General features: G+C 51.3%; 2 protein-coding genes across 3 annotated transcripts in view; one reads left to right on the forward strand and one right to left on the reverse strand.

Moving 5' to 3' along the window:
- The first annotated feature begins 485 nt into the window (after positions 1-485).
- Positions 486-101,887, forward strand: LOC137335797 (protein transport protein Sec24C-like). The gene is made up of 22 exons (XM_068001217.1): positions 486-623; positions 1,493-1,675; positions 3,694-4,017; positions 4,996-5,099; positions 6,962-7,027; positions 13,128-13,239; positions 14,488-14,615; positions 15,522-15,660; positions 16,313-16,428; positions 19,124-19,248; positions 20,728-20,919; positions 21,566-21,659; positions 23,115-23,231; positions 24,324-24,494; positions 27,083-27,179; positions 29,112-29,257; positions 30,424-30,562; positions 32,251-32,372; positions 33,650-33,829; positions 80,531-80,722; positions 81,527-81,616; positions 100,697-101,887. The coding sequence occupies exons 2-22, from the start codon at positions 1,567-1,569 to the stop codon at positions 100,835-100,837; spliced, it is 2,904 nt and encodes a 967-aa protein (XP_067857318.1). The 5' UTR covers positions 486-623; positions 1,493-1,566; the 3' UTR covers positions 100,838-101,887.
- Positions 101,888-105,928: 4,041 nt separating this feature from the next.
- LOC137335798 (G protein-coupled receptor kinase 5-like) overlaps positions 105,929-144,179 on the reverse strand; it is a 169,579-nt gene continuing 131,328 nt past the window's right edge. Inside the window, exons 9-17 of one of the 2 annotated variants that reach the window (XR_010966497.1) lie at positions 133,260-133,450; positions 130,400-130,437; positions 121,175-121,264; positions 120,028-120,236; positions 117,961-118,098; positions 115,978-116,115; positions 112,826-112,957; positions 108,444-110,729; positions 105,929-107,574 (exon numbers count right to left, since the gene is read on the reverse strand). Coding sequence is in view for 1 of the 2 variants with exons in the window: in XM_068001218.1 (XP_067857319.1) it covers positions 110,613-110,729; positions 112,826-112,957; positions 115,978-116,115; positions 117,961-118,098; positions 120,028-120,236; positions 121,175-121,264; positions 130,400-130,437; positions 133,260-133,450 (1,053 nt within the window). In the remaining variant the exon portion in view is untranslated. Of the gene's footprint in view, positions 110,730-112,825; positions 112,958-115,977; positions 116,116-117,960; positions 118,099-120,027; positions 120,237-121,174; positions 121,265-130,399; positions 130,438-133,259; positions 133,451-144,179 lie in introns of both variants that reach the window. The other variant, XM_068001218.1, reaches the window with a different exon arrangement.

The following is a 144,179-nucleotide window of genomic DNA, read 5'->3' on the forward strand; positions in this document are numbered from 1 at the left end:
AGTTAACGTTTCAGGTCGATGACCTTTCATCACAAATGCTTGCTCAGAATATACTGTCAGTTCTCTCCCTGGATCCTGCTGAGCGTTCACAGCATTTTCAGTTTTTTTGTTGCAGCTTTTCAAAATCTGCAGTATTTCGCTTTTTGTTCAGGGTTTCGATGAAGAGGCGTGGGCGGAGGCTTGTGTGGAGCATAAACACCGGCATCGACCAGTTGGGCCGAATGGCCTGTTTCTGCGCTGTGGACGCGATGGAACTGGATGCCATGTCTCAAATTACTCACACTATATCCCAAAATGTTATTTTCTGAAATAAATCTAATTTGCATTTGCACTTCAGGCAGTTTAACATGGTTAGCATATTACCTAAATTAATTCTATTCCCACTATTTCAACCAGTGGCTGTTAATTATTACAATCAGAATCTTCTCCAAATCCACTGCTTGAAAAGATATGTTCCCTCTTTAATGAGCCAACCCCTCTCTGTCTCTGACGCCATTGGTCATCGCTGTGCATTCACTGCTCCCAGTCAAGTGTTCACTTCCCCGGAACGATGACATTTGTGCATTAGTTATCGCAGCAGGATTTCAGCAAAACAAAACACACAAGAAACGGATGCTCCAAAGGTCAGTCATTTGCATTACCCTTGCTGAACCGATTCGCGGTTGAAATCCCAGCTTGAATGTTGGGGATGATTCTGATGGCCGCATCCCAACCCTTCTGCACAATACCGAGGGCATTGCTTCCTGTCGCTGCTGAATAACCGTGTTAAATATTGATTCCGTTCACTCGCCGCGGGCAGAGGCAGCAACATTCTCATTCAAGGACATGTCTCATTCAAGGACATGTCGTTCGTGTGGATGTGTGTGCAGACGCATCTTTCTCATTGTGTGCATGTAAAATTGTTCAAATAACATGTCCAATTTATCCGTGAAACAGCTTTCTATTTGCTAACACTGCAATCTTGTGGGCCCCACCAAATGAGATTAAAGCGACTGTGCACAGTATCAGGTTATGGCAGGTCCGTCATTGTGATCGCGATTGTGCCCAGGAAATGCAACACACCGAGCAAAACAAACACCCGGGGGTGACTGCAAACCTGCAGAACAACAGTGGGCGGGCGCACTGCAAAAGTAATTCATTCATTTGAGGCGTTTTGATGTGATTGGGCATTATAGACAAGATAGGTATTGTTTGCAATCAATGGTCCACCCCTTTTTTTTGCTGCTGCTCTGGGCATGATCACCGAATTCAGACTGGGAATACAACCTGGGAGCTTCCAGAGCTGGATGACTTTGTGACAAGGTCACATGCTGTCGGGTCTCATTGAGCCAGCAGGGGAGCTCACCATCATCGACTTTCAGACACAAGTCACAAACAGATGCTAAACTCCATGGTCTTGTGTGTATTTAATTGGTGCACTGCTGGTAGAATGTCAATGTTAATAGTTTGACTCCAGTCCCCAATTGAGGAATATGGCCTTTACCTTTTGCAGATCTTGAGAGTACGAGCCACAGGGGCCTCTGCCAGAAACCATGTTGGAGGCTGACAGATAAACTCCAACACTGAATGTACCAGGATATTAAAGACGGCACAAATCAACTAAAGCATCAAATGGACGGGTTACAAATCCATCCCAGGCAGCTATATTCATCAGTGCTGTACAGTCAACCATATGGTAGGAGAGCTACTTCCCTGGGCAATATTCACTCAATCCTTGTATTATTTTCAAAGGTGTTATTAACTGCTCACCGTATTAAACTAGCTCCTGTTGCACAAAACTCCTCAATCACAGGTGCTTTCCCCCTTCTGTTTCCCTAAGTGTAACACACCAGACAAGAATTACATTGTTGGGAGGAGATACTTGGTAAACAGTTAATAAATGCAGTGGGTTAACATGAGACCAAAGACGGTCAACACCTTCAGGAATGGACAGCAGAAAGGTTTGTGAAAAAAAAAGTCCATGATCTCTACCAAGTTCACAGCTCATGATTACAATTCTGAATGTGGAGATGCCGGTGATGGACTGAGGTGGACAAATGTAAGGAATCTTACAACACCGGGTTATAGTCCAACAGTTTTATTTGAAAATCACATGCTTTCGGAGCTTACCTCCTTCGTCAAGTGAGTGACCTGGAGGTAAGCTCCGAAAGCTTGTGATTTTCAAATAAAACTGTTGGACTCTAACCTGGTGTTGTAAGATTCCTTACATTTACAATTCTGAAGTGTGAGGCATTTTGGAATGAGACACAATACAGCAGGTTGATTTTCAATGTTCAATTCAGACAGTTTCTCCTGTGAAGTACTATGGAGCTCCTGGACAATTGGCAGCTCTGGGAACAGTGAGGCTCCCATGTTGCTGAAGGGAGGCACAAGCAGAGGGGGCACCAAACCAAAGAGTTAGTCACTCTTCCAGTGTCCTGGTCTCACAATCCTCATCGTCACTGGTTGCAGGATGATCAGAGGCCTGGGACCGAGCTCTCTGCCCTTTGGCTAATGGATGGTGTAAAACATGGCAAAATCTTTTTTGGAAAGGAATGACTAAATTCCTTCCCAGCAAAAACTGTATGGATGTAAAATGCTTCTCATCACTCCTCCAGTCCATTTTAAACCCTCCATGCTCCTCTGACTCTTTGAGATCTGGTTTTCACATTGCGATCAGACTGTGCCAGTACCAAGGTAACTGCTGCTTGCTCCCTGGCAACTCCCCTCCTTTGTTTCTTGCTTCCACTTTTCTTCCATTGTTTACATTTGGGGGTACAGCAAGTAGCTGCCAACTGAGGCCACGCCTTTGATTGCATAATTTGTTTCAAATATTGGATGTAAGATTTCAGTAGCATATTGTGCCAAACATTTAAATACAGTACACCCCCTCTCTTGACATCTGAAAAGACAGATAAATATCACTCAACGATGGAAGCAGCATTAGCTGATATGCAACTGTGAACTCCACACTGCTTAGCAATCTGCTGTCTGAACCACTCTGTTCCTGCATGATAACAGTGGTTTTCAGAAACTCAAGCCACAGGATCGTAGGACAAGCCTCCTCCTCGCCTCTTTGCCTTAGTTCTCAGTCAAGTCCTAAAGTGGTATAGCTACCATCTCCATCTTAAAGGGACAGGAAAGTCCACCCGTCGGTACACATCAGGCGAACCTGTTTTTTACACAGGTCACACGGGATCGCTGGAGCCAGTTCTAAAAAGTGATGGATTTAATCTGTTCAGTCTATATGGCAGAGTTGGGACCTTTCAACAATGAGGTAAGTATAGCAAACATGTCTGCAAGTAAAGGGTCACAAACTACATGATTTGCACATTTGAGACTCCAAAATAGTAACAGCCATGACGAAAATTAAGGAAGCTAACAAATCTGTAGCATCCACTGAATATGTGTGTGTTTGTTTGGAACATCCATCATCACTGGAAGGATGGTCAGATGTAACACTGGTCATCCGGACGAGGATGTACCTCACGATCATGGTGATTGAAAATCAAATTACTGCAGTGTTTGCTATCCTGGCACAACAGGAGATAACCCCATTAGCTCACTGGTGATAAGCAGACATGCTCTTTGATTTCAGAGGCCAGCACTCATGTAAACAGTGCCGTCGCCACCGATAAGGTTTTACTCGATTTGAACTTTACAGGGAACAACTTCACACAGTCTTTGAAATCATTGTTTGGTTTTATTTTACAGAAGCACAGCCTCCAGGTCTTCCAAACACAGCCAGCTGGTCAACCCACAGGCCCTCCAGCTTTGACGTCAGCCCTCCTTCCCTTGATCACGAATGGTCAACCCACAGGCCCTCCAGCTTTGACGTCAGCCCTCCTTCCCTTGATCACGAATGGTCAACCGGTATTTCTCCCCCGTACACTCCCAGTGCTCTTCCAAACCCTCTCCACCTACAGAACAGCACAGCCCCTACTTCCTACTCAAGACCACCGACAACCCATCACTACGCACAGCAACAGAATTCAAACTTTCAGCCCATCCCCCAGGGATACCTACCGCAACCAGACAGTGAGTGTTCGATCATCTTTAACAATGGCTGATGTTTATTAGTGCAATCAAAAGCTCAGTGACTGAGGAGTCAGCAGAATGAGGTCAAGGATTGGAGGGAACAGTATTTCATGTCAGGCCACCTGGGTGAATGTTCATGAAGACTTTTATTGACCTGACTTTGGCACCAGTGTCCCATTAGGAGTTATACAAGTCCAATATGCTTAATTGCAAAATAATATACTTCAATTTACTGAGATTAGATGAATATTAGTATTAACCCCTCCCGCCCCACCGTGTCACAACGCAGAGACCGACGCATTATTCCAGCGCAGCCATTTTACTTTCATTTTTAAGTAGACGCCCGGTCGTTCTTTCCCTGTGAAGTTTAAGCTTTTTAAACTTTTAAACTGCCTTCAATCCAGCTAACAACAACATCATGAACCTTCCGTCCTTTCTCTGGAACTTTTAAGGGTCCGAAGTGAATTGGGAGTTGGGAGTTCCTGCTTTATTCCTGCAGAGTGCAAACATGCAGCATAAGAATGCCAAACTCGAGCATTGACTTTGCAATTTGGCTCAGACAATCTAGAACGGTTGTTCAAACTGTTACAGTTCAGGGGAAGTTGAGGAGAAGCTGTGAGCTCATACACACAGGGCGAGGAGTGTTCTTCCATGTGCTGCATCAGATGGGCGCACAACAGCCAGTAACACAATGGAACAAATAAGGAGGTCAACCAACTCCCATTTCGGAATACACCTAAGTATATATACTTTGGGATTAGGTGTTTGAAAATAATGTTAACTGCTGACAGTCTCCAAGGGACAGAGCTGACACTTGGAGAATTAACATTTGCATTCTCAGGTACATCATTAAAACCACATACATGGTTGACTGACGGGATATTTTGAATCTAAAATGGAAGTTGTGTCAAGTAGATTGTAGGTTCAGTACATTTTATTGTCATCCCATTCTGTTTTTCAACTTCTTGTTTTCCTCAGGTTTTCAAAAACCAAGTCACAGACCAAACAAACTGTACTGTCCTTTATACCCTGGAGCAGTACAAGATACTAGTCACTCAGACCCTCCGGCCTCAGATGTACAAGTAAGTAAACCTACTGAGAACCAGCAAAGATGAGTTGTGACACCCTTCTATACAGCATTGACTTGCTACCTGAATTACTTTTATTTTAACAGTCACCACGGTAATAACTGCTAACATCAATTAGGGGTGGGGGAGAAACACGTAACAGGCAAGAATCAATCTCACAACAAAAGTGGGTAAATGGAGTTAAGATACAGAATAGCCATGATCTGATTGAATGGCAGAACAACCTCGAGGGGCTGAAAGGCCTACTCCTGTTGCTATGTTTCTATGTTCCTATAATCCAGTCACAACCCAAAACAGAACTGTTTGATGATAATACCTTGAACTAAATTGGAAAGATTCAATACCTCTCATCCACTGCAAGGAACATCTCAGGATGAGGTCCTACAATCGCTCTGGTCTTGAGTATTGCTCAAAATGTACACGGCCATTTTAAAACTAATCTGGAAATGGTTTTGCCCTCCTTTATTCAGCCCATAATACATCCCGACACTGGCCAAAATAATGGCAGGCAAGTGCCCTGATCCCAGGCCTCTGCTGCTACAGCTTGAGAGTTGCAACATGAAGCATGTGAGGGAGGCTCCAGGGATGTCCATTTTCCCGGGTTTCCCCAAGAAAGTCCCCTTCTCCAGTTCGCATCTTGCTAAAATTGGACAATCACTGGAAAGAAGCAGAAATGGCCATGTTAGTCAGCCTGCCTCTAATGATTGAAATTTTCCTGAAGATAATTTTCACCTATGTATATATTTTCTTGCACACAGACTAATGAAAAATACAAATATGGAAACAATTAAACAATGAATTGGACTAAATTGATAAAAGGAGCTCTAGAAACAAACTAGGGAGTGATGATTGACTCAGTATCTGGGGCAACATAGCAAAGCAATTAAAAAAAGCAAACAATGTTGGAATAAACAATGTTGGAACATGCACGATAAACGAAAAGAAAGAGCTTCTATTTATATCGCACTTTTCGTGATCTGAGCACATCCCGAAGCAGTTCACAGCTGATTCAGTGGTTTTGAAGTGTAGTCACTGCTGTAATGTTGGAAATGCAGCAGCCAATTTGCACACAGCAAAGTCCCACAAACACCAATGAGAAAATGACCAGATAATTTCATTTTAAAGTGATGCTCATTGAGAGGTAAATGTTGGGCAGGACACCAGAGAATTCCCCATCTCTTCTTTAAATAGTGTCATAGCATCTTTTATGTCCACCTGAGAGGGCAGACAGGGCCTCGGTTTCACGTCTCATCTGAAAGACGGCACTTCCCTCAGTCCTGCACTGGAGTGTCAGCCCCAGATTTTGTGCTCAAGTCTCTGGAGTGGAGTTTGAACCCACGACCTCATTCAGACGCAAACCGGAGTCAAGGCTGACAAGTCTCTCGAAGTCCTGCCAAAGTTTTACAATGCATTGGCCTGACCACACCTGAAATACTGTGTTCAATTCTGCAAAACATACCTACAACCTCTGAAGAGCGAGCAGAGAATAGCATCAATCCTCATCCCAAGGATAAAGGGAGTGAACAATGAGGAAAGATTAATTATTTGAAGAAGAGCAGCAGAGTTCTCCCCGGTGTCCTGGTCAATATTTACCCCTCAACCAACATCACTAAAAAACAGATGATCTGGTGATTATCACATTGCTGTTTGTGGGACCTTGCTGTGCGCAAATTGGCTGCTGCATTTCCTACATTACAACATTGACTACACTTCAAAAAGTACTTCATTGGCTGCAAACCGCTTTGGGATGTCCTGAGGTCATGAAAGGTGCTCTATAAATGCAAGATCTTTCTTCTTTCTTTCTTTGATGTATGCAGTCATTGGTACTGAACCTTCATGTGTGTTTGATTGCAAAGGGACATAAACCTAGATCTTTCGGGGACACAGAACATGGGATCAATCCGGACACAATTCCCAATCCGGTAAGTACTCCTTCATCACCTTACTGATCAGAAACATTGCTGCTGCTACGCTCAGACACATTTTAATCTCAAAAGCACCCGGGGCCATTAAATGACGTGACAGGAACAGGTAAACAGGCCTGGTCGGTGCAGAGATTCAGGGTTAAAATCCAAATTGAATCCGTGCTGGGGAACTGATTGTAACTTCTCCATTTCTACCACTCAGCAGCTCCCATATCACTGTATTTTAGGAGACAAAGTGTACACAGGCATTGGTACTGGGTGCATGGGAAATCACGTACTGCAGCCTCAGGTAATACTGGAGCACAGCATTTAGAAGTGTCCCACAGGAGCTTGACAATGGCTGAGTTGATAAGTTCACCAACGGTGACGATATTATGTCATACAAATCAGAAGGTACCAGAAAGAGGGGGGAAGAAAATCATCCTAGATTCCTGCTCCTTATCAGTATTCACGCACTCCTGCTAAAAAGTCCATGTCGGTACTTGGACCACTGCTTTTCTTGATATATATTCATGACTTGGACTTGGGTGTACAAGGCACAATTTCCAAATTTGCAGATGACATAAAACTTGGAAGTGCAGTGAACAGTGAGGAGGATAGTGATAGACTTCAGGAGGACATGGACAGGCTGGTGGAACGGGCGGACATGTGGCAGATGAAATTTAACGCAGAGAAGTGCGAAGTGATGCATTTCGTTAGGAAGAACGAGGAGAGGCAATATCAACTCAATGGTACAATTCTAAAGGGGGGTGCAGGAACAGAGACATCTGGGGGTATACGTGTACAGGTCATTGAAGGTGGCAGGGCAGGTTGAGAAAGTGGTTAAAAAAGCATACGGGATCCTGGACTTTATAAATAGATGTAAGGAATCTTACAACACCAGGTTATATTCCAAGGTTGGACTATAACCTGGTGTTGTAAAATTCCTTACATTTGTCCACCCCAGTCCATCACCGGCATCTTCACATTTATAAATAGAGGCATAGAGTACAAAAGCAAGAAGGTTATGATGAACTTTTATAAAACACTAGTTCGGCCACAAGTGGAATATTGTGTCCAATTCTGGGCACCTCACTTTACGAAAGATGTGAAGTCCTTAGAGAGGGTGCGGAAAAGATTTACTGGAATGGTTCCAGGGATGAGGGACTTCAGTTACGTGGATAGACTGGTGGAGCTGGGATTGTTCTCCCTAGAGCAGAGAAGGTTGAGAGGAGATTTGATCGAGGTATTCAAAATCATGAGGGGTCCAGACAGAGTAGATAGAGAGAAACTATTCCCATTGGCGGAAGGGTCAAGAACCAGAGGACATAGATTTAAGGTGATTGGTAAAAGAACCGAAGGCGAGATGAGGAAAAACTTTTTTATGCAGCGAGTGATTATGATCTGGAATGCACTGCCCGAGGGGGTGGTGGAGGCAGATTCAATCATGGCTTTCAAAAGGGAATTGGATAAATACTGAGAATCATAGAAAGATTACTGAACGGAAGGAGGCCATTCGACCCATCGAGTCCATGCCGGCTCTATGCAAGAGCAATCCAGCTAGTCCCACTCCCCCGGCCTAACCCCCTGGCCCTGCAAATTTTTTTCCTTTCAAGTACTTATCCAGTTCCCTTTTGAAAGTCACGACTGAATCTGCCTCCACCACCCACTCGGGCAGTGCATTTCAGATCCTAACCACTCGCTGTGTAAAAAAGTTTTCCTCATGTCACCTTTGGTTCTTTTGCCAATCACCTTAAACAGTTCCTTCTTATTTACTCTATCAAAACCGTTCATGATTTCGCAAATCTCCCCTTAATCTTCTCTGTTCTAAGGAGAACAACCCCAGCTTCTCCCGTCTCTCCACATAACTGAAGTCTAAAGGACAGCATATTTTATTCAAAATACAGTACTCCCACAATGACAATTGAAAAGAGGCAGGGTCATGCTTCCCTGATGTATGGATTAACTAGTACATTTGTAATAAGTCATTTAAAGGACAATCATTTTCATGGCTGTCAGTGCATGATGCTTAATACTCCAAGTACAATAGTAGCTGTGGGTGAAGCAAGCTAATTTTTAAAATGTTTCTTCCCTCATCTTCAGACATCATCCTGCATCCACAACTATCCTCAGATGCTGCGAGGCAATGAGCACAATGAGAGGAAGTCCAAAATTTGTGAAAATTTATCTATACGACAAAAAAAAATGTGGCCATCTGCATGAAGAAAATAATGCAACGTACTCCAGAAAATGTGTTAATTTTCTCACACAATACAATGAACTAGTCCTTATAAATAAAGGCAGAAGAAGTATAACCCCAGAAACTAAAATGATACAACATCAGGCACTCATATCAATGACAGTCCAGCTATATAGCATAAAGTACAGATAAAGTGAACTTTATTTTAAAATAAGAGTCTATTACTAAGCTCAATAATATCTATGCACATGTCCCTCACAGTGGGATTCTGCCGAAAGAAAACAGGGACTTGGAATCATAGAAAGGCTACAGTACGGATGGAGGCCATTCAGCCCATTGAGTCCACACCGGCTCTATGCAAGAGCAATCCAGCTAGTCCGACTCCCCCGCCTTATCCCCATAGCCCTGCAAATTTTTTCCTTTCAAGTACTTATCCAGTTCTCTTTTGAAGGTCATGATTGAATCTGCCTCAACCACCCCCTCAGGCAGTGCATTCCAGATCCTAACCAATCGCTGTGTAAAAAAGTTTTTCCTCATGTCACCTTTGGTTCTTTTGCCAATCACCTTAAATCTATGTCCTCTGGTTCGTGACTCTTCTGCCAATGGGAACAGTTTCTCTCTATCTATTCTGTCTGGACCTTTCATGATTTTAAATACCTCTTTCAAATCTCCTCTCAATCTCTGTTCCAAGGAGAACAACCCCAGCTTCTCCAGTCTATCCACTTAACTAAAGTCCCTCATCCCTAGAATCATTCGAGTAAATCTTTTCTGCACCCTCTCTAAGGTCTTCACATCTTTCCTAAAGTGCGGTGCCCAGAACTGGACACAATACTCCAGCTGTGGTCGAACAAGTGTTTCATAAAGGTTCACCATGACTTCCTTGCTTTTGTACTCTGTGCCTCTATTTATAAAGCCCAGGATTCCATATACTTTCTTAACTGCTTTCTCAACCTGCCCTGCCATCTTCAACGATTTGTGCACATATACCCCAGATCTCTCTGTTCCTGTACCCCTTTTAGAATTATGCCCTCGAGTTTATATTGCCTTTCCTCGTTCTTCCTGCCGAAATGTATCACCTCGCATTTTTCTGCATCAAATTTCATCTGCCATGTGTATGCTGATGACACCAGCCTGTCTAAATCCTCTTGAGATCTATCACTATCCTCCTCACTGTTCACTACACTTCCAAGTTTTGTGTCATTTGCAGATTTTGAAATTGTGCCCTGTACACCCAAGTCCAAGTCATTAATATATAACAAGAAAAGCAGGGTCCCAGTACCGACCCCTGGGGAACACCACTGTATATCTCTCTCCAGTCCGAAAAACAACCATTCACCACTACTCTTTGCTTCCTGTCCCTTAGCCAATTCTGTATCCATGCTGCTACTGCCCCCTTTATTCCATGGGCTTCAATCTTGATAACAAGTCCATTATGCGGCACTTTATCAAATGCCTTTTGAAAGTCCATATACACCACATCAACCGCATTGCCCTCATCGACCCTCTCTGTTACCTCATCAAAAAACTCTATCAAGTTAGTTAAACATGATTTGCCTTAACAAATCCATTCTGGCTTTCCCTAATCAATCCACACTCATCCAATTGACTGTTAATTCTGTCCTGGATTATTGTTTCTAAAATTTTCCCCACCACTGAGATTAAACTGACTAGCCGATAGTTGCTGGGTTTATCCATACACCGTTTTTTGAACAAGGGTGTAACATTTGCAATTCTCCAGTCCTCTGGCACCACCCCCGTATCTATGGATGTTTGGAAGATTATGGCCAGTACCTCCGCAATTTCCATCCTTACTTCTCTCAGCAACCCAGGATGCATCCCATCCAGACTGGGTGACTTATCTACTTTAAGTACAACTAGCCTTTCTAGTACCTCCTCTTCATCAATTTTTAGCCCATCCAGTATCTCAACTACATCTTCCTTTACTGAGACTCTGGCAGCATCTTCTTCCTTGATAAAGACAGATGCAAAATACTCATTTAGTACCTTGGCCATGCCCTCTGCCTCCATGAGTAGATCTCCTTTATGGACCCTGATCGGCCCCACCCCTCCTCTTATTACCCATTTACTGTTTACATGCCTTTGGAAGACTTTTGGATTCCCTTTTAAGTTTGCTGCCAATCTATTCTCATATTCTCTCTTTGCCCCTCTTATTTCCTTTTTTACTTCTCCTCTGAATTTTCTATATTCAGCCTGGTTCTCACTTGTGTTGTCAACCTGACATCTGTAATACATCACTTTTTTCTGCTTCATCTTACTCTCTATCTCTTTTGTCATCTCGGGAGCTCTGGCTTTAGTTGCCCTACCTCTATCCCTCGTGGGAATGTACCTAGACTGTACCCGAACCATCTCCCCTTTAAAGGCTGCCCATTGTTCAACCACAGTTCTGCCTGCCAATCATTGATTCCAGTTTACCTGGGCCAGATCTGTTCTTATCCCACTGAAATTGGCCCTTCTTCAATTGAGTCTTTTTACTTTGGAGTGGACCATGTCCTTTTCCATTGCTATTCTAAACCTTATGATACTATGATTACTGTTCCCTAAATGTTCCCCCCTGACACTTGTTCCAGTTGGCACATTTGCTCACAAAACATGCTGTGAATTGTGCTGTTCAAGTTTGGTCATAAAGTCTAACCTGGCTTCAAGCTACTTCTCTCGTGCTTTTCTCTTAGCCTTCTTGCCTTGAGTATTAGCCAAACAAGCTCTAGCCTCAGAGAGCATCTTAAACACATCTTCATCCGTATCAATTGAAGGGAAAAGGGTGAGGGAGTGGGAGAGAGCCGGCATAGGCTTGATGGGCCAAATGGCCTCCTTCTGTGCTGTAAGCATTCTATGTCGGTCTAAGTCAGGACCAGGCGTGACTATAGGGCCTGCAGAGCCAAAGAGCCTGCTGACCATTCACTGGATCCGAAAAGAATGAAAGACTTGCATTCACATAGCGCCTTTCATGACCTCAGGACATCCCAAAGCATTTTACAGCCAATTAGATATTTTTGAAGTGTTGAATTGTTGTAATGTAGGAAACGCAGCAGCCAACTTGTGCACAGCAATGTCCCACAAACAGCAATGTCATAATGACCAGATTATTTGTTTTAGTGACGTTGGTGAAGAGATAAATGTTGACCAGAACATCAGGAGAACTCCACTTCTCTTCTTCGAATCATGTCATGGGATCCACCTGAGAGGGCAGATGGGGCCTCGGAATAGGACTTTAGTCAGTTATAGGCACATTCGGGGCAATTCTAACCCTACCCACTGGGTATAAACTGGGCGGATGGGCAGTGAAAATTGCCCGAGTTACTTCCATGTCCTGAAACTGCCGGGCGCTGACAGGATTGTATTTTAACCTGCTCAACAGACAGGCGGGAAGGACACCGGGCCAAAGCCAGCGAGGTCCTTTTTAACACGTAAATGCCGGGTCTCACTGACGTCATTGGGACCTGACTGCAATTTTCATTCCGCCGCAGGCGGGCGGGAAATTTCCTCGCCGGCGCAGTCTCCCGCCGGAAACCCACTGGCAGTTAAAATCCAGGCCACCGAGTTAGGAATGGACGTGTATTAATGTCGATGTATCAAGCAGGGTTAATAGTTCTGTAACTTCAATGCTCCTTCTACTGAGAACGGGATTAAGGATTAAACATTTATTAATCGCACTCCTTGATTTATTTTTCCAGAAGAAGGAACTTAGCGTTCCTTAAAGTAAGGGATTAACTGATGATGAGAGGAAATTCCACCATTGAATAACCAAACATGAACTCTGGATGGAGTGGGCTTGATGGGCTGAATGGCCTTTTCCCACTCCTGATGTTCTGTTCTATATGTATGTGCATCATTTTTCCACACAGATGGGAAGCTCGAGTCTCATGCACAAGTACTGATTGTCATCTGTTGCTTTTTTAGGTTCAAGTGACAGAGAATGATAAAGTGTTATGGGAATCCCAGCTATTCTGCACTGATACGAGAGGGCAAGTACCTCCATTGACCACAACGCACTTCACAGTAGAAGATCGAGGTAAATAACACACTTAGATCACTCGACCCGCGCTGCAGTGTGTTCATTAAAGAGTAAGGGGTGGTGTAAATATCAAAGTTAACAGAAAGCAAGATGCAAACACAGTGCGAACGGTAAAGGAAAGGATGAAAGGAAGAACTTGCATTTATGCAGTGCCTTTCACATCCTCAGGACATCTCAAAGCGCTTTATAACCAATGAAGTAGTTTTGAAATGAAGTCACTATTTGGTGAGCTTGGTGGGTAAAGGTATCGCATGGTTTGGTACTGAGCCAAACAGACTGGGAAGATCTCAGATTACTGCCCTGGTCAGTGCGTTATTGGTAGCACTCTCACCTCTGAGTCTGAAGATTGTGGGTTCACGTCCCACTCCAGGGACTTGAGCACAAAATCTCGGCTGACACTCAACTGCAGTACTGAGGGAGTGCTGCACTGTCGGTGGTGCCGTCTTTCAGATGAGATGTTAAACCGAGGCCCCATCTGCCTTACTAGGTGCGTGTAAAAGATCCTGTGGCACTATTTGATGAAGAGTCGGGGAGTTCTCCCCAGTGTCTTGGCCAATATTTATCCCTCAACTAACACCACCAAGAACAGATTAACTACTTCTTCATCTCACTGCTGTTTGTGAAACCTCAGTATGTACAAATTGGCTGCTGTGTTTGCCGACAAAACAATACTTCAAAAGTACTTCATTGTTTGTAAAGCGCTTTGGGCTGTCCTGATGAGGTGAAAGGTGCTGTAGAAATAGAATTTTCTTTAGTCTATGCTGAGTTCATGGATTTCAACCAAGGTGGTGACAATGGCACCAATGGAAAGGGGAAGAGATAATCAACCAAGGTTTCTGCCCGTCATCACTACCCTCTGACCTATGTTTGAGGCAAGGATTGTCTTCTGTCCTACCCATGGTCAGACTCCCTGAAGACACTCATCATCTGGACTCACACACGTGAAGAGTGGCCACCTGACTGAGGTACTGGAGGGTTGCTGGCACACGTAGAACTCTCCACCAGCATGAGCCAGCGTCCGAAGAAGAGTACAGATGTGGGAGGCGGAATTCGGGAAAAGGCCACTGCAGAAGATCGAGGTGAACATCACATGAACAAACTCCACGAACAAGCTGGGTTTCACTGTGGCCTAGCGTGCTCGAGCCCTGCCACATTCCTTCGATAACTTCTCGACCTAAAGCCTGCTTGGTTCACAGGTTGAAATTTTGCTCTTCTAAACAGGGATTTTTTTCTCCTGCGTTCCAGGCATTGCAAGTCCCAGGTTCGTCCGATGCACAACCTACAGCTTTCCCTGCTCTCCAGAGATGGCCAAACTCTCCCATCTTCCCCTTGCTGCTGTTGTTAAACCACTCGCTACTCTACCAGAAGGAGAGGTGAGGACTCTGTACAGTTGCCTCCCATCACTCACCCCACCAGAACCTCCTCACACCTCTTGCTTCAATTTCGCTATTTATTTTGCATGGTATGTGCTTTAAAGAGTGGACAGGCCGTTCTGATGGGTCAAAGAGAGGTTTCTGAGCTGCACAGCACAAGAGGACCCTCTGGTTTGATCCTTGGCCCAGGCCGAGTGATGGACCTCAGTCGGGATTTTAAAGAATTAATTCTCAGGACGTCACCGGCAATACCGGCATTTATTGGCCATCCCTTGTGGCACGGAGGCAAGGCCACTTCAGAGGGCAGGTCAGAGAACCATATTGGTGTGGGACTGGAGTCACACGTAGGCCAGACCGGGTAAGGAACGCAGGTTTCCTTCTCTAGAGGATTAGTTGGGTTTTAACGACAATCCGACAGCTCCACAGTCACTTTCACTGATACCAGTTTTTAAATTTATTTCCAGATTTATTTGTTTTTTAAAAGCAGAATTCAAATTCTCAAACTGCCATGGTGGGGTCTGCACAGCTCTTCCTCTCAAGTTACAGTGGATGAGTGGAAGAACCTCCCGCAGAAATGCACCCTGACATTTTCAGTGTTAGGGTCAGTAAATCCACACAGCTGAGCCCTTGGGAAGAGCCCTTCAGTAGACCCAGGCAAGCCCCCTTTGATTTTGACTTGTCACCCTGCCTCCTTCCTCCTCCTCTGCTTTCCCATCTTTGTGTTGTAACTTCTGCCTGTGTGTTCCATCACCTTCTGACCTGCTTCTGGGTCTCCAGTCGCTCTCGTTCATCCTCCCTTCACTGTGGAGATGAGACATTCCACTTTGACTCGTTCTTGCGGTAATTCTGCAGTCACATTGTTGGAAGGGTTTCTCTTTCATGAACGCCGACTGTTTGTCCTCGTAGGCACCTGTGTGTTTGGTGGACCACGGAGAAGCTGGTCCGATTCGGTGTGAGAAGTGTGCTGCCTACATGTGCCCTTTGATGCAATTCCTGGACAACGGGCGAAGGTTCCAGTGCCCATTCTGTGACGCTGTCTCGCAGGGTAAGTGAGTTACTGGTGCCGTTCATCTTCATTAAAAAGAGACTGATAGAACTGAGGGGGAATGAACTGAAATCTAATACCTTTCACAGAATTGAGAATCAGTAACTGCACCTGTCAGGACATGACGGTTGAGATCACATCGCAAACAGTCCCACACACTTTCCCAGTTTTTTTAGCTCCACTCAGTGCCATCAATACCTTCCAAACTCATTTCACCTACAGCTGTTGAAAAGATTTGCCCATGCTATTTGGATTGGAGACAGGTGTCTGGAGGTGAGGCGTGTTTTGATGTGTCACCTACCAAACCATACGCCCTTAAAGTTCCAATAACCAGGAGCTTATCTCCACCCATCTGACTGTTGCACAAGTCCAGTCATCTCTCTTTCGCTCTGTATCCTCACCAATTTGGTGATCATTTGAAAACTACAAAGGCTTTTGCCCCATTTAAAACTGATGTGGATGGAGAATACTCTGCCTGTCCAGATCTCACCAGTTTTTAACCGAGGAATCGAGAGTGGGATATTTAAGAATATAAAGCTTGCAGTGTAATGCAAAAGTTTATTGTTCCACAGTCACATTGGGGTTTTTTTTTCTCTACAGCTCTGTGTTGACAACAGTTCTTTGTTTGTTGTTGTCTGTCTTTTTCCACCAGTACCTGACCATTATTTTCACCCCATTGACTACACTGGGAAGCGAGCAGATCGTCCCAACAGGCCAGAACTGTCTCGGGGGTCCTACGAGTTCCTGATGCCACAACAGCAACGCAAGGTAATCTGCGAGTGTGGGGACTGGAGGCATCAGGATCTCTTGTACTGCAGATTAGTTCATGGAGGCCACTGTGACAGTCAGGGTCAAAGCCACTGTCCCCTTTTATGGGTTTCTTTTACCCTTTATATTTTTGGCGACACTTGTCCTTGATTTAAGGTTTTACCCGCCAAACTCAATAAACAGTGATCGAAGAATGCGAGTGGTAGAAGTAATGTGTTTTTACAATAGTTAGGCTTTGCTAGCTCCCCATAGATAGTAATAAAGAACAAGTATGCAACTTGAGCTAAAATGCACTGAATTTCATACCTAGTTATTTTTCCCTTTCATAGGAACATAGGAACATAGGAACAGGAGTAGGCCATTCAGCCCCTCAAGCCTGTTCCGCCATTCAGTTAGATCGTGGCTGATCTGTATCTTAACTCCATCTACCCACCTTGGTTCCTTATCCCTTAATACCCTTGCCGAACAAAAATCTATCAATCTCAGTTTTAAAATTTTCAATTTTTAAAAAATTCATTCATGGGATGTGGGCGTCGCTGGCGAGGCCGGCGTTTATTGCCCATCTCTAATTGCCCATGAGAAGGTGGTGGTGAGCCGCCTTCTTGAACCGCTGCAGTCCGTGTGGTGAAGGTTCTCCCACAGTGCTGTGAGGAAGGGAGTTCCAGGATTTTGACCCAGCGACGATGAAGGAACGGCGATATATTTCCAAGTCGGGATGGTGTGTGACTTGGAGGGGAACGTGCAGGCGGTGTTGTTCCCATGTGCCTGCTGCTCTTGTCCTTCTAGGTGGTAGAGGTTGCGGGTTTGGGAGGTGCTGTCAAAGAAGCCTTGGCGAGTTGCTGCAGTGCATCTTGTGGATGGTACACACTGCAGCCACTGTGCGCCGGTGGTGAAGGGAGTGAATGTTTAGGGTGGTGGATGGGGTGCCAATCAAGCGGGCTGCTTTGTCCTGGATGGTATCGCGCTTCTTGAGTGTTGTTGGAGCTGCACTCATCCAGGCAAGTGGAGAGTATTCAATCACACTCCTGACTTGTGCCTTGGAGATGGTGGAAAGGCTTTGGGGAGTCAGGAGGTGAGTCACTCGCCACAGAATACCCAGCCTCTGACCTGCTCTTGTAGCCACAGTATTTATATGGCTGGTCCAGTTAAGTTTCTGGTCAATGGTGACCCTCAGGATGTTGACGGTGGGGGATTCGACCCCCAGCCTCAACAGCTTTTTGGGGGAAGAGTGTTCCAGATTTCCACTACCCTTTATGTGAAGAAATGCTTTCTGACATCGCCGCTAAATGGCCAAGCTCGAATGCTTTCTAAACCAAAAACTTATGTTAACTGCTTAATGGATCTTTTCAAAGTCTCCAAATGAACTCTCCAACTTGAAAAAGACTGGCTGAAAAATACATTGGAAATGGTGACCGGGGCCTTGTGAATTTAAATAACTATCTATTAAATTCTAACGAATCGTATGTTCAAACACATCACATTGAATGTTTGTTTTTGAACTTTAGTGTCTTTCTGACTCTCCCAGAACACATATTTTTCAGACAAACCGACAGATTATTATCACAAAATGAACTGGAATATTCTTCTGTAAGTGAAGCTCTTTTTAATCCCTTATGTACCATGACAATTAAAGAAGTCAATATCAAGCTAAATGTTAAGACAAAAATGCATTAGTTTTGTTCCAGTCCCTAAGACCAGATATCCAGTAGATGGCTTTGCTCACTATTGACAAATCCGGTGTTTAATTATTTCAGAAGCAGCTGCCAGTAATGTTTGTATTTGAATTGAATGGCTTGGCCACTCCAACAGGATAGTAAATATATGGTCACGCAATGGAGAGACCAGGAGAAGATGGAAAGATTCCTTAAGATAAAGCTCAGACAATGTTCTCCATTTAAAGATAATATCTATGTCAGGTCATGCCATGCTTTTCTGGGAAACACATTACCACAAGTATAGCACAGTTTCTTGACAAGAATTCACATCATCCCTAAATGAAGCTTTGGAATAAGAAAGATGGGAAATTTCTACCAAACGCATCTTGATTTAGTGAATAGCTCCTACAAGACCATCTCTGGGAGCCATTTTAGAGGTGCATTGCTCTGAGAGAGAGAGAGAGGCCATTTGGCAAGCTTTGGTTAGTGGGAAGGCTATAAACAGGACAGATTGTGTTGCTGGTATGTGACAGGATGTTACACAGAGAATACTGAGGCACAAAGTGCAGAATATGATGGCCCAGAGAGTGTCTTCCAATGCGAGCTGTGAGATAGATTTCGAAATAGTCACAGTAACCAAGCCATAAACATGGTTGATTCCATTGGACAGAGGTTCAGAGGTGATGTTATCGGTTGTTTTTACGTTGCAGTGTTGGTTTCATGTTCTTATTTCCATACCGTTCTCCATCCAGGCATAAGTAGAGCTGGTGGCAGCTCACAAGACCTTTGAAAAAAATCGCTCGCTCACTGCCACCCAAGCCACACAAGTCGGGCAGTTTGTATTTCTAACTGCAGCCGACTGCGTTTGCTGCCGACTCTGGTTTTAAAAGTGTCTGTAAGAGTGTCTGCGGAGAGAGAACATTTCCTGAATAGCTCCAGTCGGTATTCGGGCTTCTGACAGCGGTCAGGGTTTATGGCTGGGATTCGTTGTAAAAGTAATCGTGGCAATTTACCCCCTCTCTCATTCTTTCTCTGCCCAGAACGACGGAGCCCCGAGTTCAGTGGGATTTATTTTCATGATCGACGTCTCCTACAACGCAGTGAGGAATGGACTGCTCCGCCTGATCTGTGCTGAGTTGAAGAAGGTGGTGCAGTGTTTACCCAGGTAGGGGCCCACCAGAACTGAAGGTTGATCAATCTGCAGTGATTGAACACAACCCAAGGTACAGCCACCACTAGGGGTTTGCCAACCCTCCAGGATTGGCCTGGAGTCTCCAGGAATTGAAGATTAATCTCCAGGACACAAGCCGGGTGATAAAACATAGGGGCATTCAAAAAGAGTGGGTTTTTTTCATTTTCTTTGAACACTTTCGTTCATTAGTTCTAAAAAATATTGGAGATGGGGATAAAAGGCTATTTGAGTGACAGTCAAGAATCATCCAATTGGGTAATGAAGTCTTTTCGCTTTCCAATTGGCCGTGGGAAGGCGGGACGCCGTGAAGATGGACATGTTGGGCGACCAATGGTGGGAGTTTGGGGGCGGGGCAGTTGGAGGCAGGAGGTCATGTGACGAAACCTCCAGGAACACATTCAACCAGAGTTGGCAACCCACAGCCTCCACCCAGGCCTTCAAATGCGAACTGCTGTCACACAATGCTGACTGTACCCTCTTTGGACTGAACTAAACACGTGGAACGTTTAAAGAAATCTTGGCCACAGAAACATTTGGCAAATACTTTTTTTCCCATTTGTTCACAAGCACAAAATGTGACTGTATAAATGACGACAAAATGTATTGACACAAAAAGCAGCGTACGACACCTGTCCAAACTTCATCATCCGTGTATACAAATTATTACCCTAGAAATTCCAATTCCTGTTTTCCTCCAACAGGCTGCACCACCCCACAATAAATGTTTCCCGAACAAATACTGCACCAATGTACAGGACACCTGTAAGTTATTGAAACAGTCTGCACAGTCACAGCCAACAGAACAGAACCAATTTCTGTCCCCCTCTCCTCCCTCAATACTTTTCCAGATCACATCACCGTAACCTCTCACTTTAATCCGATTATCCACCCGCATGTAAGCTCTGACATTTATTTGAATTACACCCGTGTCGGCTGGTTTGTGTCCTTGATTTGCCACAGTGTGTTCCCTAACTCAGTTGAGCTGCCAGGAAGTGCTTCCCACTGGTGAGGAGGTAACAGAACTCGGGAGCAGTGTTGCCTTGGCCCGGCCCTCGTGCGCCTTCAACCCGAGAACATTCGCGGCAGAAGGTCCCTTGCCCATCTGGGGTAAAATATAGTCCGCACTGAAACATGGGGCAGGACAACTGGAGAATAGTAACTTTGTTCAGAAAGTAAACACCAAATTGAGGAGAAGATGATGGATTTAACATTCTCATTGCACAGGTATAATGATGCCAAATGGGACCAGATGCAGTGTTCCAGACCAGCTTTTGGGCATTTGATGTCAAAGCCTGCAGGTTCAGCACACTTCTCAGTCTTCCTGCAGTATCTTGTCCAGCATCCACAGCACGATGGGCTGTAGGTGCCCAGTGCAGTTCCACCTGCCGCTGCGTAAAGTGCTTAATGTTCGGATCTGGGATATAATCAGTTGCAAAGTTTTTTGCTTTGCAGGGAGCATGGGGCTGAGGAGTCAGTGGTTAGAGTGGGATTCGTGACATACGATAAGGTTCTACACTTCTACAACGTGAAGGGCACGCTGATTCAGCCGCAGATGGTGGTGATGACAGACGTCTCTGATGTGACCATGCCGTTGCCCGATGGGTTCCTGGTCAATGTGAAGGAATCAAAGGCCGTTATCGACAGGTGAGAACAAAGTAACGTGGAATCCATTCACTGTACAGACAACGTTGAGGTAAGCAGCTATTAGCCAAATAAACGGCTCAACGCTTGTGTTAAAATAGCACCCAGACAGAGCAATGTCACACAAATGCTTTAGGACTCCCTTGTGCTAATATCTTGGCAAAAGAACCCGAGGGGGAGATGAGGAGAATCTTGTTTTATGCAGCGAGTTGTTGCGATCTGGAATGCACTGCCTGAAAGGGCGGTGGAAGCAGATTCAATACTAACTTTCAAAAGGGAATTGGATAAATACTTGAAGGGGAAAAATTTGCAGAGCTGTGGGATAAGAGCAGGGGGAGTGGGACTAATTGGATAGCTCTTTCAAAGAGCCGGCATGGGCACGATGGGCCGAAGGGCCTCCTTCTGCGCTGTATCATTCTACGATCACAACCAGCAACTTCTCGGCTCAAAGCTTCCAAGTACGCCGCAACTGGATTTTCGACAGAACCTGCACTGAGGTCGTCCTTCACGGGAACTCTCCACCCACCGCGTGCAATTACACAGAAAAAAGACTCAGGCCTCCTTTGCAGTTATGTTGTGTGTATTGTGCTGAAGAGACTGACTTTGATCCGTGTTTAACAGATGCTTTCTCTGGTCCTTGTTTTTTCAGTTTGCTGGATAAGATCCCATTGCTGTTTGCTGACAGTCTTGAGGTGGATGTTCTGTTTGGCCCAGTTATCCAGGCTGGCCTGGAGGCCCTGAAGGTAACAAGGTGTCAAGTTTGCATTTTAAATTTGAACCTCCAGTAATGTCAGCGCAGCGATTAGTTTTCACCTATTTGCCCAGTACACTGCATCCAACAGTCCACATGGCCAACATCCAGCCAACGTACTACAGCTCACAACATAATTACCATTCCTCGTCATACGTTCCCACGAGTCCTGCACTGCTGATATTTATCCTGTAAGATCCCACGGCACCATTTGACAAGAGCAGGGAGTTCTCCCAATGTCCTGGCCAACACCGCCAGAAACATTTTAACTGGTCACTCGCCCATTCATTTGCTGTTTGTGGGATCTTACTGTGTGCCAATTGCCTGCAGCGTTTGCCTTCAAAAGAACAGCGACTCCACTTAGAAAGTAATTCGCTGGTTGTGAAGTGCTTTTGTACGACCTGACAACGTGAATGGCACTATCTGAATGCACGATCTCTCTCTCTTACATACAGTTGGGACCTGGTTAAATACTGCTCAAACTGTACCACCACACATTCACCGCAGCAGCCTGTCTTAGGTGCCAATTTCAAATTCATATTTGCACCTCTGGATCCTGGGTTTAAATCCAGCCAAGAATAATGAGACAACAGAATCTCTGCGAGGGTCTTAGCTGGGATGTGTCAGCTTGATCCCACCTCCTTGTGAATACAAATGAACAAGACAAAACTGCTCCCGATACAGCACTGAAATGGCAATCTCGCTCGGGGATTCCTTAGGTTTATCTGGTTGGGTGAAGCCAATCTCACGCTGCAGCAGGGCTGGAGAAATGCTGGAGTGATCCCAGGAAACCTTTGTGGTGTCTCCACGATGTATCATCGGGATCATTTTGGGTCCTCACCTGCTGCATGTCGGAGCCTATGAAAGCAGGGCAGTGTGAGCTGTCGAATCCTTCCCCAACCCAGGCCAAGGTCAGGTAAACATTCTGTCAACGGGCAACATGGCAGCAACAGCAAGGGTGGGCCACCCAGAGAATGGGATCCGTCCTCCTGCTTGGGGCCTGCTCCAGATCAGGATCCGGGGAGAGTTTGGGATTCTGAGCTGAAGCTGACCACTCGTACTCGAGTCCAAGGCGGTCCCATTGCAACGCACAGGATGCTTTGCCTGCAGTTGAGTCTATGCAGTTGAGTCAGCACAAATCCAGAGATATTTCTTCATCGAGAAGCCAAAGTGCAGGGACCGAACCGCAGAGTGGGGCACACCGAGGCTGAAAAGAGCAGGTGAGAAGGAAATCGGATCTCAAGTGAATCAGGAGGTTGATACCAAGGTTAGACTTTCAAGGCTTATAAGAGGAATGAAAAACTGAAGGAAGTAGGAAGTTTGTGGGAAGGAGTGAGTGAGAGGAGACGGTGCAGTGAGTCTCACCGCAGGGAGTCAGCACCAAACACCGGCTGTGTAAGGACACGCACTCTGAGCGTGCTCACTGTCTCTCCTTTCCCCCTGCCAGGCTGCTGAATGCTCGGGCAAACTCTTCGTATTCCACATGTCGCTGCCCACTGCAGACGCCCCAGGTCAACTGAGGGACCGCGATGACACCAGCTTGATCGACACGAAGAAGGAGAAGGTAATGTGGAGGGGCCAGGTTCACCTGATCCACATCGATGGCTCAAGGCTTTGACTGGCAGCTACTGCTGCACACTGAGATTACAGCTCAGGCTGGTCCCAGCTCCGCACTGGGTGGGCACTGGGATGGATCCCAGCTCTGCGGTGATAGGAGACGGGGGCGAGGGGATAGAAATTAATCCCAAACTGAATCCCATTAAATGTGTTGCCCCTTATCCAACACGGAGAACTGAAATTCTTATTAACCAGTGCTGAAAAAAATGAATGTGTTGGGCACTTAACTAGAGCCTCCCTGTGACCATTCTATACTCCACACTATTTATAATGTACACAGTACTACAAACACAGATAAACACTGTCTGATGTTCATGCTGATTTAGCTTTGATAATAGTTCATCGCTGCAGTGTGAGATAGATTTAAAAGGATTGAAATGTTCACAGAATCTTTGACCTGTTTAAAGAGTTACATTGTGGTTACTCCAGCACACACTTTATAACTTTATCAGAATGAGTTAACCAGTTGGTTAAAAGCCGTGCAGAGAGGAATTTCACCACTGTCGTGGGGTGAGAGCAGTGTAACCTGCCTCAACTTGTTTTTTGCACATTGGGATTTATTTTTTGTCTTCTGTCTGGAGAAGTAATTTGAGAAGGATTAACATCGAGTGCCTGGATCCTTGTATCAATGGGCTTGGGTGAGTCGCTGTCATTTAGGAGCCTTTCATTAACAGCTTCTAATCCAAGCAACAGATAGTGTACATCCAATGTATTGCTTTACAGTCATCCCAAACCCCCCCCCCTCCACTCCTCCATCCCCCTGGGACATGCTCTTATGTCATGGCAAGTGCCACTTTATATCTGGAGACCAGGACCTGTGCTAAATTCCCCCTGTGGTGAGGCAGGGCGGGGAGGAAAAGAGAGCTGAGATTCACTCAGCAATTTCCTGCTGCTGGCTGGGCCGAGATTGGGAACTCACCTTCTGGGGAAATCACCCCCACATCACGGCATTGTGCAACACAGGGTGATGGGAAGCTGTGAGCTTTTTGTGGTTTTGGTGCAACAGAGAGTTTAAAAGAGAACCTGCCTGTGGTGTTAGATTCTGTTCCAGCCCCAGAGCATCTACTACCAGAAGTTGGCCAAGCAGTGCGTGCAGCAAGGCTGCTGTGTGGACCTCTTCCTCTTTCCTGACCAGTATGTGGACGTGGCCTCACTGGGACTGCTGACCTTCAGGACTGGGGGAAACCTCTACAAATACAGCAACTTCAAGGTAACGTGGCTTCTTCTTAAATCAGTCTGCTTCAACAGTCCAGCCAGTGTCAGCCGTGGCTCAGTGGGCAGCATGCTCGCCTCTGAGTCAGAAGGTTGTCCCACTCCAGAGACTTGTGCTGTCAGAGGTGCCGTCTTTCAGATGAAATGTTAAACTGAGGCCCCTTCTGCCCTCTCAGGTGGATGTAAAAGATCCAATGGCACTATTTTGAAGAAGAGCAGGGGAGTTTTCCCCAGTGTTCTGGACAATATTTATCCCTCAACCAACATCACGAAAAAACAGATTATCTGGTCATTATCACGTTGCTGTTTGTGGGATCTTGCTGTGTGTAAATTGGTTGCTGCGTTTCCTACATTACAACAGTGAGTACACTTCAAAAGTACTTCATTGGCTGTAAAATGCTCTGGGATGTCCTGAGGCCATGAAAGGTGATTTATAAATACAAGCCTTTCTTTTCTCCAGTTTAAAGTAATAATAGTCTGGGGCAAACAAACCTGGGTCCTGGTCTCAATCTGGCAATTACTTTTGAAGCACACCTAATTTAAAAGGTGTTTAAAAGTGAGTTTGGCCGGTCCACCAGTGACTCAGAGTCGGTGCAAATACTCGGTACAAAACTGAGTTTCCAGCGCGGGCACAAGAAGCTTCGTAAGACTGGATTCGGGGCTGCTCTTTTGAGTCAGGTTTGCAGCTCTTTAAGGAGAAAGCCACAGAGCAGAGAAGCTTAACTCTGCATCTGACTCCTTACTGTACCTGATTTGGCAGTGCTTGACGCGAGACTGCATGCACCCAGGTGGAGAAATGTGCCAGGTCTCTGGAATGACATCCCGCATCTTGGTCGGATACAAAAATTCAGTCACTAATTTTTGCAAACTTGAAGTGAATTTCGTTTGAGCATCAACACCACTGCATCCTTTCTGTTTTGCCCTTTAAAATAGCTCACAAACAGATCTGATTTAATCTTAAAGTGATCACAGTCATTTTTACACGAGTGTAACGGCGAGGTCAACTATATTGAAATAGAAGCACGTTCATTTAAAGGTGCAGTTCCTGCAATCTGAGACCATGTTGCTCAGATTCGATGCAGGATCGAGGGGTTTGGCTCTTTGGGAACCATTCACACAGTTTGACGGTTTAAAGCCCAAGGAAGGTCATAGAATCATAGAAAATTTACAGCACAGAGGGAGGCCATTCAGCCCATCGTGTCCGTGCCGGCCGAAAATGAGTCACCCGGCCTAATCCCACTTTCCAGCACATGGTCTGTAGCCTTGTAAGTCGCGGCACTTCAGGTGCACATCCAAGTACTTTTTAAAATGAGTTGAGGGTTTCTGCCTCTACCACCCTTTCAGGCAGTGAGTTCCAGACCCCTACCACCCTCTGGGTGAAACATTTTTTCCTCAGCTCCCCTCTAATCCTTCTACCAGTCACTTTAAAGCTACGCCCCCTGGTTATTGACCTCTCTGCTAAGGGAAATAGGTCCTTCCTATCCACTCTATCTAGGGCCCCTCATCATTTTATACACCTCAATTAAATCTTCCCTCAACCTCCTCTGTTCCAAAGACAACAACCCCAGCCTATCCAATCTTTCCTCACAGCTAAAATTCTCCAGTCCTGGCAACATCCTCGTAAATCTCCTTTGTACCCTCTCTAGCGCAATTCCATCCTTCCTGTAATGTGGTGACCAGAACTGTACACAGTACTCAAGCTGTGGCCGAACCAGTGTTTTATACAGTTCCAGCATGACCTCCCTGCTCTTATATTCTGTGCCTCGGCTCATAAAGGAAAGTATTCCATATGCCTTCTTAACCACCTTATCCACCTTTGTTGTGTTACTCTGCTGCTTTCAAAGATAAGGAGACATTTAAATTTTTAAATATTATTAATTTTTACGATGTGGGCGTCACTGGCAAGGCTGGCATTTATTGCCCATCCCTAGTTGCCCAGATAAGGCGGTGATGGGCCTTTTGGAACCCCTGATAGCAGCTTGATACAACTGACTGGCTTGCTAGGCCATCTCAGAGGGCAGTTAAGAGTCAACCACGTGGGATTGGAGTCACATATAGGCCAGACTGGGTAAGGACGGCACATTAGTGAACCAGTTGGGTTTTTAGCTACATGATCACTTTGACAAATCTCCAGACCTTTATTTCCAGATTGCTTTAAAAACTGAATTCAAATTCTCAAACTGTCATGGTGGGATTTGAACTCACGTTCCCTGGATTACTAGTCTGGTAACGTAACCAGCACACTCCCGTACCCCATATATGGGATGGAACCAATAGTTGGAGGAATCTAAAGAAGGGTTCTCTGTTTGTTATCTTGGCCACACTGTGATATTTAATCTGGATCGTGAAAACCCTCTCAAGGACGCAGGGAAGTAAGGCTAACCCACTAGGGCAGTCTGAAGCATCAAAGCCAAAAGTCTCCACAGGAACAATGGCGGAAGAACCCAAATTGGTAACACAAAGAACAGAGGTACTGAATCGAAGGATAATAATTCCAGATTGAACAGCAGTAGCCTCACGGGGTATAATGCTCAGTGAGAGGATCTCCAATACCTCTATAACCCATCCGTCTGATCTGATCTGTAGGCTGATAGAGATGCAGAGCAGTTCCAGGATGACCTTTGGAGGGATGTGGAGAAAGTGGTGGGATACAACGCTGTGATGAAGGTTCATACAAGGAAAGGTATGCTTCCTGACCCTGTGAATTTGGTGATTTTTTTACTGAGTTAATCTGCTCTAGACTAACTTCCAGGTCATCGAACCCATTCCTTCCTTGGACCTCAAAACTCTGGAACCCCTTCTCTCCTTCACTTTTCCTTCCTCGACCATTTTTCAGGCACGACCTTACTGAGACGCTAATTCTTGACTTACCCCATACTTGCCAACGTTGGAAGTAGCTCCCTTTGCTCAGGCACCATCACTCTCCTTTTAAAAATTGCCCACTGCTCACTCAGAAAGCCTAACTTTGACACATCCATCCTCTCCAACTACTGCCCCGGGTCTAACCTCCCCTTCCTCTCTAAGATTCTTCAATGTGCTGTCACCTCCCAGCTCCGTGCCCAGCTCTGCCAAAAATCCTTGTTTGAATCCCACCAGTCTGGCCATCCCCCTGTCCCAGCAACACAATCATCCCAGCCAAAGGCATTAATGACATCCTGTGTCAGTACAGCCAAACCGCGTTACCCGTCTGTTCAGGGTCTTACCATCGATATTCCCTTGGAGACAGCGGTCTGAGCATTTTATATTTGGCCATGTGTTAACTATACAGGAGCGGAACCCAGGGTCGTAACAGTTGTATGTCCACGTGATCTGAAACAGATATTTGTGTCTTAATCCACGTCTGGTTCTTCAATCTCTCTGAAGGTGGCCAAGCAAACCCTTGGTAAGATAATCATTTAACTGCTTTACTTCACATCACGTGAACAGACAGAGTAACAGTTACACTGACTTCAATCAGCACAATTTGCCTTCATATAACAATACAAAACAATGAACACGCAATGCTTCCCTCCCAGGTCGCCTTGCTCAACTGAAACAGAATAATTCCTAATTGCTCTCTCCGACATTCTAACCTTCTTGCAGCCTTGTTTCAAAAACCTGACTGCTGACATGCAGACTTTTTTGTTCACCTCTTTCCTGTTCCCACAGGAGCTTGAGGCTTGGTCCCTCCTCCTCTCCAGGGTTGGCTGGAAGAGCTGCCAATCAGATTTGCTGCTGCACCCCCCTTCTCTTTGAAACTGGCTTCATGCAAAACAGGAAGGGATGTTCCAACTCAGCAGGGTGTGAATGTTTGCTGGGAGCCCCTGAGATGAGATAATGGCTCGCCAGTTGTTCCCAATTGACCTGGGTAACAGCATCGATGTCTGCCTTCAATACGCATTCTCCAAATGCCTGCTGCCAATGCCCTTGGTTTTTAAACCTCTGCAAAATTCATTTTGTTTCAGTATTTTGTTTTTTGCCCTCATGTTTGGCCATCCTGCAAATATTATTTTTACTTGTTAAATGTAGACTTTATGTGAAAAAAATCTTGGGCAAGGCAGACGCCATTCGGAAACTGCTTTGTGAGCAATTCTGATGGGAATTCCAATGTTAAAATCTCAATACTTAATTCCTTGCACTTAGTTGTAAGGTCACGAGTTGACACTCGAATGGGAATTCCAACACCAACATTTCCACTCACCTGTCATGGTTCCTTGTCACAGGAGCAGGTGGCCCTGCACAGTCACCCCCAGCCCTTTGCACAAATTCTTCTGTCGCTGTGAGTTCAAATTTCACAAGTTCATTTATTCATTTGCTTTTGCTTTTCCAGAAAGCTAAACACCACCCCTCCCCTCACCCCAGTCTGGCTTCCAGCTCCGCTATCAATGGGCCTCGGGCCTGCCGAAATATCCCGTCCCCCTATCTCCCTGGTTTCTCCCTCTCCACTCGCTGACTGCCCACTCCAGCCTGGAACCCCATTGGTTTGATCATAATAAAAGAGGTGATTGACCATAAGCCTGAGGTCCCGCTCCCAGCTCAACAAAAGATAGAGGCCAAGTCAGGGAATCCCATTTTTGATGTAAGAGTGGAACCAGAGGCAGAGCTGCTTTGAACCTTGTTTCGTTCTGGGCCCCAGGTATCAGAGCGACCGATTATTTTGGCTCCTTGCACATGAAGAACACGACAGAGGTGGAACTGTCTGCGATTGACAGCGAGAAAGCTCTCCTGGTGGAGTTCAAACACGATGGGAAACTGAGCGAGAAGGACGGTGTGCTCATTCAGGTAAGAAAATAATCCCCTCTTTACTCCTTTCAGACACACTTTGAACTTCCCTCTCTCCTTCAACACCATCCTATCTGCTCTTCCTTCTCCTGTGTCCGAATGTGTTAACCCAAGACTCCTGATGTGACCTTTCCTGGGACCTCAAAATTCATGTCGTTCCTCAGTCCTCTCTCCCTTCTATAACTTCAAACCCCAGACTTGGCATCGCCTTACCACTCATTCAGGGGTTCAGCTCCTCTTCCCTCTTGCACTTACCAACGATGGTGACTTTGACCTTTCACTTTGGTCCATCCATTTAAAACAGAAGTGCCTGTGAGTACCAGGATGTGGGCTCATGCCTCAAGTTCCTCACACAGCGAGGTTAAGCAGGGAGCAGAAACCAGGCCTTGGAGAGGGTGCAGAGGAGATTTACCAGAATTATATACAGACGAGGCATGGGCCTGATCAGGGCAAAGCAGGGATGGGATCATGGAGTGACTTCTGAGGTTCGCTTTGGTGCTGATTTCTGGAGTTGAATGTGTTACGAACTAATCTCTCTCCGTGTGACGAAAAGTAATGGGCTGGTGTTTTGGGACTGGAATCTTAGTGTCCAGTTTACCTTTTTTACAAAATTCTGGAAAGCCCCACTCAAAAACTGGACTTCCCAGCCCAAAGCGCGTTGGACGGCAGACCTCACCCAAAGCAGGGACGAGGAGGGATTTCAGAACACGAGAAGGGGATGAGGAGACCCACAAAAGGGTCAGAGGGCAAAACGAGAGGTTTAATCTTCAATCTCAGCAAACCTGGATCAAAGAAAGACGTTTCGTTACTCACTGCATGAAGTCCTTGCTTTGCATTGAGAAAAAGATGCCTTATTGTTGAATCCATCCTTTCTGTTTAATCCCTGAGGGATAGAAACCCGACAGTTCTGAACGTCTCTCCTCCTTTAAGACGATCCTTAAAACCTACCTCTTTGACCAAGCCTTTGGTCACCTATCCTAATATCTCCTTGTGTGGCTTGGTGTCAAATTTGGTTTGATAATCGCCGCCTTGGGACGTTTTACTATGTCAGAGGCGCGATGTAAATGTGAGGTGTAGTTGTTGTAGGGGTTGGGTTTGAAGCTGGTTCTCAGGCTCCTGTTCTTACTCCTCCCACTGACCTAACAGTCACTGTTCCTCTCCCCTAGTTCGTGCTCCTCTACAGCACGGTTAGTGGGCAACGAAGGCTCAGGATACACAACGTCGCCCTGAACTGCTCCACCCAGCTGATTGAGACCTTCAGGACATCTCAGGCCGAAACTCTGTTGAACTACTTTGCCAAGACTGGTGAGTAAAGCAGCGGACATGGGGATGGGGAAGGGGGCGGTAGAAAGTTGCCCGAGATTTACGGAGAGCAGACATGCTTTCAGGCACAGAGCTGGACTTTGAGTTAAAGTGCTCCATTGCTGAACATCTCGGCACAAGCCCGATGGGCCGAATGGCCTCCTTCTTTGCTGTATCATTCTACGATTCTATGATCTCGCACTGAAGCTCGATTGCTGGCTCAACAGTTAAATTCACGTCCTGGTGTTTAACTGGCCACCACACAGCAGGAGGGATCCTGGTCCCATTCTTCATCCTTCAACCCAGTGGAAGGGTTCAGAAAACCGGAGAGAGAGAGAGAGAGATAAACCAGGCAGGGCACCTGCTCCTGGTCATTGTCCAGTGACCCCTTCAGGAAAGGAAACGGGAATAGGGAATTGGATAAATACTTGGAGGGAAACAATTTGCAGGGCTAAGGGGAAAAAGCAGGGGGAGTGGGACTAATTGGATCGCTCTTTCAAAGAGCTGGCACAGGCACAATGGGCCGCTCGGCCTCCTTCTGTGCTGTAACATACTATGATACAATGTGTGGGATCAGTGGGTGATGGGAGGATGCGACTGTGACTGTGGTTAATTCATGAAGCGTGCTGAGGAGCCAATGGAGCTGTACCCCAACTCGTGTCAGCCCCTTAGGGAGGGGAGAGAGAGCAAAGCGAACAGAAACAATTGCAGATTAAGTATCAGGAGAAGAGTAGTGATAAATTCAAAGGGATTAAGTTCTGTGTCTTGTCACTCCACATTCATTTTTCTCTCCAATGCACCATGATTAAATTAAACCACCACCTTTGCCACAGCCTGTCTGGGACATTCTCGGAGTGAGTTCCCAGGCTGGCACGGGCGGAGGTCAGCCTCTGGAAGAGGTTATTCGGTCGGCCGATTGGTCCCCTTGTCGCTAGGAGCCGGGGTTACACGAGAGCACAGACACCTGCCCATCCTTTCCCATGTGCAGGAAGACAGTCAGGCAGAGAGCCGAGAACAGAGGCCGACAAGGAAAGGTAAAACACCAGGCCTCATTTACCATACACGGCAGGCACTTCAAGGGCACACTGGGCAGGCAAGTTGACACTGGTGGGATTTCCCCCAACCATTGCCCTGGGAATCCCCAGGCAGCATTGTGCACCGCTTCAATCTCTACGGGGATCACAGGCACAATCACGAGTCCGAACACACCTTTCCACTGGTCCCCGGGCCTGGCATTAGTGCCAGCTAATAATTGGAGATGAGGGTCTCCCCGGGAAGGGGGTGGGGGTTGGGTGTTGGAAAGGTCTGGAGGTCACCCTACACTGCTCTCTCCCCTCTACATCACTGTTCTTGCAGCACAAAGGAGATGAGCCCCGAGTACTAATGGAGAGGGCTGTCAACCCTCCAGGATTGGCATGGAGTCACCAGGAATTGAAGAATAATCTCCAGGACAATGCTGCGAGCAACACCTGGGAGAAAAATCACAGTGGCGTTAAAAAAAAATTGTGTTTTTTTTTTCATTTTCTTTGAACATTTTCCTTTATAAGTTATAAGCAAAGAGGCTGTTTGACCGTTGGGACAGGTTGGGAGGTCATGTGAGGAAACATCCAGGAATACGTCCAACTAGAGTTGGCAACCCTACGAACGGACGGTGTGCTCACCTCAAGTGTTGTGTCTCTCTTTACTGGCAGCTTACCACGCCGTACTTGACCGTGCCACAAAGACAGTGCGAGACGAGCTGGTGAGCCACATCACTCAGTTGCTGGCCTGTTACCGAAAGCACTGTGCCCATTCGTCACCCAGTGGAGGCCAGGTGAGAGTCGTTCCTCGCTATAACTTCAAGCAGTGCAACGGGGGGGGGCGGGTGAGGTGCCGGGTCCGAGTGTCTCTGGGTTTCTCCCCACTGTGAAGTGGCTGCAGGTCGGTGCGGGGAGGGACAGCTCAGTTACCGTGGAGTTGGGATCCACGTGCGACACTTGAATTCTTCACACAGTGAGTTCCTAATCACCGGTGTGGCCTTGGCGGAGAGGTCCCTGGTGGTTTCGAGGGGCTTCTGGACCAGTAGAAGTGTAAAGGGGGGGGGGCGGTGGAAAATGTGGAGCCACTCCCAGCACCCCCCCCCACCCCCCCCCCCCCGCCGCCCCGGCAGCAGATCTCTTGCCCCCCCCGCCCCCTTCTCAAAACCCTGGGGACGCCTCACATCAGAAGGGGGACTTTGAAAAGGCAAGAGTACCCGACAAAATAAACATGAGCCGATGCACCACTGAAAAAAATGATCCCTCAGTTTGTGACACTAACACAACATGGCACCAGTGTTGCTGTTTAGTGAAAGCATCTGTCGCTGCATTTGGCAACGGTGGCAGAAGTAATGCCAGGTTTAGCCCCTGCCGTGCTTGCGGAATGCAGGGCAGAGGCGCTGCTTGGATGTAACTTAACTGCTGCCCACAACCAGCGGGAGATGGCGGGCGGCCATTCTCAGTCTGTTGCTGGGTCAGGAGCAAGCAGCGTGAGACCTTGAGGACAACGATCCTCGGACTGGTGAGGGAGCCTGTGCACTGTGTGAGTCGCCTGTGGTACCGACTGTCAGAACTTGTTACTTCCTGTGCGCAGGATACATTTCACAACCCGCCAGTGTGAGGCAGCAACCATTTCCCTGTTCATTGTTATTGGGCCCCTTGGAGGCAGGAAACACAGTACTGCTGCGAGCACTGGATGGCCCAGTTGGTTTAACACACTGACCTTTCACCTCGCTCATGGCTTTGAGTCCAGCCGAGATGGAAGTTTCCCCTCTGTTGATTGCAGGGCTCAGTGTTAAATGGGTTTCACCGCTCCTGAAACGATGGCTGATAAGGGGAAAGAGAAAATGTTGCACGGGTGGGTTATGGTGAGGCCAGGCTGAGGCCTGTTGCTGCTGTACAGCCTTACTCTAGCACCAACCCTGTTACACCCAGCCAGTGACCAGTTCCCTGAGCTGACAAACGTTAACCACTGAACAAGCGAAAACGCAAAACACGTCACTCAGCCTTGAAGTCAGGACTAATTGCCGCCACCTTAACATTCGGGCTAATTCTGATCTCTTGATGCCAACAGCTGGTCATGCCACAGTTTCTGAAAGTCTTTCCTCTTTACCTGAACTGTGTGCGCAAGAGTAGTGTGCTGCTCCCAGGGGCGGACGTCTCCATCGATGAGCGGGCCTACCTCAGGCAGCTGGTCATGTCAATGGACATCGCACAAACCAACGTCTTCTTCTACCCCCGCCTTTTACCAATAGTAAGTATCACAGTCGTGCTGGCAACGGGCAGGGCTCCATTGAAATCTCAGCCATTCAGAAGGGAGGCTATCAGTGTAAGCTAGCCTTTTAGCAGAGAACGAGTTCGACGAGTGATGTCGAGTTGGAGGCGTGCAGTGTAACTCGGGTGGAAATAGGCTGCCTTGCCTGATAGGATGTGGGGTTCAGAGCTCAGCTCGGGGACCCCATGGGTTGGCACCATTCCCATTTTCAGGATGTGGAATTAAAGGAGAAAGGGAACGTCACCCAATAAATTGTGGGGCCCTTGTGCCCTCCCCAGTGGCGAGGCACAGGCCTCTAAGTGTCCAACTACAGATCGAAATGGTTGCCAACTCTTGAATGTCACAAATGGCGACACTGTTCGTTTTGTGCTTTCAGACTGCTGGTCAGAGGCGACTTGGGAGCAGCTGTCGGAAGTGATATCTTCCAATGAATGACTTTATTTAGTTAGACTCCACTGATAACACAGATATCCTCGAGGACTCAATGTTTGGCAGGACTTGTTCACAACAACTTGCATTTATTAACGTAGTAAAACGTCCCAAGGTGTTGAAGCCAAACAAATTGAAACCAAATAATTTGTCATTTTATTAATTTGAACGGTTAATGAGATTTTATTTTTCCATCCTAATCCCCCTGTTAAGGGAGTTGCTCATAAACACGACATATTATTAAAGCACTTTCTTTGATGCTTTGCACTTTCAGCACTTCTGACACCATGTTATCTTGTTAAGGGAGGAAAGGGGGTCTTAATAAGTGAACAATAAAGGAAAAACAATGCTTCTTATAGCGATTAAACAACTTTGCGTAAAGTAGCGATCAATAAATTACTGTTAGTTCACTCCTCCATGCAGACTGACTCACTCCAGTCTGGATCGAACTAGTTGCTGCTTGATTGTAACATTCATACTTAAAGAAATTCACTAAAAGCTTATATTCAAATCGATAAATCACAGATCCAACCAGATTCATTCAACCTATATTATTCGAGAGAGAGGAGATGGGAGCATGTGGAGAGAGAGGAGATGGGAACATGTGGAGAGAGAGGAGATGGGGGCATGTGGAGAGAGAGGAGATGGGAGCATGTGGAGAGAGAGGAGATGGGAGCACGTCGAGAGAGAGGAGAGATGGGAGCATGTGGAGAGAGAGGAGATGGGAGCATGTGGAGAGAGAGGAGAGATGGGAGCATGTCGAGAGAGAGGAGATGGGAGCACGTCGAGAGAGAGGAGAGATGGGAGCATGTCGAGAGAGTGGAGATGGGAGCATGTCGAGAGAGAGGAGAGATGGGAGCATGTCGAGAGAGAGGAGATGGGAGCACGTCGAGAGAGAGGAGAGATGGGAGCATGTCGAGAGAGAGGAGATGGGAGCATGTCGAGAGAGAGGAGATGGGAGCATGTCGAGAGAGAGGAGATGGGAGCACGTCGAGAGAGAGGAGAGATGGGAGCATGTCGAGAGAGAGGAGAGATGGGAGCATGTCGAGAGAGAGGAGAGATGGGAGCATGTCGAGAGAGAGGAGATGGGAGCACGTTGAGAGAGGAGATGCGAGCATGTCGAGAGAGAGGAGAGATGGGAGCATGTCGCGAGAGAGGAGAGATGGGGGCATGTCGAGAGAGTGGAGATGGGAGCATGTCGAGAGAGAGGAGAGATGGGAGCATGTCGAGAGAGGAGATGGGAGCATGTCGAGAGAGAGGGGATGGGAGCATGTCGAGAGAGAGGAGATGGGAGCATGTCGAGAGAGAGGAGATGGGAGCATGTCGAGAGAGAGGAGATGGGAGCATGTGGAGAGAGAGGAGATGGGAGCACGTCGAGAGAGAGGAGATGGGGGCATGTCGAGAGAGAGGAGAGATGGGAGCATGTCGAGAGAGAGGAGAGATGGGAGCATGTCGAGAGAGAGGAGATGGGAGCACGTTGAGAGAGGAGAGATGGGAGCATGTCGAGAGAGAGGAGATGGGGGCATGTCGAGAGAGAGGAGAGATGGGAGCATGTCGAGAGAGAGGAGAGATGGGAGCATGTCGAGAGAGAGGAGATGGGAGCACGTTGAGAGAGGAGAGATGGGAGCATGTCGAGAGAGGAGATGGGAGCATGTCGAGAGAGAGGAGATGGGGGCATGTCGAGAGAGAGGAGATGGGAGCACGTCGAGGGAGAGGAGAGATGGGAGCATGTCGAGAGAGAGGAGAGATGGGAGCATGTCGAGAGAGAGGAGATGGGAGCACGTTGAGAGAGGAGAGATGGGAGCATGTCGAGAGAGGAGATGGGAGCATGTCGAGAGAGAGGAGATGGGGGCATGTCGAGAGAGAGGAGAGATGGGAGCATGTCGAGAGAGAGGAGAGATGGGAGCATGTCGAGAGAGAGGAGAGATGGGAGCATGTCGAGAGAGAGGAGATGGGAGCACGTTGAGAGAGGAGAGATGGGAGCATGTCGAGAGAGGAGATGGGAGCATGTCGAGAGAGAGGAGATGGGAGCACGTCGAGAGAGAGGAGATGGGAGCACGTCGAGAGAGAGGAGATGGGAGCACGTCGAGAGAGAGGAGATGGGAGCATGTCGAGAGAGAGGAGATGGGAGCATGTCGAGAGAGAGGAGATGGGGGCATGTCGAGAGAGAGGAGATGGGAGCATGTCGAGAGAGAGGAGATGTGAGCATGTCGAGAGAGAGGAGAGATGGGAGCACGTCGAGAGAGAGGAGATGGGAACATGTCGAGAGAGAGGAGATGGGAGCATGTCGAGAGAGAGGAGATGGGAGCATGTCGAGAGAGAGGAGATGGGAGCATGTCGAGAGAGAGGAGAGATGGGAGCATGTCGAGAGAGAGGAGATGGGAGCATGTCGAGAGAGAGGAGATGGGAGCACGTCGAGAGAGGAGATGGGAGCATGTCGAGAGAGAGGAGATGGGAGCATGTTGAGAGAGAGGAGAGATGGGAGCACGTCGAGAGAGAGGAGATGGGAGCATGTCGAGAGAGAGGAGATGGGAGCATGTCGAGAGAGAGGAGATGGGAGCATGTCGAGAGAGAGGAGAGATGGGAGCACGTCGAGAGAGAGGAGAGATGGGAGCATGTCGAGAGAGAGGAGAGATGGGAGCATGTCGAGAGAGAGGAGATGGGAGCATGTTGAGAGAGAGGAGATGGGAGCATGTTGAGAGAGAGGAGAGATGGGAGCATGTCGAGAGAAAGGAGATGGGAGCATGTCGAGAGAGAGGAGATGGGAGCATGTCGAGAGAGGAGAGTTGGGAGCATGTCGAGAGAGAGGAGAGATGGGGGCATGTCGAGAGAGAGGAGAGATGGGGGCATGTCGAGAGAGGAGATGGGAGCATGTCGAGAGAGGAGATGGGAGCACGTCGAGAGAGAGGAGATGGGAGCATGTCGAGAGAGAGGAGATGGGGGCATGTCGAGAGAGAGGAGAGATGGGAGCATGTCGAGAGTGGAGAGAGATGGGAGCATGTCGAGAGAGAGGAGATGGGAGCATGTTGAGAGAGAGGAGAGATGGGAGCATGTCGAGAGAAAGGAGATGGGAGCATGTCGAGAGAGAGGAGATCGGAGCATGTCGAGAGAGGGGAGATGGGAGCATGTCGAGAGAGGAGAGATGGGGGCATGTCGAGAGAGAGGAGATGGGGGCATGTCGAGAGAGAGGAGAGATGGGAGCATGTCGAGAGAGAGGAGATGGGGGCATGTCGAGAGAGAGGAGAGATGGGAGCATGTCGAGAGAGAGGAGAGATGGGGGCATGTCGAGAGAGAGGAGATGGGAGCATGTCGAGAGAGAGGAGATGGGAGCATGTCGAGAGAGAGGAGAGATGGGGGCATGTCGAGAGAGAGGAGATGGGAGCATGACGAGAGAGAGGAGAGATGGGAGCATGTCGAGAGAGAGGAGAGATGGGACCAAGTCGAGAGACGGGAGATGGGAGCACGTCGAGAGAGAGGAGAGATGGGAGCATGTCGAGAGAGAGGAGATGGGAGCACGTCGAGAGAGAGGAGAGATGGGAGCATGTCGAGAGAGAGGAGATGGGAGCATGTCGAGAGAGAGGAGATGGGAGCATGTCGAGAGAGAGGAGATGGGAGCACGTCGAGAGAGAGGAGAGATGGGAGCATGTCGAGAGAGAGGAGAGATGGGAGCATGTCGAGAGAGAGGAGAGATGGGAGCATGTCGAGAGAGAGGAGATGGGAGCACGTTGAGAGAGGAGATGCGAGCATGTCGAGAGAGAGGAGAGATGGGAGCATGTCGCGAGAGAGGAGAGATGGGGGCATGTCGAGAGAGTGGAGATGGGAGCATGTCGAGAGAGAGGAGAGATGGGAGCATGTCGAGAGAGGAGATGGGAGCATGTCGAGAGAGAGGGGATGGGAGCATGTCGAGAGAGAGGAGATGGGAGCATGTCGAGAGAGAGGAGATGGGAGCATGTCGAGAGAGAGGAGATGGGAGCATGTGGAGAGAGAGGAGATGGGAGCACGTCGAGAGAGAGGAGATGGGGGCATGTCGAGAGAGAGGAGAGATGGGAGCATGTCGAGAGAGAGGAGAGATGGGAGCATGTCGAGAGAGAGGAGATGGGAGCACGTTGAGAGAGGAGAGATGGGAGCATGTCGAGAGAGAGGAGATGGGGGCATGTCGAGAGAGAGGAGAGATGGGAGCATGTCGAGAGAGAGGAGAGATGGGAGCATGTCGAGAGAGAGGAGATGGGAGCACGTTGAGAGAGGAGAGATGGGAGCATGTCGAGAGAGGAGATGGGAGCATGTCGAGAGAGAGGAGATGGGGGCATGTCGAGAGAGAGGAGATGGGAGCACATCGAGGGAGAGGAGAGATGGGAGCATGTCGAGAGAGAGGAGAGATGGGAGCATGTCGAGAGAGAGGAGATGGGAGCACGTTGAGAGAGGAGAGATGGGAGCATGTCGAGAGAGGAGATGGGAGCATGTCGAGAGAGAGGAGATGGGGGCATGTCGAGAGAGAGGAGAGATGGGAGCATGTCGAGAGAGAGGAGAGATGGGAGCATGTCGAGAGAGAGGAGAGATGGGAGCATGTCGAGAGAGAGGAGATGGGAGCACGTTGAGAGAGGAGAGATGGGAGCATGTCGAGAGAGGAGATGGGAGCATGTCGAGAGAGAGGAGATGGGAGCACGTCGAGAGAGAGGAGATGGGAGCACGTCGAGAGAGAGGAGATGGGAGCATGTCGAGAGAGAGGAGATGGGAGCATGTCGAGAGAGAGGAGATGGGGGCATGTCGAGAGAGAGGAGATGGGAGCATGTCGAGAGAGAGGAGATGTGAGCATGTCGAGAGAGAGGAGAGATGGGAGCACGTCGAGAGAGAGGAGATGGGAACATGTCGAGAGAGAGGAGATGGGAGCATGTCGAGAGAGAGGAGATGGGAGCATGTCGAGAGAGAGGAGATGGGAGCATGTCGAGAGAGAGGAGAGATGGGAGCATGTCGAGAGAGAGGAGATGGGAGCATGTCGAGAGAGAGGAGATGGGAGCACGTCGAGAGAGGAGATGGGAGCATGTCGAGAGAGAGGAGATGGGAGCATGTCGAGAGAGAGGAGAGATGGGAGCACGTCGAGAGAGAGGAGATGGGAGCATGTCGAGAGAGAGGAGATGGGAGCATGTCGAGAGAGAGGAGATGGGAGCATGTCGAGAGAGAGGAGAGATGGGAGCACGTCGAGAGAGAGGAGAGATGGGAGCATGTCGAGAGAGAGGAGAGATGGGAGCATGTCGAGAGAGAGGAGATGGGAGCATGTTGAGAGAGAGGAGATGGGAGCATGTTGAGAGAGAGGAGAGATGGGAGCATGTCGAGAGAAAGGAGATGGGAGCATGTCGAGAGAGAGGAGATGGGAGCATGTCGAGAGAGGAGAGTTGGGAGCATGTCGAGAGAGAGGAGAGATGGGGGCATGTCGAGAGAGAGGAGAGATGGGGGCATGTCGAGAGAGGAGATGGGAGCATGTCGAGAGAGGAGATGGGAGCACGTCGAGAGAGAGGAGATGGGAGCATGTCGAGGGAGAGGAGATGGGGGCATGTCGAGAGAGAGGAGAGATGGGAGCATGTCGAGAGTGGAGAGAGATGGGAGCATGTCGAGAGAGAGGAGATGGGAGCATGTTGAGAGAGAGGAGAGATGGGAGCATGTCGAGAGAAAGGAGATGGGAGCATGTCGAGAGAGAGGAGATCGGAGCATGTCGAGAGAGGGGAGATGGGAGCATGTCGAGAGAGGAGAGATGGGGGCATGTCGAGAGAGAGGAGATGGGGGCATGTCGAGAGAGAGGAGAGATGGGAGCATGTCGAGAGAGAGGAGATGGGGGCATGTCGAGAGAGAGGAGAGATGGGAGCATGTCGAGAGAGAGGAGAGATGGGGGCATGTCGAGAGAGAGGAGATGGGAGCATGTCGAGAGAGAGGAGATGGGAGCATGTCGAGAGAGAGGAGAGATGGGGGCATGTCGAGAGAGAGGAGATGGGAGCATGACGAGAGAGAGGAGAGATGGGAGCATGTCGAGAGAGAGGAGAGATGGGACCAAGTCGAGAGACGGGAGATGGGAGCACGTCGAGAGAGAGGAGAGATGGGAGCATGTCGAGAGAGAGGAGATGGGGGCATGTCGAGAGAGAGGAGAGATGGGAGCATGTCGAGAGAGAGGAGAGATGGGGGCATGTCGAGAGAGAGGAGATGGGGGCATTTCGAGAGAGGAGAGATGGGAGCATGTCGAGAGAGAGGAGAGATGGGTGCATGTCGAGAGAGAGGAGAGATGGGGGCATGTCGAGAGAGAGGAGATGGGAGCATGACGAGAGAGAGGAGAGATGGGAGCATGTCGAGAGAGAGGAGAGATGGGACCAAGTCGAGAGACGGGAGATGGGAGCACGTCGAGAGAGAGGAGAGATGGGAGCATGTCGAGAGAGAGGAGAGATGGGGGCATGTCGAGAGAGAGGAGAGATGGGGGCATGTCGAGAGAGGAGATGGGAGCATGTCGAGAGAGGAGATGGGAGCACGTCGAGAGAGAGGAGATGGGAGCATGTCGAGAGAGAGGAGATGGGGGCATGTCGAGAGAGAGGAGATGGGAGCATGTCGAGAGAGAGGAGATGGGAGCATGTCGAGAGAGAGGAGAGGTGGGAGCATGTCGAGAGAGGAGATGGGAGCACGTCGAGAGAGAGGAGATGGGAGCATGTCGAGAGAGAGGAGATGGGAGCATGTCGAGAGAGAGGAGATGGGAGCATGTCGAGAGAGGGGAGAGATGGGAACATGTCGAGAGAGAGGAGAGATGGGAGCATGTCACGAGAGAGGAGATGGGAGCACGTTGAGAGAGGAGATGGGGGCATGTCGAGAGAGAGGAGATGTGATCATGTCGAGAGAGAGCAGAGATGGGAACATGTCGAGAGAGAGCAGAGATGGGAACATGTCGAGAGAGAGGAGAGATGGGAGCATGTCACGAGAGAGGAGATGGGAGCACGTCGAGAGAGGAGAGATGGGGGCATGTCGAGAGAGAGGAGATGTGAGCATGTCGAGAGAGAGGAGATGGGAGCACGTCGAGAGAGAGGAGATGGGAGCATGTCGAGAGAGGAGAGATGGGAGCATGTCGAGAGTGGAGAGAGATGGGAGCATGTCGAGAGAGGAGAGATGGGAGCATGTCGAGAGAGAGGAGATGGGGGCATGTCGAGAGAGGAGAGATGGGAGCATGTCGAGAGTGGAGAGAGATGGGAGCATGTCGAGAGAAAGGAGATGGGAGCATGTCGAGAGAGAGGAGATGGGAGCATATCGAGAGAGGAGAGATGGGAGCATGTCGAGAGTGGAGAGAGATGGGAGCATGTTGAGAGAGAGGAGATGGGAGCATGTTGAGAGAGAGGAGAGATGGGAGCATGTCGAGAGAAAGGAGATGGGAGCATGTCGAGAGAGAGGAGATGGGAGCATGTTGAGAGAGAGGAGATGGGAGCATGTTGAGAGAGAGGAGAGATGGGAGCATGTCGAGAGAGAGGAGATGGGAGCATGTCGAGAGAAAGGAGATGGGAGCATGTCGAGAGAGAGGAGATCGGAGCATGTCGAGAGAGGAGAGATGGGAGCATGTCGAGAGAGAGGAGAGATGGGAGCATGTCGAGAGAGAGGAGAGATGGGGGCATGTCGAGAGAGAGGAGATGGGAGCATGACGAGAGAGAGGAGAGATGGGAGCATGTCGAGAGAGAGGAGAGATGGGACCAAGTCGAGAGACGGGAGATGGGAGCACGTCGAGAGAGAGGAGAGATGGGAGCATGTCGAGAGAGAGGAGAGATGGGGGCATGTCGAGAGAGAGGAGAGATGGGGGCATGTCGAGAGAGGAGATGGGAGCATGTCGAGAGAGGAGATGGGAGCATGTCGAGAGAGGAGATGGGAGCACGTCGAGAGAGAGATGGGAGCACGTCGAGAGAGAGGAGATGGGAGCATGTCAAGAGAGGAGAGATGGGAGCATGTCGAGAGAGGAGATGGGAGCATGTCGAGAGAGAGGAGATGGGAGCATGTCGAGAGAGAGGAGAGATGGGAGCATGTCGAGAGAGAGGAGATGGGAGCATGTCGAGAGAGAGGAGAGATGGGGGCATGTCGAGAGAGAGGAGATGGGAGCATGTCGAGAGAGAGGAGATGGGAGCATGTCGAGAGAGAGGAGAGATGGGAGCATGTCGAGAGAGAGGAGATGGGAGCATGTCGAGAGAGAGGAGATGGGAGCATGTCGAGAGAGAGGAGAGATGGGAGCATGTCGAGAGAGAGGAGAGATGGGAGCATGTCGAGAGAGAGGAGAGATGGGAGCATGTCGAGAGAGAGGAGATGGGAGCATGTCGAGAGAGGAGAGATGGGAGCATGTCGAGAGAGAGGAGATGGGAGCATGTCGAGAGAGAGGAGAGATGGGAGCATGTCGAGAGAGAGGAGATGGGAGCATGTCGAGAGAGGAGAGATGGGAGCATGTCGAGAGAGAGGAGATGGGAGCATGTCGAGAGAGAGGAGATGGGAGCATGTCGAGAGAGAGGAGATGGGAGCATGTCGAGAGAGAGGAGAGATGGGAGCACGTCAAGAGAGAGGAGATGGGAGCAGGTCGAGAGAGAGGAGAGATGGGAGCACGTCGAGAGAGAGGAGAGATGGGAGCATGTCGAGAGAGAGGAGAGATGGGAGCATGTCGAGAGAGACGAGATGGGAGCACGTTGAGAGAGGAGATGGGAGCATGTCGAGAGAGAGGAGAGATGGGAGCATGTCGAGAGAGAGGAGAGATGGGAGCATGTCGAGAGAGACGAGATGGGAGCACGTTGAGAGAGGAGATGGGAGCATGTCGAGAGAGAGGAGAGATGGGAGCATGTCGAGAGAAAGGAGATGGGAGCATGTCGAGAGAGAGGAGATCGGAGCATGTCGAGAGAGGGGAGATGGGAGCATGTCGAGAGAGGAGAGATGGGGGCATGTCGAGAGAGAGGAGATGGGGGCATGTCGAGAGAGAGGAGAGATGGGAGCATGTCGAGAGAGAGGAGATGGGGGCATGTCGAGAGAGAGGAGATGGGGGCATGTCGAGAGAGAGGAGAGATGGGAGCATGTCGAGAGAGAGGAGAGATGGGGGCATGTCGAGAGAGAGGAGAGATGGGGGCATGTCGAGAGAGAGGAGAGATGGGGGCATGTCGAGAGAGGAGATGGGAGCATGTCGAGAGAGGAGATGGGAGCACGTCGAGAGAGAGGAGATGGGAGCATGTCGAGAGAGAGGAGATGGGGGCATGTCGAGAGAGGAGATGGGAGCATGTCGAGAGAGGAGATGGGAGCATGTCGAGAGAGGAGATGGGAGCACGTCGAGAGAGAGGAGATGGGAGCATGTCGAGAGAGAGGAGATGGGGGCATGTCGAGAGAGAGGAGATGGGAGCATGTCGAGAGAGAGGAGATGGGAGCATGTCGAGAGAGAGGAGAGGTGGGAGCATGTCGAGAGAGGAGATGGGAGCACGTCGAGAGAGAGGAGATGGGAGCATGTCGAGAGAGAGGAGATGGGAGCATGTCGAGAGAGAGGAGATGGGAGCATGTCGAGAGAGGGGAGAGATGGGAACATGTCGAGAGAGAGGAGAGATGGGAACATGTCGAGAGAGAGGTGAGATGGGAGCATGTCACGAGAGAGGAGATGGGAGCACGTTGAGAGAGGAGAGATGGGGGCATGTCGAGAGAGAGGAGATGTGATCATGTCGAGAGAGAGCAGAGATGGGAACATGTCGAGAGAGAGCAGAGATGGGAACATGTCGAGAGAGAGGAGAGATGGGAGCATGTCACGAGAGAGGAGATGGGAGCACGTCGAGAGAGGAGAGATGGGGGCATGTCGAGAGAGAGGAGATGTGAGCATGTCGAGAGAGAGGAGAGATGGGGGCATGTCGAGAGAGAGGAGAGATGGGGGCATGTCGAGAGAGAGGAGATGTGAGCATGTCGAGAGAGAGGAGATGGGAGCACGTCGAGAGAGAGGAGATGGGAGCATGTCGAGAGAGGAGAGATGGGAGCATGTCGAGAGTGGAGAGAGATGGGAGCATGTCGAGAGAGGAGAGATGGGAGCATGTCGAGAGAGAGGAGATGGGGGCATGTCGAGAGAGGAGAGATGGGAGCATGTCGAGAGTGGAGAGAGATGGGAGCATGTCGAGAGAAAGGAGATGGGAGCATGTCGAGAGAGAGGAGATGGGAGCATGTCGAGAGAGGAGAGATGGGAGCATGTCGAGAGTGGAGAGAGATGGGAGCATGTTGAGAGAGAGGAGATGGGAGCATGTTGAGAGAGAGGAGATGGGAGCATGTTGAGAGAGAGGAGAGATGGGAGCATGTCGAGAGAAAGGAGATGGGAGCATGTCGAGAGAGAGGAGATCGGAGCATGTCGAGAGAGAGGAGAGATGGGGGCATGTCGAGAGAGAGGAGATGGGAGCATGACGAGAGAGAGGAGAGATGGGAGCATGTCGAGAGAGAGGAGAGATGGGACCAAGTCGAGAGACGGGAGATGGGAGCACGTCGAGAGAGAGGAGAGATGGGAGCATGTCGAGAGAGAGGAGAGATGGGGGCATGTCGAGAGAGAGGAGAGATGGGGGCATGTCGAGAGAGGAGATGGGAGCATGTCGAGAGAGGAGATGGGAGCACGTCGAGAGAGAGATGGGAGCACGTCGAGAGAGAGGAGATGGGAGCATGTCAAGAGAGAGGAGAGATGGGAGCATGTCGAGAGAGGAGATGGGAGCATGTCGAGAGAGAGGAGATGGGAGCATGTCGAGAGAGAGGAGAGATGGGAGCATGTCGAGAGAGAGGAGAGATGGGGGCATGTCGAGAGAGAGGAGATGGGAGCATGTCGAGAGAGAGGAGATGGGAGCATGTCGAGAGAGAGGAGAGATGGGAGCATGTCGAGAGAGAGGAGATGGGAGCATGTCGAGAGAGAGGAGATGGGAGCATGTCGAGAGAGAGGAGAGATGGGAGCATGTCGAGAGAGAGGAGAGATGGGAGCATGTCGAGAGAGAGGAGAGATGGGAGCATGTCGAGAGAGAGGAGATGGGAGCATGTCGAGAGAGGAGAGATGGGAGCATGTCGAGAGAGAGGAGATGGGAGCATGTCGAGAGAGAGGAGAGATGGGAGCATGTCGAGAGAGAGGAGATGGGAGCATGTCGAGAGAGGAGAGATGGGAGCATGTCGAGAGAGAGGAGATGGGAGCATGTCGAGAGAGAGGAGATGGGAGCATGTCGAGAGAGAGGAGATGGGAGCATGTCGAGAGAGAGGAGATGGGAGCATGTCGAGAGAGAGGAGATGGGAGCATGTCGAGAGAGAGGAGATGGGGGCATGTCGAGAGAGAGGAGATGGGAGCTTGTCGAGAGAGAGGAGATGTGAGCATGTCGAGAGAGAGGAGAGATGGGAGCACGTCGAGAGAGAGGTGATGGGAGCATGTCGAGAGAGAGGAGATGGGAGCATGTCGAGAGAGAGGAGATGGGAGCATGTCGAGAGAGAGGAGATGGGAGCATGTCGAGAGAGAGGAGAGATGGGAGCATGTCGAGAGAGAGGAGATGGGAGCATGTCGAGAGAGAGGAGATGGGAGCACGTCGAGAGAGGAGATGGGAGCATGTCGAGAGAGAGGAGATGGGAGCATGTCGAGAGAGAGGAGAGATGGGAGCACGTCGAGAGAGAGGAGATGGGAGCATGTCGAGAGAGAGGAGATGGGAGCATGTCGAGAGAGAGGAGATGGGAGCATGTCGAGAGAGAGGAGATGGGAGCATGTCGAGAGAGAGGAGAGATGGGAGCACGTCGAGAGAGAGGAGAGATGGGAGCATGTCGAGAGAGAGGAGAGATGGGAGCATGTCGAGAGAGAGGAGATGGGAGCATGTTGAGAGAGAGGAGATGGGAGCATGTTGAGAGAGAGGAGAGATGGGAGCATGTCGAGAGAATGGAGATGGGAGCATGTCGAGAGAGAGGAGATGGGAGCATGTCGAGAGAGGAGAGTTGGGAGCATGTCGAGAGAGAGGAGAGATGGGGGCATGTCGAGAGAGAGGAGAGATGGGGGCATGTCGAGAGAGGAGATGGGAGCATGTCGAGAGAGGAGATGGGAGCACGTCGAGAGAGAGGAGATGGGAGCATGTCGAGAGAGAGGAGATGGGGGCATGTCGAGAGAGAGGAGAGATGGGAGCATGTCGAGAGTGGAGAGAGATGGGAGCATGTCGAGAGAGAGGAGATGGGAGCATGTTGAGAGAGAGGAGAGATGGGAGAATGTCGAGAGAAAGGAGATGGGAGCATGTCGAGAGAGGGGAGATGGGAGCATGTCGAGAGAGGAGAGATGGGGGCATGTCGAGAGAGAGGAGAGATGGGAGCATGTCGAGAGAGGGGAGATGGGAGCATGTCGAGAGAGGAGAGATGGGGGCATGTCGAGAGAGAGGAGATGGGGGCATGTCGAGAGAGAGGAGAGATGGGAGCATGTCGAGAGAGAGGAGATGGGGGCATGTCGAGAGAGAGGAGAGATGGGAGCATGTCGAGAGAGAGGAGAGATGGGGGCATGTCGAGAGAGAGGAGATGGGAGCATGTCGAGAGAGAGGAGATGGGAGCATGTCGAGAGAGAGGAGAGATGGGGGCATGTCGAGAGAGAGGAGATGGGAGCATGACGAGAGAGAGGAGAGATGGGAGCATGTCGAGAGAGAGGAGAGATGGGACCAAGTCGAGAGACGGGAGATGGGAGCACGTCGAGAGAGAGGAGAGATGGGAGCATGTCGAGAGAGAGGAGAGATGGGGGCATGTCGAGAGAGAGGAGATGGGGGCATTTCGAGAGAGGAGAGATGGGAGCATGTCGAGAGAGAGGAGAGATGGGAGCATGTCGAGAGAGAGGAGAGATGGGGGCATGTCGAGAGAGAGGAGATGGGAGCATGACGAGAGAGAGGAGAGATGGGAGCATGTCGAGAGAGAGGAGAGATGGGACCAAGTCGAGAGACGGGAGATGGGAGCACGTCGAGAGAGAGGAGAGATGGGAGCATGTCGAGAGAGAGGAGAGATGGGGGCATGTCGAGAGAGAGGAGAGATGGGGGCATGTCGAGAGAGGAGATGGGAGCATGTCGAGAGAGGAGATGGGAGCACGTCGAGAGAGAGGAGATGGGAGCATGTCGAGAGAGAGGAGATGGGGGCATGTCGAGAGAGAGGAGATGGGAGCATGTCGAGAGAGAGGAGATGGGAGCATGTCGAGAGAGAGGAGAGGTGGGAGCATGTCGAGAGAGGAGATGGGAGCACGTCGAGAGAGAGGAGATGGGAGCATGTCGAGAGAGAGGAGATGGGAGCATGTCGAGAGAGAGGAGATGGGAGCATGTCGAGAGAGAGGAGAGATGGGGGCATGTCGAGAGAGAGGAGAGATGGGAGCATGTCGAGAGAGAGGAGAGATGGGAGCATGTCACGAGAGAGGAGATGGGAGCACGTTGAGAGAGGAGATGGGGGCATGTCGAGAGAGAGGAGATGTGATCATGTCGAGAGAGAGCAGAGATGGGAACATGTCGAGAGAGAGCAGAGATGGGAACATGTCGAGAGAGAGGAGAGATGGGAGCATGTCACGAGAGAGGAGATGGGAGCACGTCGAGAGAGGAGAGATGGGGGCATGTCGAGAGAGAGGAGATGTGAGCATGTCGAGAGAGAGGAGATGGGAGCACGTCGAGAGAGAGGAGATGGGAGCATGTCGAGAGAGGAGAGATGGGAGCATGTCGAGAGTGGAGAGAGATGGGAGCATGTCGAGAGAGGAGAGATGGGAGCATGTCGAGAGAGAGGAGATGGGGGCATGTCGAGAGAGGAGAGATGGGAGCATGTCGAGAGTGGAGAGAGATGGGAGCATGTCGAGAGAGGAGAGATGGGAGCATGTCGAGAGAGAGGAGATGGGGGCATGTCGAGAGAGGAGAGATGGGAGCATGTCGAGAGTGGAGAGAGATGGGAGCATGTCGAGAGAGGAGAGATGGGAGCATGTCGAGAGAGAGGAGATGGGGGCATGTCGAGAGAGGAGAGATGGGAGCATGTCGAGAGTGGAGAGAGATGGGAGCATGTCGAGAGAAAGGAGATGGGAGCATGTCGAGAGAGAGGAGATGGGAGCATGTCGAGAGAGGAGAGATGGGAGCATGTCGAGAGTGGAGAGAGATGGGAGCATGTTGAGAGAGAGGAGATGGGAGCATGTTGAGAGAGAGGAGAGATGGGAGCATGTCGAGAGAAAGGAGATGGGAGCATGTCGAGAGAGAGGAGATGGGAGCATGTTGAGAGAGAGGAGATGGGAGCATGTTGAGAGAGAGGAGAGATGGGAGCATGTCGAGAGAAAGGAGATGGGAGCATGTCGAGAGAGAGGAGATCGGAGCATGTCGAGAGAGGAGAGATGGGAGCATGTCGAGAGAGAGGAGAGATGGGAGCATGTCGAGAGAGAGGAGAGATGGGGGCATGTCGAGAGAGAGGAGATGGGAGCATGACGAGAGAGAGGAGAGATGGGAGCATGTCGAGAGAGAGGAGAGATGGGACCAAGTCGAGAGACGGGAGATGGGAGCACGTCGAGAGAGAGGAGAGATGGGAGCATGTCGAGAGAGAGGAGAGATGGGGGCATGTCGAGAGAGAGGAGAGATGGGGGCATGTCGAGAGAGGAGATGGGAGCATGTCGAGAGAGGAGATGGGAGCATGTCGAGAGAGGAGATGGGAGCACGTCGAGAGAGAGATGGGAGCACGTCGAGAGAGAGGAGATGGGAGCATGTCAAGAGAGGAGAGATGGGAGCATGTCGAGAGAGGAGATGGGAGCATGTCGAGAGAGAGGAGATGGGAGCATGTCGAGAGAGAGGAGAGATGGGAGCATGTCGAGAGAGAGGAGATGGGAGCATGTCGAGAGAGAGGAGAGATGGGAGCATGTCGAGAGAGAGGAGATGGGAGCATGTCGAGAGAGAGGAGATGGGAGCATGTCGAGAGAGAGGAGAGATGGGAGCATGTCGAGAGAGAGGAGAGATGGGAGCATGTCGAGAGAGAGGAGAGATGGGAGCATGTCGAGAGAGAGGAGATGGGAGCATGTCGAGAGAGGAGAGATGGGAGCATGTCGAGAGAGAGGAGATGGGAGCATGTCGAGAGAGAGGAGAGATGGGAGCATGTCGAGAGAGAGGAGATGGGAGCATGTCGAGAGAGGAGAGATGGGAGCATGTCGAGAGAGAGGAGATGGGAGCATGTCGAGAGAGAGGAGATGGGAGCATGTCGAGAGAGAGGAGATGGGAGCATGTCGAGAGAGAGGAGAGATGGGAGCACGTCAAGAGAGAGGAGATGGGAGCAGGTCGAGAGAGAGGAGAGATGGGAGCACGTCGAGAGAGAGGAGAGATGGGAGCATGTCGAGAGAGAGGAGAGATGGGAGCATGTCGAGAGAGACGAGATGGGAGCACGTTGAGAGAGGAGATGGGAGCATGTCGAGAGAGAGGAGAGATGGGAGCATGTCGAGAGAGAGGAGAGATGGGAGCATGTCGAGAGAGACGAGATGGGAGCACGTTGAGAGAGGAGATGGGAGCATGTCGAGAGAGAGGAGAGATGGGAGCATGTCGAGAGAAAGGAGATGGGAGCATGTCGAGAGAGAGGAGATCGGAGCATGTCGAGAGAGGGGAGATGGGAGCATGTCGAGAGAGGAGAGATGGGGGCATGTCGAGAGAGAGGAGATGGGGGCATGTCGAGAGAGAGGAGAGATGGGAGCATGTCGAGAGAGAGGAGATGGGGGCATGTCGAGAGAGAGGAGAGATGGGAGCATGTCGAGAGAGAGGAGAGATGGGGGCATGTCGAGAGAGGAGATGGGAGCATGTCGAGAGAGGAGATGGGAGCACGTCGAGAGAGAGGAGATGGGAGCATGTCGAGAGAGAGGAGATGGGGGCATGTCGAGAGAGGAGATGGGAGCATGTCGAGAGAGGAGATGGGAGCATGTCGAGAGAGGAGATGGGAGCACGTCGAGAGAGAGGAGATGGGAGCATGTCGAGAGAGAGGAGATGGGGGCATGTCGAGAGAGAGGAGATGGGAGCATGTCGAGAGAGAGGAGATGGGAGCATGTCGAGAGAGAGGAGAGGTGGGAGCATGTCGAGAGAGGAGATGGGAGCACGTCGAGAGAGAGGAGATGGGAGCATGTCGAGAGAGAGGAGATGGGAGCATGTCGAGAGAGAGGAGATGGGAGCATTTCGAGAGAGGGGAGAGATGGGAACATGTCGAGAGAGAGGAGAGATGGGAACATGTCGAGAGAGAGGTGAGATGGGAGCATGTCACGAGAGAGGAGATGGGAGCACGTTGAGAGAGGAGAGATGGGGGCATGTCGAGAGAGAGGAGATGTGATCATGTCGAGAGAGAGCAGAGATGGGAACATGTCGAGAGAGAGCAGAGATGGGAACATGTCGAGAGAGAGGAGAGATGGGAGCATGTCACGAGAGAGGAGATGGGAGCACGTCGAGAGAGGAGAGATGGGGGCATGTCGAGAGAGAGGAGAGATGGGAGCATGTCGAGAGAGAGGAGAGATGGGGGCATGTCGAGAGAGAGGAGAGATGGGGGCATGTCGAGAGAGGAGATGGGAGCATGTCGAGAGAGGAGATGGGAGCATGTCGAGAGAGGAGATGGGAGCACGTCGAGAGAGAGATGGGAGCACGTCGAGAGAGAGGAGATGGGAGCATGTCAAGAGAGGAGAGATGGGAGCATGTCGAGAGAGGAGATGGGAGCATGTCGAGAGAGAGGAGATGGGAGCATGTCGAGAGAGAGGAGAGATGGGAGCATGTCGAGAGAGAGGAGATGGGAGCATGTCGAGAGAGAGGAGATGGGAGCATGTCGAGAGAGAGGAGATGGGAGCATGTCGAGAGAGAGGAGAGATGGGAGCATGTCGAGAGAGAGGAGATGGGAGCATGTCGAGAGAGAGGAGAGATGGGAGCATGTCGAGAGAGAGGAGAGATGGGAGCATGTCGAGAGAGAGGAGATGGGAGCATGTCGAGAGAGGAGAGATGGGAGCATGTCGAGAGAGAGGAGATGGGAGCATGTCGAGAGAGAGGAGAGATGGGAGCATGTCGAGAGAGAGGAGATGGGAGCATGTCGAGAGAGGAGAGATGGGAGCATGTCGAGAGAGAGGAGATGGGAGCATGTCGAGAGAGAGGAGATGGGAGCATGTCGAGAGAGAGGAGATGGGAGCATGTCGAGAGAGAGGAGAGATGGGAGCACGTCAAGAGAGAGGAGATGGGAGCAGGTCGAGAGAGAGGAGAGATGGGAGCACGTCGAGAGAGAGGAGAGATGGGAGCATGTCGAGAGAGAGGAGAGATGGGAGCATGTCGAGAGAGACGAGATGGGAGCACGTTGAGAGAGGAGATGGGAGCATGTCGAGAGAGAGGAGAGATGGGAGCATGTCGAGAGAGAGGAGAGATGGGAGCATGTCGAGAGAGACGAGATGGGAGCACGTTGAGAGAGGAGATGGGAGCATGTCGAGAGAGAGGAGAGATGGGAGCATGTCGAGAGAAAGGAGATGGGAGCATGTCGAGAGAGAGGAGATCGGAGCATGTCGAGAGAGGGGAGATGGGAGCATGTCGAGAGAGGAGAGATGGGGGCATGTCGAGAGAGAGGAGATGGGGGCATGTCGAGAGAGAGGAGAGATGGGAGCATGTCGAGAGAGAGGAGATGGGGGCATGTCGAGAGAGAGGAGAGATGGGAGCATGTCGAGAGAGAGGAGAGATGGGGGCATGTCGAGAGAGAGGAGAGATGGGGGCATGTCGAGAGAGAGGAGAGATGGGGGCATGTCGAGAGAGGAGATGGGAGCATGTCGAGAGAGGAGATGGGAGCACGTCGAGAGAGAGGAGATGGGAGCATGTCGAGAGAGAGGAGATGGGGGCATGTCGAGAGAGGAGATGGGAGCATGTCGAGAGAGGAGATGGGAGCATGTCGAGAGAGGAGATGGGAGCACGTCGAGAGAGAGGAGATGGGAGCATGTCGAGAGAGAGGAGATGGGAGCATGTCGAGAGAGAGGAGAGGTGAGCATGTCGAGAGAGGAGATGGGAGCACGTCGAGAGAGAGGAGATGGGAGCATGTCGAGAGAGAGGAGATGGGAGCATGTCGAGAGAGAGGAGATGGGAGCATTTCGAGAGAGGGGAGAGATGGGAACATGTCGAGAGAGAGGAGAGATGGGAACATGTCGAGAGAGAGGTGAGATGGGAGCATGTCACGAGAGAGGAGATGGGAGCACGTTGAGAGAGGAGAGATGGGGGCATGTCGAGAGAGAGGAGATGTGATCATGTCGAGAGAGAGCAGAGATGGGAACATGTCGAGAGAGAGCAGAGATGGGAACATGTCGAGAGAGAGGAGAGATGGGAGCATGTCACGAGAGAGGAGATGGGAGCACGTCGAGAGAGGAGAGATGGGGGCATGTCGAGAGAGAGGAGATGTGAGCATGTCGAGAGAGAGGAGATGGGAGCACGTCGAGAGAGAGGAGATGGGAGCATGTCGAGAGAGGAGAGATGGGAGCATGTCGAGAGTGGAGAGAGATGGGAGCATGTCGAGAGAGGAGAGATGGGAGCATGTCGAGAGAGAGGAGATGGGGGCATGTCGAGAGAGGAGAGATGGGAGCATGTCGAGAGTGGAGAGAGATGGGAGCATGTCGAGAGAAAGGAGATGGGAGCATGTCGAGAGAGAGGAGATGGGAGCATGTCGAGAGAGGAGAGATGGGAGCATGTCGAGAGTGGAGAGAGATGGGAGCATGTTGAGAGAGAGGAGATGGGAGCATGTTGAGAGAGAGGAGAGATGGGAGCATGTCGAGAGAAAGGAGATGGGAGCATGTCGAGAGAGAGGAGATGGGAGCATGTCGAGAGAGAGGAGATGGGAGCATGTCGAGAGAGAGGAGATGGGAGCATGTCGAGAGAGAGGAGAGATGGGAGCACGTCAAGAGAGAGGAGATGGGAGCAGGTCGAGAGAGAGGAGAGATGGGAGCACGTCGAGAGAGAGGAGAGATGGGAGCATGTCGAGAGAGAGGAGAGATGGGAGCATGTCGAGAGAGACGAGATGGGAGCACGTTGAGAGAGGAGATGGGAGCATGTCGAGAGAGAGGAGAGATGGGAGCATGTCGAGAGAGAGGAGAGATGGGAGCATGTCGAGAGAGACGAGATGGGAGCACGTTGAGAGAGGAGATGGGAGCATGTCGAGAGAGAGGAGAGATGGGAGCATGTCGAGAGAAAGGAGATGGGAGCATGTCGAGAGAGAGGAGATCGGAGCATGTCGAGAGAGGGGAGATGGGAGCATGTCGAGAGAGAGGAGATGGGGGCATGTCGAGAGAGAGGAGAGATGGGAGCATGTCGAGAGAGAGGAGATGGGGACATGTCGAGAGAGAGGAGAGATGGGAGCATGTCGAGAGAGAGGAGAGATGGGGGCATGTCGAGAGAGAGGAGATGGGAGCATGTCGAGAGAGAGGAGATGGGGGCATTTCGAGAGAGGAGAGATGGGAGCATGTCGAGAGAGAGGAGAGATGGGAGCATGTCGAGAGAGGGGAGAGATGGGGGCATGTCGAGCGAGAGGAGATGTGAGCATGACGAGAGAGAGGAGAGATGGGAGCATGTCGAGAGAGAGGAGAGATGGGACCAAGTCGAGAGACGGGAGATGGGAGCACGTCGAGAGAGAGGAGAGATGGGAGCATGTCGAGAGAGAGGAGATGGGGGCATGTCGAGAGAGGAGATGGGAGCATGTCGAGAGAGGAGATGGGAGCACGTCGAGAGAGAGGAGATGGGAGCATGTCGAGAGAGAGGAGATGGGGGCATGTCGAGAGAGAGGAGATGGGAGCATGTCGAGAGAGGAGATGGGAGCATGTCGAGAGAGGAGATGGGAGCACGTCGAGAGAGAGGAGATGGGAGCATGTCGAGAGAGAGGAGATGGGGGCATGTCGAGAGAGAGGAGATGGGAGCATGTCGAGAGAGAGGAGAGGTGGGAGCATGTCGAGAGAGGAGATGGGAGCACGTCGAGAGAGAGGAGATGGGAGCATGTCGAGAGAGAGGAGATGGGAGCATGTCGAGAGAGAGGAGATGGGAGCATGTCGAGAGAGGGGAGAGATGGGAACATGTCGAGAGAGAGGAGAGATGGGAACATGTCGAGAGAGAGGAGAGATGGGAGCATGTCACGAGAGAGGAGATGGGAGCACGTTGAGAGAGGAGAGATGGGGGCATGTCGAGAGAGAGGAGAGATGGGAACATGTCGAGAGAGAGCAGAGATGGGAACATGTCGAGAGAGAGGAGAGATGGGAGCATGTCACGAGAGAGGAGATGGGAGCACGTTGAGAGAGGAGATGGGGGCATGTCGAGAGAGAGGAGATGTGATCATGTCGAGAGAGAGCAGAGATGGGAACATGTCGAGAGAGAGCAGAGATGGGAACATGTCGAGAGAGAGGAGAGATGGGAGCATGTCACGAGAGAGGAGATGGGAGCACGTCGAGAGAGGAGAGATGGGGGCATGTCGAGAGAGAGGAGATGTGAGCATGTCGAGAGAGAGGAGATGGGAGCACGTCGAGAGAGAGGAGATGGGAGCATGTCGAGAGAGGAGAGATGGGAGCATGTCGAGAGTGGAGAGAGATGGGAGCATGTCGAGAGAGGAGAGATGGGAGCATGTCGAGAGAGAGGAGATGGGGGCATGTCGAGCGAGGAGAGATGGGAGCATGTCGAGAGTGGAGAGAGATGGGAGCATGTCGAGAGAGAGGAGATGGGAGCATGTTGAGAGAGAGGAGATGGGAGCATGTTGAGAGAGAGGAGAGATGGGAGCATGTCGAGAGAAAGGAGATGGGAGCATGTCGAGAAAGAGGAGATGGGAGCATGTTGAGAGAGAGGAGATGGGAGCATGTCGAGAAAGAGGAGATGGGAGCATGTTGAGAGAGAGGAGAGATGGGAGCATGTCGAGAGTGGAGAGAGATGGGAGCATGTCGAGAGAAAGGAGATGGGAGCATGTCGAGAAAGAGGAGATGGGAGCATGTTGAGAGAGAGGAGAGATGGGAGCATGTCGAGAGAAAGGAGATGGGAGCATGTCGAGAGAGAGGAGATCGGAGCATGTCGAGAGAGGAGAGATGGGAGCATGTCGAGAGAGAGGAGAGATGGGAGCATGTCGAGAGAGAGGAGAGATGGGGGCATGTCGAGAGAGAGGAGATGGGAGCATGACGAGAGAGAGGAGAGATGGGAGCATGTCGAGAGAGAGGAGAGATGGGACCAAGTCGAGAGATGGGAGATGGGAGCACGTCGAGAGAGAGGAGAGATGGGAGCATGTCGAGAGAGAGGAGAGATGGGGGCATGTCGAGAGAGAGGAGAGATGGGGGCATGTCGAGAGAGGAGATGGGAGCATGTCGAGAGAGGAGATGGGAGCATGTCGAGAGAGGAGATGGGAGCACGTCGAGAGAGAGATGGGAGCACGTCGAGAGAGAGGAGATGGGAGCATGTCAAGAGAGAGGAGAGATGGGAGCATGTCGAGAGAGGAGATGGGAGCATGTCGAGAGAGAGGAGATGGGAGCATGTCGAGAGAGAGGAGAGATGGGGGCATGTCGAGAGAGAGGAGCTGGGAGCATGTCGAGAGAGAGGAGATGGGAGCATGTCGAGAGAGAGGAGAGATGGGAGCATGTCGAGAGAGAGGAGATGGGAGCATGTCGAGAGAGAGGAGATGGGAGCATGTCGAGAGAGAGGAGAGATGGGAGCATGTCGAGAGAGAGGAGAGATGGGAGCATGTCGAGAGAGAGGAGAGATGGGAGCATGTCGAGAGAGAGGAGATGGGAGCATGTCGAGAGAGGAGAGATGGGAGCATGTCGAGACAGAGGAGATGGGAGCATGTCGAGAGAGAGGAGAGATGGGAGCATGTCGAGAGAGAGGAGAGATGGGAGCATGTCGAGAGAGAGGAGATGGGAGCATGTCGAGAGAGGAGAGATGGGAGCATGTCGAGAGAGAGGAGATGGGAGCATGTCGAGAGAGACGAGAGATGGGAGCACGTCAAGAGAGAGGAGAGATGGGAGCATGTCGAGAGAGAGGAGAGATGGGAGCATGTCGAGAGAGAGGAGATGGGAGCATGTCGAGAGAGAGGAGATGGGAGCACGTCGAGAGAGAGGAGAGATGGGAGCATGTCGAGAGAGAGGAGATGGGAGCATGTCGAGAGACAGGAGATGGGAGCATGTCGAGAGAGAGGAGAGATGGGAGCATGTCGAGAGAGAGGAGAGATGGGAGCATGTCGAGAGAGAGGAGAGATGGGAGCACGTCGAGAGAGAGGAGATGGGAGCATGTCGAGAGAGAGGAGAGATGGGAGCATGTCGAGAGAGGAGAGATGGGGGCATGTCGAGAGAGAGGAGAGATGGGAGCATGTCGAGAGAGGAGATGGGAGCACGTCGAGAGAGAGGAGATGGGAGCATGTCGAGAGAGAGGAGAGATGGGAGCACGTCGAGACAGAGGAGATGTGAGCATGTCGAGAGAGAGGAGATGGGAGCATGTCGAGAGAGAGGAGATGGGAGCACGTTGAGAGAGGAGATGGGAGCATGTCGAGAGAGAGGAGAGATGGGAGCATGTCGAGAGAGGAGAGATGGGGGCATGTCGAGAGAGAGGAGAGATGGGAGCACGTCGAGAGAGAGGAGAGATGGGAGCATGTCGAGAGAGAGGAGAGATGGGAGCATGTCGAGAGAGAGGAGATGGGAGCATGTCGAGAGAGAGGAGAGATGGGAGCATGTCGAGAGAGAGGAGATGGGAGCATGTCGAGAGAGAGGAGAGATGGGAACATGTCGAGAGAGAGGAGATGGGAGCATGTCGAGAGAGAGGAGAGATGGGAGCATGTCGAGAGAGAGGAGAGATGGGAGCATGTCGAGAGAGAGGAGAGATGGGAGCATGTCGAGAGAGAGGAGATGGGACCATGTCGAGAGAGAGGAGAGATGGGAGCATGTCGAGAGAGAGGAGAGATGGGAGCATGTCGAGAGAGAGGAGATGGGAGCATGTCGAGAGAGAGGAGAGATGGGAACATGTCGAGAGAGAGGAGATGGGAGCATGTCGAGAGAGAGGAGAGATGGGAGCATGTCGAGAGAGAGGAGAGATGGGAGCATGTCGAGAGAGAGGAGATGGGAGCATGTCGAGAGAGAGGAGATGGGAGCACGTTGAGAGAGGAGATGGGAGCATGTCGAGAGAGAGGAGATGGGGGCATGTCGAGAGAGGAGAGATGGGAGCATGTCGAAAGAGAGATGGGAGCATGTCGAGAGAGTGGAGAGATGGGAACATGTCACGAGAGTGGAGATGGGAGCATGTCGAGAGAGAGGAGATGGGAGCATGTCGAGAGAGAGGAGATGGGAGCACGTTGAGAGAGGAGATGGGAGCATGTCGAGAGAGAGGAGATGGGAGCATGTCGAGAGAGAGGAGATGGGAGCATGTCGAGAGAGAGGAGATGGGAGCATGTCGAGAGAGAGGAGAGATGGGAGCATGTCGAGAGAGAGGAGATGGGAGCATGTCGAGAGAGAGGAGATGGGAGCACGTTGAGAGAGGAGATGCGAGCATGTCGAGAGAGAGGAGAGATGGGAGCATGTCGAGAGAGGAGATGGGAGCATGTCGAGAGAGATGGGATGGGAGCATGTCGAGAGAGAGATGGGAGCACGTCGAGAGAGAGGAGATGGGAGCATGTCGAGAGAGAGGAGAGATGGGAGCACGTCGAGAGAGAGGAGATGGGAGCATGTCGAGAGTGGAGAGAGATGGGAGCATGTCGAGAGAGAGGAGATGGGAGCATGTCGAGAGAGAGGAGATGGGAGCATGTCGAGAGAGAGGAGAGATGGGAGCATGTCGAGAGAGGAGAGATGGGAGCACGTCGAGAGAGAGGAGAGATGGGAGCATGTCGAGAGAGGAGATGGGAGCATGTCGAGAGAGAGGAGAGATGGGAGCATGTCGAGAGAGGAGATGGGAGCATGTCGAGAGAGAGGAGAGATGGGAGCATGTCGAGAGAGGAGATGGGAGCATGTCGAGAGAGAGGAGAGATGGGAGCATGTCGAGAGAGGAGATGGGAGCATGTCGAGAGAGAGGAGAGATGGGAGCATGTCGAGAGAGAGGAGATGGGAGCATGTCGAGAGAGAGGAGATGGGGGCATGTCGAGAGAGAGGAGATGGGGGCATGTCGAGAGAGAGGAGATGGGAGCATGTCGAGAGAGAGGAGAGATGGGAGCATGTCGAGAGAGGAGAGATGGGAGCACGTCGAGAGAGAGGAGACGGGATCATGTCGAGAGAGAGGAGAGATGGGAGCATGGTGAGAGAGGAGAGATGGGAGCATGTCGAGAGAGAGGAGAGATGGGAGCATGTCGAGAGAGGAGATGGGAGCATGTCGAGAGAGGAGAGATGGGAGCACGTCGAGAGAGAGGAGATGGGAGCATGTCGAGAGAGAGGAGAGATGGGAGCACGTCGAGAGAGAGGAGAGATGGGAGCATGTCGAGAGAGGAGATGGGAGCACGTCGAGAGAGAGGAGATGGGGGCATGTCGAGAGAGAGGAGAGATGGGAGCATGTCGAGAGAGGAGATGGGAGCACGTCGAGAGAGAGGAGATGGGAGCATGTCGAGAGAGGAGAGATGGGAGCACGTCGAGAGAGAGGAGAGATGGGAGCACGTCGAGAGAGAGGAGATGGGGGCATGTCGAGAGAGAGGAGATGGAAGCATGTCGAGAGAGAGGAGAGATGGGAGCATGTCGAGAGAGAGGAGAGATGGGAGCACGTCGAGAGAGAGGAGATGGGAGCACGTCGAGAGAGAGGAGATGGGAGCATGTCGAGAGAGAGGAGATGGGAGCATGTCGAGAGAGGAGATGGGAGCACGTCGAGAGAGAGGAGATGGGAGCATGTCGAGAGAGAGGAGAGATGGGAGCACGTCGAGAGAGAGGAGAGATGGGAGCACGTCGAGAGAGAGGAGATGGGAGCATGTCGAGAGAGAGGAGAGATGGGAGCACGTCGAGAGAGAGGAGAGATGGGAGCACGTCGAGAGAGAGGAGATGGGGGCATGTCGAGAGAGAGGAGAGATGGGAGCATGTCGAGAGAGGAGATGGGAGCATGTCGAGAGAGAGGAGATGGGAGCATGTCGAGAGAGAGGAGATGGGAGCATGTCGAGAGAGAGGAGAGATGGGAGCATGTCGAGAGAGAGGAGATGGGAGCATGTCGAGAGAGAGGAGAGATGGGAGCATGTCGAGAGAGGAGATGGGAGCATGTCGAGAGAGGAGATGGGAGCATGTCGAGAGAGAGGAGAGATGGGAGCATGTCGAGAGAGAGGAGATGGGAGCATGTCGAGAGAGAGGAGAGATGGGAGCATGTCGAGAGAGGAGATGGGAGCATGTCGAGAGAGAGGAGAGATGGGAGCATGTCGAGAGAGAGGAGATGGGAGCATGTCGAGAGAGAGGAGATGGGAGCATGTCGAGAGAGAGGAGAGATGGGAGCATGTCGAGAGAGGAGATGGGAGCATGTCGAGAGAGGAGAGATGGGAGCACGTCGAGAGAGAGGAGATGGGAGCATGTCGAGAGAGAGGAGATGGAAGCATGTCGAGAGAGAGGAGAGATGGGAGCATGTCGAGAGAGAGGAGAGATGGGAGCACGTCGAGAGAGAGGAGATGGGAGCACGTCGAGAGAGAGGAGATGGGAGCACGTCGAGAGAGAGGAGATGGGAGCACGTCGAGAGAGGAGATGGGAGCACGTCGAGAGAGAGGAGATGGGAGCATGTCGAGAGAGAGGAGAGATGGGAGCACGTCGAGAGAGAGGAGAGATGGGAGCACGTCGAGAGAGAGGAGATGGGAGCATGTCGAGAGAGAGGAGAGATGGGAGCACGTCGAGAGAGAGGAGAGATGGGAGCACGTCGAGAGAGAGGAGATGGGGGCATGTCGAGAGAGAGGAGATGGGAGCATGTCGAGAGAGGAGATGGGAGCATGTCGAGAGAGAGGAGATGGGAGCATGTCGAGAGAGAGGAGAGATGGGAGCATGTCGAGAGAGAGGAGATGGGAGCATGTCGAGAGAGAGGAGAGATGGGAGCATGTCGAGAGAGGAGATGGGAGCATGTCGAGAGAGGAGATGGGAGCATGTCGAGAGAGAGGAGAGATGGGAGCATGTCGAGAGAGAGGAGATGGGAGCATGTCGAGAGAGAGGAGAGATGGGAGCATGTCGAGAGAGGAGATGGGAGCATGTCGAGAGAGAGGAGAGATGGGAGCATGTCGAGAGAGAGGAGATGGGAGCATGTCGAGAGAGAGGAGATGGGAGCATGTCGAGAGAGAGGAGAGATGGGAGCATGTCGAGAGAGGAGATGGGAGCATGTCGAGAGAGGAGAGATGGGAGCACGTCGAGAGAGAGGAGATGGGAGCACGTCGAGAGAGAGGAGATGGGAGCATGTCGAGAGAGGGGAGATGGGAGCATGTCGAGAGAGAGGAGATGGGAGCATGTCGAGAGAGAGGAGATGGGAGCATGTCGAGAGAGAGGAGATGGGAGCATGTCGAGAGAGAGGAGATGGGAGCATGTCGAGAGAGAGGAGATGGGAGCATGTCGAGAGAGAGGAGATGGGGGCATGTCGAGAGAGAGGAGATGGGAGCATGTCGAGAGAGAGGAGAGATGGGAGCATGTCGAGAGAGGAGATGGGAGCACGTCGAGAGAGGAGAGATGGGAGCATGTCGAGAGAGAGGAGATGGGAGCATGTCGAGAGAGAGGAGATGGGAGCATGTCGAGAGAGAGGAGAGATGGGAGCATGTCGAGAGAGAGGAGATGGGAGCATGTCGAGAGAGAGGAGAGATGGGAGCATGTCGAGAGAGAGGAGATGTGAGCATGTCGAGAGAGAGGAGATGGGAGCATGTCGAGAGAGAGGAGAGATGGGAGCATGTCGAGAGAGAGGAGATGGGAGCATGTCGAGAGAGAGGAGATGGGAGCATGTCGAGAGAGAGGAGATGGGAGCACGTCGAGAGAGAGGAGATGGGAGCACGTCGAGAGAGAGGAGATGGGAGCATGTCGAGAGAGAGGAGATGGGAGCATGTCGAGAGAGAGGAGATGGGAGCATGTCGAGAGAGAGGAGAGGTGGGAGCATGTCGAGAGAGATGAGAGATGGGAGCATGTCGAGAGAGAGGAGATGGGAGCATGTCGAGAGAGGAGATGGGAGCATGTCGAGAGAGAGGAGAGATGGGAGCATGTCGAGAGAGAGGAGATGGGAGCATGTCGAGAGAGAGGAGATGGGAGCATGTCGAGAGAGAGGAGAGATGGGAGCATGTCGAGAGAGGAGATGGGAGCATGTCGAGAGAGAGGAGATGGGAGCATGTCGAGAGAGAGGAGAGATGGGAGCATGTCGAGAGAGAGGAGATGGGAGCATGTCGAGAGAGAGGAGAGATGGGAGCATGTCGAGAGAGAGGAGATGTGAGCATGTCGAGAGAGAGGAGATGGGAGCATGTCGAGAGAGAGGAGAGATGGGAGCATGTCGAGAGAGAGGAGATGGGAGCATGTCGAGAGAGAGGAGATGGGAGCATGTCGAGAGAGAGGAGATGGGAGCATGTCGAGAGAGAGGAGATGGGAGCATGTCGAGAGAGAGGAGATGGGAGCATGTCGAGAGAGAGGAGAGATGGGAGCATGTCGAGAGAGGAGATGGGAGCATGTCGAGAGAGAGGAGAGATGGGAGCATGTCGAGAGAGAGGAGAGATGGGAGCATGTCGAGAGAGAGGAGATGTGAGCATGTCGAGAGAGAGGAGATGGGAGCATGTCGAGAGAGAGGAGAGATGGGAGCATGTCGAGAGAGAGGAGATGGGAGCATGTCGAGAGAGAGGAGATGGGAGCATGTCGAGAGAGAGGAGATGGGAGCATGTCGAGAGAGAGGAGATGGGAGCATGTCGAGAGAGAGGAGAGATGGGAGCATGTCGAGAGAGGAGATGGGAGCATGTCGAGAGAGAGGAGAGATGGGAGCATGTCGAGAGAGGAGATGGGAGCACGTCGAGAGAGAGGAGAGATGGGAGCATGTCGAGAGAGAGGAGATGGGAGCATGTCGAGAGAGAGGAGATGGGAGCATGTCGAGAGAGAGGAGAGATGGGAGCATGTCGAGAGAGGAGATGGGAGCACGTCGAGAGAGAGGACAGATGGGAGCATGTCGAGAGAGAGGAGATGGGAGCATGTCGAGAGAGAGGAGAGATGGGAGCATGTCGAGAGAGAGGAGAGATGGGAACATGTCGAGAGAGGAGAGATGGGAGCATGTCGAGAGAGGAGATGGGAGCATGTCGAGAGAGAGGAGAGATGGGAGCATGTCGAGAGAGAGGAGAGATGGGAGCACGTCGAGAGAGAGGAGATGGGAGCACGTCGAGAGAGAGGAGAGATGGGAGCATGTCGAGAGAGAGGAGAGATGGGAGCATGTCGAGAGAGAGGAGATGGGAGCATGTCGAGAGAGGAGAGATGGGAGCATGTCGAGAGAGGAGATGGGAGCATGTCGAGAGAGAGGAGATGGGAGCATGTCGAGAGAGAGGAGATGGGGGCATGTCGAGAGAGAGGAGATGGGAGCATGTCGAGAGAGAGGAGATGGGAGCATGTCGAGAGAGAGGAGATGGGGGCATGTCGAGAGAGAGGAGATGGGAGCATGTCGAGAGAGAGGAGATGGGAGCACGTCGAGAGAGAGGAGATGGGAGCACGTCGAGAGAGAGGAGATGGGAGCATGTCGAGAGAGAGGAGATGGGAGCATGTCGAGAGAGAGGAGATGGGAGCATGTCGAGAGAGAGGAGAGGTGGGAGCATGTCGAGAGAGATGAGAGATGGGAGCATGTCGAGAGAGAGGAGATGGGAGCATGTCGAGAGAGAGGAGAGATGGGAGCATGTCGAGAGAGAGGAGATGGGAGCATGTCGAGAGAGGAGAGATGGGAGCATGTCGAGAGAGAGGAGAGATGGGAGCATGTCGAGAGCGAGGAGATGGGAGCATGTCGAGAGAGAGGAGATGGGAGCATGTCGAGAGAGAGGAGATGGGAGCATGTCGAGAGAGAGGAGATGGGAGCACGTCGAGAGAGAGGAGAGATGGGAACATGTCGAGAGAGAGGAGATGGGAGCATGTCGAGAGAGAGGAGATGGAAGCATGTCGAGAGAGAGGAGAGATGGGAGCATGTCGAGAGAGAGGAGTTGGGAGCATGTCGAGAGAGAGGAGAGATGGGAGCATGTCGAGAGAGAGGAGATGGGAGCATGTCGAGAGAGAGGAGAGATGGGAGCATGTCGAGAGAGAGGAGATGGGAGCATGTCGAGAGAGAGGAGAGATGGGAGCATGTCGAGAGAGAGGAGAGATGGGAGCATGTCGAGAGAGAGGAGAGATGGGAGCATGTCGAGAGAGAGGAGATGGGAGCATGTCGAGAGAGAGGAGATGGGAGCATGTCGAGAGAGAGGAGATGGGAGCATGTCGAGAGAGAGGAGATGGGAGCATGTCGAGAGAGAGGAGAGATGGGGGCATGTCGAGAGAGAGCAGATGGGGGCACGTCGAGAGAGAGGAGAGATGGGGGCACGTCGAGAGAGGAAAGATGGGAGCATGTCGACAGAGAGGAGATGGGAGCATGTCGAGAGAGAGGAGAGATGGGAGCATGTCGAGAGAGAGGGGAGATGGGAGCAGGTCGAGAGAGAGGAGATGGGAGCATGTCGAGAGAGAGGACAGATGGGAGCACGTCGAGAGAGAGGAGAGATGGGAGCATGTCGAGAGAGAGGAGATGGGAGCATGTCGAGAGAGAGGAGATGGGAGCACGTTGAGAGAGGAGATGGGAGCATGTCGAGAGAGAGGAGATGGGAGCATGTCGAGAGAGAGGAGATGGGAGCATGTCGAGAGAGGAGAGATGGGGGCATGTCGAGAGAGAGGAGATGGGAGCATGTCGAGAGAGGAGATGGGGGCATGTCGAGAGAGGAGATGGGAGCATGTCGAGAGAGAGGAGAGATGGGAGCATGTCGAGAGAGAGGAGATGGGAGCATGTCGAGAGAGAGGAGATGGGAGCATGTCGAGAGAGAGGAGAGATGGGAGCATGTCGAGAGAGAGGAGAGATGGGAGCATGTCGAGAGAGAGGAGATGGGAGCATGTCGAGAGAGAGGAGATGGGAGCATGTCGAGAGAGAGGAGAGATGGGAGCATGTCGAGAGAGAGGAGATGGGAGCACGTCGAGAGAGAGGAGAGATGGGAGCATGTCGAGAGAGAGGAGAGATGGGAGCATGTCGAGAGAGAGGAGAGATGGGAGCATGTCGAGAGAGAGGAGAGATGGGAGCATGTCGAGAGAGAGGAGATGGGAGCATGTCGAGAGAGGAGAGATAGGAGCATGTCGAGAGAGAGGAGATGGGAGCACGTCGAGAGCGAGGAGAGATGGGAGCATGTCGAGAGAGAGGAGAGATGGGAGCATGTCGAGAGAGAGGAGAGATGGGAGCATGTCGAGAGAGAGGAGATGGGAGCACGTCGAGAGAGAGGAGAGATGGGAGCATGTCGAGAGAGAGGAGAGATGGGAGCATGTCGAGAGAGAGGAGAGATGGGATCATGTCGAGAGAGAGGAGATGGGAGCATGTCGAGAGAGGAGAGATGGGAGCATGTCGAGAGAGAGGAGATGGGAGCACGTCGAGAGAGAGGAGAGATGGGAGCATGTCGAGAGAGAGGAGAGATGGGAGCATGTCGAGAGAGAGGAGAGATGGGAGCATGTCGAGAGAGAGGAGATGGGAGCACGTCGAGAGAGAGGAGAGATGGGAGCATGTCGAGAGAGTGGAGAGATGGGAGCATGTCGAGAGAGAGGAGATGGGAGCACGTTGAGAGAGGAGATGCGAGCATGTCGAGAGAGAGGAGAGATGGGAGCATGTCGAGAGAGGAGATGGGAGCATGTCGAGAGAGAGGGGATGGGAGCATGTCGAGAGAGGAGAGATGGGAGCATGTCGAGAGAGAGGAGATGGGAGCATGTCGAGAGAGGAGAGATGGGAGCACGTCGAGAGAGAGGAGATGGGAGCACGTCGAGAGAGAGGAGAGATGGGAGCATGTCGAGAGAGAGGGGATGGGAGCATGTCGAGAGAGGAGAGATGGGAGCATGTCGAGAGAGAGGAGATGGGAGCACGTCGAGAGAGAGGAGAGATGGGAGCATGTCGAGAGAGAGGAGACATGGGAGCATGTCGAGAGAGAGGAGAGATGGGAGCATGTCGAGAGAGAGGAGATGGGAGCACGTCGAGAGAGAGGAGAGATGGGAGCATGTCGAGAGAGAGGAGAGATGGGAGCATGTCGAGAGAGAGGAGATGGGAGCACGTTGAGAGAGGAGATGCGAGCATGTCGAGAGAGAGGAGAGATGGGAGCATGTCGAGAGAGGAGATGGGAGCACGTCGAGAGAGAGGAGATGGGAGCATGTCGAGAGAGAGATGGGAGCATGTCGAGAGAGAGGAGATGGGAGCATGTCGAGAGAGAGATGGGAGCACGTCGAGAGAGAGGAGATGGGAGCATGTCGAGAGAGAGGAGAGATGGGAGCACGTCGAGAGAGGAGAGATGGGAGCACGTCGAGAGAGGAGAGATGGGAGCATGTCGAGAGAGAGGAGATGGGAGCATGTCGAGAGAGAGGAGATGGGAGCATGTCGAGAGAGAGGAGATGGGAGCATGTCGAGGGAGAGGAGATGGGAGCATGTCGAGAGAGAGGAGATGGGAGCATGTCGAGAGAGAGGAGAGATGGGAGCACGTCGAGAGAGAGGAGCGATGGGAGCAGGTCGAGAGAGAGGAGATGGGAGCACGTCGAGAGAGAGGAGAGATGGGAGCACGTCGAGAGAGAGGAGAGATGGGAGCAGGTCGAGAGAGAGGAGATGGGAGCATGTCGAGAGAGAGGAGATGGGAGCACGTCGAGAGAGAGGAGAGATGGGAGCACGTCGAGAGAGAGGAGAGATGGGAGCAGGTCGAGAGAGAGGAGATGGGAGCACGTCGAGAGAGAGGAGAGATGGGAGCAGGTCGAGAGAGAGGAAATGGGAGCACGTCGAGAGAGAGGAGAGATGGGAGCATGTCGAGAGAGGAGAGATGGGAGCACGTCCAGAGAGAGGAGATGGGAGCATGTCGAGAGAGAGGAGAGATGGGAGCATGTCGAGAGAGGAGATGGGAGCATGTCGAGAGAGAGGAGAGATGGGAGCATGTCGAGAGAGGAGAGATGGGAGCACGTCAAGAGAGAGGAGATGGGAGCATGTCGAGAGAGAGGAGAGATGGGAGCATGTCGAGAGAGAGGAGATGGGGGCATGTCGAGAGAGGGGAGATGGGAGCATGTCGAGAGAGAGGAGATGGGGGCATGTCGAGAGAGAGGAGATGGGAGCATGTTGAGAGAGAGGAGAGATGGGAGCATGTCGAGAGAGAGGAGATGGGAGCATGTCGAGAGAGAGGAGATGGGAGCATGTCGAGAGAGAGGAGAGATGGGAGCATGTCGAGAGAGAGGAGATGGGGGCATGTCGAGAGAGAGGAGAGATGGGAGCATGTCGAGAGAGAGGAGAGATGGGAGCATGTCGAGAGAGAGGAGATGTGGGCATGTCGAGAGAGAGGAGATGGGAGCATGTCGAGAGAGGGGAGATGGGAGCATGTCGAGAGAGAGGAGATGGGGGCATGTCGAGAGAGAGGAGAGATGGGAGCATGTCGAGAGAGAGGAGATGGGAGCATGTCGAGAGAGAGGAGAGATGGGAGCATGTCGAGAGAGAGGAGATGGGGGCATGTCGAGAGAGAGGAGAGATGGGAGCATGTCGAGAGAGAGGAGATGGGAGCATGTCGAGAGAGAGGAGAGATGGGAGCATGTCGAGAGAGAGGAGATGGGAGCATGTCGAGAGAGGGGGGAGATGGGAGCATGTGGAGAGAGAGGAGATGGGAGCATGTCGAGAGAGGGGGGAGATGGGAGCATGTCGAGAGAGAGGAGAGATGGGAGCATGTCGAGAGAGAGGAGATGGGAGCATGTCGAGAGAGAGGAGATGGGAGCATGTCGAGAGAGAGGAGATGGGGGCATGTCGAGAGAGAGGAGATGGGGGCATGTCGAGAGAGAGGAGATGGGAGCATGTCGAGAGAGAGGAGATGGGAGCATGTCGAGAGAGAGGAGAGATGGGAGCATGTCGAGAGAGAGGAGATGGGAGCATGTCGAGAGAGAGGAGAGATGGGAGCATGTCGAGAGAGAGGAGATGGGAGCATGTCGAGAGAGAGGAGATGGGAGCATGTCGAGAGAGAGGAGATGGGAGCATGTCGAGAGAGAGGAGATGGGAGCATGTCGAGAGAGAGGAGATGGGAGCATGTCGAGAGAGAGGAGATGGGAGCATGTCGAGAGAGAGGAGATGGGAGCATGTCGAGAGAGAGGAGATGGGAGCATGTCGAGAGAGAGGAGATGGGAGCATGTCGAGAGAGAGGAGATGGGAGCATGTCGAGAGAGAGGAGAGATGGGAGCATGTCGAGAGAGAGGAGATGGGAGCATGTCGAGAGAGAGGAGATGGGAGCATGTCGAGAGAGAGGAGATGGGAGCATGTCGAGAGAGAGGAGAGATGGGAACATGTCGAGAGAGGAGAGATGGGAGCATGTCGAGAGAGAGGAGATGGGAGCACGTCGAGAGAGGAGAGATGGGAGCATGTCGAGAGAGAGGAGATGGGAGCATGTCGAGAGAGAGGAGAGATGGGAGCATGTCGAGAGAGAGGAGAGATGGGAGCATGTCGAGAGAGAGGAGAGATGGGAGCATGTCGAGAGAGAGGAGATGGGGTCATGTTGAGAGAGGGGATGGGAGCATGTCGAGAGAGAGGAGAGATGGGAGCATGTCGAGAGAGGGGATGGGAGCATGTCGAGAGAGAGGAGATGGGGTCATGTCGAGAGAGAGGAGATGGGAGCATGTCGAGAGAGAGGAGTGGTGGGAGCATGTCGAGAGAGAGGAGAGATGGGAGCATGTCGAGAGAGAGGAGATGGGAGCATGTCGAGAGAGAGGAGAGATGGGAGCATGTCGAGAGAGAGGAGATGGGAGCATGTTGAGAGAGAGGAGAGATGGGGGCATGTCGAGAGAGAGGAGATGGGGGCATGTCGAGAGAGAGGAGAGATCGGGGCACGTCGAGAGAGGAAAGATGGGAGCATGTCGAGAGAGAGGAGATGGGAGCATGTCGAGAGAGAGGAGAGATGGGAGCACGTCGAGAGAGAGGAGAGATGGGAGCAGGTCGAGAGAGAGGAGATGGGAGCATGTCGAGAGAGAGGAGATGGGAGCATGTCGAGAGAGAGGAGAGATGGGAGCACGTCGAGAGAGAGGAGAGATGGGAGCATGTCGAGAGAGAGGAGAGATGGGGGCACGTCGAGAGAGGAAAGATGGGAGCATGTCGAGAGAGAGGAGATGGGAGCATGTCGAGAGAGAGGAGAGATGGGAGCACGTCGAGAGAGAGGAGAGATGGGAGCACGTCGAGAGAGAGGAGAGATGGGAGCAGGTCGAGAGAGAGGAGATGGGAGCATGTCGAGAGAGAGGAGATGGGAGCATGTCGAGAGAGAGGAGAGATGGGAGCACGTCGAGAGAGAGGAGAGATGGGAGCATGTCGAGAGAGAGGAGATGGGAGCATGTCGAGAGAGAGGAGAGATGGGAGCACGTCGAGAGAGGAGAGATGGGAGCATGTCGAGAGAGAGGAGATGGGAGCATGTCGAGAGAGAGGAGAGATGGGGGCACGTCGAGAGAGGAAAGATGGGAGCATGTCGAGAGAGAGGAGATGGGAGCATGTCGAGAGAGAGGAGAGATGGGAGCATGTCGAGAGAGAGGAGATGGGAGCATGTCGAGAGAGAGGAGATGGGAGCATGTCGAGAGAGAGGAGATGGGAGCACGTCGAGAGAGAGGAGATGGAAGCATGTCGAGAGAGAGGAGATGGGAGCATGTCGAGAGAGAGGAGAGATGGGAGCATGTCGAGAGAGAGGAGATGGGAGCATGTCGAGAGAGAGGAGATGGGAGCATGTCGATAGAGAGGAGATGGGAGCATGTCGAGAGAGAGGAGATGGGAGCACGTCGAGAGAGAGGAGATGGAAGCATGTCGAGAGAGAGGAGATGGGGTCATGTCGAGAGAGAGGAGATGCGAGCATGTCGAGAGAGAGGAGAGATGGGGGCACGTCGAGAGAGGAAAGATGGGAGCATGTCGAGAGAGGAGAGATGGGAGCATGTCGAGAGAGGAGAGATGGGAGCATGTCGAGAGAGAGGAGAGATGGGAGCATGTCGAGAGAGAGGAGAGATGGGAGCACGTCGAGAGGGAGGAGATGGAAGCATGTCGAGAGAGAGGAGAGATGGGGGCATGTCGAGAGAGAGGAGATGGGGTCATGTCGAGAGAGATGAGATGGGAGCATGTCGAGAGAGAGGAGATGGGAGCATGTGGAGAGAGAGGAGATGGGAGCATGTCGAGAGAGGAGAGGTGGGAGCATGTCGAGAGAGAGGAGATGGGAGCATGTCGAGAGAGAGGAGATGGGAGCATGTGGAGAGAGAGGAGATGGGAGCATGTCGAGAGAGAGGAGAGATGGGAGCATGTCGAGAGAGAGGAGAGATGGGAGCATGTCGAGAGAGAGGAGAGATGGGAGCATGTCGAGAGAGAGGAGATGTGGGCATGTGGAGAGAGAGGAGATGGGAGCATGTCGAGAGAGAGGAGATGGGGTCATGTCCAGAGAGAGGAGAGATGGGAGCATGTCGAGAGAGAGGAGAGATGGGAGCATGTCGAGGGAGAGGAGAGATGGGGTCATGTCCAGAGAGTGGAGAGATGGGAGCATGTCGAGAGAGAGGAGAGATGGGAGCATGTCGAGAGAGAGGAGATGGGAGCACGTCGAGAGAGAGGAGATGGGAGCATGTCGAGAGAGAGGAGAGATGGGAGCACGTCGAGAGAGAGGAGAGATGGGAGCATGTCGAGAGAGAGGAGAGATGGGAGCATGTCGAGAGAGAGGAGATGGGAGCACGTCGAGAGAGAGGAGATGGGAGCATGTCGAGAGAGAGGAGAGATGGGAGCACGTCGAGAGAGGAGAGATGGGAGCATGTCGAGAGAGAGGAGAGATGGGAGCATGTCGAGAGAGAGGAGATGGGAGCACGTCGAGAGAGAGGAGATGGGAGCATGTCGAGAGAGAGGAGAGATGGGAGCACGTCGAGAGAGGAGAGATGGGAGCATGTCGAGAGAGAGGAGATGGGAGCATGTCGTGAGAGAGGAGATGGGAGCATGTCGAGAGAGAGGAGATGGGAGCATGTTGAGAGAGAGGAGACGGGAGCATGTCGAGAGAGAGGAGAGATGGGAGCATGTTGAGAGAGAGGAGATGGGAGCATGTCGAGAGTGAGGAGAGATGGGAGCATGTCGAGAGAGAGGAGAGATGGGAGCATGTCGAGAGAGAGGAGATGGGAGCATGTCGAGAGAGAGGAGAGATGGGAGCATGTCGAGAGAGAGAGGAGAGATGGGAGCATGTCGAGAGAGAGGAGATGGGAGCATGTCGAGAGAGAGGAGATGGGAGCATGTCGAGAGAGAGAGGAGAGATGGGAGCACGTCGAGAGAGAGGAGAGATGGGAGCATGTCGAGAGAGAGGAGATGGGAGCATGTCGAGAGAGAGGAGATGGGAGCATGTGGAGAGAGAGGAGATGGGAGCATGTCGAGAGAGAGGAGAGATGGGAGCATGTCGAGAGAGAGGAGAGATGGGAGCATGTCGAGAGAGAGGAGAGATGGGAGCATGTCGAGAGAGAGGAGATGGGGGCATGTGGAGAGAGAGGAGATGGGAGCATGTCGAGAGAGAGGAGATGGGGTCATGTCCAGAGAGAGGAGAGATGGGAGCATGTCGAGAGAGAGGAGAGATGGGAGCATGTCGAGAGAGAGGAGAGATGGGGTCATGTCCAGAGAGTGGAGAGATGGGAGCATGTCGAGAGAGAGGAGAGATGGGAGCATGTCGAGAGAGAGGAGATGGGAGCACGTCGAGAGAGAGGAGATGGGAGCATGTCGAGAGAGAGGAGAGATGGGAGCACGTCGAGAGAGAGGAGAGATGGGAGCATGTCGAGAGAGAGGAGAGATGGGAGCATGTCGAGAGAGAGGAGATGGGAGCACGTCGAGAGAGAGGAGATGGGAGCATGTCGAGAGAGAGGAGAGATGGGAGCACGTCGAGAGAGGAGAGATGGGAGCATGTCGAGAGAGAGGAGAGATGGGAGCATGTCGAGAGAGAGGAGATGGGAGCACGTCGAGAGAGAGGAGATGGGAGCATGTCGAGAGAGAGGAGAGATGGGAGCACGTCGAGAGAGGAGAGATGGGAGCATGTCGAGAGAGAGGAGATGGGAGCATGTCGTGAGAGAGGAGATGGGAGCATGTCGAGAGAGAGGAGATGGGAGCATGTTGAGAGAGAGGAGACGGGAGCATGTCGAGAGAGAGGAGAGATGGGAGCATGTTGAGAGAGAGGAGATGGGAGCATGTCGAGAGTGAGGAGAGATGGGAGCATGTCGAGAGAGAGGAGAGATGGGAGCATGTCGAGAGAGAGGAGATGGGAGCATGTCGAGAGAGAGGAGAGATGGGAGCATGTCGAGAGAGAGAGGAGAGATGGGAGCATGTCGAGAGAGAGGAGATGGGAGCATGTCGAGAGAGAGGAGATGGGAGCATGTCGAGAGAGAGAGGAGAGATGGGAGCATGTGGAGAGAGAGGAGATGGGAGCATGTCGAGAGAGAGGAGATGGGAGCATGTCGAGAGAGAGGAGAGATGGGAGCATGTCGAGAGAGAGGAGATGGGAGCATGTCGAGAGTGAGGAGAGATGGGAGCATGTCGAGAGAGAGGAGATGGGAGCATGTCGAGAGAGAGGAGATGGGAGCATGTCGAGAGAGGGGAGATGGGAGCATGTCGAGAGAGAGGAGAGATGGGAGCATGTCGAGAGAGAGGAGATGGGAGCATGTCGAGAGTGAGGAGAGATGGGAGCATGTCGAGAGAGAGGAGATGGGAGCATGTCGAGAGAGAGGAGATGGGAGCATGTCGAGAGAGGGGAGATGGGAGCATGTCGAGAGAGTGGAGATGGGAGCATGTCGAGAGAGAGGAGAGATGGGAGCATGTCGAGAGAGAGGAGATGGGAGCATGTCGAGAGAGAGGAGATGGGAGCATGTCGAGAGTGAGGAGATGGGAGCATGTCGAGAGAGAGGAGATGGGAGCACGTCGAGAGTGGAGAGAGATGGGGGCATGTGGAGAGAGAGGAGATGGGGGCATGTCGAGAGAGAGGAGAGATGGGAGCATGTCGAGATAGAGGAGATGGGAGCATGTCGAGAGAGAGGAGAGATGGGAGCATGTGGAGAGAGAGGAGATGGGGGCATGTCGAGATAGAGATGGGAGCATGTCGAGAGAGGAGATTGGGTCATGTCGAGAGAGGATTGATGGGAGCACGTCGAGAGAGGAGATGGGAGCACGTCGAGAGAGAGGAGATGGGAGCATGTGGAGAGAGAGGAGATGGGGGCATGTCGAGATAGAGATGGGAGCATGTCGAGAGAGGAGAGATGGGAACACGTCAAGAGAGAGGAGATGGGAGCATGTCGAGAGAGGAGAGATGGGAGCATGTCGAGAGAGAGGAGATGGGAGCATGTCGAGAGAGAGAAGATGGGAGCATGTCGAGAGAGAGGAGAGATGGGAGCATGTCGAGAGAGAGAAGATGGGAGCATGTCGAGAGAGAGGAGAGATGGGAGCATGTCGAGAGAGAGGAGATGGGAGCATGTCGAGAGAGAGGAGATGGGGGCATGTCGAGAGAGGAGAGATGGGAGCACGTCAAGAGAGAGGAGATGGGAGCATGTCGAGAGAGAGGAGATGGGAGCATGTCGAGAGAGGAGATGGGAGCATGTCGAGAGAGAGGAGATGGGAGCATGTCGAGAGAGAGGAGATGGGGTCATGTCGAGAGAGGAGAGATGGGAGCACGTCAAGAGAGAGGAGATGGGAGCACGTCGAGAGAGAGGAGAGATGGGAGCATGTCGAGAGAGAGGAGATGGGAGCATGTCGAGGGAGAGGAGAGATGGGAGCACGTCGAGAGAGAGGAGAGATGGGAGCATGTCGAGAGAGAGGAGAGATGGGAGCACGTCGAGAGAGAGGAGAGATGGGAGCATGTCGAGAGAGAGGAGATGGGAGCATGTCGAGAGAGAGGAGATGGGAGCACGTCGAGAGAGAGGAGAGATGGGAGCATGTCGAGAGAGAGGAGAGATGGGAGCACGTCGAGAGAGAGGAGATGGGAGCATGTCGAGAGAGAGGAGATGGGAGCATGTCGAGAGAGAGGAGATGGGAGCATGTCGAGAGAGAGGAGATGGGAGCATGTCGAGAGAGAGGAGATGGGAGCATGTCGAGAGAGAGGAGATGGGAGCATGTCGAGAGAGAGGAGATGGGAGCATGTCGAGAGAGAGGAGATGGGAGCATGTCGAGAGAGAGGAGATGGGGTCATGTCGAGAGAGAGGAGATGGGAGCATGTCGAGAGAGAGGAGATGGGAGCATGTCGAGAGAGAGGAGATGGGGTCATGTCGAGAGAGAGGAGATGGGAGCATGTCGAGAGAGGAGAGATGGGAGCATGTCGAGAGAGAGGAGAGATGGGAGCATGTCAAGAGAGAGGAGATGGGAGCATGTCGAGAGAGAGGAGAGATGGGAGCACGTCAAGAGAGAGGAGATGGGAGCACGTCGAGAGAGAGGAGAGATGGGAGCATGTCGAGAGAGAGGAGATGGGGGCATGTCGAGATAGAGATGGGAGCATGTCGAGAGAGGAGATGGGGTCATGTCGAGAGAGGAGAGATGGGAGCACGTCAAGAGAGAGGAGATGGGAGCACGTCGAGAGAGAGGAGATGGGAGCATGTCGAGAGAGAGGAGATGGAAGCATGTCGAGGGAGAGGAGATGGGAGCACGTCGAGAGAGAGGAGATGGAAGCATGTCGAGGGAGAGGAGATGGGAGCATGTCGAGGGAGAGGAGATGGGAGCACGTCAAGAGAGAGGAGAGATGGGAGCATGTCGAGAGAGAGGAGATGGGAGCACGTCGAGAGAGAGGAGAGATGGGAGCATGTCGAGAGAGAGGAGATGGGAGCATGTCGAGAGAGGAGATGGGAGCATGTCGAGGGAGAGGAGAGATGGGAGCATGTCGAGAGAGAGGAGAGATGGGAGCATGTCGAGAGAGAGGAGATGGGAGCACGTCAAGAGAGAGGAGATGGGAGCACGTCGAGAGGGAGGAGAGATGGGAGCATGTCGAGAGAGAGGAGATGAGAGCATGTCGAGGGAGAGGAGAGGTGGGAGCACGTCGAGAGAGAGGAGATGGGGGCATGTCGAGAGAGAGGAGAGATGGGAGCATGTTGAGAGAGAGGAGAGGTGGGAGCATGTTGAGAGAGAGGAGAGATGGGAGCATGTTGAGAGAGAGGAGAGGTGGGAGCATGTCGAGAGAGGAGAGAGATGGGAGCATGTCGAGAGAGAGGAGAGGTGGGAGCATGTCGAGAGAGAGGAGAGGTGGGAGCATGTCGAGAGAGAGGAGAGATGGGAGCATGTCGAGAGAGAGGAGAGGTGGGAGCATGTCGAGAGAGAGGAGAGATGGGAGCATGTCGATAGAGAGGAGATGGGAGCATGTCGAGAGAGAGGAGAGGTGGGAGCATGTCGATAGAGAGGAGATGGGGGCATGTCGAGAGAGAGGAGCGGTGGGAGCATGTCGAGAGAGAGGAGATGGGAGCATGTCAAGGGAGGGGAAAGATGGGGGCATGTCGAGAGAGAGGAGATGGGAGCATGTCGAGAGAGAGGAGATGGGAGCATGTCGAGATAGAGATGGGAGCATGTCGAGAGAGGAGATGGGGTCATGTCGAGGGAGGAGAGATGGGAGCACGTCAAGAGAGAGGAGATGGGAGCACGTCGAGAGAGAGGAGAGATGGGAGCATGTCGAGAGAGAGCAGATGGGAGCATGTCGAGAGAGGAGAGATGGGGGCACGTCAAGAGAGAGGAGAGATGGGAGCATGTCGAGAGAGAGGAGATGGGAGCATGTCGAGAGAGAGGAGAGATGGGAGCATGTCGAGAGAGAGGAGATGGGAGCATGTCGAGGGAGAGGAGAGATGGGAGCTTGTCGAGAGAGAGGAGATGGGAGCATGTCGAGATAGAGATGGGAGCATGTCGAGAGAGGAGATGGGGTCATGTCGAGAGAGGAGAGATGGGAGCACGTCAAGAGAGAGGAGATGGGAGCACGTCGAGAGAGAGGAGAGATGGGAGCATGTCGAGAGAGAGGAGATGGGAGCATGTCGAGAGAGAGGAGAGATGGGAGCATGTCGAGAGAGGAGAGATGGGAGCATGTCGAGAGAGGAGAGATGGGAGCATGTCGAGAGAGAGGAGATGGGAGCATGTCGAGAGAGGAGATGGGGTCATGTCGAGAGAGGAGAGATGGGAGCACGTCAAGAGAGAGGAGATGGGAGCACGTCGAGAGAGAGGAGAGATGGGAGCATGTCGAGAGAGAGGAGAGATGGGAGCATGTCGAGAGAGAGGAGATGGGGGCATGTCGAGAGAGAGGAGAGATGGGAGCATGTCGAGAGAGAGGAGATGGGAGCATGTCGAGGGAGAGGAGAGATGGGAGCATGTCGAGAGAGGAGAGATGGGAGCATGTCGAGAGAGAGGAGATGGGAGCATGTCGAGAGAGAGGAGATGGGGGCATGTCGAGAGAGAGGAGAGATGGGAGCATGTCGAGAGAGAGGAGATGGGGGCATGTCGAGATAGATATGGGAGCATGTCGAGAGAGGAGAGATGGGAGCACGTCAAGAGAGAGGAGATGGGAGCACGTCGAGAGAGAGGAGAGATGGGAGCATGTCGAGAGAGAGGAGATGGGAGCATGTCGAGAGAGAGGAGATGGGGGCATGTCGAGAGAGAGGAGAGATGGGAGCATGTCGAGAGAGGAGATGGGAGCACGTCGAGAGAGAGGAGAGATGGGAGCATGTCGAGAGAGAGGAGATGGGGGCATGTCGAGATAGATATGGGAGCATGTCGAGAGAGGAGAGATGGGAGCACGTCAAGAGAGAGGAGATGGGAGCACGTCGAGAGAGAGGAGAGATGGGAGCATGTCGAGAGAGAGGAGATGGGAGCATGTCGAGAGAGAGGAGAGATGGGAGCATGTCGAGAGAGAGGAGAGATGGGAGCATGTCGAGAGAGAGGAGATGGGAGCATGTCGAGAGAGAGGAGATGGGGTCATGTCGAGAGAGAGGAGATGGGAGCATGTCGAGAGAGAGGAGATGGGAGCATGTCGAGAGAGAGGAGATGGGAGCATGTCGAGGGAGAGGAGAGATGGGAGCACGTCAAGAGAGAGGAGAGATGGGAGCATGTCGAGAGAGAGGAGATGGGAGCATGTCGAGAGAGAGGAGAGATGGGAGCATGTCGAGAGAGAGGAGAGATGGGAGCATGTCGAGAGAGAGGAGATGGGAGCACGTCGAGAGAGAGGAGAGATGGGAGCATGTCGAGAGAGAGGAGATGGGAGCATGTCGAGAGAGAGGAGAGATGGGAGCATGTCGAGAGAGAGGAGATGGGAGCATGTCGAGAGAGAGGAGAGATGGGAGCATGTCGAGAGAGAGGAGATGGGAGCATGTCGAGAGAGAGCAGATGGGAGCATGTCGAGGGAGAGGAGAGATGGGAGCACGTCAAGAGAGAGGAGAGATGGGAGCATGTCGAGAGAGAGGAGATGGGAGCATGTCGAGAGAGAGGAGAGATGGGAGCACGTCGAGAGAGAGGAGAGATGGGAGCATGTCGAGAGAGAGGAGATGGGAGCATGTCGAGAGAGAGGAGATGGGGTCATGTCGAGAGAGAGGAGATGGGAGCATGTCGAGAGAGGAGATGGGAGCACGTCGAGAGAGAGGAGAGATGGGGGCATGTCGAGATAGAGATGGGAGCATGTCGAGAGAGGAGATGCGGTCATGTCGAGAGAGGAGAGATGGGAGCACGTCAAGAGAGAGGAGAGATGGGGGCATGTCGAGAGAGAGGAGAGATGGGAGCACGTCAAGAGAGAGGAGATGGGAGCATGTCGAGAGAGAGGAGATGGGGGCATGTCGAGATAGAGATGGGAGCATGTCGAGAGAGGAGATGGGGTCATGTCGAGAGAGGAGAGATGGGAGCACGTCGAGAGAGAGGAGATGGGAGCATGTCGAGAGAGAGGAGATGGAAGCATGTCGAGGGAGAGGAGATGGGAGCAGGTCGAGGGAGAGGAGAGATGGGAGCACGTCAAGAGAGAGGAGATGGGAGCACGTCGAGAGAGAGGAGAGATGGGAGCATGTCGAGAGAGAGGAGATGGGAGCATGTCGAGAGAGGAGATGGGAGCATGTCGAGGGAGAGGAGAGATGGGAGCACGTCAAGAGAGAGGAGATGGGAGCACGTCGAGAGGGAGGAGAGATGGGAGCATGTCGAGAGAGAGGAGATGAGAGCATGTCGAGGGAGAGGAGATGGGAGCATGTCGAGAGAGAGGAGATGGGAGCATGTCGAGAGAGAGGAGAGGTGGGAGCATGTCGAGAGAGAGGAGAGGTGGGAGCATGTCGAGAGAGAGGAGAGGTGGGAGCATGTCGATAGAGAGGAGATGGGGGCATGTCGAGAGAGAGGAGCGGTGGGAGCATGTCGATAGAGAGGAGATGGGGGCATGTCGAGAGAGAGGAGATGGGAGCATGTCGAGAGAGAGGAGCGGTGGGAGCATGTCGAGAGAGAGGAGATGGGAGCATGTCGAGAGAGAGGAGCGGTGGGAGCATGTCGAGAGAGAGGAGATGGGAGCATGTCGAGATAGAGATGGGAGCATGTCGAGAGAGGAGATGGGGTCATGTCGAGGGAGGAGAGATGGGAGCACGTCAAGAGAGAGGAGATGGGAGCACGTCGAGAGAGAGGAGAGATGGGAGCATGTCGAGAGAGAGGAGAGATGGGAGCATGTCGAGAGAGAGGAGAGATGGGAGCATGTCGAGAGAGAGGAGAGATGGGAGCACGTCGAGAGAGAGGAGAGATGGGAGCATGTCGAGAGAGAGGAGATGGGAGCATGTCGAGAGAGAGGAGATGGGAGCATGTCGAGATAGAGATGGGAGCATGTCGAGAGAGGAGATGGGGTCATGTCGAGGGAGGAGAGATGGGAGCACGTCAAGAGAGAGGAGATGGGAGCACGTCGAGAGAGAGGAGAGATGGGAGCATGTCGAGAGAGAGGAGAGATGGGAGCATGTCGAGAGAGAGGAGAGATGGGAGCACGTCGAGAGAGAGGAGAGATGGGAGCATGTCGAGAGAGAGGAGATGGGAGCATGTCGAGAGAGAGGAGATGGGGTCATGTCGAGAGAGAGGAGATGGGAGCATGTCGAGAGAGAGGAGAGATGGGAGCACGTCAAGAGAGAGGAGATGGGAGCATGTCAAGAGAGAGGAGAGATGGGAGCACGTCGAGGGAGAGGAGATGGGAGCATGTCAAGAGAGAGGAGATGGGAGCACGTCGAGAGAGAGGAGAGATGGGAGCACGTCAAGAGAGAGGAGATGGGAGCATGTCGAGAGAGGAGATGGGGTCATGTCGAGAGAGGAGAGATGGGAGCACGTCAAGAGAGAGGAGATGGGAGCACGTCGAGAGAGAGGAGATGGGAGCATGTCGAGAGAGAGGAGATGGAAGCATGTCGAGGGAGAGGAGATGGGAGCATGTCGAGGGAGAGGAGAGATGGGAGCACGTCAAGAGAGAGGAGATGGGAGCACGTCGAGAGAGAGGAGAGATGGGAGCATGTCGAGAGAGAGGAGATGGGAGCATGTCGAGAGAGGAGATGGGAGCACGTCAAGAGAGAGGAGATGGGAGCATGTCGAGAGAGAGGAGAGATGGGAGCATGTCGAGAGAGAGGAGAGATGGGAGCATGTCGAGAGAGAGGAGAGATGGGAGCATGTCGAGAGAGAGGAGATGGGGGCATGTCGAGAGAGGAGATGGGAGCATGTCGAGAGAGAGGAGATGGGGGCATGTCGAGAGAGGAGATGGGAGCATGTCGAGAGAGGAGATGGGAGCATGTCGAGAGAGAGGAGAGATGGGAGCATGTCGAGAGAGAGGAGATGGGAGCATGTCGAGAGAGAGGAGATGGTAGCATGTCGAGAGAGGAGAGATGGGAGCATGTCGAGAGAGGAGAGATGGGAGCATGTCGAGAGAGAGGAGATGGTAGCATGTCGAGAGAGGAGATGGGAGCATGTCGAGAGAGGAGATGGGAGCATGTTGAGAGAGAGGAGATGGGAGCATGTTGAGAGAGAGGAGAGATGGGAGCATGTCGAGAGAGAGGAGAGATGGGAGCATGTTGAGAGAGAGGAGATGGGAGCATGTCGAGAGAGAGGAGATGGGAGCATGTCGAGAGAGATCGGAGCACGTCATACGAACATACAAATTAAGATCAGGAGCAGGCCATTCGGCCCCTCGAGTCTGCTGTGCCATTTGATAAGATCATGGCTGATCTGATTGTGACCTCAACCCTACTTTCCCATTTACCAACTATAACCTTTGACTCCCTTGTTAATCAGGAGTCCATCGAACTCAGCCTTAAAAATATTCAATGACCCTGCCTCCACCGCTCTCTGGGGAAGGGAGTTCCACAGACTCACGACCCTCAGAGAAAAAATTTCTCTTCATCTCCGTCTTAAATGGGAGACGCCTTATTTTTAAACTGTGGCCCCTAGTTCTAGTCTCTCCCACAAGGGGAAACATCCTCTCAGCATCGACCCCTTCTCGTCCCCTCAGGATCTTAAATATTTCAATAAGATCACCTCTCATTCTTCTAAAGTCCAATGTATACAGGCCCAACTTGTCCAACCTTTCCTCATAAGATAACCCCCTCATCCCAGGAATCAGTTGAGTGAACCTTCTCTGAACCGCCTCCAAAGCAGTTATGTCCTTTCTGAAATAAGGAGACCAGAACTGCACACAGTATTCTCGATGTGGTCTCACCAATGCCCAGTACAACTGCAGCAAAACATCTCTGCTTTTATATTCCATTCCCCTTGCAATAAATGACAACATTCCATTCACTTGCTGTACCTGCATACTAATATTTTGTGATTCATGTACGAGGACACCCAGATCCCTCTGTACCTCAGAGTTCTGCAGTCTCTCTCCATTTAAATAATATACTGCTTTTCTATTCCTCCTGCCAAAGTGAACAAGTTCACATTTTCCCACATGATACTCCATCTGCCAAATTTTTGCCCACTCACTTAACCGATCTATATCCCTTTGCAGACTTGAGAGGAGACGGGAGCATGTCGAGAGAGAGGAGATGGGAGCACGTGGGTTGCGGAGGATAAGAGAGGGTGTGGATGGGGAAGAGATGGGAGCATGTTGGGTGTGGAGAGTAGGAGCAGGGAGCATGAGGGAAATGGCAGGCAGGAGTCCGTGCCTGTATTCGGGCCGTGGGTGAAGCTCTGACTGTGACTTACCTGCGTTTCTCTGTCTGAATTGCAGCATGAGATGGAGGGGGGTCAGGCGGCCCTGCCTCGGGCAGTGCGATGCTCAGACAAGCGGCTGTCAGCGGAGGGGTTCTTCCTGCTGGAGGACGGACTGAGCCTGCTCCTGTGGGTTGGAATGTACGCGCCGACTGAGTGGATCCAGAATGTGTTTGGAGCTCCTTCCTTCAACGCAGTGGACTGCGGAGTGGTCAGTACTCCCTGTGTAGATCGTCAGACCAAGTGAGCACAATGGCTGCAGGCTGACGGTGCCCGAAACAGTCCGCGCATCCTCACACGGCCGAGCAGCTACTCAAACGTTTCACTTAACCCTGTGACCAACATTCTGAAGATAAGCATTGATCCTTTCCTCACCTCCTGAAGCTGCCGATTTCCTGCGGGGGTCCAGTTCAGTGGGCACGAGCCACTCTCACGCCCTTCGTTTGTTGAGCCGAGGCAGGCTGTTCGACTGCAGAGGCTTTCACAGTTGAGGGCGACTCCGCTCTCGCCCGTTGTCCATCTGTGCTCTTCCCAGCAGGGAGCAGTAAAGAGCGGGAGGGACCCTGGCTGATTTCCCTTTTATCCTTCCCGAACCCAGGGGGCCGTGAGACCGATTGTTTCACCCTGACTGCTGTCTGGCTTCGGGCCAGCATAGACCAGGGATCGAGCTTGGAGGCCCCTCTGGGCAGTGTGGTTCAGTACCACACCGAGGGGTGGGGTGTGTTCCGTCCCTGAGGCACTGGCACTTCAGTCACGGTGTCACAGATTGATTCAGGGTGATTCATCCCTGAACTGCCCCACTGGGAAGGATGGAAATTATCGAGAGTCTTTGACAGCTGCAATGATGGTGATGGGCCTGCTTACTCAATGAATAATTGAATAATCAACAGTCACCAGATTTTTGGCGGGGGGGGGCAGGGACTAGGGGGTGTTGAGCAAAGTGGGAACACTGCATCTAGCTTTAGAGAAACCTTCAGATAAATGATGACTGATGAGTATCTTTGCTTTGGTCCAGGGAGCTCTGCCTGTGCTGGACAACCCATACTCCTGGCGAATCAGGAATGTTATCACCACCATCCGCAAACAAAGGGCGAGGTTCCTGAAGGCAAGTTTTCCTGCTTCCTCTCAGATTAAGTGCCGTCAGCGATGTGACACATGGATCAATAGGATCAGTAGTGGGGGCCAAGCCTGGTCCTCAGGGACACTTCCATTCAGGGCCCATTGGTAACGTTTCAATGGCTGTTGTTAAACCGGTTTATTTTGGGATGGCTCAGCAGGTTTAACCGGCGAGAAGCTGTGCCATACGGAACAGGAAGATCCCACGGTCGAAACCCCATCTGCACTCGGCTGGGGCCGGAGGGACGGTCGCTACTTTTGGCCTTCACTTGGGGAGGGGGGGAGGGGAGAAACTCGCTGGGTTTCCTGCTCCTGATCACTATCCAGCAACCACCGATGGGGGAGCACGCACGAGGGCTCGGTTCGACCGTCGGGGTTCACGAGCACTCGGACGAGGTGCTGGAGGCCCAATCAGTGCCTGTGCAAGTGAGGAAGCAACAGATTCGGGAGAGGAGGTACGAAAACTGGTGAGGGGATCTGCTGGTTTCGAACCAAAAGAAAGCATAACCCGTGGGCAGCACGGCGACCCAGAGCTCCAAGCTGCGTTGGCAGGGGGCGGGTGGAGCTGGTTCTGAACCAAGATTCCTACACAGTAATCCCCCCGCCCTCTGATAGGGTCAATGTCTCCCAGCCCCTCTGATTTCTCTTCCATTATTGCTGTTAATTTTCTCCATCACTCCAGGCAATTTCGCATCCAGTACACAGAGGAGGACAGTCTCTCCTCGACAAGTTCACAACCAACAAGAGGCAACAAGGTCCTGCCAAACTGCTCCACACTTTGGGTGGGTGTTTATCGTGCAGTGCCCCTGTGGGGTGTTACTTGGAGCTGGTGTATTTAGTCACCACCTTTCTGACACACTGAGCTTGCTCGGCTCCGCCCGGGACAGCAATAGGAGCGCAGCGGTCTGGATCTCCCGGGAACAGGTGGTCGTGGTGCTTGTTGTAGCGGGGCCAGGCGGGAAGCCTCACTCGCCATGCGCTCGCAAATATGGTTCACAACGGGAGCTCATGGTGCTCGCGGCCTTGGAGGAGATGCCAGTGTCGGGGGTGCACAGAATAGATGGGGCATCATAGATTTAAGGTGATTGGCAATCGAGCCAAAGGTGACATGAGAAAAAACTTTCTTCCACGGCGAGTGGTGGTGATCTGGAATGCACTGCCCGAGGGGGTGGTGGAGGCAGATTCAAAAGGGAATCGGATAAGTACTTGCAGGGGAAAAAAATTTCCAGGGTTACGGGGATAGGGTGGGGGTGTGGGACCAGCTGGATTGCTTTTGCAGAGAGCAGGCACGGACTTGACAGGCTGAATGGCCTTCTTCCGTGTTGTAACCTTTCTATGATTCTATGAAGACATTGTTGCAGCAGCCTCACTCTTTGCACCTGGGAGCGCAGCAAGGAGTTAACAGGGAGACCGCACAGTCAGTAGGGAGTTAACAGGGAGACCGCACAGTCAGTAGGGAGTTAACAGGGAGACTGCACAGTCAGTAAGAAGTTAACAGGGAGACTGCACAGTCAGCGAGGAGTTAACAGGGAGACTGCACAGTCAGTAAGGAGTTAACAGGGAGACTGCACAGTCAGTAAGGAGTTAACAGGGAGACTGCACAGTCAGTAAGGAGTTAACAGGGAGACCGCACAGTCAGTAAGGAGTTCACAGGGAGATTGCACAGTCAGTAAGGAGATAATCGGGAGACTGCACAGTCAGTAAGGAGTTAACAGGGAGACCGCACAGTCAGTAAGGAGTTAACAGGGGGACCGCACAGTCAGTAAGGAGTTAACAGGGAGACTGCACAGTCAGTAAGGAGTTAACAGGGAGACTGCACAGTCAGTAAGGAGTTAACAGGGAGACTGCACAGTCAGTAAGGAGTTAACAGGGGGACCGCACAGTCAGTAAGGAGTTAACAGGGGGACCGCACAGTCAGTGAGGAGTTAACAGGGAGACCGCACAGTCAGCGAGGAGTTAACAGGGAGACTGCACAGTCAGTAAGGAGTTAACAGGGAGACTGCACAGTCAGTAAGGAGTTAACAGGGAGACTGCACAGTCAGTGAGGAGTTCACAGGGAGATTGCACAGTCAGTGAGGAGTTAACAGTGAGACTGCACAGTCAGTAAGGAGTTAACAGGGAGACTGCACAGTCAGTGAGGAGTTAACAGGGAGACTGCACAGTCAGTAAGGAGTTAACAGGGGGACCGCACAGTCAGTGAGGAGTTAACAGGGAGACTGCACAGTCAGTGAGGAGTTAACAGGGAGACTGCACAGTCAGTGAGGAGTTAACAGGGAGACTGCACAGTCAGTAAGGAGTTAACAGGGAGACTGCACAGTCAGTAAGGAGTTAACAGGGAGACTGCACAGTCAGTAAGGAGTTAACAGGGAGACCGCACAGTCAGTAAGGAGTTCACAGGGAGATTGCACAGTCAGTAAGGAGATAATCGGGAGACTGCACAGTCAGTAAGGAGTTAACAGGGAGACCGCACAGTCAGTAAGGAGTTAACAGGGGGACCGCACAGTCAGTAAGGAGTTAACAGGGAGACTGCACAGTCAGTAAGGAGTTAACAGGCAGACTGCGCAGTCAGTAAGGAGATAATCGGGAGACTGCACAGTCAGTAAGGAGTTAACAGGGAGACTGCACAGTCAGTAAGGAGTTAACAGGGAGACTGCACAGTCAGTAAGGAGTTAACAGGGAGACTGCACAGTCAGTGAGGAGTTCACAGGGAGATTGCACAGTCAGTGAGGAGTTAACAGTGAGACTGCACAGTCAGTAAGGAGTTAACAGGGAGACTGCACAGTCAGTGAGGAGTTAACAGGGAGACTGCACAGTCAGTGAGGAGTTAACAGGGAGACCGCACAGTCAGTGAGGAGTTAACAGGGAGACTGCACAGTCAGTAAGGAGTTAACAGGGAGACTGCACAGTCAGTGAGGAGTTAACAGGGAGACTGCACAGTCAGTAAGGAGTTAACAGGGGGACCGCACAGTCAGTGAGGAGTTAACAGGGAGACTGCACAGTCAGTGAGGAGTTAACAGGGAGACTGCACTGTCAGTAAGGAGTTAACAGGGAGACTGCACAGTCAGTGAGGAGTTAACAGGGAGACTGCACAGTCAGTAAGGAGTTAACAGGGAGACTGCACAGTCAGTAAGGAGTTAACAGGGGGACCGCACAGTCAGTGAGGAGTTAACAGGGAGACTGCACAGTCAGTGAGGAGTTAGAATCATAGAATCATAGAAGTTTACAACATGGAAACAGGCCCTTCGGCCCAACATGTCCATGTCGCCCAGTTTATACCACTACGCTAGTCCCAATTGCCTGCACTTGGCCCATATCCCTCTATACCCATCTTACCCATGTAACTGTCCAAATGCTTTTTAAAAGACAAAATTGTACCCGCCTCTACTACTGCCTCTGGCAGCTCGTTCCAGACACTCACCACCCTTTGAGTGAAAAAATTGCCCCTCTGGACCCTTTTGTATCTCTCCCCTCTCACCTTAAATCTATGCCCCCTCGTTATAGACTCCCCTATCTTTGGGAAAAGATTTTGACTATCTACCTTATCTATGTCCCTCATTATTTTATAGACTTCTATAAGATCACCCCTTAACCTCCTACTCTCCAGGGAAAAAAGTCTCAGTCTATCCAACCTCTCCCTATAAGTCAAACCATCAAGTCCCGGTCGCATCCTAGTAAATCTTTTCTGCACTCTTTCTAGTTTAATAATATCCTTTCTATAATAGGGTGACCAGAACTGTACACAGTTTTCCAAGTGTGGCCTTACTAATGTCTTGTACAACTTCAACAAGACATCCCAACTCCTGTATTCAATGTTCTGACCAATCAAACCAAGCATGCTGAATGCCTTCTTCACCACCCTATCTACCTGTGACTCCACTTTCAAGGAGCTATGAACCTGTACTCCTAGATCTCTTTGTTCTAGAACTCTCCCCAACGCCCTACCATTAACGGAGTAGGTCCTGGCCCGATTCGATCTACCAAAATGCATCACCTCACATTTATCTAAATTAAACTCCATCTGCCATTCATCGGCCCACTGGCCCAATTTATCAAGATCCCGTTGCAATCCTAGATAACCTTCTTCACTGTCCACAATGCCACCAATCTTGGTGTCATCTGCAAACTTACTAACCATGCCTCCTAAATTCTCATCCAAATCATGAATATAAATAACAAATAACAGTGGACCCAGCACCGATCCCTGAGGCACACCGCTGGACACAGGCCTCCAGTTTGAAAAACAACCCTCGACAACCACCCTCTGTCTTCTGTCGTCAATCCAATTTTGTATCCAATTGGCTACCTCACCTTGGATCCCATGAGATTTAACCTTATGTAACAACCTACCATGCGGTACCTTGTCAAAGGCTTTGCTGAAGTCCATGTAGACCACGTCTACTGCACAGCCCTCATCTATCTTCTTGGTTACCCCTTCAAAAAACTCAACAAATTCGTGAGACATGATTTTCCTCTCACAAAACCATGCTGACTGTTCCTAATCAGTCCCTGCCTCTCCAAATGCCTGTAGATCCTGTCCCTCAGAATACCCTCTAACAACTTACCCACTACAGATGTCAGGCTCACCGGTCTGTCGTTCCCAGGCTTTTCCCTGCCGCCCTTCTTAAACAAAGGCACATCATTTGCTACCCTCCAATCTTCAGGCACCTCACCTGTAGTTGTCGATGATTCAAATATCTCTGCTAGGGGACCCACAATTTCCTCCCTAACCTCCCATAATGTCCTGGGATACATTTCATCAGGTCCCGGAGATTTATCTACCTTGATGCGCGTTAAGACTTCCAGCACCTCCCTCTCTGTAATATGTACACTCCTCAAGACATCACTATTTATTTCCCCAAGTTCCCTAACATCCATGCCTTTCTCAAACGTAAATACCGATGTGAAATATTCATTTAGGATCTCACCCATCTCTTGTGGTTCTGCACATAGATGACCTTGTTGATCCTTAAGAGGCCCTACTCTCTCCCTAGTTACTCTTTTGCCCTTTATGTATTTGTAAAAGCTCTTTGGATTCTCCTTTGCCTTATCTGCCAAAGCAATCTCATGTCCCCTTTTTGCCCTCCTGATTTCTCTCTTAACTCTACTCCGGCAATCTCTATACTCTTCAAGGGATCCACTTCATCCCAGCTGCCTATGCATGTCATATGCCTCCTTCTTCTTTTTGACTAGTGCCTCAATCTCCTGAGTCATCCAAGGTTCCCTACTTCTACCAGCCTTGCCCTTCACTTTATAAGGAATGTGCTTACCCTGAACCCTGGTTAACACACTTTTGAAAGCCTCCCACTTACCAGACGTCCCTTTGCCTGCCAACAGACTCTCCCAATCAACTTCTGAAAGTTCCTGTCTAATACCATCAAAATTGGCCTTTCCCCAATTTAGAATTTTAACTTTTGGGCCAGACCTATCATTCTCCATAGCTATCTTAAAACTAATGGAATTATGATCACTGGTCCCAAAGTGATCCCTCACTAACACTTCTGTCACCTGCCCTTCCTTATTTCCCAAGAGGAGGTCAAGTTTTGCCCCCTCTCTAGTCGGGCCATCCACATACTGAATGAGAAATTCCTCCTGAATACACTCAACAAATTTCTCTCCATCCAAGCCCCTAATGCTATGGCTGTCCCAGTCAATGTTGGGAAAGTTAAAGTCCCCTGCTATTACCACCCTATTTTTCTTGCAGCTGTCTGTAATCTCCTTACATATTTGCTCCTCAATTTCCCATTGACTATTTGGGGGTCTGTAGTACAATCCTATCAAAGTGATCTCTCCCTTCTTATTTTTCAGTTCTACCCATATAGACTCAGTGGGCGAACCCTCGGATATATCCCCTCTCACTACTGCCGTGATGTTCTCCCTAATCAAGAACGCAACTCCCCCTCCTCTCTTACCTCCTGCTCTATCTTTCCTATAGCATCTGTACCCTGGAACATTGAGCTGCCAGTCCTGCCCCTCCCTTAGCCATGTTTCAGTAATAGCTATAACATCCCAGTCCCATGTACCCATCCATGCCCTGAGTTCATCTGCCTTGCCCATCAGACTTCTTGCATTGAAATAAATGCAGTTTAATCTAGACTTCCCTTGGTCTTTGCCCTGCTTTCTCAGACCATCTGTCCGGTCATGTTTTGTACACTCTCCCTTACTGCCTTTTGTTTCTGTCACCACTTTACTTCCCACTGACTTCCTGCATCGGTTCCCATCCCCCTGCCACATTAGTTTAAACCCTCCCCAACAGCACTAGCAAACACTCCCCCTAGGACATTGGTTCCAGTCCTGCCCAGATGCAGACCGTCCAATTTGTACTGGTCCCACCTCCCCCAGAACCGGTTCCAATGGCCCAGGAATTTGATTCCCTCCCTCTTGCACCATTTCTCAAGCCACGTATTCATCCTAGCTATCCTGTCTTTCCTACTCTGACTAGCCCGTGGCACTGGTAGCAATCCTGAGATTACTACCTTTGAGGTCCTACTTTTTAGTTTAACTCCTAACTCCCTAAATTCAGCTTGTAGGACCTCATCCTGTTTTTTACCTATATCGTTGGTACCTATATGCACCACGACAACTGGCTGTTCACCCTCCCCCTCCAGAATGTCCTGCAGCCGCTCTGAGACATCCTTGACCCTTGCACCAGGGAGGCAACATACCATCCTGGAGTCTCGGTTGCGTCCGCAGAAACGCCTGTCTATTCCCCTTACAATCGAGTCCCCTATCACTATAGCTCTGCCACTCTTTTTCCTGCCCTCCTGTGCAGCAGAGCCAGCCACGGTGCCATGAACCTGGCCGCTGTCACCTTACCCTGGTGAGCCATCTCCCCCAACAGTATCCAAAACGGTATACCTGTTTTGGAGGGAGATGACCGCAGGGGACCCCTGCACTGCTTTCCTACTCTTCCTCTGTCTGTTGGTCACCCATTCACTATCTCCCTCAGTAATTTTTATCTGTGGTGTGACCAACTCACTGAACGTGCTATCCACGACTTCCTCAGCATCGCGGATGCTCCAAAGTGAGTCCATCCGCAGCTCCAGAGCCGTCAAGCGGTCAAACAGTAGCTGCAGCTGGACACACTTCCTGCAGGTGAAGGAACCAGGGACACAGGAAGGATCCCTCAATTCCCACATCCCACAAGAGGAACATGACACTGGTCTGGGATCTCCTACCATGACTTAACCCTTAAGTTAGCTTAACAACAACTACAATGTCAAGAAAAAAAAAGGAAAGAAGAACTACTTACCTGTTGGCTGTGACTTCGTGCCTCCAGCAGCTGCAGTAGCTCGATCCTCCTCCTCGTCAACTTGCTTGCCCTCCTCACAGTGCCTCCTTTTTTTTTGGTTAGAGGAGGAGGGAGGGAGGGAAACAGGGAGACCGCACAGTCAGTAAGGAGTTAACAGGGAGACCGCACAGTCAGTGAGGAGTTCACAGGGAGACCGCACAGTCAGTGAGGAGTTCACAGGGAGACTGCACAGTCAGTAAGGAGTTCACAGGGAGACCGCACAGTCAGTGAGGAGTTCACAGGGAGACTGCACAGTCAGTAAGGAGTTCACAGGGAGACCGCACAGTCAGTAAGGAGTTAACAGGGAGACTGCACAGTCAGTGAGGAGTTAACAGGGAGACTGCACAGTCAGTAAGGAGTTCACAGGGAGACCGCACAGTCAGTGAGGAGTTCACAGGGAGACCGCACAGTCAGTAAGGAGTTCACAGGGAGACCGCACAGTCAGTAAGGAGTTCACAGGGAGACCGCACAGTCAGTAAGGAGTTCACAGGGAGACTGCACAGTCAGTAAGGAGTTAACAGGGAGACCGCACAGTCAGTAAGGAGTTCACAGGGAGACTGCACAGTCAGTAAGGAGTTAACAGTGAGACTGCACAGTCAGTGAGGAGTTCACAGGGAGACTGCACAGTCAGTAAGGAGTTAACAGGGAGACCGCACAGTCAGTAAGGAGTTAACAGGGAGACTGCACAGTCAGTAAGGAGTTAACAGGGAGACTGCACAGTCAGTAAGGAGTTAACAGGGAGACTGCACAGTCAGTAAGGAGTTCACAGGGAGACCGCACAGTCAGTAAGGAGTTCACAGGGAGACTGCACAGTCAGTAAGGAGTTAACAGGGAGACTGCACAGTCAGTAAGGAGTTAACAGGGAGACCGCACAGTCAGTAAGGAGTTCACAGGGAGACTGCACAGTCAGTAAGGAGTTAACAGTGAGACTGCACAGTCAGTGAGGAGTTCACAGGGAGACTGCACAGTCAGTAAGGAGTTAACAGGGAGACCGCACAGTCAGTAAGGAGTTCACAGGGAGACCGCACAGTCAGTAAGGAGTTCACAGGGAGACTGCACAGTCAGTAAGGAGTTAACAGGGAGACTGCACAGTCAGTAAGGAGTTAACAGGGAGACCGCACAGTCAGTAAGGAGTTCACAGGGAGACTGCACAGTCAGTAAGGAGTTAACAGTGAGACTGCACAGTCAGTGAGGAGTTCACAGGGAGACTGCACAGTCAGTCAGGAGTTAACAGGGAGACCGCACAGTCAGTAAGGAGTTCACAGGGAGACTGCACAGTCAGTAAGGAGTTAACAGGGAGACTGCACAGTCAGTAAGGAGTTCACAGGGAGACCGCACAGTCAGTAAGGAGTTCACAGGGAGACCGCACAGTCAGTAAGGAGTTCACAGGGAGACTGCACAGTCAGTAAGGAGTTAACAGGGAGACTGCACAGTCAGTAAGGAGTTAACAGGGAGACTGCACAGTCAGTAAGGAGTTAACAGGGAGACTGCACAGTCAGTAAGGAGTTCACAGGGAGACCGCACAGTCAGTAAGGAGTTCACAGGGAGACTGCACAGTCAGTAAGGAGTTAACAGGGAGACTGCACAGTCAGTAAGGAGTTAACAGGGAGACCGCACAGTCAGTAAGGAGTTCACAGGGAGACTGCACAGTCAGTAAGGAGTTAACAGTGAGACTGCACAGTCAGTGAGGAGTTCACAGGGAGACTGCACAGTCAGTAAGGAGTTAACAGGGAGACCGCACAGTCAGTAAGGAGTTCACAGGGAGACTGCACAGTCAGTAAGGAGTTAACAGGGAGACTGCACAGTCAGTAAGGAGTTCACAGGGAGACTGCACAGTCAGTAAGGAGTTCACAGGGAGACTGCACAGTCAGTAAGGAGTTCACAGGGAGACCGCACATTCAGTAAGGAGTTAACAGGGAGACTGCACAGTCAGTAAGGAGTTAACAGGGAGACTGCACAGTCAGTGAGGAGTTCACAGGGAGACTGCACAGTCAGTGAGGAGTTCACAGGGAGACCGCACAGTCAGTAAGGAGTTCACAGGGAGACTGCACAGTCAGTAAGGAGTTAACAGGGAGACCGCACAGTCAGTAAGGAGTTCACAGGGAGACTGCACAGTCAGTAAGGAGTTAACAGGGAGACTGCACAGTCAGTAAGGAGTTCACAGGGAGACCGCACAGTCAGTAAGGAGTTCACAGGGAGACCGCACAGTCAGTAAGGAGTTCACAGGGAGACTGCACAGTCAGTAAGGAGTTAACAGGGAGACTGCACAGTCAGTAAGGAGTTAACAGGGAGACTGCACAGTCAGTAAGGAGTTCACAGGGAGACCGCACAGTCAGTAAGGAGTTCACAGGGAGACTGCACAGTCAGTAAGGAGTTAACAGGGAGACTGCACAGTCAGTAAGGAGTTCACAGGGAGACCGCACATTCAGTAAGGAGTTAACAGGGAGACTGCACAGTCAGTAAGGAGTTAACAGGGAGACTGCACAGTCAGTGAGGAGTTCACAGGGAGACTGCACAGTCAGTGAGGAGTTCACAGGGAGACTGCACAGTCAGTAAGGAGTTAACAGGGAGACTGCACAGTCAGTGAGGAGTTCACAGGGAGACCGCACAGTCAGTAAGGAGTTAACAGGGAGACCGCACAGTCAGTAAGGAGTTAACAGGGAGACTGCACAGTCAGTAAGGAGTTCACAGGGAGACTGCACAGTCAGTAAGGAGTTCACAGGGAGACCGCACAGTCAGTAAGGAGTTAACAGGGAGACTGCACAGTCAGTAAGGAGTTAACAGGGAGACTGCACAGTCAGTAAGGAGTTCACAGGGAGACCGCACAGTCAGTAAGGAGTTCACAGGGAGACCGCACAGTCAGTAAGGAGTTCACAGGGAGACTGCACAGTCAGTAAGGAGTTAACAGGGAGACTGCACAGTCAGTAAGGAGTTAACAGGGAGACTGCACAGTCAGTAAGGAGTTCACAGGGAGACCGCACAGTCAGTAAGGAGTTCACAGGGAGACTGCACAGTCAGTAAGGAGTTAACAGGGAGACTGCACAGTCAGTAAGGAGTTAACAGGGAGACCGCACAGTCAGTAAGGAGTTCACAGGGAGACTGCACAGTCAGTAAGGAGTTAACAGTGAGACTGCACAGTCAGTGAGGAGTTCACAGGGAGACTGCACAGTCAGTAAGGAGTTAACAGGGAGACCGCACAGTCAGTAAGGAGTTCACAGGGAGACCGCACAGTCAGTAAGGAGTTCACAGGGAGACTGCACAGTCAGTAAGGAGTTAACAGGGAGACTGCACAGTCAGTAAGGAGTTAACAGGGAGACCGCACAGTCAGTAAGGAGTTCACAGGGAGACCGCACAGTCAGTAAGGAGTTAACAGGGAGACCGCACAGTCAGTGAGGAGTTCACAGGGAGACCGCACAGTCAGTGAGGAGTTCACAGGGAGACTGCACAGTCAGTAAGGAGTTCACAGGGAGACCGCACAGTCAGTGAGGAGTTCACAGGGAGACTGCACAGTCAGTAAGGAGTTCACAGGGAGACCGCACAGTCAGTAAGGAGTTAACAGGGAGACTGCACAGTCAGTGAGGAGTTAACAGGGAGACTGCACAGTCAGTAAGGAGTTCACAGGGAGACCGCACAGTCAGTGAGGAGTTCACAGGGAGACCGCACAGTCAGTAAGGAGTTCACAGGGAGACCGCACAGTCAGTAAGGAGTTCACAGGGAGACCGCACAGTCAGTAAGGAGTTCACAGGGAGACTGCACAGTCAGTAAGGAGTTAACAGGGAGACCGCACAGTCAGTAAGGAGTTCACAGGGAGACTGCACAGTCAGTAAGGAGTTAACAGTGAGACTGCACAGTCAGTGAGGAGTTCACAGGGAGACTGCACAGTCAGTAAGGAGTTAACAGGGAGACCGCACAGTCAGTAAGGAGTTAACAGGGAGACTGCACAGTCAGTAAGGAGTTAACAGGGAGACTGCACAGTCAGTAAGGAGTTAACAGGGAGACTGCACAGTCAGTAAGGAGTTCACAGGGAGACCGCACAGTCAGTAAGGAGTTCACATGGAGACTGCACAGTCAGTAAGGAGTTAACAGGGAGACTGCACAGTCAGTAAGGAGTTAACAGGGAGACCGCACAGTCAGTAAGGAGTTCACAGGGAGACTGCACAGTCAGTAAGGAGTTAACAGTGAGACTGCACAGTCAGTGAGGAGTTCACAGGGAGACTGCACAGTCAGTAAGGAGTTAACAGGGAGACCGCACAGTCAGTAAGGAGTTCACAGGGAGACCGCACAGTCAGTAAGGAGTTCACAGGGAGACTGCACAGTCAGTAAGGAGTTAACAGGGAGACTGCACAGTCAGTAAGGAGTTAACAGGGAGACCGCACAGTCAGTAAGGAGTTCACAGGGAGACTGCACAGTCAGTAAGGAGTTAACAGTGAGACTGCACAGTCAGTGAGGAGTTCACAGGGAGACTGCACAGTCAGTAAGGAGTTAACAGGGAGACCGCACAGTCAGTAAGGAGTTCACAGGGAGACTGCACAGTCAGTAAGGAGTTAACAGGGAGACTGCACAGTCAGTAAGGAGTTCACAGGGAGACCGCACAGTCAGTAAGGAGTTCACAGGGAGACCGCACAGTCAGTAAGGAGTTCACAGGGAGACTGCACAGTCAGTAAGGAGTTAACAGGGAGACTGCACAGTCAGTAAGGAGTTAACAGGGAGACTGCACAGTCAGTAAGGAGTTAACAGGGAGACTGCACAGTCAGTAAGGAGTTCACAGGGAGACCGCACAGTCAGTAAGGAGTTCACAGGGAGACTGCACAGTCAGTAAGGAGTTAACAGGGAGACTGCACAGTCAGTAAGGAGTTAACAGGGAGACCGCACAGTCAGTAAGGAGTTCACAGGGAGACTGCACAGTCAGTAAGGAGTTAACAGTGAGACTGCACAGTCAGTGAGGAGTTCACAGGGAGACTGCACAGTCAGTAAGGAGTTAACAGGGAGACCGCACAGTCAGTAAGGAGTTCACAGGGAGACTGCACAGTCAGTAAGGAGTTAACAGGGAGACTGCACAGTCAGTAAGGAGTTCACAGGGAGACTGCACAGTCAGTAAGGAGTTCACAGGGAGACTGCACAGTCAGTAAGGAGTTCACAGGGAGACCGCACATTCAGTAAGGAGTTAACAGGGAGACTGCACAGTCAGTAAGGAGTTAACAGGGAGACTGCACAGTCAGTGAGGAGTTCACAGGGAGACTGCACAGTCAGTGAGGAGTTCACAGGGAGACCGCACAGTCAGTAAGGAGTTCACAGGGAGACTGCACAGTCAGTAAGGAGTTAACAGTGAGACTGCACAGTCAGTGAGGAGTTCACAGGGAGACTGCACAGTCAGTAAGGAGTTAACAGGGAGACCGCACAGTCAGTAAGGAGTTCACAGGGAGACTGCACAGTCAGTAAGGAGTTAACAGGGAGACTGCACAGTCAGTAAGGAGTTCACAGGGAGACCGCACAGTCAGTAAGGAGTTCACAGGGAGACCGCACAGTCAGTAAGGAGTTCACAGGGAGACTGCACAGTCAGTAAGGAGTTAACAGGGAGACTGCACAGTCAGTAAGGAGTTAACAGGGAGACTGCACAGTCAGTAAGGAGTTCACAGGGAGACCGCACAGTCAGTAAGGAGTTCACAGGGAGACTGCACAGTCAGTAAGGAGTTAACAGGGAGACTGCACAGTCAGTAAGGAGTTCACAGGGAGACCGCACATTCAGTAAGGAGTTAACAGGGAGACTGCACAGTCAGTAAGGAGTTAACAGGGAGACTGCACAGTCAGTGAGGAGTTCACAGGGAGACTGCACAGTCAGTGAGGAGTTCACAGGGAGACTGCACAGTCAGTAAGGAGTTAACAGGGAGACTGCACAGTCAGTGAGGAGTTCACAGGGAGACCGCACAGTCAGTAAGGAGTTAACAGGGAGACCGCACAGTCAGTAAGGAGTTAACAGGGAGACTGCACAGTCAGTAAGGAGTTCACAGGGAGACTGCACAGTCAGTAAGGAGTTCACAGGGAGACCGCACAGTCAGTAAGGAGTTAACAGGGAGACTGCACAGTCAGTAAGGAGTTAACAGGGAGACTGCACAGTCAGTAAGGAGTTCACAGGGAGACCGCACAGTCAGTAAGGAGTTCACAGGGAGACCGCACAGTCAGTAAGGAGTTCACAGGGAGACTGCACAGTCAGTAAGGAGTTAACAGGGAGACTGCACAGTCAGTAAGGAGTTAACAGGGAGACTGCACAGTCAGTAAGGAGTTCACAGGGAGACCGCACAGTCAGTAAGGAGTTCACAGGGAGACTGCACAGTCAGTAAGGAGTTAACAGGGAGACTGCACAGTCAGTAAGGAGTTAACAGGGAGACCGCACAGTCAGTAAGGAGTTCACAGGGAGACTGCACAGTCAGTAAGGAGTTAACAGTGAGACTGCACAGTCAGTGAGGAGTTCACAGGGAGACTGCACAGTCAGTAAGGAGTTAACAGGGAGACCGCACAGTCAGTAAGGAGTTCACAGGGAGACCGCACAGTCAGTAAGGAGTTCACAGGGAGACTGCACAGTCAGTAAGGAGTTAACAGGGAGACTGCACAGTCAGTAAGGAGTTAACAGGGAGACCGCACAGTCAGTAAGGAGTTCACAGGGAGACTGCACAGTCAGTAAGGAGTTAACAGTGAGACTGCACAGTCAGTGAGGAGTTCACAGGGAGACTGCACAGTCAGTAAGGAGTTAACAGGGAGACCGCACAGTCAGTAAGGAGTTCACAGGGAGACTGCACAGTCAGTAAGGAGTTAACAGGGAGACTGCACAGTCAGTAAGGAGTTCACAGGGAGACCGCACAGTCAGTAAGGAGTTCACAGGGAGACCGCACAGTCAGTAAGGAGTTCACAGGGAGACTGCACAGTCAGTAAGGAGTTAACAGGGAGACTGCACAGTCAGTAAGGAGTTAACAGGGAGACTGCACAGTCAGTAAGGAGTTAACAGGGAGACTGCACAGTCAGTAAGGAGTTCACAGGGAGACCGCACAGTCAGTAAGGAGTTCACAGGGAGACTGCACAGTCAGTAAGGAGTTAACAGGGAGACTGCACAGTCAGTAAGGAGTTAACAGGGAGACCGCACAGTCAGTAAGGAGTTCACAGGGAGACTGCACAGTCAGTAAGGAGTTAACAGTGAGACTGCACAGTCAGTGAGGAGTTCACAGGGAGACTGCACAGTCAGTAAGGAGTTAACAGGGAGACCGCACAGTCAGTAAGGAGTTCACAGGGAGACTGCACAGTCAGTAAGGAGTTAACAGGGAGACTGCACAGTCAGTAAGGAGTTCACAGGGAGACTGCACAGTCAGTAAGGAGTTCACAGGGAGACTGCACAGTCAGTAAGGAGTTCACAGGGAGACCGCACATTCAGTAAGGAGTTAACAGGGAGACTGCACAGTCAGTAAGGAGTTAACAGGGAGACTGCACAGTCAGTGAGGAGTTCACAGGGAGACTGCACAGTCAGTGAGGAGTTCACAGGGAGACCGCACAGTCAGTAAGGAGTTCACAGGGAGACTGCACAGTCAGTAAGGAGTTAACAGTGAGACTGCACAGTCAGTGAGGAGTTCACAGGGAGACTGCACAGTCAGTAAGGAGTTAACAGGGAGACCGCACAGTCAGTAAGGAGTTCACAGGGAGACTGCACAGTCAGTAAGGAGTTAACAGGGAGACTGCACAGTCAGTAAGGAGTTCACAGGGAGACCGCACAGTCAGTAAGGAGTTCACAGGGAGACCGCACAGTCAGTAAGGAGTTCACAGGGAGACTGCACAGTCAGTAAGGAGTTAACAGGGAGACTGCACAGTCAGTAAGGAGTTAACAGGGAGACTGCACAGTCAGTAAGGAGTTAACAGGGAGACCGCACAGTCAGTAAGGAGTTCACAGGGAGACTGCACAGTCAGTAAGGAGTTAACAGGGAGACTGCACAGTCAGTAAGGAGTTCACAGGGAGACCGCACATTCAGTAAGGAGTTAACAGGGAGACTGCACAGTCAGTAAGGAGTTAACAGGGAGACTGCACAGTCAGTGAGGAGTTCACAAGGAGACTGCACAGTCAGTGAGGAGTTCACAGGGAGACTGCACAGTCAGTAAGGAGTTAACAGGGAGACTGCACAGTCAGTGAGGAGTTCACAGGGAGACCGCACAGTCAGTAAGGAGTTAACAGGGAGACCGCACAGTCAGTAAGGAGTTAACAGGGAGACTGCACAGTCAGTAAGGAGTTCACAGGGAGACTGCACAGTCAGTAAGGAGTTCACAGGGAGACCGCACAGTCAGTAAGGAGTTAACAGGGAGACTGCACAGTCAGTAAGGAGTTCACAGGGAGACCGCAAAGTCAGTAAGGAGTTAACAGGGAGACTGCACAGTCAGTAAGGAGTTCACAGGGAGACCGCACAGTCAGTAAGGAGTTCACAGGGAGACTGCACAGTCAGTAAGGAGTTAACAGGGAGACCGCACAGTCAGTAAGGAGTTCACAGGGAGATTGCACAGTCAGTGAGGAGTTAACAGGGAGACTGCACAGTCAGTATGGAGTTAATCAGGAGACTGCACAGTCAGTAAGGAGTTAATCGGGAGACTGCACAGTCAGTATGGAGTTAATCGGGAGACTGCACAGTCAGTAAGGAGTTAATCGGGAGACTGCACAGTCAGTAAGGAGTTAACAGGGAGACTGCACAGTCAGTGAGGATTTAATCGGGAGACTGCACAGTCAGTAAGGAGTTAATCAGGAGACTGCACAGTCAGTGAGGATTTAATCGGGAGACTGCACAGTCAGTAAGGAGTTCACAAGGAGATTGCACAGTCAGTGAGGAGTTGATCGGGAGACTGCACAGTCAGTAAGGAGTTAACAGGGAGACTGCACAGTCAGTGAGGATTTAATCGGGAGACTGCACAGTCAGTAAGGAGTTAATCAGGAGACTGCACAGTCAGTGAGGATTTAATCGGGAGACTGCACAGTCAGTAAGGAGTTAATCAGGAGACTGCACAGTCAGTAAGGAGTTAATCGGGAGACTGCACAGTCAGTAAGGAGTTCACAAGGAGATTGCACAGTCAGTAAGGAGTTGATCGGGAGACTGCACAGTCAGTAAGGAGTTAACAGGGAGAATGCACAGGCAGTGAGGAGTTCACAGGGAGACCGCACAGTCAGTAAGGAGTTAATCGGGAGACTGCACAGTCAGGAAGGAGTTAATCGGAAGACTGCACAGTCAGTAAGAAGTTAACAGGGAGACTGCACAGTCAGTAAGGAGTTAAGTAGGGTTTTAAAGGAAGTAGGTGAGCACATTGCAGATGCCCGAACTGTAATCTTTCAAAGTTCTCTAGATTCAGGAACTGTCCCTCTGGATTGGAAAATTTCACATGTCACTCCGCTTTTTAAGAAAGGAGAGAGAGGGAAACCAGGGAATTATAGACCAGTTAGCCTAACATTTGTTTTGGGGAAAATGCTGGAGTCTATAATTAAGGATAGGGTGACTGAACACCTCGAGAATTTTCAGTTAATCAGAGAGAGCCAGCATGGATTTGTGAAAGGTAGGTCGTGCCTGACAAACCTGATTGAATTTTTTGAAGAGATGACTAAAGTAGTGGACAGGGGAATGTCAATGGATGTTATTTACATGGACTTCCAGAAGGCATTTGATAAGGTCCCACATAAGAGACTGTTAGCTAAGATAGAAGCCCATGGAATCGAGGGAATAGTACGGACTTGGTTAGGAAGTTGGCTGAGCGAAAGGTAACAGAGAGTAGGGATAATGGGAAGGTACTCACATTGGCAGGATGTGACTAGTGGAGTCCCACAGGGGTCTGTCTTGGGGACTCAATTATTCACAATATTTATTAACGACTTAGATGAAGGCATAGAAAGTCTCATATCTAAGTTTGCCGATGACACAAAGATTGGTGGCATTGTAAGCAGTGTAGATGAAAACATAAAATTACAAAGGGATATTGATGGATTAAGTGAATGGGCAAAACTGTGGGAAATGGAATTCAATGTAGGCAAATGTGAGGTCATCCACTTTGGATCAAAAAAGGATAGAACAGGGTACTTTCTAAATGGTAAAAAGTTAAAAACAGTGGATGTCCAAAGGGACTCAGGGGTTCAGGTACATCGATCATTGAAGTGTCATGAACCAGTGCAGAAAATAATCAATAAGTCTAATGGAATGCTGGCTTTTACATCCAGAGGACAAGAGTACAAGGGGGCAGAAGTTATGCTGCAGCTATACAAAACCCTGGTTAGACCGCACCTGGAGTACTGTGAGCAGTTCTGGGCACCGCACCTTCGGAAGGACATATTGGCCTTGGAGGGAGTGCAGCGCAGGTTTACTAGAATGATACCCGGACTTCAAGGGTTAAGTTACGAGGAGAGATTACACAAATTGGGGTTGTATTCTCTAGAGTTTCGAAGGTTAAGGGGTGATCTAATCGAAGTTTATAAGATATTAAGGGGAACGGATAGGGTGGGTAGAGAGAAACTATTTCCGCTGGTTGGGGATTTTAGGAGTAGGGGGCACAGTCTAAAAATTAGAGCCAGACCTTTCAGGAGCGAGATTAGAAAACATTTCTACACACAAAGGGTGGTAGAAGTTTGGAACTCTCTTCCATAAACGGCAATTGATACGAGCTCAATTGCTAAATTTAAATGTGAGATAGATAGCTTTTTGGCAACCAAAGGTATTAAGGGATATGGGCCAAAGGCAGGTATATGGAGTTAGATCACAGATCAGCCATGATCGTATCAAATGGCAGAGCAGGCATGAGGGGCTGAATGGCCTACTCCTGTTCCTATGTTCCTATGTTCCTATAATCGGGAGACTGCACAGTCTGTCAGGAGTTAATCGGGAGACTGCACAGTCAGTAAGGAGTTAATCGGAAGACTGCACAGTCAGTAAGGAGTTAATCGGGAGACTGCACAGTCAGTAAGGAGTTAATCGGAAGACTGCACAGTCAGTAAGGAGTTAATCGGGAGACTGCACAGTCAGTAAGGAGTTAATACGGAGACTGCACAGTCAGTGAGGAGTTAATCGGGAGACTGCACAGTCAGTGAGGAGTTAATCGGGAGACTGCACAGTCAGTAAGGAGTTAATACGGAGACTGCACAGTCAGTGAGGAGTTAATCGGGAGACTGCACAGTCAGTGAGGAGTTAATCGGGAGACTGCACAGTCAGTAAGGAGTTAATCGGGAGACTGCACAGTCAGTAAGGAGTTAATATGGAGATTGCACAGTCAGTCAGGAGTTAACAGGGAGACTGCACAGTCAGTAAGGAGTTAATCGGGAGATTGCACAGTCAGTCAGGAGTTAACAGGGAGATTGCACAGTCAGTCAGGAGTTAACAGGGAGACTGCACAGTCAGTAAGGAGTTAATCGGGAGACTGCACAGTCAGTGAGGAGTTAACAGGGAGATTGCACAGTCAGTCAGGAGTTAACAGGGAGACTGCACAGTCAGTAAGGAGTTAATCGGGAGACTGCACAGTCAGTGAGGAGTTAATCGGGAGACTGCACAGTCAGTCAGGAGTTAACAGGGAGACTGCACAGTCAGTAAGGAGTTAATCGGGAGACTGCACAGTCAGTAAGGAGTTAATCGGGAGACTGCACAGTCAGTGAGGAGTTAACAGGGGGACCGCACAGTCAGTGAGGAAGAAGCTAATCACCACTTTGGAGCCTCGTTCCTTCGAGACACGAACAGGGGAGGGGGAATCTGAACTGAACTTACTTACACGTTTATGAACTTGCCTTTCCAGCTGATCATCGTGAAGCAGGCAGACGTGACAGAGGGCCGATTCCAGCAGTTCCTGGTTGAAGACAAGAGCCCCAATGGGGGAGCCTCCTACCCAGATTTCCTTTATCATATTCACATCGGCATTCAGCAGTCGCTGCAGTAGCAGCCCTCCAGCCCCAGTGCCAAGGAGCACTGGCAGACAGGGAGATCGAAGGGCCAGCAGGTCCCCAGCGGAACATGCAGCCAGCAGTGGGAGCGGGCTTTGTTGTGTCTCAGGCATCTGCCTACCTGGTTTCAGGTGTACATGTGAAGCTGGTTGTATGACTGGCCAACAGTGTGACTCTGAAATGAATGCTTACGCACACAGTATAAAACACCATGGAGCTCTGATGACATGGTACACTGAGAGGGCTGGGCGTTTGTGCAAGCATCATCCACATCTCTTTGTGAGTTAACATCTGGAAACAGGCTCCAAGCTCTTCGTTCCACACCACACACCGATATTCCTCCCGTTTTACAATGATTGGAAGCAGAGTTGAGCAGCAAGTTTGCTTCTCAGGGCTCCAAACACAAAGATATTGTCCAGCAGTTAAACTCCACTCCATACACAGTTAAACTGACAGCATCATCCTCTTTGTCCCACCGGTCCACCTGTGAGTCTTTCACCAGTTTGAACTTGTGAGAACTTTGGACTAACTTTGAAGAGCGACAGAAAGAACAGCAATTAAACAAAGTCTTAAGTTAAATCCACCAGATTTCAGTGATGTTTGAAATTCAAATGCTTTGTTTTTTGGCCTCGGTTTATTTTCTCCGTTTCCAACAGTCTGTCAGGGCTTCCGGGGGTTGCTAACAAATTGGATTGCGACATGCTCCTCAGGCATATCACCTTGGCAGCCTTGCAACCAAAAGACCAGAGGAATTTCCCCCATCGGTCAGGGCTGCAGTCGAACCCTGGTCTCAAAAGATATAGGGCAGATGACCTCACCCAGTTCTGGATCCTGTTCTCCCGCGAGTCTGTCTGTTCAAAGGGAGAAGGAGGATGCTGTTGGTTTAACTGTGTGTTGAGTGGAGTTCCATCAGATATCGCTGGGCATATTTCTTGCCCCTGCGAGTGGCAAAGTGAAACTCTCTGTATTCCAGGTGAATGCCAGAACTGTTTAGTCAATAAAGCTTCGGAGGTCCAACACAGACCAGGGAACCCACGAAAAGAAAAGCCCAAGTTCTGTCCAATTTGTGAGCTTTGCTTTCTGTCGTGATTGAGTGTTTGTTGGGGGTTGTTGGTCCAGTGACGTTTGGCACTTGTGGGCTGACGGTGGGTTAACTCGATATTGTAACATTAAGATACTGAGAGTAGTGATTTTTGATTCATCCGATACAAGGTACCTAAGAACATAAGAAATAAGAGCAGGAGTCGGCCATCCGGCCTCTCGAGCCTGTTCCGCCATTCAATAAGATCATGGCTGATCTTCGACCTCAACTCCACTTTCCTGCCCGATCCCCATATCTCTTCGAGTCCAAAAATCTATCGATCTCAGCCTTGAATATACTCAGTGACTGAGCATCCACAGTCCTCTGGGGTAGAGAATTCCAAAGATTCACAACCCACTGAGTGAAGAAATTCCTCCTCATCTCAGTCCTAAATGCCCGACCCCTTAGCCTGAGACTATGCCCTCCTAGTTCTAGACTCTCCAGCCAGGGGAAACAGTCTCTCAGCATCTCCCCTGTCAAGCCCTCGAAGAATATTATACATTTCAATGAGATTACCTCTCATTCTATTCCAGGGGATACAGGCCCACTTTACTCAATCTCTCCTCCTAGGACAACCCTCTCATCCCACGAATCAATCTAATGAACCTTTGCTGCACTGCCTCCAAGTATATCCCTCCTTCGGTAAGGAGTCCAAGGTTGAGGGGGTGGGGGAGGAGGGGGAAGGTCCTCTGTCTCCCAATAGCACTCGCAACCTTGCCATTTACTTTATGCCTCAAATTTCCTCGGTGTCTGTACATTTTTTTTTATTCGTTCACGGGATGTGGGCGTCACTGGCGAGGCCAGCATTTATTGCCCATCCCTAATTGCCCTTGAGAAGGTGGTGGTGAGCCGCCTTCTTGAACCGCTGCAGTCCGTGTGGTGAAGGTTCTCCCACAGTGCTGTTAGGAAGGGAGTTCCAGGATTTTGACCCAGCGACGATGAAGGAACGGCGATATATTTCCAAGTCGGGATGGTGTGTGACTTGGAGGGGAACGTGCAGGTGGTGTTGTTCCCATGTACCTGCTGCCCTTGTCCTTCTAGGTGGTAGAGGTCGCGGGTTTGGGAGGTGCTGTCGAAGAAGCCTTGGCGAGTTGCTGCAGTGCATCCTGTGGATGGTGCACACTGCAGCCACAGTGTGCCGGTGGTGAAGGGAGTGAATGTTTAGGGTGGTGGATGGGGTGCCGATCAAGCGGGCTGCTTTGTCCTGGATGGTGTCGAGCTTCTTGAGTGTTGTTGGAGCCGCACTCATCCAGGCAATTGGAGAGTATTCCATCACACTCCTGATTTGTGCCTTGCGGATGGTGGAAAGGCTTTGGGGAGCCAGGAGGTGAGTCACTCGCCGCAGAATACCCAGCCTCTGACCTGCTCTTGTAGCCACAGTATTTATGTGGCTGGTCCAGTTCAGTTTCTGGTCAATGGTGACCCTCAGGATGTTGATGGTGGGGGATTCAGTGATGGTAATGCCGTTGAATGTCAAGATGTGGAGATGCCGGTGATGGACTGGGGTGGACAAATGTAAGGAATCTTACAACACCAGGTTATAGTCCAACAAATTTATTTTAAAATCACAAGCTTTCGGAGATTATCCCCTTCGTCAGGTGAATGAGTGAAAGGTTCTCAAATCGCATATCTTATATTAGGCTGGGACACCATCACACCAATCAAAAGGTGTCGTTGGTGTTCAGACAGATTCGCCACGGAGAACAGTACGTCCCAGTACACTGAATATACATTGTGTCAAATTACACAGACATGCAGACGCTGCGACAACGGATGAACGGACACCGCGCAACAATCGCCAGACAGGAGGGTTCCCTCCCAGTCGGGGAACACTTCAGCAGTCAAGGACATTCATCCACCGACCTTTGGGTCAGCGTTCTCCAAGGCGGCCTTCGAGACACACGACAACGCAAAATCGTCGAGCAGAAATTGATAGCCAAGTTCCACACCCATGAGGACGGCCTCAACCGGGATCTTGGGTTCATGTCACGCTACACGTAACCCCACCAGCAAGGGGAAAAAAAAAGTTATCTTTTTAATATTCTCTCTCTCTGCCATTTGGGTCTCTTTCTCTCTGTCTGTGTAATTTGACACAATGTATATTCAGTGTACTGGGACGTACTGTTCTCCGTGGCTAATCTGTCTGAACACCAACGACACCTTTTGATTGGTGTGATGGTGTCCCAGCCTAATATAAGATATGCGATTTGAGAATCTTTCACTCATTCACCTGACGAAGGGGATAATCTCCGAAAGCTTGTGATTTTAAAATAAATTTGTTGGACTATAACCTGGTGTTGTAAGATTCCTTACAGTTGAATGTCAAGGGGAGGTGGTTAGACTCTCTCTTGTTGGAGATGGTCATTGCCTGGCACTTGTCTGGCACGAATGTTACTTGCCACTTATCAGCCCAAGCCTGGATGTTGTCCAGGTCTTGCTGCATGCGGGCTCGGTCTGCTTCATTATCTGAGGGGTTGCGAATGGAACCGAACACTGTGCAATCATCAGCGAACATCTCCACTACTGACCTTATGATGGAGGGAATTGTGGGCATGTGCACATTTTGGCTGCTGTTCCAGACCTGAGACCATTAACTTTATCTCCCTTCTTTATTCTCTTGGCCACCCCTCTTCTGCGTCCTCTACTTCCTGTCACTCAGTCATGCCACCTTTCATCTCTCCCCTCTTGGGAACTTTGTTCCCCCCCCAATCCCTACCCCAACCCTTCACTACTCCTCTGCTGCCATCCCAGGCTTCAGTCTCCCTTCGATAAGCCCACAGCCACCCTCTGTGCCTCTCTTGGCATTCTCCGAAGGGCCCCTTGAAGCTCTGCCTCTCCAGCACCAATCTTGACCCCTCCACTGCCTCTGTTGTCAGAGTGCTTGTCCGACATCCAGTCTTTCATGAGTAGCAATTCCTCCAGCTAAACATTGGGAAGACCGAAACCATCACCATCAGTTTCCGCAATAAACTCCATCCCCCCCCCCCTCCCCGGCCACTATCTCAGGCTGAACCTGACTCTTCATAACCTGTTCGCCCAAACTGAGTTTCCAATCCCATATCCTCTTAATCATAAAGACCGCTTATTCCCACCTCTGTAACATTGCCTGTCTCTGCCCCTTCCTCAGGTCATCTGCTGCTGAAACCCTCATCCATGCCTTTGTCACCTTTGGACTTGACTATTGCAATGGGAATAAACTTCTGCTCATCCAAAACTCTGCTGCCTGTATCCTATCCCACACCAAGTACCACTCATCCATCAATACTGTCCTTTCTGACTTACACTGGCTCCCGGTCCACCAATACCTCAAGTTTAATATTCTTATGCTTATGCTGAAATCCTATCATGGCCTCATCCCTCCCTATCTCTGGAACCACCTACAACCCGAGAAACCTTTCCCCCTCGAACACTACAGTCCTCTGACGCTGGCCTCTTGTGCATTCCCTCCCTTAACGCCACCATTGGTGGCCATGCCTTCAGTCGTCCAGGCCCCTCACTCTGGTAATCCCTCCCTCAATCCCTCTTCTCCTTTAAGATGCCCCTTAAAACGCTTTGGTCACGTCTCCATGTATCTCCTTTTTGCTCGGTGTTCTTTTCTTCCTCACGCCTCTGTGAAGAGCCTTGGGACATTTTTCTTTCTACGTTAAAGCTGCAATACAAATGTGAGTCCTTGTCAAACGCTGGAACTTTGAAATTAAAACCGGAAATGCTGGAAACACTCAGCAGGTCAGTCAGCCCCTGGAGACCATCGGCAGGAGCGTGGGGGCGGGGCATTTGGGGGCGGGAGGGTCATGCGATGATACCTCCAGGAATATATCCAACCAGAGTTGGCAACCCCAGCGCCAGCTCCGAGATATATATGCGCACGAGAGAGAAAGAGTGGACCAAGTATAAAATGTAAAAAAAAATCTTTAACCAAAGGGAGTTGCTTTCCTGTTTCCCTTGAGTGAACCCTGTGCCAGGTTGTGGTTTGTTGTGTGTTATTGGTCAGTACACTTATTCAGGGTTGACTTTTCAAGCTCTTTAATATATGCAACATTACAGGACCCAAATGAAATGGGTACCTGTGAATATTCCACAAGGAGAACTGCATTCACCGATACAGCTTATGGACAGTCAGTATCTTGTACAATATCAAATTTGCATTGAATGCAACATTAAAAAATGAACACCAATTCTTTAGATACATCCATTAGACATTATTAAAAAGAGCCATATTATGGCCTTTACAGTCGGACTGCCACATTCCTCCCGACTCCGTATTGTTCATTTTTTTTTTAAAAACACGGTTTAGGCACCGTTACTCGTACTGGGCAGTCGGATGCTACAGGACGTAGTTCTGGCACCGAGGCTTGATCAGTGGACACGTTTTTGGCTATTCCAATGACATTGGTCTGAAGTCTTCCTTGCTGCTCTTGGAAAGAATCAAAAGGTGCGAGCATTGAGCAGTAATCACAGAGAGAAACCGACATGAGCGGAAACGCTGGACATCCCCATATTACAACACACAGCTTACCCAATAAATAAACCCCAGTGATCATTACAAGATAAACCAGTGAATCTTTGAACATGGAGCACTCTGAATACAGGTCAACAAAAAAACCCAATGACCCTTACAACCAGTCATTGTCAAATGGGACCATTTCGATCTTTGTTACCTCAGATTTTGGTCAATTGGCGACTTGAAAATGACATCTTAAGGCACATTTTCTCCTCCCTGCTGTGCAACTGTAGAGGCCAGTTGTGTTAACCAATTCTGAACCTGGTATTACTGCCACTTGTCCTCTAACACTGACCAAAATTACCCCTGTGCCTTCTGCAGAACAGTGACTCAACATCGGGCCTATTTAGTGTGCACCATGTGCTTTTACACGAGGCAAAAAAAAACCAGTTGCAAAAAGGGACCATGGCCTACGGCAAGAATCGTTGAACTCAAGACTTTTTTTTCAAGTGCTTGTAAAACAATGCTTTCCTGAGCCATGTCGAGGGTTGCCAACTCTGGTTGGATGTATTCCTGGAGGTTTCATCACATGACTTCCTCCCTCTCCCATTGGTTATTGAACATGTCCATTCACAGCACCCTGCCATCCCATGGCCAATTGGAAAGCGAACAGACTCTTTGTTACCCGATTGGACAGTCCTTGACTGTCAGTCAAACAGCATTTTACAACTGAGAAACAGAAGTGTTGAAAGGAAATGATTTTTGTTTTTAATGCCCCGATGATTTTTCTCCTGAGTTGTCCTCAATTCCTGGAGGGTTGGCAACCCCAGCCATGTCAGTATTGAGGATTATGCTGCCACCTTCTGCAACCAACATCAGACACTCCCGGGCAGTGGTGCTGACTTGTGTGAAACATTGAGGGAGCAGGACTGAAGCCCTGTGTGTGGATCCATTCAACACTGGAGTGGATCTAGTCATTCTTATCTGCAGTTAGGTTATGAGTTGTAAGGTGCTCACTGATAAGAGCCCTCTACAGATGTCAGTCCAATATCCAGAAGGCCATTCTGTACCCCTGACATAAATCTACTACTGCAATTCGTTCTGCTCGGACAATTTTCTGTGACTGATAATTGGACATTGGTCAGTGTTGAAGATGACACTGATGTCTGCTTTAGATGATCCGATGCATTAATTCATGCCAGTTTGCTCCACTAAAATCACAATATATACATGCATTACATCAAGGAATGAAATGTGGAAAATCTGAAATGTCTCAATTCATCATTAAAACATGCCCATTCTCATTTGGACAGCCGAGCCCAGACTTTTGGGTGTCTGCGCACACTGTCTGGGTATGCCGTCTGCGCACTGTCTGGGTACAGTACCTTTTTGCCTCTTGCACTCTAACGTTAATTCAGCCCCGCACAAAAATTTGCTGGTTTACAAAGTGCAGAAGTCAATTCAGAAGGCAAAACAACAAATTCCCCCTCCATTATTGAATTAAAATAATACAATAAAGGGCGCTATAAAATCACAGCTAAAGCAGGTTTAACCACAATTGCTTTGGCTTCTCCTGCAGTAGCTCAGGTTCGTTCCAATGTTGAGGGAGTTGCACAGTTTGTTTTTCACTCTGTTTCAATCATGAAAGAGTCCCTGACGTAGTTTTTAAAAAAAAAAATTCTGTCACATGGCTTAAGGTCTTTAAAAGATGAAAATATACATCCTTGACGTACTGTCGATACAAATGTACAAACATGTAAACTGGTGCATCCAATCGAGCAATTTACACATTGGTACCACTAAATAACTCAGCAAAATAACTTCACAGCACAGACAACAAGCCTTTCTGCATTTTCAAGCTCATTTGTCAAATTGGAGGAGGCACAGCAGAGGGTGGTAAATTCCTGCCTTACCAACAGGGGGTGCAGTAACTCCACATTCACCTGCTCCAGCTGAAATCTCTGTCAGCCACAATAACCATTGGAAAAATGGGAAGGTACATTGGGAAAAGGCATTATGGTGATATCCATGGTTACAATTCCAGCCCCCACCACCACCCCCATTTTTTTCCCCTGTTTACCTGTGCAGTGCTGCTCTCTGTTAATCAAGTGGGGCATTAGGACCCTGCAGACCCCTAACTTCGCCTGCCTTGCTTTGTGGGTCTGCCTCGCTGGAGTGATACAAGACAACGGTGACATTTCTCTGTCTCGCTGCGGAGGTTCAGGCCTTCTCCCCGAGTGATTCCACAACGCCAAGATCCTGCGCTTGTTAGGGATGCTGGTGAGGCCGGCATTTATTGCCCATCCCTAATTGCCCTCGAGAAGGTGGTGGTGAGCCGCCTTCTTGAACCGCTGCAGTCCGTGTGGTGAAGGTTCTCCCACAGTGCTGTTAGGAAGGGAGTTCCAGGATTTTGACCCAGCGACGATGAAGGAACGGCGATATATTTCCAAGTCGGGATGGTGTGTGACTTGGAGGGGAACGTGCGGTGGTGTTGTTCCCATGTGCCTGCTGCTCTTGTCCTTCCAGGTGGTAGAGGTCGCGGGCTTGGGAAATGCCGTCGAAGAAGCCTTGGCGAGTTGCTGCAGTGCATCCTGTAGATGGTACACACTGCAGCCACGGTGCGCCGGTGATGGAGGGAGTGAATACCCAGACATCCTCAGGTGTGTCGTCCAGTCCCCAGACTGGAAACCCGGATCGTCCCTTTACAGTGAGAGTGTCAGTAATAATAAGATGCCGAGTGCCCCCAGGTCAATTCAATTTGAATGAACATGACCCAGTCTATGAACAAACACACTGTGGCATCTCGTCGTGTTTTTTCTCTCTTGCTCTTCACATAGCCCATCAACCGGTTGCAATTTGTCCAGCCCAATGGGCTACTTGATTACACAACTCATTTAAACTCTGAACGGTGCGTGTGTGCTCCTGCTGTTAAGGTGTTCACCTTTCACCAGTCTACAAGGGTGCAGCAATACACAAACTGCTCACGTGAACAAAAGAAAAAAAAAACTTACGTTTATGCAGCGTCCGTCAGGTACATCAGCGTGTTCGACATACAATAAATGACTCTGAACTGCCTTGATTCATGCTGTGCATGGCAAGATCCCACAAACAGCAATGAGGCAAAGGGACAACTTGTGGTTGAGGGTAGAATGTTGGAAGTGGGGCTGCACTTTGCCCTGAAACAAATGTTCAAGTTAAAGTGCATTAGGAGGCTTTCAAGAGGTCTTGTTGCAGGTGGCACCAATGTCTAGTTTAAAATGCTGACGTATGCACCGTCCCTCCACTAATCCAAGTCCATGGTTCTCACCAGTGGTTTCAATACCCTTTCCCCACTCATTGACCTCAACGTCTCATCGTTTCCTCTTCCAAGGCTTGTTCCATCTCCAACATCACCAAGAAGCTCTGGCGACAAAGCTGAAAAGGGACACAATGAGGATTCCCAACTCCTCAGCCATAAACCATCAGACTGTCAGCAAACAGCCAATCTCTTGGGGATTAAACATTGAGATTAAGCATCATTCAAGGCAGGGCCTTGCTACTCACTCGATGCTGGATCCAAAAGAGAAAGAAGCAATCGCTTTCTGATTTGTTCTGGCTGGCGACGTTAAGATGGAACCATCCCTCCCATCCATCGTCCATTGGAAGTTCCAATCGACCCCACGCTGCCCAATTGGAACAGGATGGTGCAATTCTAACCACCAGATGTCACCACTCCATTTAGCCTGAGGTGACAAACCTCCTCCCCACGCCAACTCTTTCTCCACCTCATGGGGCTCAAACCCCGTCTTGGGAACCCTGAAAATTTGGATGCGCGCGCATGCGAATTTAGGGTTGGCCAAAATAACCTCCATCAGAACTGGAAACGACAAAGCACCCAAGAGGGAAATGGGGAAGGTGCAAATTGAAAAAAAAAGCAAGGAATCATCTTTTCCACCCCTTACTGCCAAGTTACTCATTGTGCACTCATCAACTCAGGCAAAATATGGCTGGGCCGCATAAAAACAATAAGCCCTTTTTGATCCGCCTTTAGAGTTATATATAGATATATATATATACACATATGTATATTATAATTATAAATATGTATATTATATATATATGTATACTGTGGCACTGATTCATCCCTCTGCACCACCGAGTTCAAACGTCATCATTTTCTTCACATCCAAGATAAACCTGAGACGACAATATTGAGGCGACTGTCCAAAAAGGGTCCAGTGGGATTCTGGCTGGTTTTCACCAGATGATGTCAGGTGACTGTGGGCGTCCTGACCGGTGAGGTGGAGTTGGATGTGGCATTGTTTGAGTTCGCGTGAGGCACGAGGTTGGAATTTGCATTGGTTGTGCTGATGGTGTAATCGTGGGGCTGCAACACAAACAGAAACATCGCAGCAATTATTGAGTGTCACCGTACCATCGTCTCAAAACTGGAGTCACTTTGTACCCTCTGACTCCTCAATCCAGCAAAACAGACAAGTTCTCTTTCCAGGTTCGAACAATTTCTGATTTCACAGTTATTCGACTGGCGTGCAACTCTCCAACCATCCAGTTTGTTTCTCTTTCTCCCCACGTGGAAATCTAGATGAAACGCCCCAAAACAAAAGCAGCGCAGGATACCAATAAGGTTGAAAATACAAGATGAGGTGAATCAAAAGGTAGTGACACCAAGCTTGAGTTTTTAAAAGCAGGAGGAAGGAAAGACTGAAGGAGGTGAAAAGTCAACAACAACAGCTTGCATTTATATAGCGCCTTTAACATAGTAAAACATCCCAAGGTGCTTCACAGGAGCGTAATCAGATCAAATTTGACACCGAACCACATGAGGAGATATCTGGACAGGTGAAAGAGGTAGGTTTTAAGGAGGGTCTTAAAGGAGGAGAGAGGTTCAGGGAGAGAATTCCAGAGCTTCGGGCCGAGGCAGCTGAAGGCGCGGCCGCCAATGGTGGAGCGATTAAAATCAGGGTTGCGCAAGAGGCCAGAATCGGAGGAGTGCAGAGATCTCAGAGGATTGTAGGGCTGGAGGAGGTATCAGAGATAGGGAGGGGGCGAGGCCACAGAGGGATTTGAAAACAAGGATGAGAATTTTAAAAGTCAAGCCAGTGCTGGAGACAGTGCCCCGAGTCTTGATTGCAACACAGTGTGGGTGAAGTGAAGAGCAGGAATGCATGGGACATTTGTAATTTGAGCGGAACAAGGAAGAAAAACTCCGAAGGCCAAAGTTTTACGATTTCACAACTAAAGACTGAATGAGAATGAATATATTAAATGTGCCACTTTTCAAGTCAAGTGCTTTGTGAATTGCTAACGCTGCTTTGATTTGGAGACTGCACTTTGTTTTGTAAGCCATGATAGCAAAAGAAATATGGATCTATTGTTTTAAGACATTTATAATGAATACGCCATTGTGGTGTTCGAGCGGGGAGCATTCCCACTTGCCCACACTGGCATCGTTCAATCATCATTTCGGAATTTGTTGAGTTTAGTTTGAGTTTAGTGTCAAGACTTTTGGCATAGAACAGAAAAGTCCACGCCACAGGGATTTTATGATGCCTTCGTGCTACAAGTCATTTGCTTGTCATTCCCTGGTCTGTTCAGGCCAAGCAGAAAAGGCAGACAGATGACCCGGTCTCAGGACTCAATCCCACTCTGAGCTCGCTGGGAGGAGCAGTGCAGATGTGCCTAAGGCTCTCCCTTTATCGCTCTCCTGTGGGGTTGGCGTCAGACTTACATCCTGCCATTGGTCACGGCTCGCCAGCAGTCGCTGGTTACCGACTCAGGTACCCCGTGCGACAGAGCCCTGTGTGCGAGCTGTGCAACGGACAACATCCTGATCAGTAATGTTCCATCTCCAAGAGGATCGAGACTCATCTCCAAAAGACAATTCTCTCTGTGAATCTGACTGTCACCTGCCTCTTTCGAATACTTCCCTCTTGAACACAAGACGTCGGACACCCACATCGTGTTACCCCTAAAAGTCTCCGCTGACTTCACGTTTCTCAGCCTGGGTTCCCGCTGCAGAATACTGTCCAGCGATCTCGATTGGAAAGTAAAGCTGCATGGCCATCACAACATCCCCACATGGTCAAATAGCCCCCCCCCCCACCGCTTCCCCCCAATCACGGTGTGGGCTCATGCACTAGTTTGGTCAGGGTCTAGAGAACAATCAGCACAGTGGAACTGTGCCCCTGAATCAATGCCGTCAAGCAGAGGGCAGCTGAAGAGAGTCAAACCCGGTTGGATTTTGTTCCTCGACACATTGCCTGCCCTAGATGTGTTTTAAATCTGCTTGCTCCACTCCTTCACAGTCAGTCACGCTCACGGCCCTGGTCTGAACACAGCTACAAACGTATCTCCTGACCAACCTAAACCAACACATTCCTGAGTGTGCAAAGGTATCCAGATTGTAACAACACCCAATTTTTTATTGTCGCGAGATTTTTAAAAAAGGGAACCAATCCTTACATGCCGTCGGAAAATCCGGTCAAGCAGGCTCCTTTTGGGTGGTTCTGGAAGCTGGTTCATATCCAGATCTGGAGATCTGGTCCCATTTGGTCCAAATACATTCAGTTCCTTGAAGCATTCCGTCTCAATCATCTGGACAAACAGTGGGTGTGGGGGGGGGGAGATAAAATCAGAATAAATACTTGGCTGCTCTCCGTCCCTGACGCTGCCTCGTTATCTCGGACAGTTGGATGGGGAAGTGGAGCCTGAGGGCGGGGGATATCAGATTCTGATCTGATTGGCTGGGACAGATTATCAATGCGTTTCCACCCCCAGCTGTGTTTATGGGCAGATGTTTCCCGACTGTCAGTTTCCTCCAAGGGAGGGGTGAAGAAGAGACAGAGGTGAGGAACAACTCTAGAAAGGTCAAGGTACTGGGTGCGAATGAAGGCAGAGAGAAAGAAAAAGGACGAAAGCCTTTCAGAGCACTTCACAGGCAACAAAGTACTTTTGAAGGGTGACACTGTAAGAAAGCACAGCCGCCAACTTGTACACAAACAGCAGTGAGATAAATAACCAGATAATCTGATTTGGCAGTGATGGGTGAGGAATAAATATTGGCCAGGACACCCTACGTTCCTTCAAATAGTGCTGTGGGGTCTTTAACATCCACCCAGACAGGCAGACTGTTGGTAACATCTCATCTGACAAGACAGCACTCCCCGAGTACTGCACTGGACTGTCAGTCTGGACCGGGTCTTGGGGCTTCCAATGGGTCAGCACCATCAGTGAAGCACATGGATGAGACAATGTGATTTCCAGCTGCTGGAAAAAAAAATTCTTTTTCTGTCTAAACTACTGTTTGTGAGAACTTATTTTCACAGAAGAATGGTTGGAAACTTGCCGAGAGCCCGAAGGGAGGAGGAGAGCTGATAAAATCACAGTTTGCGGCAGTGGTGAATTCTCTGTGTACTGCAGGGTTACAAGAGTGTTGACAGCAGGAGATTTATTTTCTAGCACAGTCCAGGCTCAAACCCCTGCCCCCTGCCCCCCCAAAACACTCTGATTTTTGACGCATTATTTGTTCGCATTGTATAATTCTGCTATTCGAGCCAAAAATAATTTCTCATGAGAAGAGTCGCAGATATTTTAAATATAGAATCATACTGCAAAAAAGGAGCCCATTCGGCCCATCATGCCTGTGCCGGCTCTTTGAAAGAGCTATCCAATTAGTCCCATTCCCCTGCTCTTTCCCCACAGCCCTGTAATTTTTTTTCTTTTTCACGTATATGAAACTAACAAGGAGTTGAACAAAGTTCACCCCAACTTTACAGGGTCCAGATCCTTTCATCAGAATCTAGAGCCAAATACATAAGGATTATTAGTTTATACCAATGTCCCCAAGCAGCTATACAGTCGACATGGACAAGACAAAGCTTACTAAATGTCCCACTGGTTTCTTTGCACAGAGTGTGGTGAGAATGTGGAACTCCTGACACATGGTGTGGTTGTCGCAGACAGCATTAACGCATATATGAGGGAAAAAGGGTGGGAAGAGGTCGTTCGAGCAAGAGGAGGCTTGTGTGGAGTATCATATAGAGGGTACAGTGGTGTAGTGGTTATGTTACTGGACCAGTAATCCAGGGACCTGGACTAATAATTCAGTTGAACTTGAGTTCAAATCCCACCATAGCAGCTTGAGAATTTCAATCCAGTTCAAAAAAAATCTGGCAATAAAACACCAGTATCAGTAAAAGTGACCAGGAAGTTGTCGGATTGTCGTCAAAACTCAATTGGTTCACTAACGCCCTTTAGGGAAGGAAACCTGCCGTCCTTACCCGGTCTGGGCCTATGTATGACTCCAGTCCCACACCAACGTAGTTGCCTCTGAATTGCCAACTAAAGTGGCCCAGCAAATCACTCTGTTCCATCATCACCTTCTCAGGGCAACTAGCGATGGGAATTCAATGTCGGTCTTGCCAGACACGCTCGCATGAATGAATAATAAAAAAATAAATAAACACCAGTTGGGCCAAATGGCCTGTTTCTATGCTGTCGATTTTATGTAATTCCATTTCCCAGATACGTGGCAGTCAAATAGCCTGGATTGAGGTGATACTGGTTTAACTATCTTAAATAAACAATTTTTTAAACTCATTAATTTCAGGAGTGATAAGGGCAAGTCAACATGGTTGAGATAAAACCTGAGAATCAACTGCAGCGTCACAGTTGAAGAGGACTCATTTCTGTTCTTGACACTCACCAGACTGCTGTGCACTTCAAACATTTCCAACACTTTCAGTTCAGTAATTACCGCATGTGATAATCGGATTCACAAGCTTGATGCTTTCATATGGTTTTCCTCTGTTAGTTTAATGGGGGGTGTTAACTCATTGAAAATGAGCAAGTTAACATCTCTGTTAAAAGAGGGGATGTTACACAAACACATAAACATTTGTCCGCTCTTGTCACGTTGCTCTTTCGATCCTGTCAAAAAAGATTCATTCTCCCGTCCGGGAGCGATTTGCAGGAAGAGGAGCAGGGAGCTCGACTTTGTGCTGTCAGGCAGATCAGACTGACTGCCTCCTGTCTGGAGTCAGCAACCTCTTGTACTCTTGACGATCACAGTCGGTTATCACCTTTCCCCGTGGACTCTGAGAACTCCAACATGGAAGGTGCAGGCTCATCTCGCCGTTCAGTGCTCGTTAAGAATGGCACCTCGGCCAGGAGAGAGAGCCTGAACCGGACGGGCAGTTGTTGGCATGTATGCTGCAGCAAGGTCGGATTGAGAAAGGCACTGGCAGAAACGACCCAAGCAATTTGTTTCCTGTGGTGAAGGGTTCGAATACCACAAGGCACAGGTCGGAAACGAGGAAGTTAGGGATAAGCAGGCAAGTCAGGAGGAACATTTTTACCCAAAGGTTAAGGGAGCTGTTGATTAAGTTCACAGAGAAGACCCATTGAAGCAAATAATGTAAATGAGTTCATGGACTAATTAAAGAAAGGGACTGAGGGACAGGTTAGATGGTGGGGTTAATCTATGAAGAAGGGATAAGCTTATTCGGCCTGACAACCTCATCCCTGCTGCTGACAATTTTCATATTCCTTTAAAGTCCTCAATCGCAGGCTAACTGTGACATTGTCTACAATACAGGAGATAGCTTGTACCTTACCTCGTTTTGCCAAGGGATTGGAACACTGCCTGTAGCAAATTTCACATAGAAGTCATTGTCAGTTTGGTCCAAGTAAACCCCTTTCACTGTGGAGAACTGTTCAATGTCCAGCACATCCTTGCAGTAAACAGCTCGAGGCTACAGGTGGAAAACACACAAACAACACAGTTAAAAAACCAACACAATCATTGACACAGCAGCCATGTTTTGGGAAGGACTGGGACAAAAGCCATGTTTATTGGACCTGTCGATCTAACACAACTGATGAGTTCTTTCCGAGACAATTTTTGCACCAAAATCAGACAGGCCAAAGGTAACTTAACCCACAAAGAAAAAATTACCATCCCGGTACTGAAGGTTTCATAGAAGGAGGCAATCAACAGCAACTAGGAGAAACACAAGAGACTGACATACACTGGGAACAAATCAGCTCCAAGGTTCAGACAGTCATAAAACACACAAGCAAACATCGATGGGTGTATCGATATCAGCTCAACCTTGACATTAAATGATCACCTCAATATGCCCGACACCCAGTCAATAATTTAAATCCAAATTTCCAGATAGGAATTTGACGAAAAAGGTCCATCTCGTTCGCCTTCTGCCATCCTGGTAGTTACATGATACAATGAGAGTTGTTGACTAATGATAGTAATCAATCTCTATCAATGAGTCGACAACAGACCCAGACATGAGGTGAGGAAATCCCCCAGTGATGGAGAGCTTTGGGAACACAGGTCTAAAGTCACCTGTTCCTCCCGAGTACGCTCCACTCACCACACGTCATGTCTCAGATTGCTCATACATTGCACCCCAAAATGTTATTTTCTGAAAGAAATCTACCTCATGTTCATTTGAATGAATCAATCCCAACTGCTTCCACCGCCTCCCTGGTGGCCCGTTCCGTAGACTGACCACTCCCTCACTGAAATATCGTCTCCGCAGATTAGTTTTGAATTCACCCCCTTTCAAGCGCAGATCATTATCCTCTGGATCTACTGCATACACACTCCACTCTGCTCTTTGTAACATTCTAATAGTATCCAAGACGGTGAATGATTCGGAGCAGGTGAAACCCAAGCACTACCTCAAGCTAAATCCCGGCAGCAGGACAAGGGAACTCGGGCCCAAACCGCCAAAAGAAATTTCGCACCGAGATCACTGGGATGATGCTCAATATGTGGAATGGACTTCTAAGTCGGGGAGTGGGAGCAAACACCTGGAATCATTTCAGTTGGATGGTGTGATGCATGGGTCGGAATGTCCGAAATGGCTTTCATCGTCTGTGTCTAACTTGACGCAGATGGAACCAAAGTTATGTGGGCTCGCTAAAGACTCAGACACGCTGTTCTGGTGTCACTGACCAACTCATCACAGAATCTTACAGCACATAAGGAGGCCATTCGGCCCATTATGCCTGTGCCAGCTCTTTGAAAGAGTTATCCAATTAGTCCCACTCCCCTGCTGCTTTCCCCATCGCCCCTGCCAATTTTTCCCCTTCATGTATTTATCCAATTCCCTTTTGAAAGTTACTACTGAATCTGCTTCCACCGCCCTTTCAGGCAGTGCATTCCAGATCAAAACAATTCACTGCGTAAAAAAAATTCTCCTCATCTCCCCCCTGGTTGTTCTGCCAATTACTTTAAATCGTGTCCTCTGGTTACTGACCCTCCAGTCAGAGGGTCATTCCTAACACGGGGCAATGAAGGAGTCATTTTGCATTTTGAAATCAGTATTTGAAAAATAAGATTCCAATATGTAAATCTTGCCATAAAATAAACACTTTTTCATTGAAAAGCAAAGAACTTGCATTTATATAGCGCCTTTCATGTCCTCAGGACGTCCCAAAGTGCTTCACAGCCAATTAATTACTTTTGAAGGGTCATCGCTGTGGAAATGTGGGGAAACATGAATGTGACATCCCATACTGCCCGTCCCTCCCTCCCTCCCTTCCTCCCGCACCCCACACCAGCACACACTTACATCTGGTACAAAAGAAGGTTCCAGCATGCCGGCCTCCAGCCTCTTGAAATTTATGCATTTGAAGAATGGATGTCCCTTCACCTCATTGGCTCCCTCTGCTTTACAACCGAGTCTCTGCTTTGGATCTTTGGTCAGTAGCTGGGAAGACAAAGTATTGGGTCAGGCAAATTCCATCCTCAAGAGATCTGCCTGGGGCTTTTCCCTTATGCCATTTATCATCCCCCCCACCCCCAGCCAGGAGGAAGGCTGGAGACCTGTGTCTTGTGTAGCATTCAAAATTAACCACAAGGAATCCGTGCAGAGCATCTCTGAATTTTACAGAGTTGTTCTTCTGAAACTGCAGGTATGGTGCCCATACATCACCTTCCTCCTTCCTGCACTGAACACAAGCCTCGTTATGCTCTCTTCCACTCTATACTCATTCTTTCTGTCCCAGGACCTCACTCAGTCTCACTTTGCTCTTACAAGTCGACAAGGCTTGTCAAAATCCCACTTATATTACAGGGCCAATTTCCACGGAGAAGGAATTCAATTCTGAACGAATTTGGCGAAGACCCTGTTTCGACGTCAGGAGAAAGTCCTTTGCAGGACCAGAACCATGTGAGGTCCATGCCGGTGGACGTGGTCTCAACCCAAGGTGGAAGAGCCAACCTCAGCCCACCAGCAGCTGTTCATATTTCCCGACACCACAGTGATCAGAAGGATACTGGCAATACCCTTCACAAGGAGGGTTTCATTGCCTCCGATTGCAATGGTGGTCTCACGACAACGTGTCCATCTGCCTCCTCTTCCCCTTTGATTCTTTTCAACCTGGATGGTGTCCCTGCACTCTCAGACTAGGTTTGCAAATAAAATCACCCCCCCGCCCCGCCCGACTTCTCTGAAGTGCTTTATCCCGTCTTGCTGTACAACGGTCAGGAACGCACCATTTCCAGGGTTCGGGGGGCACCATCCTGCGTTCTACCCCTGCACATACTGCACCTCACCTTTACACTCAAGGACCAATAAATATTCCTGTGCACGTGCATACAAGGTCACTCATGTACAAGATGACCGGGTCCACTCTCAACCCTAAACCAGTGTCCGTTCTTCCACACAAGTACTTAGTGATAAACTGGAATCCATTCAACTTTTGATGCTGGTTCAGGAATTCGACTGCAATGTTCTCGAGAAGAAGGATCAAACATTGACATTGAAAAGAAGACGAGCCAGTGTTTTGGTGGTTTTCATTGGTCACTTAACTCCGAGGGTTCGTCGCTCACCATGTGCGAGATGCAAGAATGGGTGGGAAAACAGCCCAGTGTTTGGTGCAGAGCAGGAGTCTGAGCTGGGATGCCCTTGATTGCTGTTGCTGTGTTCCTCACGGAGAAATGCAAATATTTGCCTTTCGTGCTAAACAGTTTGAGCCAAATCAAAGAGCAACATTTTCTGCCACTTAACATTTGAAAGGCTCAAACAACAAGTGTAAAACGATGGCTAACGGGACAGTGACTCGGTGCTGTAACCTCCCGTTTAAACCTTTTAGTCTAGGGATTTTTTTGCTATGAAAATATTTGCCTCTGTGCTAACTCCTTCAGGGACTTGTGCCAGGAGCCAGGTGAGGCTCTGGTCTCCCAGGGCTGGCCCGTTTTTGCTTTCAACTCACAACTGTCACACCAAAACAAACCTCAACAGTACAGGAGGAGCTCCTCAAACATCAGAAACTGCTTCATTAATGTTGCCATTCTGCCTTGAAGAACCTAGAGCATCGGGGATGTTATTCGACCATGGTGGGTATCACATCTGAACCCGACCCTGTCCCCACCTGATACCCACGTTTGTACATTTAATGGCACAAGTGACTGCATGGAGATCAGGGAGAAGGAAGCCCATCTGATCTTTGTTCCCCCCCCCCCGACCCTCCTCTGAGGGTAACTACAGTACCCCAAAGGCTGAGATCAGCTGAACCAGCACTGACTGAGGACCAAAACTTCCAATCCATTCGCGATCACTGGGTTTTCTACTGGCAACATCAGAAACATGAACCTTCCCGTTTGCAATGAACCACGTGCAGCTCCTGCGACTCACCATCTGACAGATGTGCTTGGCGTCCTCTGTGAACTTGTCGCAGTATTCCTCCTCCTGCTCCTGCACCCGCTTCTCCAGCTCTTCCCGCTTCACCCGCTCTTTCCGAGCGCGGAACGGTGAATGGCCAGCTGTCATCTCGTAAATCAGGCAGCCCAGTCCCCACCAGTCAGGGCTCAGTGTATAGTGTTCATTGTTTATCACCTCTGGAGCTAGGAATGGGAGGAGGCAAAGTCAGGGACGAGAAGCAAAATATAAAAGACTTGCTCCAAAAATTAAGTGTGTGTGTGTGTGTGTGTGTGTGTGTGAAGTTTTCTTCAATCAAAATACAAACTGATGTTATTGGAGTGCACCTGACTGAGTTCCCGAGTCCGGCTGCTCTCAGCACCTGCTGCCTTGCTATTGAAGTCAGGAGAGAGGTAAGTGTGTGAAGCAGAATTGAACGAGGTGCGGTCGTCATGCAGGATTTGAAGGGAGAGTCATTTCACACCTAATGCTGAAAACTAACCATGTTCCCACCTGCTGGGAGAAATCACGACTGGGACTGTGCCCCAGGTCCTCGAAGGACACCGGACATTTTGGGTTTGGTTAAGCTCCTGATTCAGATTTTGGTTGACATCAGTCACGCTGTCAGTCAGCAAACGCTCGCACCCACAGAGCTGAAAACGGTGTTCTTCCCCCACCTCCCTCTTGCTGTTCACTGAGAGCTGGCATTAATTCCCCAACGTGCTATGGGCCCAGTCGCACTGAATGCCTCGGTTAAAGTTAGTTTAGGTGGGAGATGCAGGAGAGGAGACAAGGACTGAGGATGAAGACTCCACCCCCGGCCCGCCATGGCACCGTTCCCAGGACGTCCGAGTCAAGTCAGAAACCCTTCGAATCACTTCAGTCATGCGTTGGGGCAGAGGCATCTGTTTTACAATATTTAATCTGAATATTTGAATCGCACGCTCTTGGTTGAGAAGATGAAGGTTTTGGAAAATCACCGCTGCTTATAAACAAACCTCCTCAATTGGTCCATGCAGGGAGTGAGTAAACTCTGCGTAATGGAATCGTTTACGTGGAAAAATATGAATAAATAAATGATGTCGGCCCCACTGTTCCCAAAAAAACCCAGGATGTGTGCATTGCGGAAAGGTGTGCAGCTCACCCATATATCCGACCGTTCCCACCCGGCCACGGATTGTTTCTCCGTCTGGTATCGTCACTGCCAAGCCCAGGTCTGATAATCTGATGTGTCCTGTTCCAAACCAAACGCAAGAGATTTGACATTATTCTGGTGCTTTGTAACACTGGGGATTAATCGGAGTTTCCTGCCTGCACGGTACTAATGATCCTCAGGTTGGCCATAGTCTGAAATCCCAACTTGTCGTCGTGCTGCAGGCCAGTGATTGTACCACAGCTCCCAGTCACTGCCCCGTTTGGAAAGATTTGGGAAGATTCGACAAAATAATCCACCCACTGCAAATTTTCTCACCTTTTGTGGAGGCGGTGATTCACGCCCGGGGGGGTACGGTGATTCACGCCCGGGGGGTACGGTGAGTCACGCCCGGGGGGGTACGGTGAGTCACGCCCGGGGGGATACGGTGAGTCACGCCCGGGGGGTACGGTGAGTCACGCCCGGGGGGTACGGTGAGTCACGCCCGGGGGGTACGGTGAGTCACGCCCGGGGGGGTACGGTGAGTCACGCCCGGGGGGATACGGTGAGTCACGCCCGGGGGGGATACGGTGAGTCACGCCCGGGGGTTACGGTGATTCACGCCCGGGGGATACGGTGAGTCACGCCCGGGGGTTACGGTGATTCACGCCCGGGGGAGTACGGTGAGTCACTCCCCGGGGGGGTACGGTGAGTCACGCCCGCGGGGTACGGTGAGTCACGCCCGGGGGTTACGGTGAGTCACGCCCGGGGGGTACGGTGAGCCACGCCCGGGGGGGTACGGTGAGTCACGCCCGGGGGGATACGGTGAGTCACGCCCGGGGGGATACGGTGAGTCACGCCCGGGGGGATACGGTGAGTCACGCCCGGGGGGGATACGGTGAGTCACGCCCGGGGGTTACGGTGATTCACGCCCGGGGGATACGGTGAGTCACGCCCGGGGGTTACGGTGATTCACGCCCGGGGGAGTACGGTGAGTCACTCCCCGGGGGGGTACGGTGAGTCACGCCCCGGGGGGTACGGTGAGTCACGCCCCGGGGGGTACGGTGAGTCACGCCCCGGGGGGGTACGGTGAGTCACGCCCGGGGGGTACGGTGATTCACGCCCGGGGGATACGGAGAGTCACGCCCGGGGGATACGGTGAGTCACGCCCGGGGGGTACGGTGATTCACGCCCGGGGGATACGGTGAGTCACGCCCGGGGGGTACGGTGAGTCACGCCCGGGGGGTACGGTGAGTCACGCCCGGGGGGATACGATGAGTCACGCCCGGGGGGGATACGGTGAGTCACGCCCGGGGGGTACGGTGAGTCACGCCCGGGGGGTACGGTGAGTCACGCCCGGGGGGGTACGGTGAGTCACGCCCGGGGGGATACGATGAGTCACGCCCGGGGGGGATACGGTGAGTCACGCCCGGGGGTTACGGTGATTCACGCCCGGGGGATACGGTGAGTCACGCCCGGGGGTTACGGTGATTCACGCCCGGGGGAGTACGGTGAGTCACTCCCCGGGGGGGTACGGTGAGTCACGCCCGCGGGGTACGGTGAGTCACGCCCGGGGGTTACGGTGAGTCACGCCCGGGGGGTACGGTGAGCCACGCCCGGGGGGGTACGGTGAGTCACGCCCGGGGGGATACGGTGAGTCACGCCCGGGGGGTACGGTGAGTCACGCCCGGGGGGTACGGTGAGTCACGCCCGGGGGGGTACGGTGAGTCACGCCCGGGGGGATACGGTGAGTCACGCCCGGGGGGGATACGGTGAGTCACGCCCGGGGGTTACGGTGATTCACGCCCGGGGGATACGGTGAGTCACGCCCGGGGGTTACGGTGATTCACGCCCGGGGGAGTACGGTGAGTCACTCCCCAGGGGGGTACGGTGAGTCACGCCCGCGGGGTACGGTGAGTCACGCCCCGGGGGGTACGGTGAGTCACGCCCCGGGGGGGTACGGTGAGTCACGCCCGGGGGGTACGGTGATTCACGCCCGGGGGATACGGTGAGTCACGCCCGGGGGATACGGTGAGTCACGCCCGGGGGGTACGGTGATTCACGCCCGGGGGATACGGTGAGTCACGCCCGGGGGGTACGGTGAGTCACGCCCGCGGGGTACGGTGAGTCACGCCCGGGGGGGTACGGTGAGTCACGCCCGGGGGGTACGGTGAGTCACGCCCGGGGGGGTACGGTGAGTCACGCCCGGGGGGATACGGTGAGTCACGCCCGGGGGGTACGGTGAGTCACGCCCGGGGGGTACGGTGAGTCACGCCCGGGGGGTACGGTGAGTCACGCCCCGGGGGGTACGGTGAGTCACGTCCCGGGGGGTACGGTGATCCACGCCCGGGGGTTACGGTGATTCACACCCGGGGATTACGGTGATTCACACCCGGGGGGGGGGGGGGTACGGTGATTCACGCCCGGGGGTTACGGTGATTCACGCCCGGGGGTTACGGTGATTCACGCCCGGGGGGTTACGGTGATTCACGCCCGGGGGTTACGGTGATTCATGCCCGGGGGGGTTACGGTGATTCACGCCAGGGGGGGTTACGGTGATTCACGCCCGGGGGTTACGGTGATTCACGCCCGGGGGTTACGGTGATTCACGCCCGGGGGTTACGGTGATTCACGCCCGGGGGGGTTACGGTGATTCACGCCCGGGGGGGTTACGGTGATTCACGCCCGGGGGTTACGGTGAGTCACGCCTGGGGGTACGGTGAGTCACGCCCGGGGGGTACGGTGATTTACACCCGGGGATTACGGTGATTCACGCCCGGGGATTACGGTGATTCACGCCCGGGGGTTACGGTGATTCACGCCCGGGGGGGTTACGGTGATTCACGCCCGGGGGTTACAGTGATTCACGCCCGGGGGGGTTACGGTGATTCACGCCCGGGGGTTACGGTGAGTCACGCCTGGGGGTACGGTGATTTACGCCCGGGGGTACGGTGATTCACGCCCGGGGATTACGGTGATTCACGCCCGGGGATTACGGTGATTCACGCCCGGGGCATACGGTAATTCACGCCCGGGGATTACGGTGATTCTCGCCCGGGGGGTACGGTGATTCACGCCCGGGGGTTACGGTGAGTCACGCCCGGGGGTTACGGTGATTCACGCCTGGGGGTTACGGTGATTCACGCCCGGGGATTACGGTGATTTACGCCCGGGGATTACGGAGATTTACGCCCGGGGGAATACGGTGATTCATGCCCGGGGGATACGGTGAGTCGCGCCCGGGGGATTCATTGAGTCACGCCCGGGAGATACGGTGATTCACGCCTGGGTGGTACAGTGATTCACGCCTGGGTGGTACAGTGATTCACGCCCGGGGGTTACGGTGATTCACGCCCGGGGGGATACGGTGAGTCACGCCCGGGGGGGTTACGGTGATTCACGCCCGGGGGGGTTACGGTGATTCACGCCCGGGAGATACGGTGATTCACGCCTGGGTGGTACAGTGATTCACACCCGGGGGTTACGGTGATTCACGCCTGGGGGGATACGGTGAGTCACGCCCGGGGGGGTACGGTGATTCACGCCCAGGGGGGTACGGTGAGTCACGCCCGGGGGGTACGGTGAGTCACGCCCGGGGGGATACGGTGAGTCACGCCCGGGGGTTACGGTGATTCACGCCCGGGGGATACGGTGAGTCACGCCCGGGGGTTACGGTGATTCACGCCCGGGGGATACGGTGAGTCACGCCCGGGGGTTTACGGTGAGTCACGCCCGGGGGGTACGGTGAGTCACGCCCCGGGGGGTACGGTGAGTCACGCCCCGGGGGGGGTACGGTGAGTCACGCCCGCGGGGTACGGTGAGTCACGCCCCGGGGGGTACGGTGAGTCACGCCCCGGGGGGGTATGGTGAGTCACGCCCGGGGGGTACCGTGATCCACGCCCGGGGGGGGTACAGTGATCCACGCCCGGGGGTTACGGTGATTCACACCGGGGGGATACGGTGATTCACACCCGGGGGGGGGGGGGTGGGGTACGGTGATTCACGCCCGGGGGGGGGGGTGGGGTACGGTGATTCACGCCCGGGGGGGGGGGGTACGGTGATTCACGCCCGGGGGTTACGGTGATTCAGGCCCGGGGGGGTTACGGTGATTCACGCCCGGGGGGGTTACGGTGATTCACGCCCGGGGGTTACGGTGATTCACGCCCGGGGGGGGTTACGGTGATTCACGCCCGGGGGTTACGGTGATTCACGCCCGGGGGATACGGTGAGTCACGCCCGGGGGGTACGGTGATTCACGCCCGGGGGATACGGTGAGTCACGCCCGGGGGTTTACGGTGAGTCACGCCCGGGGGTTACGGTGATTCACGCCCGGGGGTTTACGGTGAGTCACGCCCGGGGGTTACGGTGATTCACGCCCGGGGGTTTACGGTGAGTCACGCCCCGGGGGTTTACGGTGAGTCACGCCCCGGGGGTTTACGGTGAGTCACGCCCGGGGGTTACGGTGATTCACGCCCGGGGGATACGGTGAGTCACGCCCGGGGGGTACGGTGATTCACGCCCGGGGGATACGGTGAGTCACGCCCGGGGGTTTACGGTGAGTCACGCCCCGGGGGTTTACGGTGAGTCACGCCCGGGGGTTACGGTGATTTACGCCCGGGGGATACGGTGAGTCACGCCCGGGGGGTACGGTGATTCACGCCCGGGGGGGTATGGTGAGTCACGCCCGGGGGTTTACGGTGAGTCACGCCCGGGGGGTACGGTGAGTCACTCCCGCGGGGTACGGTGAGTCACGCCCCGGGGGGTACGGTGAGTCACGCCCCGGGGGGGGTACGGTGAGTCACGCCCGCGGGGTACGGTGAGTCACGCCCCGGGGGGTACGGTGAGTCACGCCCCGGGGGGGTACGGTGAGTCACGCCCGCGGGGTACGGTGAGTCACGCCCCGGGGGGGTACGGTGAGTCACGCCCCGGGGGGGTACGGTGAGTCACGCCCCGGGGGGGTACGGTGAGTCACGCCCCGGGGGGGTACGGTGAGTCACGCCCGGGGGGTACCATGATCCACGCCCGGGGGGGTACAGTGATCCACGCCCGGGGGTTACGGTGATTCACACCGGGGGGATACGGTGATTCACACCCGGGGGTTACGGTGATTCACGCCCGTGGGGGGGGGTACGGTGATTCACGCCCGGGGGTTACGGTGATTCACGCCCGGGGGTTACGGTGATTCACGCCCGGGGGGTTACGGTGATTCACGCCCGGGGGTTACGGTGATTCACGCCCGGGGGGGTTACGGTGATTCACGCCCGGGGGTTACGGTGATTCACGCCCGGGGGGGTTACGGTGATTCAAGCCCGGGGGTTACGGTGAGTCACACCTGGGGGTACGGTGAGTCACGCCCGGGGGGTACGGTGATTTACACCCGGGGGTACGGTGATTCACGCCCGGGGATTACGGTGATTCACGCCCGGGGATTATGGTGATTCACGCCCGGGGGTTACGGTGATTCACGCCCGGGGGGGTTACGGTGATTCACGCCCGGGGGTTACAGTGATTCACGCCCGGGGATTACGGTGATTCTCGCCCGGGGGTACGGTGATTCACGCCCGGGGGTTACGGTGAGTCACGCCCGGGGGTTACGGTGAGTCACGCCTGGGGGGGTACGGTGATTTACGCCCGGGGATTACGGTGATTTACGCCCGGGGATTACGGTGATTTACGCCCGGGGGAATACGGTGATTCACGCCCGGGGGATACGGTGATTCACGCCTGGGTGGTACGGTGATTCACGCCCGGGGATACGGTGAGTCACGCCCGGGGGGGTACAGTGATTCACGCCCGGGGGTTACGGTGATTCACGCCTGGGGGGATACGGTGATTCACACCTGGGGGATACGGTGAGTCACGCCCGGGGGGGGGGGTACGGTGAGTCAAGCCCGGGGGTTACGGTGATTCACGCCCGGGGTTACGGTGATTCACGCCCGGGGGGGTTACGGTGATTCACGCCCGGGGGGGTTACGGTGATTCACGCCCGGGGGTTACGGTGAGTCACGCCTGGGGGGTACGGTGAGTCACGCCCGGGGGTACGGTGATTTACGCCCGGGGGTACGGTGATTCACGCCCGGGGAGTACGGTGATTCACGCCCGGGGATTACGGTGATTCACGCCCGGGGATTACGGTGATTCTCACCCGGGGGGTACGGTGAGTCACGCCCGGGGGTTACGGTGAGTCACGCCCGGGGGTTACGGTGAGTCACGCCCGGGGGTTACGGTGATTCACGCCTGGGGGGGGTACGGTGATTTACGCCCGGGGATTACGGTGATTTACGCCCGGGGATTACAGTGATTTACGCCCGGGGGAATACGGTGATTCACGCCCGGGGATTACGGTGAGTCACGCCCGGGGATTACGGTGAGTCACGCCTGGGGGGGGTACGGTGATTCACGCCTGGGGGGGTACGGTGAGTCACGCCCGGGGATTACGGTGATTCACGCCTGGGGGGGGTACGGTGATTCACGCCTGGGGGGGGTACGGTGAGTCACGCCCGGGGATTACGGTGATTCACGCCTGGGGGGGGTACGGTGATTCTCACCCGGGGGGTACGGTGAGTCACGCCCGGGGGTTACGGTGAGTCACGCCCGGGGGTTACGGTGATTTACGCCCGGGGATTACGGTGATTTACGCCCGGGGATTACAGTGATTTACGCCCGGGGGAATACGGTGATTCACGCCCGGGGATTACGGTGAGTCACGCCCGGGGATTACGGTGAGTCACGCCTGGGGGGGGTACGGTGATTCACGCCTGGGGGGGTACGGTGAGTCACACCCGGGGATTACGGTGATTCACGCCTGGGGGGGGTACGGTGATTCACGCCTTGGGGGGGTACGGTGAGTCACGCCCGGGGATTACGGTGATTCACGCCTGGGGGGGGTACGGTGATTCTCACCCGGGGGGTACGGTGAGTCACGCCCGGGGGTTACGGTGAGTCACGCCCGGGGGTTACGGTGATTCACGCCTGGGGGGGTACGGTGATTTACGCCCGGGGATTACGGTGATTTACGCCTGGGGATTACAGTGATTTACGCCCGGGGGAATACGGTGATTCACGCCCGGGGATTATGGTGAGTCACACCCGGGGATTACGGTGAGTCACGCCTGGGGGGGGTACGGTGATTCACGCCTGGGGGGGGTACGGTGAGTCACGCCCGGGGATTACGGTGATTCACGCCTGGGGGGGGTACGGTGAGTCACGCCCGGGGATTACGGTGATTCACGCCTGGGGGGGGTACGGTGATTCACACCCGGGTGGTACGGTGAGTCACGCCTGGGGGGGGTACGTTGATTCACACCCGGGGTGTTACGGTGATTCACGCCCGGGGGGTACGGTGATTCACGCCCGGGGGGGTACGGTGAGTCACGCCTGGGGTATGTCTCACAGATACCAACTGCTCTTCGGTACCTCTGTATAAGTGGTGATTCTTTCCCCAATCTCACCCGATATCTGCAGACGCTTTATCCAGCAGTCGGGAAGGGGAATCCGAACCAATATTCCCTCTCCTTTGCCTGGTGGTGGGGCAGCAGCCACCCACCTCTGGTACCAGCGGGTTCAATGCCCCCTGGTAAGATGGTGGTGCCAGAAATTCAGCGATTCAAGATGTTGTGAGTCTGCCCTGTGTGGGAGCTCCGATAAAATGACACTAGTCCTCTTATTTCTTATTCCACTGGCTCATGGCAGAACTAACAGGCTGTCCCAAATGGGTAACATTGCCAACACTAAAAGCCATACATAGGTTGGATCTGGAAAATCAAACATCGAATGCACCCACTGGTGTTCCTTGTTATGACACTTCCATGGATCATTTGACTTTAAGAACTATGACCTGCAGAAATGTTGCAATGGGAAACACATGCACACAGTTAACTGCAAACTCCTGTGGTGTGGAAAGCTCAGGTCTGGATCCTTATTCAAAGAAACAGCTGCCTGAAATCGGCTGCAATCTTCCCTGACTGTCGAGGGAGAGTTACTTAAAGATGGGGCCAGGGAATAATTAAATAAGAAACTAGCTCAGTTCTGAAAGACGTGTGAACAGTGCATCTTTGTTTACAATCCCAATCATGGTCGAAACTCAATTTGATGGGAGTCCATCGCTCAACTATTGTGGAGTTTCAGCCACAGACACACAGACCAGCGACAGAATGGGGGGGTGTCGTTATACAGAGATGGGGGGGGAACAACCATCCCATTCATTGTAAAAGGGGACACCAACCATCCTGCTCATTCGGAAGAGGAGAGCAACAATTCCTCTCATTGGAACAAGGTGAGGAGGGGCAACGATTCCACGATTTGCAACAATGGGGTCATCAATCTTGCACATTGCGAAGAGTGGCAAGATAAATCTTCCCATTGCACAGAGAGAGGGGAGGCAGGATCCAGGCTCAAACGTGGGCAGGATCTACAAATGGCGCCTGTGGAACTGTCCTCCAGGAGGGGAGCGCACAGCACAGGAAGGAAGACAATTCCAAAGAACATGATCGGGCTTCCAGCCGATCCTCCAGGATCTCCGCCTGACAGTGGGATGAAGTCCAGGATTGTAGTTGCAGCAGCTTGAGCTCTGCTGCAGAGTGGATTAGGGTTGGGGAAGGTTCTTTCTGACACCCGGATCGGGAGGTGAACACATTTCAAGTGCAGCTTAGTCAGCCACGAGACTCAGTTCTGTTTATGTGCCAGTGAAGCACAGCCCACCATAAAGACGATTACTAGAGTCGAGTAGCCCAACTCTCAGCCCCAATGACATAAACTTATTGCCTTAAAGGCAAGTGTGTGTACCACTAAATTCACTTGGTGCATATTTAATACATGTGGCCCAAATATCTGCCATCAGCATTGCCTGGGCAATTCTGTGAGGTGCACGGGAGAAGGAATCTGAAGAGCAGGGCAAGAGGGTGAAAATAAGGTCCCTGGTAAATCCCATGTCTGTGCCTTTAAGAGAAGGAGGGAAGAAAAAGGGAGAGGACAAATTGACAGTTCTCGCCCCCAAGCTTGTGCTGATACTCAGCAATCCTGAAAAACAAATTCAGAAATGTGTCAGCTGAATCATTGTTCTCAGAACGGGAAAGTCATCTGATTTAGAGAAATGGGAAAACTCAACGTGGTTCAGGAGCATCTCTTGCACCGACTGGCCCACAGCGTGCCAGGGAGAAGGGGACAAACGGATAACAACCTTCTCACCTAACTGAGAAAACTTCACACTTCACCTCGGGGACCTTGTGCAAGACTCACCATTGTCGTCCAGCAGAATGTTCTCTGGCTTCAGATCCCTGTTGGGGACCAGAAAACAGCAAAATGAGATGGACCCGCACAAACTTCACTCTGTTACAGTCTTGACATTATTCGACTGGTCAGCTCCAGTCTGGTATCAGTACATTCTAATGCTGACCACAAACAAGCCACAAGATTCCCTGTAGCTGGCCGCTGTACTTTGAGGTTTTATTAACAGCGGTCATGCTAAAATCTCTTGTTAAAATCTATCTATTAGAACATACTTGGTCACTTCTCCTAACTCTCACACAGCTGCTGGCTGAAAGCTTGCTCTCAGTTGGTGTGCCTTGGTGTGTTTTCTATGTCTCAAGTGCTATGTCAGTAGAACTCTGTTAAAACACAAGTGTACACCTCTTCTTTCTTATTCACATCCAGTAATTTTAAACATTTTTCTTCCTTTTTCCTGCCGTTCTTCATTCTTCATCGACTGACTCCCTGCACTGCTGTCCAGCTGAAAGGGCTTTGAAAAACATGAATGACACTGAATCTTTTTAAAAGTGCTCAATGTGTTTAAGGAACTTCTCGATAATTCCCTTGCACAGTGGGAATCAATACCAGGACAATCAGTGCCGAAACTGAATGGGAAGTCACGAAGTGTTCTTACCTCTGCACCCAAACCTTTCAATTGACTTTACATGTTTTGGAATTTCATCAATGATAGATTTCCCCTGTGTTATTATCTGAAATCAGACAGATCCTCCCCCCACCCACCCCATCCAATTAAGTGTCAATGAAGTTATTTTGAAAGTCGCTCCAACATTTAAGGGTTGCAGGAAAATATTGTGCTCGTTAACACTGAAACCATGGAGATCCCTTATCTTCAATACTGCTGCCAACAATTTCACCTTCAGCAAGGAAATCTCACCCTTCAGTGCACTCCTCTGACCTTTGTGGCACCCCTCTCACCTTGGGGGCACCCCTCTCACCTTGGGGGCACCCCTCTCACCTTGGGGGCACCCCTCTCACCTTGGGGGCTTTGTTGTGGCATCACTGACCATCTCCTCTTCTCTCTCTGAGTTGATCCAGCCAGACGAAGACAGGTCATCTCAAGGGGGAATGACGTGTCTTGTCACGTGGTACGTACGGAGGGAAACAGTGACCTCAGTAGCAACAGCATCATCTAAAATCTGCCTCCCCCTCCCCTCAAATAGTTGGGAGAGGATTTATCCAAGGCTGAAAGTGCACTGCTTTAGTTAAATGTAAAACCAAGTTTCATAATCAGGCCTCGGGTGCTCAGCAATGCTCAGGGGTCATCAATGAAGGTGCCCGAGTTTTACTCGGTGAATTTAGCAGATTCAAAACAAACCCGAAGGTGATCTCATCGTTCCTGGCACCAATCGGGATGGATGACACCAGATGGAGGTCAGATTACAGCAAACCACTGCTGGTACCCTGATACACATTGTTCTGTTGCGCCCGATGCTACTTGGTTATTTTACTGGAGCTGGCACTGTGCCACCTCAAGTGGCGAGGTCACGTAGGTGGGGCCCACACACTCACTGCAGAGCAGAGCAGAGCAGAGCAGACTGGCATTCAGCGGGGAGAGAGGATCAAACACCAGAGGGACGCAGTTTCAAATTCTGATCGGAGTAGGCAGGGTTAATCAGGCAGAGCTTTCTCAACCAATGGACAATCGAGTTGTGGAATAAGTTATCACCCGCGGAGGTCATGAAAGGATAGAGTGGTGGGTTCTCAATTGTGTTCAGCCACGGCCCACTTCCTCCAGTCAACCTCACCGAGGATTAGGACTTGTTTCATGAGTCATAACAATTACCGTTATTATTCCGACAGTTGTGTCCCTTTCGTGTTATCAGATTAAACCCAGACGACAATTCGCCACATTTTCTTCTCTGAGTTTTGCATGGAGATTGGCCAACTCTATTTTATCTGCTACGCACTGAAGGAAAATAGTGATTTAAATTTCCTCTCATTTAACGTTCTTGAAGAAAATCAGACCAGCGATCGCAAAACTCTGCACTCAAATATGCTGAAAGCCATTTACTCCAGTCAATAAGTCAACTCTTAAATTTCTGGCCAGGCAACCATCAATCACTTCTGTGCATCAGCAGGAGTGAGCGATTAGGGAGAAATTACATCATGGAAACAGGCCATTTGGCCCAATCAATCCCTGCTGGCATTTCATCCTCCACAGGAGCAATAGTCCGAATCCCATGAGTCCACTCTGTTCCCCGAAACCTTTAACCCCGCCCTGTCCATCAACCACCGAGCTAAACGATTCTTACATGTTGCTGGGAAGACTCAGCAGGTCAGGGCAGCATCAGTGGAGACTGAAAGAGAGTTCACGTTTCAGGTCGATGACCTTTCGTTAGAACTGCATGAAGCTTCTTCCAGTTCTGATCAAAGGTCATCGACCTGAAACATAAACTGTTCCTCTCTCCAGAGACCGGCTGAGTGTTTTCCAGAATTTTCTGTTTTTATTTCAGATTTCCCGCATCCGCGGTATTTGGCTTTTATTCTTTAACGTTGACTGGTTGAAGTGAAAGCTTGCCATTGGTGAAACAGAAGTCTACTAACAAAGAGATCCATGCCCATATTAACTCGTGTCTCAAGGCCAATGCGGTCCGCAGAAAGTGGTTCAAAGCTGGTCAGGAAACAGCCTCATGGCCAAGGCGAGAAATGATTTCAAGAGACGATGAAGGACATGTCTGGAGTCAGATAGGTCGGTGGGACTAATCTATCGAAACGGGGCGAAAGGCCTCTTGCTGTTCCAGAACTTGTTTTACTCGGCAACTTTGGATTCACCAACAACTTCTCTTGATGGAGTTTCGCTGTTAATTCCAAGGACTGCAGCCTCACTTACCTGTACACAATCCCTTCCCGATGAAGGTGATCCAGGCCGCAACAGATCTCAGCAGCATAAAACACAACCCGTTCCTCTTCGAATCCTGGGTTTCCCATGTTGTAAATGTGGAACTTCAAATCGCCTCCATTCATAATGGTTAAGACTAAACACAGTGCATCTTTCGTTTCATACGCATACGCTAAGCTCACCTAAAAAGGCAGATATCGCAAAATTAAACCTTTGTAAATTGCCCTGAATAGGCGAGGTATGACAGCTATACATGTACAAAAGGTTTACCCCAAAAGACCCACTCATGAGATGACTAACAACACACTCCGACGCCTGCAGTATCTAAACACTAACACACTCCGACGCCTGCAGTATCTAAACACTAACACACACCGACCCCTGCAGTATCTAAACACTAACACACTCCGACCCCTGCAGTATCTAAACACTAACACACTCCGACCCCTGCAGTATTTAAACACTAACACACACCGACCCCTGCAGTATCTAAACACTAACACACTCCGACCCCTGCAGTATCTAAACACTAACACACTCCGACCCCTGCAGTATCGAAACACTAACACACTCCGACCCCTGCAGTATCTAAACACTAACACACTCCGACCCCTGCAGTATCTAAACACTAACACACACCGACCCCTGCAGTATCTAAACACTAACACACACCGACCCCTGCAGTATCTAAACACTAACACACTCCGACCCCTGCAGTATCTAAACACTAACACACACCGACCCCTGCAGTATCTAAACACTAACACACTCCGACCCCTGCAGTATCTAAACACTAACACACTCCGACCCCTGCAGTATCTAAACACGAACACACACCGACCCCTGCAGTATCTAAACACTAACACACTCCGACCCCTGCAGTATCTAAACACTAACACACTCCGACCCCTGCAGTATCTAAACACTAACACACTCCGACCCCTGCAGTATCTAAACACTAACACACTCCGACCCCTGCAGTATCTAAACACGAACACACACCGACCCCTGCAGTATCTAAACACTAACACACTCCGACCCCTGCAGTATCTAAACACTAACACACACCGACCCCTGCAGTATCTAAACACTAACACACTCCGACCCCTGCAGTATCTAAACACTAACACACTCCGACCCCTGCAGTATCTAAACACTAACACACTCCGACCCCTGCAGTATCTAAACACTAACACACTCCGACCCCTGCAGTATCTAAACACTAACACACTCCGACCCCTGCAGTATCTAAACACTAACACACTCCGACCCCTGCAGTATCTAAACACTGACACACACCGACCCCTGCAGTATCTAAACACTAACACACTCCGACCCCTGCAGTATCTAAACACTAACACACACCGACCCCTGCAGTATCTAAACACTAACACACTCCGACCCCTGCAGTATCTAAACACTAACACACTCCGACCCCTGCAGTATCTAAACACTAACACACACCGACCCCTGCAGTATCTAAACACTAACACACTCCGACCCCTGCAGTATCTAAACACTAACACACTCCGACCCCTGCAGTATCGAAACACTAACACACTCCGACCCCTGCAGTATCTAAACACTAACACACTCCGACCCCTGCAGTATCTAAACACTAACACACTCCGACCCCTGCAGTATCTAAACACTAACACACACCGACCCCTGCAGTATCTAAACACTAACACACTCCGACCCCTGCAGTATCTAAACACTAACACACTCCGACCCCTGCAGTATCTAAACACTAACACACACCGACCCCTGCAGTATCTAAACACTAACACACACCGACCCCTGCAGTATCTAAACACTAACACACACCGACCCCTGCAGTATCTAAACACTAACACACTCCGACCCCTGCAGTATCTAAACACTAACACACTCCGACCCCTGCAGTATCTAAACACTAACACACTCCGACCCCTGCAGTATCTAAACACTGACACACTCCGACCCCTGCAGTATCTAAACACTAACACACACCGACCCCTGCAGTATCTAAACACTAACACACTCCGACCCCTGCAGTATCTAAACACTAACACACTCCGACCCCTGCAGTATCTAAACACTAACACACTCCGACCCCTGCAGTATCTAAACACTAACACACTCCGACCCCTGCAGTATCTAAACACGAACACACTCCGACCCCTGCAGTATCTAAACACTAACACACTCCGACCCCTGCAGTATCTAAACACTGACACACTCCGACCCCTGCAGTATCTAAACACTAACACACTCCGACCCCTGCAGTATCTAAACACTAACACACACCGACCCCTGCAGTATCTAAACACTAACACACTCCGACCCCTGCAGTATCTAAACACTAACACACTCCGACCCCTGCAGTATCTAAACACTAACACACTCCGACCCCTGCAGTATCTAAACACTAACACACACCGACCCCTGCAGTATCTAAACACTAACACACACCGACCCCTGCAGTATCCAAACACTAACACACTCCGACCCCTGCAGTATCTAAACACTAACACACTCCGACCCCTGCAGTATCTAAACACTAACACACACCGACCCCTGCAGTATCTAAACACTAACACACTCCGACCCCTGCAGTATCTAAACACTAACACACTCCGACCCCTGCAGTATCTAAACACTAACACACACCGACCCCTGCAGTATCTAAACACTAACACACTCCGACCCCTGCAGTATCTAAACACTAACACACTCCGACCCCTGCAGTATCTAAACACTAACACACTCCGACCCCTGCAGTATCTAAACACTAACACACTCCGACCCCTGCAGTATCTAAACACTAACACACTCCGACCCCTGCAGTATCTAAACACTAACACACTCCGACCCCTGCAGTATCTAAACACTAACACACTCCGACCCCTGCAGTATCTAAACACTAACACACTCCGACCCCTGCAGTATCTAAACACTAACACACACCGACCCCTGCAGTATCTAAACACTAACACACTCTGACCCCTGCAGTATCTAAACACTAACACACACCGACCCCTGCAGTATCTAAACACGAACACACACCGACCCCTGCAGTATCTAAACACTAACACACTCCGACCCCTGCAGTATCTAAACACTAACACACTCCGACCCCTGCAGTATCTAAACACTAACACACTCCGACCCCTGCAGTATCTAAACACTAACACACTCCGACCCCTGCAGTATCTAAACACTAACACACTCCGACCCCTGCAGTATCTAAACACTAACACACACCGACCCCTGCAGTATCTAAACACGAACACACACCGACCCCTGCAGTATCTAAACACTAACACACTCCGACCCCTGCAGTATCTAAACACTAACACACACCGACCCCTGCAGTATCTAAACACTAACACACTCCGACCCCTGCAGTATCTAAACACTAACACACTCCGACCCCTGCAGTATCTAAACACTGACACACACCGACCCCTGCAGTATCTAAACACTAACACACTCCGACCCCTGCAGTATCTAAACACTAACACACTCCGACCCCTGCAGTATCTAAACACTAACACACTCCGACCCCTGCAGTATCTAAACACTGACACACACCGACCCCTGCAGTATCTAAACACTAACACACTCTGACCCCTGCAGTATCTAAACACTAACACACACCGACCCCTGCAGTATCTAAACACGAACACACACCGACCCCTGCAGTATCTAAACACTAACACACTCCGACCCCTGCAGTATCTAAACACTAACACACTCCGACCCCTGCAGTATCTAAACACTAACACACTCCGACCCCTGCAGTATCTAAACACTAACACACTCCGACCCCTGCAGTATCTAAACACTAACACACTCCGACCCCTGCAGTATCTAAACACTAACACACACCGACCCCTGCAGTATCTAAACACGAACACACACCGACCCCTGCAGTATCTAAACACTAACACACTCCGACCCCTGCAGTATCTAAACACTAACACACACCGACCCCTGCAGTATCTAAACACTAACACACTCCGACCCCTGCAGTATCTAAACACTAACACACTCCGACCCCTGCAGTATCTAAACACTGACACACACCGACCCCTGCAGTATCTAAACACTAACACACTCCGACCCCTGCAGTATCTAAACACTAACACACTCCGACCCCTGCAGTATCTAAACACTAACACACTCCGACCCCTGCAGTATCTAAACACTGACACACACCGACCCCTGCAGTATCTAAACACTAACACACTCCGACCCCTGCAGTATCTAAACACTAACACACACCGACCCCTGCAGTATCTAAACACTAACACACTCCGACCCCTGCAGTATCTAAACACTAACACACTCCGACCCCTGCAGTATCTAAACACTAACACACTCCGACCCCTGCAGTATCTAAACACTAACACACTCCGACCCCTGCAGTATCTAAACACTGACACACTCCGACCCCTGCAGTATCTAAACACTAACACACACCGACCCCTGCAGTATCTAAACACTAACACACTCCGACCCCTGCAGTATCTAAACACTAACACACTCCGACCCCTGCAGTATCTAAACACTAACACACTCCGACCCCTGCAGTATCTAAACACTAACACACTCCGACCCCTGCAGTATCTAAACACGAACACACTCCGACCCCTGCAGTATCTAAACACTAACACACTCCGACCCCTGCAGTATCTAAACACTGACACACTCCGACCCCTGCAGTATCTAAACACTAACACACTCCGACCCCTGCAGTATCTAAACACTAACACACACCGACCCCTGCAGTATCTAAACACTAACACACTCCGACCCCTGCAGTATCTAAACACTAACACACTCCGACCCCTGCAGTATCTAAACACTAACACACTCCGACCCCTGCAGTATCTAAACACTAACACACACCGACCCCTGCAGTATCTAAACACTAACACACACCGACCCCTGCAGTATCTAAACACTAACACACACTGACCCCTGCAGTATCGAAACACTAACACACTCCGACCCCTGCAGTATCTAAACACTAACACACTCCGACCCCTGCAGTATCTAAACACTAACACACTCCGACCCCTGCAGTATCTAAACACTAACACACTCCGACCCCTGCAGTATCTAAACACTAACACACTCCGACCCCTGCAGTATCTAAACACTAACACACTCCGACCCCTGCAGTATCTAAACACTAACACACACCGACCCCTGCAGTATCTAAACACTAACACACTCCGACCCCTGCAGTATCTAAACACTAACACACTCCGACCCCTGCAGTATCTAAACACTAACACACTCCGACCCCTGCAGTATCTAAACACTAACACACTCCGACCCCTGCAGTATCTAAACACTAACACACTCCGACCCCTGCAGTATCTAAACACTGACACACTCCGACCCCTGCAGTATCTAAACACTAACACACTCCGACCCCTGCAGTATCTAAACACTAACACACTCCGACCCCTGCAGTATCTAAACACTAACACACTCCGACCCCTGCAGTATCTAAACACTAACACACTCCGACCCCTGCAGTATCTAAACACTAACACACTCCGACCCCTGCAGTATCTAAACACTAACACACTCCGACCCCTGCAGTATCTAAACACTAACACACTCCGACCCCTGCAGTATCTAAACACTAACACACTCCGACCCCTGCAGTATCTAAACACTAACACACACCGACCCCTGCAGTATCTAAACACTAACACACTCCGACCCCTGCAGTATCTAAACACTAACACACTCCGACCCCTGCAGTATCTAAACACTGACACACACCGACCCCTGCAGTATCTAAACACTAACACACACCGACCCCTGCAGTATCTAAACACTAACACACTCCGACCCCTGCAGTATCTAAACACTGACACACACCGACCCCTGCAGTATCTAAACACTGACACACACCGACCCCTGCAGTATCTAAACACTAACACACTCCGACCCCTGCAGTATCTAAACACTAACACACACCGACCCCTGCAGTATCTAAACACTGACACACACCGACCCCTGCAGTATCTAAACACTAACACACTCCGACCCCTGCAGTATCTAAACACTAACACACTCCGACCCCTGCAGTATCTAAACACTAACACACTCCGACCCCTGCAGTATCTAAACACTAACACACTCCGACCCCTGCAGTATCTAAACACTAACACACTCTGACCCCTGCAGTATCTAAACACTGACACACACCGACCCCTGCAGTATCTAAACACTAACACACTCCGACCCCTGCAGTATCTAAACACTAACACACTCCGACCCCTGCAGTATCTAAACACTAACACACTCCGACCCCTGCAGTATCTAAACACTAACACACTCCGACCCCTGCAGTATCTAAACACTAACACACTCTGACCCCTGCAGTATCTAAACACTGACACACACCGACCCCTGCAGTATCTAAACACTAACACACTCCGACCCCTGCAGTATCTAAACACTAACACACTCCGACCCCTGCAGTATCTAAACACTAACACACACCGACCCCTGCAGTATCTAAACACTAACACACTCCGACCCCTGCAGTATCTAAACACTAACACACTCCGACCCCTGCAGTATCTAAACACTAACACACTCCGACCCCTGCAGTATCTAAACACTAACACACTCCGACGCCTGCAGTATCTAAACACTAACACACTCCGACCCCTGCAGTATCTAAACACTAACACACTCCGACCCCTGCAGTATCTAAACACTAACACACTCCGACCCCTGCAGTATCTAAACACTAACACACTCCGACCCCTGCAGTATCTAAACACTAACACACTCCGACGCCTGCAGTATCTAAACACTAACACACTCCGACGCCTGCAGTATCTAAACACTAACACACACCGACCCCTGCAGTATCTAAACACTAACACACTCCGACCCCTGCAGTATCTAAACACTAACACACTCCGACCCCTGCAGTATCTAAACACTAACACACACCGACCCCTGCAGTATCTAAACACTAACACACTCCGACCCCTGCAGTATCTAAACACTGACACACACCGACCCCTGCAGTATCTAAACACTAACACACTCCGACCCCTGCAGTATCTAAACACTAACACACACCGACCCCTGCAGTATCTAAACACTAACACATTCCGACCCCTGCAGTATCTAAACACTAACACACTCCGACCCCTGCAGTATCTAAACACTAACACACACCGACGCCTGCAGTATCTAAACACTAACACACTCCGACCCCTGCAGTATCTAAACACGAACACACTCCGACCCCTGCAGTATCTAAACACTAACACACTCCGACCCCTGCAGTATCTAAACACTAACACACACCGACCCCTGCAGTATCTAAACACTAACACACTCCGACCCCTGCAGTATCTAAACACTAACACACACCGACCCCTGCAGTATCTAAACACTAACACACTCCGACCCCTGCAGTATCTAAACACTGACACACACCGACCCCTGCAGTATCTAAACACTAACACACTCCGACCCCTGCAGTATCTAAACACTAACACACTCCGACCCCTGCAGTATCTAAACACGAACACACTCCGACCCCTGCAGTATCTAAACACTAACACACTCCGACCCCTGCAGTATCTAAACACTAACACACTCCGACCCCTGCAGTATCTAAACACGAACACACTCCGACCCCTGCAGTATCTAAACACTAACACACTCCGACCCCTGCAGTATCTAAACACTAACACACACCGACCCCTGCAGTATCTAAACACTAACACACACCGACCCCTGCAGTATCTAAACACTAACACACTCCGACCCCTGCAGTATCTAAACACTAACACACTCCGACCCCTGCAGTATCTAAACACTAACACACTCCGACCCCTGCAGTATCCAAACACTAACACACACCGACCCCTGCAGTATCTAAACACTAACACACACCGACCCCTGCAGTATCTAAACACTAACACACACCGACCCCTGCAGTATCTAAACACTAACACACACCGACCCCTGCAGTATCCAAACACTAACACACACCGACCCCTGCAGTATCTAAACACGAACACACTCCGACCCCTGCAGTATCTAAACACTAACACACTCCGACCCCTGCAGTATCTAAACACTAACACACTCCGACCCCTGCAGTATCTAAACACTAACACACTCCGACCCCTGCAGTATCTAAACACTAACACACTCCGACCCCTGCAGTATCTAAACACTGACACACACCGACCCCTGCAGTATCTAAACACTAACACACTCCGACCCCTGCAGTATCTAAACACGAACACACTCCGACCCCTGCAGTATCTAAACACTAACACACTCCGACCCCTGCAGTATCTAAACACTAACACACTCCGACCCCTGCAGTATCTAAACACTAACACACACCGACCCCTGCAGTATCTAAACACTAACACACTCCGACCCCTGCAGTATCTAAACACTAACACACACCGACCCCTGCAGTATCTAAACACTAACACACTCCGACCCCTGCAGTATCTAAACACTAACACACACCGACCCCTGCAGTATCTAAACACTAACACACTCCGACCCCTGCAGTATCTAAACACTAACACACTCCGACCCCTGCAGTATCCAAACACGAACACACACCGACCCCTGCAGTATCTAAACACTAACACACTCCGACCCCTGCAGTATCTAAACCCTAACACACTCCGACCCCTGCAGTATCCAAACACTAACACACTCCGACCCCTGCAGTATCTAAACACTAACACACTCCGACCCCTGCAGTATCCAAACACTAACACACTCCGACCCCTGCAGTATCTAAACACTAACACACTCCGACCCCTGCAGTATCCAAACACTAACACACTCCGACCCCTGCAGTATCTAAACACTAACACACACCGACCCCTGCAGTATCTAAACACTAACACACTCCGACCCCTGCAGTATCTAAACACTAACACACTCCGACCCCTGCAGTATCTAAACACTAACACACTCCGACCCCTGCAGTATCTAAACACGAACACACTCCGACCCCTGCAGTATCTAAACACTAACACACACCGACCCCTGCAGTATCTAAACACTAACACACTCCGACCCCTGCAGTATCTAAACACTAACACACTCCGACCCATGCAGTATCTAAACACTAACACACTCCGACCCCTGCAGTATCTAAACACTAACACACTCCGACCCCTGCAGTATCGAAACACTAACACACTCCGACCCCTGCAGTATCTAAACACTAACACACTCCGACCCCTGCAGTATCTAAACACTAACACACTCCGACCCCTGCAGTATCCAAACACTAACACACTCCGACCCCTGCAGTATCTAAACACTAACACACACCGACCCCTGCAGTATCTAAACACTAACACACTCCGACCCCTGCAGTATCGAAACACTAACACACTCCGACCCCTGCAGTATCTAAACACTAACACACTCCGACCCCTGCAGTATCTAAACACTAACACACTCCGACCCCTGCAGTATCTAAACACTAACACACACCGACCCCTGCAGTATCTAAACACTAACACACTCCGACCCCTGCAGTATCTAAACACTAACACACTCCGACCCCTGCAGTATCTAAACACTGACACACTCCGACCCCTGCAGTATCTAAACACTAACACACTCCGACCCCTGCAGTATCTAAACACTAACACACTCCGACCCCTGCAGTATCTAAACACTAACACACTCCGACCCCTGCAGTATCTAAACACTAACACACTCCGACCCCTGCAGTATCTAAACACTAACACACTCCGACCCCTGCAGTATCTAAACACTAACACACTCCGACCCCTGCAGTATCTAAACACTAACACACTCCGACCCCTGCAGTATCTAAACACTAACACACACCGACCCCTGCAGTATCGAAACACTAACACACTCCGACCCCTGCAGTATCTAAACACTAACACACTCCGACCCCTGCAGTATCTAAACACTAACACACACCGACCCCTGCAGTATCGAAACACTAACACACTCCGACCCCTGCAGTATCTAAACACTAACACACTCCGACCCCTGCAGTATCTAAACACTAACACACTCCGACCCCTGCAGTATCGAAACACTAACACACTCCGACCCCTGCAGTATCTAAACACTAACACACTCCGACCCCTGCAGTATCTAAACACTAACACACACCGACCCCTGCAGTATCTAAACACTAACACACTCCGACCCCTGCAGTATCTAAACACTAACACACTCCGACCCCTGCAGTATCTAAACACTAACACACTCCGACCCCTGCAGTATCTAAACACTAACACACTCCGACCCCTGCAGTATCTAAACACTAACACACACCGACCCCTGCAGTATCTAAACACTAACACACACCGACCCCTGCAGTATCTAAACACTAACACACACCGACCCCTGCAGTATCCAAACACTAACACACTCCGACCCCTGCAGTATCTAAACACTAACACACTCCGACCCCTGCAGTATCTAAACACTAACACACTCCGACCCCTGCAGTATCTAAACACTAACACACTCCGACCCCTGCAGTATCTAAACACTAACACACTCCGACCCCTGCAGTATCTAAACACTAACACACTCCGACCCCTGCAGTATCTAAACACTAACACACTCCGACCCCTGCAGTATCGAAACACTAACACACTCCGACCCCTGCAGTATCTAAACACTAACACACTCCGACCCCTGCAGTATCTAAACACTAACACACACCGACCCCTGCAGTATCTAAACACTAACACACTCCGACCCCTGCAGTATCTAAACACTAACACACTCCGACCCCTGCAGTATCTAAACACTAACACACACCGACCCCTGCAGTATCTAAACACTGACACACTCCGACCCCTGCAGTATCTAAACACTGACACACTCCGACCCCTG

This window comes from Heptranchias perlo, chromosome 20, assembly GCF_035084215.1.
Source record: "Heptranchias perlo isolate sHepPer1 chromosome 20, sHepPer1.hap1, whole genome shotgun sequence".
In the NCBI taxonomy this organism is placed as follows: domain Eukaryota; kingdom Metazoa; phylum Chordata; class Chondrichthyes; order Hexanchiformes; family Hexanchidae; genus Heptranchias; species Heptranchias perlo.

Bases quoted from the DNA above. Each gene is read 5' to 3' on its own strand.
- LOC137335797 (XM_068001217.1), top strand. From the start codon at position 1,567: ATGTACCAGGATATTAAAGACGGCACAAATCAACTAAAGCATCAAATG. The intron at 1,676-3,693 runs GTAGGAGAGCTA...TTTATTTTACAG, and splicing joins GCTGTACAGTCAACCATATG to AAGCACAGCCTCCAGGTCTT. The intron at 19,249-20,727 runs GTAGGGGCCCAC...TTTGCTTTGCAG, and splicing joins GTGGTGCAGTGTTTACCCAG to GGAGCATGGGGCTGAGGAGT.